The sequence below is a fragment of the Pseudopipra pipra genome, chromosome 2 (genome assembly GCF_036250125.1).
Source record: "Pseudopipra pipra isolate bDixPip1 chromosome 2, bDixPip1.hap1, whole genome shotgun sequence".
Taxonomy (NCBI): Eukaryota; Metazoa; Chordata; class Aves; order Passeriformes; family Pipridae; genus Pseudopipra; species Pseudopipra pipra.
Genome location: NC_087550.1, coordinates 46,212,487 through 46,332,892, shown reverse-complemented (window position 1 = coordinate 46,332,892; position 120,406 = coordinate 46,212,487). Strand labels below are relative to the sequence as shown.

Genomic DNA, 120,406 nt, shown 5'->3' with positions numbered 1-120,406 from the left:
AGTAAATGTTAGCATATAGGTTTCACAAAAATATGTTTGACAAGTAATTCTGCACATTACACAAATTCACATTAGAGAAAATGTCTCTTTGTTCAGGTATATGTCCTGTCTTCCACAGGTACCAGCACTGTATCTAGGAAAAGGAGCTTCAGCAGTCTTGCCTCCCAGGATTATAGCTGAGAAGTTTAGCAAAAAAATCAGTAGTACAGGTGACTGATTTAACTATACATTTGGTAGCTGAAATCTAAGGAACTGCAGTTGTAAGAAGCCTTGACAGGCTTGTTACTAGCTTCCTGTGGAAGCTTTTTTTCCTCTCAAACAATGGCATACACAGCTGTTTTAAAAAGCACTGAACAATTGCCTCAGCAATTAGAGACAAGAAAAATAACTTTTTTTTTCTTGTTAAGGAAATAGATTTTTGTGTATCTGACTACCAAAAGAAAAATAAATGATTTATTGTGTAAAAAATGCAGTTTTGCATGATTTGTACTCATATCATTATCAGTAAAGTTACTGTGGTGTTTTGGAAAATAGGATTTAAAAACTTACTATAAGGATTGCATTCACTTGGTACATGGGTTGTTTTAAACAAGGCTGTAATTAAATCTATTGTAATTGCTCCAATTAAAGTAGAGGGGGGTAGTACTACCTTTGAGATTTTCTGTTGCTGGACCTGAACACTTGAGAAAGGTTGGATTGGTCTTATGGAACAAAGGCAGAAGTAATAGTTCAAAGATAATTAAACTTGACAGCCAAAGTAAATGTTTTCATTTGAAGACATACATTTTTGTCACATGAAGGGATTTGTCAATGAGTTTTTAATCAAAACTGTTTGGTTTGTTTTCTGGATTAGTTCAGTACCACTGGAGTAATTTTTTTGTTTACTTTTACCTACTACTGATTAAGATGAAGAATTCTTGATGTCCAGTGAAACCTACTTGTAAAGCATTTTCTAAATTCTGCAAAGTACATTTTTAGTTTGGACCAAGATTTTTGTTCATATTTTTAAATACTGTACATTTCACATTCTTAGAGTCTTGGGAAGATAATTTTGTTTAAAAATGAAAACATTCATTTAAGCTGTGTTTCATTTGAACACAAAAGGAGAAGCAGACTTTTCAAAAGTATAAAGTTTATTCAAGAACTCAGTTTTCAATTCTCGTAATTTCCTTTTGCATAAAGCTATATAAAGGTAGACAAGTGTAAACACTAAAGGACTGTAAAATGGAAACAAAAAGGATTGAGTTTGGGCAATCACCAATGAAGTTTTACTATAATTTTTCTGCTGTGTAACAACTGCAACCAGTTACAAGAATTACTGTAAATAATTCTTTTTGAGGGAGTAAATATTTTTTTCCCCACCACAATAAGGTTCACTATGCTGGTAGTGATTTTTTCTCTTCTCCATTTGGGTAACACTTTTACAAATAAATTAGAGAACGGCATACTCACACTGCCCTGTGCCATAATTTTGTTAATCTGTAACTTTACTGAAATTTGATTCAAATAGAAACAGTAATTTTTAAGTATTAAAGAGAAAGGGAAAGACATCCATGTGGAGATATCAGAAATGATAATTTAGTGATGTATGAGCTATATTGAGATTAACAATTGAGATTTTAGCATCACCTGATTACAGTGTAGTAATTTTAGTATAAATTTTGTTTTACCACTAACCACATCTAAAAGAAAAAAGATCCAAAAAATGTTCTTCAGTGATAGGATGTTGCCATACATGCTTTAAAAAGTGTACACAACTTCTATACTGCAACAATACTTCTGATATCAATGTTGTAGCATAATGATAAGAAGAATGAAATTTGAGCAATGAAAAGGGGCAAGTTGGTTATTTGGGTGATGGCAGCACTGAGGGTACAGCAGACCTGTTTATTTTTCAGTAATAATCAGAATCCACCTGTGAACTGAGGCAAGTCCAGAAGGTTTATCTGTACAAGAAAGGCGGTAGTTATTGCAATGTCTAAATGAAGTGCCATTAGTAGTGTTACCAGTCAGGGTAACACTACTGTCCGAGCTGTATACCTCAGTTCTGTAAAAACATTAACTAAACCAGCACAACATCAGTGTAAGAAGTTGCAACAGAAGTGGCTTCCATATACCCAGAAGTTAGAGGTTATTCTTGCGATACGTGGAAAGCCTTAGTTCAATCCTTTGTTCTTTGTTAACTGGCAAATAACATTTGAAAATGTGCCTCCAAAACAAAAGCTTAAAATATAACATAAATATAACTTAAAGTGCTGTGCTTCTATTGCTGGCAGGATAGGCAGTTTGTAACTAATTTACAGTGATTAGATTAGGTGAATGATTAGTTTGATACTACATGGAAGTGGACATATGTTCTGTGGTGTCAGAAATTTGGGAAGGGTGACAATTCAAATGCCTTTGAAACTAGACAGTGACTGAAATCTCTAAGCACTTCCCAGTTTTGCTGTTAATACTACATCTATAAGAGACTGTTGACATTACAGCCCTCCAAGCTACTTCTTCTAGGAGGAATTTTTAGGAATATGGCACATGCAAAGGTATTTGCTGATCTTTATTTTAATACTCATACTTTCTATCCAATGAATAAGCTAAGTCTGCTCGTAATTTGGTTTGTAAAAGCTTATGCACGGAGCTGGAACTACCTAAACTGCCTAAGGAATACTGAAGACATGTTTCTGTTAAAGTCTGCCTCAGAAGAGGGCTTAGTTGGAGGGGCAGATATAATCAAGAGATATTGTTGTAGAGATATAAATTCTTCTCTTTATGGTCAAGAGCCTCAGACCTACTCCTGAAGGTAGGAGTGAGTGAGTCTAAGCCCAGGAAAAGGGAATTTCAGATGTTAAAGAAGTGTGGCTTCCTACTTCTCATTTAGGGAATGTATTAGCAATTGGAGCAGTCTCCAAATAACATGTGAGATCTTGCTTCAATTGCTTAAGCTCAGCTTAAGCATTTTCTACTTGCCCTGTTGAAGCTCTTCTAGCTTGCATTAATTGTGGGGGCTCCACAGTTAATGCTGAAGGGCAGTTTCAGTTTTGTACATCAGACTAGTTAGGTAAATTACAAAGGCAGCCCTTGAGGCAGGGACTGTCCAGGGCTTTACTGCAATACTAGTGGATACTGTCAACAGGGGACTGTTCCTCAGCTCAGGCTTTTGTGTGTACCAGGCATGTTAACTGAGTGTTGGTTTTCTTCCCTTGTTCAACAGAGCCGAAGTAGCAAGTTTAAAAAAAGTTAGTAACTCTTTTGTTTCAATTCTCCTGTTTTAAGGATGATTATTATTTTTTCCAAAGGATGGACATTCTGTGGTTTACTAACAATTATGGGTTAAAATCTTTCTGTAAATAGACACCAAGGCACCATGTGATAGCAGCTCCTTCCTGGATAACAATACCATCAAGTGTATACAAAACAGCATCAAAGGAATTAAAAACCCATGAGGTTTAAATAACAGACTATTAAATACAAATCTTGCTACCCAGAGATGTGCAAACAATTTATTTGTGTTCAGTGCAACACTGTACAGGGGAATGGGTCTGCAGCTGTATTTCTTTACAAGGTTAATAAAGAGTTTGTCAACTCTGGTGAGCACTTATTTTGTAACCCAAGTCCTAATGTAAAAAATAAAGAGCAGTTTTATTCTGTCCATTTGTGATGGAGTCCCACTCTGTCAGGATCAGAAATATCAGTCAACAGCTGCAGACAGAAATAAAATATTCCTGTTAATTGAAACCTGTGGGCTGCGTAAAAGAACTTTTTTCCCCACTGCTAAAACAATTCCTTGTGTCAGACAATCTGAAGCCACACTTTTTTTCTTTTTAGTGGTCCAGCTGGCAGAACAAATTGCCTTATTGAATTAGCATGTCCTAAAATAAAAAAGGATTCAAATGAATATGACAGTACAGGCAGTAGAACAAACAACTGCTATTATAAAATTTAATAACGTATTTCTCTGTTGTATAGTGGACAGAATTGAGACGCACGAAGGTATTAATGAAATCTGGAGCTTTTACTATTAGTTATTTTTATATGAATCTCAGTAATAAGCAAATCAGCGTATATGTTGCCAAATTAAAATAGAAAGCTTTAGCAAATTAACACCTTTTACAGAGAACTTATACAAATATCACATTTTTATATCATGTGTTATTGCAAGAACAAAATTGCATAGACCATTTGCTGGCACTTTCTGAATTCTCCAAATAATGCTTTGTCTTAGCAAATAGTTCAAGTAGTTCCCTCAATCTAAATTCACCCACTCATACAGTAAGTGCTTACAAGTAGTGAGAGAAAAAACCCACGGATCTCAAAAATAGGAACAATGACATAAACATCTGAACTGAATAATAGTTCAGCAAGGAAACATATTAGTTTTATTTTTTTATGCTCTCCGTAAGGCTGTTTTCAAAGTGTTACTGACAGAACATGTAATTTGATTCAAATCATTCTTCTGAAGCTGAAATGTCATTTGTGCTCTTCTTCCCCTTACACCCTGTAGTCCAGAATTGTAGATACAAATTTGCTTCCTAAATTGAAGTACTTAGTTTTTTAAATTCTGAAAAATACTCTTTCAGTAATGCTTTTTAGCAGTAATATAAAACTCAGATGCGCAAGAGGGTGTGCGGCCTTTTCTGGTGCCTCATTGGCAGACACGGCTGTATTCTTGGCAGGTGGAGCCCACGCCAGCCACTGACAAGTAGAGCTTTCCATCTGGACACACACAGATTTCATAGAGCCCCTGAGAAATACCGGATCCACCCCTTGTACCCTCAGGCAGTTTAGGCAGTCGCACAGTTTCAGCATCGAGCAAAAGCTGTGTGGGACAAAGCAGGACAAATGGGCTTGTTAGAGATAATAAAGTAAAGCAATAACATACCATAAAACAAGCTGAATTTGTCTAGGCAGATATCTAAGAATGGCCTTCTACCCCGACTTGTTATATACAAAGCTGCTCTGAGAGCTAGGCTCTTGGCAGACACTGAAACACATGTGGGGATAAGCTGGTGCCCACCATCTATTCATTAGCAGAGACCTCACGAAGTTCAAGGTCCTGTACCTGGGTTGGGGCAATCTCAAACGTGGATACAAGCTGGGTGATGAATGTAGATTAAGAGAAATCCTGAGGAGAAAGATGTGGGGGTATTGATGGATGAAAAATTGAGTATGAGCCAATAATGTGCACCTGCAGCCCAAGAAGTCAATCACATTCTGGGCTGCATCAAAAGCAGTGTGGTCAGCAGGTCAAGGGAGGGGATTCTGCCTCTCTACTCTGCCCTGGTATATTGTGTCCAGTTCTGGGATCCTCAGCATAAGAAAGAGATGGACTTGTTGAAGTGAGTCCAGAGGAGGCCACAAAATTGTTCACAGGGATAGAGCACATGTCCTGTGAGGAAAGGCTGAGGGAGTTGGAGTTGCTCAACCTGGAGAAGAGAAGGCTCCAGGAAGACCTCATTGCAGCCTTCCAGTAAATAAAGGGGGCCTACACTAAAGCTGGAGAGGGACTCTTTTTCTCAGGGATACTGGTTTTAAACTGGAAAAGGTAGATTTAGATTAGGTATAAAAAAGAATTTCTTCCAGCAGTGCGGTACTGGAACAGGTTGCAGAGAGAAGTTGTTGATCACTGGAAGTGTTCAAGGCCAGACTGGATGGGGCTTTGAGCAATCTGGCCTAGAGGAAGGTGTCCCTGCCCACGGCAGTGGGGTTGGAACTAGGTGGTCTTTAAGGTCTCTTCCAACACAATTCATTCAATGATTCTAAGATAAGAGAGGAGATCCCTGCCCATATACTGAATAACAGGACATGAGCACTGCTGCAGGACCCAGTCTGTCCTGGCCTGAATGCTGAAGCCTCACCACCGAGCCAGCTGGTTAAGGACAGACGTGGGTTCATTTGTAGCTCTTTTGTGGAAGAACTGGCATGGTACAGCCTCGCAGAAGGGATAAATAGGCTGCTGCATGTTGTGTGCTGTTGCTGACAGGGCAGTTCTTAATGATGTCTGAAGAGCTTCACTACTTAATTTAGCCACTCTGGGGCTGAGTGTCTATTTCTGGGCCAGCATTCCCCACTGGGATGCCTGAGGATCACTATGCTCATGGGGAGCTGACTGCTATCCAAGTTTTATTAGAGAGCTTTTCTCTAAGCTAATACAACATTATGTCAATTGGTAGTATTATTTACATAAATAAAAGTCTTATTGTTGGCACTATTAATGTTAATACTCTGTCTCCTAAAACCCGAGGAATTAAAATAACCAGATGTGAAAAAAAGACTTGAAATTATAGTTATATTCAGTCAGGAAGATCAACCATAGTTATGGAAACAGAAGGGCTTGTACTCACCACACCATCACTGCTGTGTAGTTTGATATCCATCTGCGAAAGAGCTTCAATATTCCCAGCTTGTGCTTTGATATTAATTCCTCGTGGTGCATCCATGCTCAAAGATCGTGTTGGTGATTCCAGCCTGAAAGCAGGAGCAGGAAATTGGACAGTAGCACAATCTCATATGTCCCTTTATTTTTGAAAAGTAAGTAAACTTTGAACAAGCCCTTGCAGGCTCTTGCCTGAAGTCACATAAGTCATATAAAAGATGCAGTTTCTTTTTTCTTCAGAAAAAGGAGGTATCTATTTCAAAACTCACCAAAGCATCCCAATTGAAAAATATAGATTAATTCATTATAGAAATGCAAGGTATTAGTTCAGACATAACTACAGATTATTTCAGTATAACTGTAATTTAATCTTTGAAATCCATTTTTACATTATTTAGTTCGAATTTATTTTCATTTTTCACATAATAAGACCTTGAAATTAATACAATTAGTGCAATCTGGAAGTTTTTTTTATCAACGGGAGTTTTGACACTGCTACTAGTCAGACCAAGATTTCACTCAGCGTATGTGTGTGTGCTGTTTAAATAGATGACATCTGAAACTTAAAAACCATTAACTTAATTTGAAATAAAAATTACTCAACATAACAAACAGAGAGTTGCAAAACCTGCAGTGCCACAAGATGGCAGGAACGTACTGCATTAGCTGAGTAATCACTTCATCAGGTCACCTGTGTAGGATTAATGATTCCTATTTTCCAAAGAGATAAGGCTTTGTTTCTTCAGAATTTTGGTATCATTTCCATGGTAAGTAGTAGAGATAGAAGTACTAACTAAAATTTATGAGAAGGAAAGAAAAAGCCCAAGCTTAGCTACAAACTAGTGACTTTTGTTACCTAGAACTGCTTCATCTGGGGACACTGGGAACACTGCAGAATCAGAATCGATACCTATTAGGTTTTGATCCTGAATATTTGTTCACCCTTCCTGATGACACCAGCCCTAAGTTTATATTATCAACCAATATTTAACAGGTGAATATGAAGGCTAGAGAAAGTGAGTCAACTGGTGGTCCCTGTTTACTTTACATCTTGTTACCTTTCCTATTCAGTACGTTCCCTGGACACATATGAAATATTGTGGGTTTCATCCATAGTGCAGAATGCAGATGCACGTCCCTGTTCCCAGGTCTGCATGTTCTTTTCCACTGTGTTTTCTAGAAATGTAGAGGAGGCTGCGGGTGTGTGTGTGCATGCGTGTGCTCACACACATATGCTCACATGATCCTAGCAGATGCTGTGTTGGTTCCACAGCTGCCAATCCGGGTGACTGCTGTGCTCCAGCAGTCCTTTAGTAGGTATGCACCAGGTAACGAGTGCAGACCCTGACTGCTAAGGGAATGAAATGATTTTACACACAATCCCGATGTAGCTGTCTGATGGGTTTAATTTACTGAGACTATTTCAATTCTTCCCTTTTGTCCTGTTACTTCATTAAAACTAGAATTTAAAAGAAGTCAGTTTGTGCTTGTGAGAAAGTTCAGTTGTATCTTTGAACTCTTAAGAAGCTAAATCCAGCTGATATCTTAGAATGTAAATCCATGACATCTGAGCACAGTCACTAAACTTCAATTTTTTATCCCCAAATCTGTAAATAAGCAATATTGGCTTATCACTGCTGGCCAGAGGTAGCAGAAGATTCTATCTTCTCTGATCTTCAAAGGTCCTTTCCAACCCAACCCATTCTATGACTTATGTTTCCATGATCTGCCTCTCCCTGACATCTCCTGGGTTAGTCACCTTCAGTTAGTTTAAGTTCCAGACTGATAATTTAAAATCCTAACAATGGATAACTGCATCATGGTTCCATATTGGGACCATATCCATGAAACAGTTTGATGACTTATCCCATGAGTATGAGATGGCACAAACTTCTGTCATGACTATGCTGAGTTAAAGGGCATGAGTATGAGTCTGTTCTGCATAAGACAACTAACGTAGCAGTAATCTTTATTAAGCACTGTTTGGGATTTAACAGCTTTTGTATGACTTTTTGTTTTAGATCCCTAGATTTATACTTCTGTGAAATGGAAAATCAATTTTTCCCTGAGTGATTTACATGGGAAGTCTGCTTCATTGGAATATTTTTCAATGAACACTTGTATGGACTATATAATGAAAAATTAAACAAAGTTTGTATTTTCAATCTTTAAAATTTAATATATTTTCATAAGTTAGTGTCAAGGTAGTTTAATATAACCTTGCCATAGTTTGTGTCATCAAAAAGCTATAAATATTGAAATAGCTCATGTTCTTTTGTAAAGTACTTCACCTGTGTAAGCAATCTCTATGTAGGCAAAAATTTTTATTTTTAAACTGTATTGAATATCACAAGATGGAGGACTGGGACAGATTTTTGAGAATATATCAGATCTGGAGTCTGAAAAGCAATCAAACACCAGAGAAATATTTCTTACCTTCTACCAATATTAATGCTGGCAAGAAGCCTACAGACTTCAGAAGCATTTACAGATTTATAACATGACTTACATATAATTTAAATTACATGGCAGAATTACATTTGCTATATTAATCACAATCCTAAATTTCTGCTGTTTATACAGGTCCTATTTCTAGATTAACTAAGGGTGGATTTGCCTAATAAAGCACGTCATTGGAGCTTTCTGGCAATAGAAACTGTAGTGAAACAGTGAAGTGGAACTATTATGTGTAAGATTTTAGCAAAGGCAACAATCAATAACACTAATGATGTATTTCTCTGTACAGCATTCAAAGGTTCAGTGTCTGAAGTCCAGATGTACTAAAAGCGAAACAGGCACCTAGTGTGACTGAGCTGAACCTTGACTTTGAACGTCCCTTCTCAGTCCCCACATTGATGTGCATTCCTCAGAAGTCTTGGCAAAACGAGAATCTGGTTTGTTTGCAAATGCTGGAGGGTGTTTGGAGATTCAGAGGGCAGAAATGGATTGTCTTAAGAGTTTTTGGTCATTTTACAGTGTTTGCTCGAATTTGCGCATTAGAATGATGAAGGAATATATTATTACCAGTCACTTTATCTTTTTTTTTTAATTACAGACACATAAATTACATTTAACAGGATGGAGTGAATGGTCTTTATAATCTAGAGGAATTAATCTATGTAATGTGCTGTCCTAAATGAGACATCTATCACAGCCTGTATCTCATTTAGGAAGATTGATTCTGTATGTAGGAGTAGCTTCTAGGTACTGTGGTAGCTGCCAGGGGTCAATTAGCAAGTGGTGTGGTGCAAGACAAATTGATTGTGACAGCACAACATTTGATGCCAAGGACCTGACACCCCATTATATGTGTCCTGAGGAGTACCCTGGAATAGCTGTTGCCTGACTCTGCCAACTGGATGCCCAGAAAGGTTGGAGCACATTAGGCATTCTCCAAGAGATCCTAGCTTTCAAGTTAATCCAAATGTCACCCTGTTCATGGACCCCAAACAGTTCCAAGAGAGAACCAAGATGTGGAGAGCTCAGGCAAATGGAAGAGTTCCCTCAAAAGCACATTTCTGATTTGAATTAAGATACTCAAGTAGACATATCCACAGAATGTAAATCAAAAGCCAGACTAGGCCAACTTGTGGAGTAGGTATTTTGCCTTGCTCTCCTTCGCCCTGATCCCTGCAGCCAGGAAAACTGCAGTGTCAGCTAATGAAAGGCAGGGAAGGGTGAGGGAATAGGTGGTCCCTGTTAATATTTTATAGCTCTGTCACCTTCTGGCTATTGGTCCTCCATAGTCCATCGCAACTAAAGCAACAGATTACAACAAAGATAATATTTTCATTGCTGTCTTCTTACTTGTTGGTAAGATAGTTCCAGGAGTTGACTGTACTGTCTTTGCTGGCTGCCAAGGAAGTTTGGTGCTGAGGTGTGCAGAATAATTCGTGAAGGACTGTGTGAAAAGTCTTGAGGGAACCTTGGCAGCATCCATGCTCTGGATCAGAAACAACCCCAACAACCTAAAGGCTTGGAGATTCCCCTTTTCCTACAAGCACGTTGCTAACTTGTAGAGATAGAAGATCACCAGAAATTGCTCAGTTGGTTGTTAGGGAGGACGTGAGGGCAGTGACAGCCTGATGCAGTTGTAGTAAAGAAGCAGCTGATACTGCCTGTTCATGCTGCAGCAATATTGATCTAGTTTTTCATCCTGTTCTGGCAGGCATTAGAAGGATACCTTACTGATCTTTTAAGTGTCACAAGGCACTAGAAAGCTGGTTTTAGCACTGCAGAAAGAGTATCACAATTTTATTGACCCCAAGTTTCCTACTGCAGTTTGGGGTTGCTTGACTCTTAGAGCAGGAGAGAGGAACAAGCTTGCTCTTGTGAACTTGGAGAATTGTTTAGTCCTTGCTTCCACGTTTTGACCTTTCCAGCTCATGAGTCATCATCTCTTCTGAATTCAATGGAGAGAGAATTCCTTGGTATGACCTTAGGTAGAAGTTCCCCATCTGCATGCATTCTTCCCTACCTGAGGAAGACTACGGTAACTGTGATTGGACTGAACAGGTAGACAGCCTCTAAAATTGTGGTACACCCAACAACTGGTGTGCCCATAGTAACTCCTCTTTTCCCTCTTTGCTTTTTGGTTAAAATGGCCTGATCAATTTTACCACACAGAGACTTCATGAAACGTATACCTGCCATAAAAGTGATAAAAGCAAGGTAAAGAATTTAGCAGTGCATGGTGTATTGAGTGAAATATGTTCTTGTACCAGTAAATGAGAAATCTGAATTTTATATTTCATCAGATATGCTAATCTATCACTTCCACTTCTCTAATGCTGTCTTACTTCCATAGTGCTTTAGAATAATTAAAATAAAAGGATCCATGTAAGAGGGACAAATATATATATTAAGGTTTGATTTTTGAAGAAAGTAATATGAGGAGGCAGAAGACAGTGAAAGATCCCACTCCCCTTTTTTTCTGCCATTTAGTCTTTGTAGGACTGAAGATGCTGCTTCACACTTGTTCCTAGGCATTGATATGGGAGCATGCATGGGAAATACAGTGTTAGAGGAAAGACTGAAGAATATGAAGAAAAAAGGAGATACAGCATTGTAACTCAGGAGAGCTGGAGCAGGAATACTGGTACTTGTTCCACTGGTGTGTGTTTCCATATTGTTTCCCCTGAACTTCCTTGAAGATGATAAACTCAAACCTGATAAGACTGTCTCCTACTCTTCTTTTCCAAGTAGACAGCTGTTTGACCCACCTCTTGAGTAAAAAAATCTCCATGACTTCTCAGACTTAAAAAACATTTTCAAGAAACAAGGTGCTTTGACTAAACTGTTCCAAGGCTAAATAAAGCCATGTCAGTGAGTTCAATAAGGTTGCCAGTTATGACACTGAAGATCTGATCCTGCAAGCCTGCATTCCTGTGAAAGTAAACACTGTGCAACTCTTCCCATGCATGTGTACTTAAAATACTAAGCTTATCTTTTTATAAGGGCATGCAGTGATAGGAAAAGGGGTAATGGTTTTAAACTGAAAGAGAGTAGGTTTATATTAGATCTTATGAAGAAATTTTTTGCTATGAGGATGGTGAGACACCGGGACAAGTTGCCCAGAGAAGTTGTGGATGCCCCATCCCTGGAAGTGTTCAAGGCCACGTTGGATGGGACCCTGAACAACCTGGTGTACTGGAAGGTATCCCTGCCCATGCTGGGGGGGTTGGAACCAGATGATCTTTAATGTCCCTTCCAACCCAAACCATTTTGTGATTCTATAACCAAAACATCTTTTTCACATTGTTAAGTAAAGAAGAAACCCTCATATGCCTCTGGCATGCTATGAACACCTACCCTAGAGTTCAAATCTGACCTTGGAAAGGTGAAAGGGGAACAAAAATTAAATCAGCCAGTGACTGGAGGTCGTGGAGCAGAGGAAGAATAGAAAAGGTAAGAAAAGGAGGGAAAAACCCCACAAGATAAAAATGGTTAAAGAGGAAAATCTTTAAGCTGTTGAGGAACTATTGTTTTGAAAGTCAAAAAAGCAACCTAGAGGATTTTGTGGGCTTAATTGGCCTTGGTTCTCTGTAGGTGTCTGCTTTTAGCCCTGCTTTTTGAATGCATGTTAACCTTTAAAAGGCAATAGGAGTATATTGACTTTTTGATTAGTCTGAAAGCAGTTTAATTCCCCAGCAATGCAGCTAAACATCGTAAGAGAGTAAACCCTAGACAGAGCATACACTAGTAACACAGGAAAAAGAGACTGTCAGCATTTATTTATGGCCCAGCATACACAATTTCAAACTATATCCTCTCTTTATGAGGAAGCTGGATTCCTGTTGACACGAGCTGAGCAAAACTAAGCTGGAGTTCTCGAGGTGGAGAGTGAGCAGCAGGCACAGACTGATGCCAACTGCCAGTTCCCACTCATATTTACTTATGTCCCAGCAGCTTGATGTTTTGAGGTAAGGGAAGTGTGTGTGGGGGGCGATGTAGCAAGAAGAATATGATTACCCAAAGCTGAGGATCTTGGAGTTCTGCCTTGTGTCTTTTGGTTGCTTGCCAGAAGGTTCAAAGGCAAAGAAGGACAAAACAACAGAACTGAGATCTCAGTCTTGGTATATGCCTCATTTCTGTTTTGTTTTGTAAGAGTATTTTCTTTGGAATGGCTCCTAATATTACATCTTCTTGCAAAGAGAAACAGCATGTTCCAGCAACTGTGTATATCTTAAGGACATGGAAGTGTCAGTATTCAACAGTAAACTGTGATAGCTCTTCCTGAATGTCAAAAAATAGGAAATACTAATGACTCATTAAATCTTCTTCCCTGATAAGTTTCTGCATATTAATGAAAATATAGCAGTTTTCAGCTATATTTTCTCAGTCAGGCCTTGGCACAAAATTCTGATTTGATGTAACTTCTATAAATCTTTCAAATGCTGACTGATTTTTCTTTCTAAAATGTCCCATTTTGCATCACACAAATTGAATTCCTTCATTTAAAGGTGGAATAATTGCTTCCTACCTGGATGACACTCTTCCATATTTCTTTCATTCACTTTGATATTCTAAGTCTGAGCTTCACTGAGTCAAACTAAATGAAACAATGAAAAAAATTGACTGAAAAGCTGCATCCATTTTTCCTTGTCAAGCCCATTAGTTGGTCAATGGTCATATTACATTATCCCAATTTTTGTAGCTTGGTTTAAAGAAATAATTTTCCAAGAGTTATTGCCTCCTGGGAGTTGCTTGCACCAGGACACATATTCTGTTTCAGTAAGATTAATGTCAATATCAACAGCTCCCTTACAATTAATCCTAAGTCAATCTATTATTTATGCCACAATAAAATGTAGTATGCATACCAGTATATTTTTAATTTTAAGTTTAAAAAAAGAACTTTCATTAATTTTCTCCCAAGTGAATCTGGCTCTTTCATTGCAGAAGAATTTACAGGTAAACTTATAGTAGCACAAGATACAGCTTAATATTAAAATTGTACTTTCAACTTAACTGTGCTGAAACTAGTAACTCTCCAAAATAAAGTTTTTGTGACAGTAATAAAAAAGATCACCAGTCTGCTGAAAATAAAGAAAAATTGTCTGATAACATCACAAGAAAACAAATAGGGTACAATTGAATTCAGAGAAACATACTATGAGGATGTCTGTTCAGAGGCAAGTGTACATACACATGAACTCCGTTAGAGAAATGGCTTGAATAAAACAGCTGTTCATAAAGCAGCTCATTTTCCCAGGAATTCTGCAACTTTCAAAAAAAATCTTCAGTGGTCCTATGTTGCAATTGAGAGCCTATAAAATAGTGGAGCAATTTGTTGTAATTTGATTTTAAAAGTCACTTTTCTTCTTGATTCTTCTGCTTATTACTTAAATGCGTTAATGAAAATGGCATTTTGGAGGGTCCATCATTTTGTCTCCAATCACCTAGGAAAGTCTCAAAATATGCTGTGCTTTGCTGACAGCTTGTAACACCTCTGACCACTGAAAATAGACAGAAATGCACATTAAAATGCACATTCCAATATATTTGGGATAATATAATTGTTATAATAAACACCCCAAATATTTCAGTAACAGCACACCTCCTCTGAAAGAATTAAGCTATTTGAAATAGTAGGCTCTGCTTTTTCTGGTAGCCTTCTTTCTTCGGACAAAAATATTCTTGATATTTACACACATACATATACAGACAGTCCTACTCTGCGAAGCACTAGCAAGTTGTTACTAATAGCACTACAGGACTTTTGTAGGGCATGTATAATATTGCTGCAGGATCATTTCTTTTAAGTTTATTGGATTCCCCTCCCACATGTCTGTATTGGTTAGGGCTAGGGCATTCATTATTCAACCACTTCAGGGTTAAGTTCTCACCTATAGAGGGGAAAAAAGGGACCACTGAACCACTTTTGCATTTCTCTTTGTGCCAACTCCTGGAAGGAGTTTTCATCATACACGATACAGCTGGGCTTATTGTGCTTGGCTGGAACACAGGGGAGTGAAATGATAAAATCATGGAATGGAGAAACCAAGAAATTAGATCACAAATACTGACTAGGCTGAACTAAGCAACCTACAGCGTATGCATTTTCTAAAGCTAAAACAATCTTGTAATGACCTTACAGAATATTGAGCTCCCGCAGTAATGGATTCTTCGACTCTTAGTGCGTTTTACATTAGACAATCATTATATGAAAATAAAATCATAATTAATCAGATTCTATGGTAAATTCATTTTTCCATAGATAAACTAATCCATTTATCCCTAATTATTCATATATTTAAATCATTTTGCTCATGGACTTATTACAAGTTTATAACTCAAAGAGCTTGGATATGCAGTCAAGTCTGTTACTTGCTCTAATGCTGAATTGTGGTGCCTAAATTTTAAATATTCCAACATCAGAGATGAAGGACCTAGGAAAGTGGGCAATCTGATGACCCAAGATTAGAAGAAGAGACATATTTTTAAATAAATAAATCTATTGGGTCTTTTAGCTTATTGTGTCTTATGCAAAAAATGAACAAGGATAATGATCAAGGGAAGAAGAGGCACTCTATTACTTTTGGTGCCATTCTTAAATGTCGGGAGTATCTGCTGCTCTTGAAGATGTCAGCTGGTATATTCTTCAGCATATTTTCCTTTCCTTTAAATTAAATTTAAAAAATCTTATCACGGATTTATTTCTTGAAATAGCCTGTGCTCCAAGTTTGTTCCATATTTATGTTGTAAATCTGAAATGCATGGCAACAGAAGATTTCAGTACAGCTCAGTTATGGGATTCCAGATTGAAGGGAATTGTTCAGCATAAGCACAGCAGGCACTAACGCTGCTTATGGCTTAAGGGGGATCTCTGTTCACAAGCAAAATTACAAAGCCAGATTTGAATAACAGATGTTTCCAGCTCCTGAGGTTTTGGTTAACAGAATTCTTTTTTACATAAGCAACGTAAAAGAACTGTTCAAAGTTCTAGGACAAATGCAGTTAATTACATGTTCTCTTAAAAGGAGAATAAAACAATTCCCAGTTTTAATGGTGCTTTGAAAAGACTATAAAAGCAATTTAAAAGAACATTGATTCAAAACACATATTCAAAAACATAGCAGATCTGATTATTACAGTGTACTCATTTGTTTACTAGTTTTCCATCCATCTTCAGTATTGAGATGTTTTTGCCTGTTTGCCCACTGTCACTCAATGCAAAGTTGTTGAAGGAATGAAGACTGAAGATTAGACTGAGATACAATTAAAATAGAAGCTTCTCTCAAGACTGACAGTTGTGATGAAGAGTGGTAAGCAGAGCTAATTCAAAAGAGGTCTCTTTGATGACCTCAATTTTATGATGTGCTGACTCTCCAGGTAATTAAAAATGGCCAAGCTCTCACTGAATGTGATTGAATCTGGCACATCACAGATGTTTCCAGCATGGCTATCATTTTCAAATTACTTTAATAATATTATAACGTATTGTATTATAAAATAACGTATAAACTTTAATCTTGTATAATAACACCATTTGCATCACTGTTGTAAAATATGTTTAGTATTTTCATTATGAGTAGTTTCATAAAATTATCTTCCAGGTTGAAATTTTCCATGCCTTCCTTTTATATATCTCAAGCAATTTTTTATTTAATGTTTAAAAGCACAGAAAGATTTCAAGTAAATGGAGTTCTTCAGTACCCACTGTTTATAGTGTCCAAATGTTCTCCATGAAAAGAAACATTGAAGTGAAGAGGCTTTGCTGACAAGCAGGTCATACCCTTCCCCTCTTGTGATGCTTTAGTACAGTGTCTGAGAGTGCCACACTGTTGCCAGAGTCCTCACAACTGAATTTTCACAACTGCACACACAGACTGAGGGAGAGGGGAAAGAGTGAGTAGCAAGGGTGCACATGTGCAATGTATCTTGACAGAATTACTGTTATGAGGAAATATTTCCTTTTCTTTTTCCAGTGTTTGCCCCACGCACATCCTTACAGTGAGTGTCTCCTGTTTCCTGCCTCCTCCCCAGCTCCCTTGTTATAAGTGCAGATAGGTATGTAGGTGAAAGATAATGTAAGGGATGATCGGCTCAACTCAACATTACATCTTAGATCAGTGACAGCACAATCACAGACTTACAAACAGGGCTCCAGGTGGTCATCTGCAAGGTGTCTAGAACTGCGACAATCATTAATGAAGTTTTCACGGTGGCTTGCGCTCTGGTGGAATATGTTGTAATCACTGATGACAGTTCACTTTAGCAAACTCACTGAGCAGTCTGACATCGTCAGGGATCCAGTTCAACAGTGTAGGTGCAGAAATCATTACAACTTCACTCTTTGCACTACTGACATAAGCAGCCATGGAAAATTCTAAAATGACCATTTTATACAAGCAGCAGAAACAACTCCTATTGATTTTAATGTGTTAAGTGACATCCCTGAAAAACTGAGGCTTTAGGAAGAACATCAACCACATGACTGGCATAAGTGAAATTCATTTATGACAGTGGGCAGAAGCCTGGCATGCGTTGTTAGGGAGATGTTACCTTGCAAAAAGGCCACTAACATCAGTGCGTGGATTTCATCTCCTACCGTTAGTGATGTATCATCTATCTATCTATCATCTATCTATCTATCTATCTATCTATCTATCTATCTATCTATCTATCTATCTATCTATCTATCTATCTAATCTCTATCACTGGTTCCATAGGTCAGCAGTCCTTTGAAACAGGAAACATGTAGCTACTTAGGAGAGCAGCTCTGACTGCCAATGCATCTATGTGGAAACGGGCTCACTCAGAGACATGAGTCTGTTTCCAGTGGTCACCAAAGGTCCTTCCTACTTCAGGAGATAAACATCTTCCATGACAGCAGGACAGAGGCCCTTTGCAGACTCAGAATTACAGAAGGCAGGATGATCTAATCACCAAAGTAAATCTATCTCTTATGAGCTATTTGTCCATATTGTCCATACATAAAATGATACCTTATGCCCTGCAGGTGAAGCACTATAGTTTGTAATCTAAATTGCAATGAACAAGATTTTGCAAGAATATGAGTGCACACAAAATGCTTGTAGGACAAGACAGAGAAAACAGACTGTGCTTGGAAAATTCTTTTCACTTCAGGATTAATATTTACAGGTAAAATCACTGCTTAAAAGACGACCAGATGTGATGTAGTACACAAGCCTTAGCTGATAGAGTTTTTTCAAATATTCAAGTCAGAAATGCTTCTGAAAGGTGATAAACATGATGTCCTGTATCATCTGATCCTTCTAAACTATACCTTTTTACACATTTGAGTCCATCAAGTGAATGGAAAGAAATTCTTTAAAGCTTCCAAAAGAAGTACTTGATGGTGTTCTTAGTTAACTTGAGTGCAGTAAAACATATGAATGCAAATTTATATCTAGCAAATTAATGCCAGGGCTCATAAAATTACATTGCAGTACAAATATCTCACTAGTCAGGCAGCAGAGGTGCCTTGCAAACACTGAATCATAACTGTAGTCTTACTTTCTGTTATGTAATTCATTATCTCCTGAATGACTGGGCTTTTGATTTGCATAATGAATGCAAATAAAAATGACTGTACTTCAATTAGTTAGATGGTATTTTTAGGCAATTAGCATGTAAGCATTAGTATTACAAATATGATTAAGCAATTATTTAGCAAATGCTTTTACCCTAGTTGACTTCTATACATTTCTTTCTAGATTTCCTTCATAAGTCTTACTCATACAGCAATAAAACTCCACAACTTCAGTTTTCAGCTTTCTATCTGTCTTATTACACAGTTTAACAGTAGCAAATACTTCAAGTGCAAAAAGAAATCATATTATCAATGGCGAACGGAAAGGATAAAAGAAAGTCCTCAGAAAGAATCAGGGGGAAGTAGAAGCCAGAACTCCATTAAGTGGAGTTATTGGATGCCGTAGAACAGAAGTAAAAATTAGAGGGTATATATTAATTATGAATACATAGATAGGGAGAGCTCTACCATCAGTACAATAATTTACCCTAAACAAATACCTAGAAGATGCATCATTCTGCCCTCAATTTATCAATATTCTATAACATGTTAGTCACAAGCCCATGAATACATATTTTTACGCTTTTAAGCACTGGACATAGGTATTTCACTTCAATATGAAGCAATGCTTCTTAAATTACATATTTTAAGTTTTAGTTAATGCCAGTATTATACATTTGTTTAGAATACATCTGTTTCCCAAGGGGAATATTGAAATATTTTCAGTATATACCCATAAGACATTAAATATAACCATATTCTGGTAACATATGTATATTTATAATCACACCCTGACAAAAGTTTTTGCTCTGTAATGGTGATATCATTCCTGCTATAGTGCTTTTCAAAATCAAGAATAGTGGAATGATGTAGATAATTTTAAACTTGGATGTAAACCCTCAGTTGAAGGGCTGGCAGAGTACCACAAACTGACTGAACTAAAAGTGATTTCCCAAAAGATTTGTGCTCAGAAGGCACAGTTGCTGGCTGTCAGATAGCCACAAATGGCAAATATGAGAACAAAGATAGTACTCATTCATAAGTATTGTATTTATTATGCATAGTATACAGTTAGTTGGAAAAATGGAAAAATGTCATATTTGTCATATTTGTAAGCACACCTCCATAGGTTTGGGAAAGGAAAATGCTCAGTTCAGAAATACTGTTTCGCTATTTAAAGGGTTTTGCTCATCCACTGCTTTCCTTCAGAAAACCACAAGCCATGTAGATCACAAGAAGCAAACAGTATCAAAATGACAAAACTATGTATGAGCTCTGTGTTATTCAAGGATACAAAATTTAGGAGGAACAGAATAATAGGCTAAATAATATTCTAAGTTGCTGTAAATTATCAGAAAGATATGTTAGAATCAGAACGGAAAAACTTAGACATCAGTTTTCACAGAGATTGTTATTCGATAACAAGGGATATAAAAGGATATGTGTGCTGGCATGAAACTCTGGATAATATCAGAAAAGGCTACTTCCAGTACCTGACACAGAACCTGGGGAGAAGATGGCTTTTAGGGAATTGTTAGAAAATTCTCTGTCTACATCATCTAGTTCCATGAGTTGCTGTTATAGATTTCCCATCTACATTTTATGTCATAAGATACGTGTCTGAACATGAGTTTCTCTCATTCTGTTTGAATTCAGTCTTTTGGAAGCAAGATACTTGTTTCCATTAAAACTTTGCTGTGATCCAATTATAGGTGGCAGCTAAATAAATTCTAGCGAAGCCCCAGCAGACCTGATTGATGCGAGTTTTCAAGATGGCAAATACACACCAAAGTACAAGGGCTGTGGCCATTTTTATGAAGAGCCATGGAAAAGGCAACACCTTTTATATAGTATTTTAAATAATACACAATATATATAATAGAAATTATAAGTATAATGCCACATACTACATATTACATAAACCTGTTGATTTTGCTATTCAGCAAGGAATTCTGAAACATTAGTTCAATTCCCTCTTCATCTTGAGGGGAAGGAAACCTGTACCTCTTACCTCTATTTGCCAGACTACAAAACAGCTTGGCAGGAATAAAAAGCTGGATTTCAGCAAGCTCTGTGGTGAATGTCAGCCTTTGCACAACCAAGTAATCTGGCAAGACACAGAGCAACTACACAGGGATAATCTCATGGTCAGGACATTCATCTGGTTCTTTTGTCAGGATTATTTTTTATATCAAAACTGAAACTCCCTGGTCTCTTCCTATTCCTTGATGAATGCCCTAAACACAAGAATAACATGTGCTTCCTCTTGTTTGCTCTCCTGTGGTTCCAAGACCATACAGAGGGTCAGATTCTGTCAAAGGGAGGAGATGTGACCCAGCAGATGGGTGCCTGTGGCCAAAGAAGCACTCCTGCAGATAGAATTCCAGATCTGTTTCTGTTCTCACCTGATAAAATGGGCTAGTTTCAACAAGGTGCCTCCTCAGTGGTGTTCGTCTGGGAAGGATATTTCCTGGATATATTCAAATCTCACTGTTGACTATAAACATGCCATTGAGATGTTTGTCGGACACTTATTACACGCAAGACCCTGTTTTTAGGTCTCCACTAGGTCCTAAAGTCTTAACAAATTTTGTAAATGAAAACGATGTATCTTATTTAGATAGAAGTTCATTAAAGGAATTAAAAAGTAGGCAATGTTATTTTAAACTTAGGAAAGCTCCAATCTTGAAATGCAGATTTTGTCGTTATAATTCTTCCTACCAGTTGGAAGTAAGTGCAAGCACGTCTCCTTTTCTTTATGAGTGAGTCATAAATTCAATCTATTAGACTGAAAAGGACCCTATATGTTTCCTTCAAATTACAAAAGAAAAGACAGTTACTGACCACAGTATAATTGTATTGCTCTGTCTCCATTACTTAGCTATAAAAAGATATGTTCTAACACACTTATCTTTGTTTCCAGGATAGCAGTCTATCTTGAAATTTGGCATTTGGACAAAAAAACCAGCAGAATGTGTAATTCAGAGGCCATTTGTGTCAGCTTTGTTTGAAATCCTGCTCTAAATCTGAATGACAGAGAATGGATGTGGCCTCCGTTCATATGACATGAGCTGAAAAGTTATGAGCATTAACAGCTTTACAGTCAGCTCCTTGAAACATGCAACTGCATTTGAGTAGGTTTTCTTGAAACAGTATTCCCTACATTTAATGCTTCATACCATGGCACTTTATACCACATTCATCCAGCATATCATATTCACACGGCACAGCACAACCACCAAAAGAAAAACAGAGGGAAAATAGCAGAAGAAAGTAAAAGTGTAGAGATAAGGCTTGAGGTGAGAAAATATGTTATATTACCTACAACTTGGTATTCACTACCTTAATCTGGAAAGGAAGCATATTTGAATTTAAAATAGAAAAGTAATACTTAAAATCACATTTTAAATTTTCATATTGAAGTGCTTTTCAGTAGGTAGGTAGGTTCCTGTATTTAACAGTATAGAATGAAACAGAATATTTATGAAGAATTACAAAATAGCCATTCATTGGTAAACTTATCTGAGCTCCTTCACAACAGAATCCATGAATTTTGTTTACACTGACATTTAAGATTACCCTTGAAAGTAACCTTTTTCCAGCTTGAGCTTTACAAATTGGTCTTCTCTGCCTACATCTTAACTTAGCATCTGCACTGCAGACCAGTGCATTTGCTTCTTAATCCTTCCCAGAAGCCCTCCATGGAAAAAATGAGATTATTGCCATCTCTGCTTTCAAACTGGACCCCGATTATGACAGAAAAAAAATGAATAAAGGATGGAGGCATTTTGAACTTCTCTGGGTGAAGGGCTGCCAGGATAAGAGACAGGAGAGGGACATTTTACAAGGGCAATTAGTGATAAAACAAGGAGGAAAGATTTAGATTAGACATTGGGAAGAAATTCTTTACTGTGAGGGTGGTGAGGCACTGGAACAGGCTGCCTAAAGAAGTTGTGGATGCCCTACCTCTGCAAGTGTTGAAGGACAGGTTGGATGGGGCTTTGAGCAACCTGTCTCATGGGACATGCCCATGGCAGGGGGGTTGGAACTAGATGATCTTTAAGGTCCCTTCCAACCCAAATTATTCTATGATTCTATTACTCTGTGATGACACGAGTGAGTGGTGTATACATTGCACAGCTACATACCCTAATACTCAGTTTTCTTAGGCTAACTCAGTTTCTAGCACAGGTGTTTAGCAGCTTTAGATTCATGTCAAATGCCATCACAGTAATTAAAAGAAAACTTCTGTCAATTCTGGAAGAATCTATACTTCCCACTATTTTAAGTTAATTGAAGACAGAACTGAATAGGATTTTAAGTATTACATTTGAGCTCTGCTAACACATAGCACCATTCTAGATTAAAAGGTGTTTATAGCTGACATGGTAAAAATCAGTAAAGAGGTAAGCCATGAGGTAAACTCACCCATGCAGGAGAAATTTATGAACACTTTGAATTAAGCTCATTTTTTAAATTTAAATGTTATCCTATTTCAAAAACAGGTGGAAAAATTATAATAACAATAGTTGTATGCAGCCTGAAACAGTGTAACTTATTAAACAAAGTGCAGATAATAACTTAAAATGTAACATAGCACAACAGATGTAGAATAAAACTACTAGCTTTAAGCCTATTTGAATGTTAATTGATGATGCATTTGAACAACCACAGAAACTAGTGGATATGTAGCCAATTAAAATTTAGGGAGAGCCTCTTGACTTTGCAATCATAAAAGTCCATTTCCTACTTTACTAAAATTGATATAATCACAGAAAATGACAAATTTACAACATAATGAATCTACTCCCTACAAAACTAGACAACGAACACTTACAATGCAGAACCCTACACACTGATCAAAGTCTTTCACATTGAAGTTCTACCATAACAGAAGAAACACATTTTTGGAAGTGGACATCAACATGTAAAAAGAAAAATGTCTTGAGCTCATACTGTCTTCAAATGCAAGCACAAGGTATCTCACCACAAATAAATCTTAAATATAAAAGAGAAAATAAAAATAAGTATCTTAATAGTCTCCCTCTCATTTGCCATTCCCAATGGATTGGCAATCAGCAAGATACAGCGTTTTTGATAGCTTTAATCATCTTCCAGTACTCTCTGCTAGTTATCTCTATTGGAGAAGAAAACTAAGAAGAGAAATAATAATAGAAAGTAACAAACTGCCAAGGTATGAAAGGACAGAAATATAATTGTTAAGGAAATCCTCTTTCATTTCAAATCTTTCTTTGAACTGGCTTATAAAATGACAGATAACATGTTCATGAAGAGAATATAATTTGAGTTTATTACCTCATCATAACCAGCATATTATGAACTAATTTGGGATACTCAAAATTACATAGAATAATGCACAAAGAAATGCTATCCCACAATTAAGGAGCTCTGAATCATATGAAGTACTTCATAATGATTTTCTCAGCCCAAACTGCTCTTTAGTCGTAGAGAGCTTTGCATATTTCCAAATTTTTCTTTTGAGTCTGCTTTTTCAGACTGACATTAGTTTCTAAAAATCTGGACTAATAACAGGTCAATGACCTGCTGCAGACAAGCAACTCATACTGTAACATAGTAGAAAAAGTTGTATTTCAGTGTTTCAAAACTGAAAAACAGAAGTTTACAGAAAATCTTTCCACAGAGTTTTAAATATTCACCATCAGCAATAAATAATTCATAATATATTTCCAAATCACAGAGCAATATATAATTTTCCTTCAAAACAGTAACTTGTCACACAAAACAGAAAAGAAGTTATTAGTAATTCTGTGTCGGATATCATATGTTCAAAAAATGTGAATATCTATAGCAAATAATATTTACTTGTTAGATTTATGTTTTTACTATAAATTCTTACCTAAGCTGTTTAAAAGCTTCTGCTTTTACAAGTGGTGTTTCTACAGAGTGTTCAAAAAGTGCTCCTTCAGGCCCTGCAAAAAAAAAAAAAAGAAAAAATACTATAATGTAACAGAATGAAAAAAAAAAAGTAATGGTTTTGATATGGTCACCTTGATATCAGATATTCAGATAAGAAAACATATAGTAAGAATTATAAGACAATAAAATATAGCTATATTATCACCATTACAGTATTGATTGGAACAACACAATACACAGGTAATGTAAATGTACATTAAATTCTTAAAATGAAATCTAAAAAGTCTGAAGGTAGAGAAATTTTAAATTACTTGGGACAACAAAATAATAAGATTTGTACAATGTAACTTCCATTACAGTCAATAGAGATAATTTAAATTCCAAAAAATCTTTGCAAATATTACAGTCCTAAATTATCATATTTATTTTTAGACTATTCTATGCATATCAAAAATTCTGGCATATAGCTTCATCAAAGATTTACCTCTATTTATAGGGAGACTTGCTGAATATAAAATGGTATTTATGCACGCAAAATGGTAATGATTTTGGGATCAGACAGTTTACCTCTTGAAATAAGAGTGGTTTCATCCCAATGAGGAAGAAACAGCGGGCACCCAACCTTACTAGGACCTGAAAATCTTCCAAGAGCATCCATTTCTGCTCTCCTGCTTATTAGCATTATTGTAGTATCACCAACTCTGTGACCATCTCCCACCTAAGTTTCACCAGGATCAGGGAACTCACTGAAATAGTACAAAAGCCCCTCAGCAAAAGAGATAGCTCAAACAAGCATTGTGAAGATACTCATCAAATGGGAGTGGACTTCCTTAGGCTGAGTGATCTCCAGCTTTGAGGATTCACATATCTGAGCACTTTTCAGGTGAATATGTAGCAAAGCAACATATTTTAATATATTATTAGGATTTTATTATAATAACATAATATAAATATATTTTAATAGTTAGGATATTATACAAGGTGGCTTGTCTGCCTGCTCTGTCAGTTAGAATAGGATGCTGTTACCCTCCAGAAAGAATTCTGGGCTGTAGAAACCCTAAGTTAGGGATTTAGACTCTATCTCAACAGAGAATGACAATGGCTGATTAGAAAGTACGGTGTAGATAGTACAGATGTGGTATTAGATTGTATTTAATGTAGCATAAAGGGAAAAAGAGAAAAAATTGCTTGAGGCAACTGCAGAGAACACGGCAAAAGGAAAAGAAGTGAAATCAAGAAAAACCATTAAAAATTAATACATTGCTGAGACAATTGAGAGGAAGACTGTCACTTCATGAGGGCTAGGGGAAAATTCTTAGCATGTCCTAAGGAAGCATGAAAGAATGAAATCTCCTTAGCTTGGATGGAAGAGAAGTACACAAGATATGAGAATTACCACATTAAATCACAGTCACTTATTCTCCTGTTCTTGTATTTGTGCTGGTGGGTGTTACAATGTGGCAACCTTACATGTTGAAGATGAAGGAAAAAAACACCCTACACCTTAAGGAATTAAAAATATTTATCAGAAAATGCTGATTTGGTACAACTAAGATATTTTGCAGGGATATGTTGATCTGTTGAAAGTGTACATGTGGCTCTTGGGGACACAATTTAGTGGTGGACTTGGCATTGCTGGTTAATGGTTAGACTTGATCTTAAAGGTCTTTTACAGCCTACCTGATACTATGATTCTATGGTTCTATAAAGACACGTAAGTGGTAACAGAGACAGTATCACTTTTATGGAAATAGGGGATAATGGAAGAAAGTCAATAGGAAACATCAGTGTCAATGCTCCTGGGGGAGAGGGGGTGGGCAGGTGGTGTAAGATGGAATAAAAAGGCTTACTTCCATATTCTAGAGCTATAAACTCTAAGCAGGAATAACCCCTTGCCTTTATGTGAAAAAAACTTCTTAAGTTTGAACAGTATGACACTAACAAAAAAACCCACAGGGCGATATTATTTTGAAATGCACTAAATTGATTTCTTGTCTTCGTTTCCTACTTTATCTTTTAAACTGTAAAGAAAGAACATTAATTATTATATGAATATTACTATATTTACTATTTTATAGGCTACTGCTTATTAATATAATGTAATTTAATTCTAAAATACACAAGAATAAGATATTAATTTTCTCAATGAGAGGACTGAAGCCAGCAAGATTCATTAACTTCCCACACACCCTATCAAGCAAGGACAATTTTCCTTCTCAAAGTCTAACAGAATGTTTATTCATACCCTCAGATTGTCTCCTACTTAACTTACCTTCTGAGCAGAAGTGTTAAAATCAAACACACATCCTCACATTGCACTTCAGCATTAGCTAGGCAAACTGAAAACCTTTCCATAGAACAGAGCACTAGAAAATCACAGACAATACTCAGACAATACTTTAGGAAATGTTTATAAATGTCAAACAAGTAGAAGTACAAGTAGTAAACTGGAGAAAGGGTGACATAGTATGTTTCTCCTTAAAAATATTGATCCCCTCTGCCCTGCCAGCTTTCCTTCAAGAAAAAAAAAATGTGTAGAGGTGGGGACATGGTTTAGTGATGAACACAGCGGTTGGCTGAACTCGATGATCTTAGAGGGCTTTTCTAACCTTAACAATTCTGTTTCTATGAGTCTGTCATGACAACATCGCTAGTTATAAAGCAATCAGCTCTTTGCCAGCCAATAAACTGCTACAAAGTGGGTTTCACTCTCACCAATGCCACCTGGAGGTATAAAACCCTACCAGAACAAAATGCTGATGTTCAGTACCTCTGTAGCAACAATGTCTGCAAAATATGCAGGTGATTTCTGAAATAATATTAAAGAGGATGTAATTGGAGTATGAGCTCTTTCAAGTAGCAGTAGTTGTCATGAAGGGTTAAGCTGAGCTTCAGTTTCATACACTTAACTTTAAGAATTTAGTTGCCCAATCATATTTACTTACTGTCATCTGAAATACCCTTGTACATCCTGCCTGGCCTTCAGCTGCCATGATCAAAGGAAGCATCTCTTGTAGATTCAGAGATATCATGTGGTGTCTCACATACCCTAAGGTGCTGCACATGCAGCTGGATGCTAATGTTTTAGCATGTGAACTCAGCCACTATCCATGGTATTCCACGGAGATGAGTGAGCTGTTAAGCTCATCCTATAGCAGACATTTGGTCGGCACAAGAGGTCTCCATGTGGCAGGTCTAGGTGTCCTCTTCATGCTCCAGGATGCATTGGCTGTGGACTGGAAGTTCAATTCAGCCATCTGAACATGAGCATCTGAGACCTGTCAGTGACCCTGTGGGGTATCTGTGGCACTTTGCTGGTTATGGCTTTTCCCAGGCATATGCTCTTCTTAGAGCAGAGAGAGTCTGCTGCTATTTTATTCTACCCCATGGGCCAGAAAATATCTGACTGAAATAGTGTTGAAACACACTAAACTGTAGGAAAATGACAATTCTTGTCGGATGAGATTAGCTTAGACTTTTTCTTTTGTCCTGAAATATCATAAATAATAGACATTTGCTCTCTGCTATATTATATTTTAGTTGAAAACTGTTAGGTTTTCTTACAAATCATTACTGCGCTTTTCATAATTCACATAAGGAGAAATACAATCAAATAGTTGACTATATTGTATATAAAAAACCACAAAACGTTCTTTGTATATTTTAAGCCCGGGGTCATCTGTTTCTTATGATATGAACTCTTCAAAATTTATTTCACACTGATCTTGTTCTCTATCTAAAATGTTTAAAAATTATCTCAGTATGCAAAGTACTACAAATGTATCCTTCATGCTAATAGTATCATTTAAATCACAATTTTAATAAATTAATTTGAAGCAAAGTAGGCATGAATCACCTCTCACTTATATTAATTTTACACTGAAATAACCTCAGTGACTTTATGTATTTGCTTTTGAATTGTACTACAGTGTACAAAAGAAACAGGCAATATGTCTTTCTACAATATCTGCTGAAGTAAATAATTATCAATGCAGTGTAAAGATTCACATTGGATGAGTCAGAATACATTCTCTAGCTTGTGTAGGAATGATTTTTACTTTGAGAAGAGATAGACCTTTTCCAAATCAGTTAACAATTACACAGTTTTCTATATCTTTGTTAAACATGCTTTTCTATTAAAGTTTAGCATCCCTTGGGCAAACAATAATTATTTGATATGGTTTCCTGGTTAAACAAAGTTGTAATTTCAATTAGGTTAAAAAGTAAAAAAAAACTAAGATAAGACCCTCAGGCGTAAACAAAATTTATTAACATAGTTATTATAACTTAACTTTGGCTTTGAAACACTAATCATATAGTTACTGCCATATTTATAGTCTTACACAGTGAAATAATATGAATCTATTCATTAAAATCAAGACCTCAAGATTTCAGAGGACCAATAATTAGCAAAAGCCAAACATCATAGTTGCAATCTGGTAAAAATATTAAAAATATATTTAAAAACAAGTTACAGAATAATTTTAATATTTCCCTTGATGGACTCTTCTGCTTAAAGAGAAATCACACCTTGATCCATTTTAATGCAACCTTACACCTAGAAAATGAAGGTTGAATTTATCAGGCCATATGAAAGGAAATAGCTTGTCATGTGATAACTTTGATGTATTACTTTGTAAATGAGTACTTTAGTGATTTGCAGAAATAGCCTAAGACAAACTTGTCTTTTGACAAATGACATTTAAAATATACTACAAATATCATCCTGTGAACTTAATTTGGCCTTTGAACTTAATGTGGCCACTTCTGTTAAGGACAAGAAAAAGTGTTTTTATAAATACAACAATAGCAAAAGGAGAGGCAAGGAAAACCTTCATTCTTTGTGGACACGGAGGGGAACATAGTTACCAAAGACAAGGATAAGGTTGAGGTACTTAACAACTTCTTTGCCTCAGTTTTCAACAAGAACACAGGTTGTCTTCAGCACAACTGGCTTCCTGGGCTGGTAGACAGCAATGGGGAGCTGAATAACCCCCCTGTTATCCAGGAGGAAAAAGTTAGTGACCTGCTGAGCCACTTGGATCCTCATAAGTCTATGGGACCAGATGGGATCCATCCTAGGGTGATGGAACTGGCGGAAGAGCTCATCAAGCTGCTCTCTATCATTTGTCACTGTCGTGGTTTGGACCTTGTTTTCCCCCAGAGGCTGAGAAAAGTGGTAGACCCCAAGGGGTGGAAACCTCTAGAAGTTTTGAAATTCTGCCCAATGGGCGCTCCTGCAGAAATGTCAACATCTCACAAACAGACCGGAAGAGAAGAGTTGTAGTTTTGATTGTTGTAGAAGGGGTGGCCATGTTGTGAGCCACGAGGAAGGGGCTCTGTGCCCCTTGGGGCCTCTGGCCCCCTCCCAGCCCCTGGCTGGGGGGCTGCAGGGACCTGGAACAGCATAAAGCTGGGCTAGGTGCCTGTAGTTATGCTGGGAGAATGTTGTCTCCATGGGCACAGAGCAGCAGCCGACGCTGACCAGAGAAACGGTGGCAGAGAGCCAGGAGATAAGAACCTGAACTGAAGGAGCAGCAGAAACAACATGCAGCACCAGAGAAAAGACTCCTGGAAAGGGAGAGAGAGAGAACCAGCAGCTGAGAGACAGAGTTTTGGGTAAGACTGTACCAGACCCCCCAAAACTCCTTTGAGACCTCCTGGAAGGAGGAAGATGATGGACTCTTACTTGAAAGAGCCTTGGAGTGCTACAGCACTTACAGAGAGGAGCTGAGAAGCTCAAAGGCATCCTGAAGCTGGACCAGGACAGCCAAAGGAATGTGGAGGAGGGCTTCGCCCCCCCCCGTTGCCTGGAGACAGAGCACGGAGCTCTGCAAACGGGAATTTGAATCCCCTGAGGAAGGGACTTTCACGAAGATGCCCCTGCATTTCGTGATATGCCTGTGGTGATGCGAGTCTTGTCCCTGCTGGCAGTCCACAGGTGAGGCCTTCGCTTGGACCGAAGGAGAGCCGAGGGGCTTGGAGACCCCCTTGTGTATGTTGAACAGAGATCCAGCTACAACAACCCAGTTACTGCTGCATGGAGGACAGAAGATGCTGCTGCTTAAGGACTGGAAGGGATCTGTCCTTCTTTTCCCTCCTGGACTTTTATTTGGAGGGGAGAAGAGATCTGATCCATTGTAAATACTATATGTCATGGTAGAGATAGTTTGTGATCGTGTGTATAATGTGATATGGTATTTATTTGTACAGTCATTGTAATATATTCCCTTTCCCCCACTTTGAGTCTGGTGTGTTTTGTCTGGAAAAACCCATCTCACATTAGGTTGAGATGTGGGAGGGGGGATGGAACTAGGGAATTGGATTTCGGGACTATCTCAAACCATGACAGTCACCAGTCCTGGCTCACCGGGGAGGTCTCAGATGATTGGAAGCTGGCTAATGTGACACCCACCCACAAGAAGGGCTGGAAGGGAGACCTGGGAAACTACAGGCCTGTCAGCCTGACCTTGGTGCCTGGCAAGGTTATGGAGCAGATCATCCTAAGTGTGATCACGCAACAGCTACAGGATGGACACAGGGATCAGACCCAGCCAACACAGGTTTAGGAAGGGCAGGTCCTGTCTGAACAATCTGATCTCCTTCTATGATCAGGTGACCTGCCTGGTGGATGAGGAGAAGCCTATAGATCTATCTGGACTTCAGCAAAGCCTTTGACACTGTCTCCCATAGCACACTCCTGGAAAAGCTGGCAGCCCATGGCTTGGACAGAAGAACCCAGTTCTCTGCTGGGTTAGGAACTGGCTGGAGGGCCGTGCACAGAGAGTGGTGGTGAACGGTGCTGCATCCAGTTGGCAGTCGGTCACTAGTGGTGACCCCCAGGGATCAGTGTTGGGCCCAGTTCTGTTTAATATCTTTACTGATGATCTGGACAAGAGGACTGAGTCCACAATCAGCAAATCTGCGGATGACACCAAAATGGAGGGGGGGGTGTCAATCTGCTAGAGGGTAGGAGGGCTCTGTAGAGGGACCTGGACATGCTGGATAAACGGGCTGAATCCAAAGGTATGATTTTTAACAAGAACAAGTGCCGGGTCCTGCACTTTGGCCACAACAACCCCATGCAGTGCTACAGGCTGGGCACAGAGTGGCTGAAGAGCGACCACGCAGAGAGGGATCTGGGGGTTCCAGTCAAGAGGAAGCAGAACAGGAGCCAGCAGTGTGCCCAGGTGGCCAAGAAGGCCAATGGCATCCTGGCCTGTATCAGGAACAGCGTGGCCAACAGGTACAGGGAAGTGATTCTTTCCCTGTACTCTGTGCTGGTGAGGCCACACCTGGAGTGCTGTGTCCAGTTCTGGGCCCCTCAGTTCAGGAAGGATATTGAGGTGCTGGAGCAGGTTCAGAGAAGAGCAACGAGGATGGTGAAGGGACTCAAGCATAAGTCCTGTGAGGAGAGGCTGAGGGAGCTGGGTCTGGAGAAGAGAAGGCTCAGGAGAGATTTCATCACTCTCTACAACTCCCTGAAAGGAGGTTGTAGCCAGGTGGGTGTCAGTCTCTTCTCCCAGGCAACCAGCAGTAGGACAAGAGGGCATGGTCTTAAGCTGTGCCAGGGGAGGTTTAGGTTAAACTTAGAAAGAAATTCTTTACAGAGAGAGTAATCAGACATTGGAATGGGCTGCCCAGGGAGGTGGTGGAGTCACTGTCCCTGGAGGTTTTTAAGAAGAGACTGGATGTGGCACTTACTGCCATGGTCTAGTTGACAGGGTGGTGTTGGGTCACGGGTTGGACTCGATCTCAGAGGTCTTTTCCAACCTGGTTGATTCTCTAATTCTGTGATATATGCTACACACATAGCAGAAATACAGTGGCTTTCACTTTGCAAGATAAAACCATATAAAAATATCAGAGAGAGCCCAAAGTTTTCACAAATCAAACTCATTACAACTCAGACTGGAATATTTAGAATTTTTTCAGCCTCAAACAGTGTGCAACGGAAACATTAAATAATTCAGAAAAAGATGCATCAGTTCCAATCACTAATGGCTTTAAAATAAAATAAACACAGACATATTTACATATTTTTATATATATATTATTTTGCTTTCAAAAGTTCTTACTGATTATTTATTGGAAAAGGTCAGAATATCTTCATATTTCTGCTTCTTAATGAAGTAAAAATGGAGCTTGTATTCATACATAATGATCTATTTAAAAATGCCATTTTTATTGTGCTTTTCTTATGGGTATTATTTGAGCATTTCTTAAATGGTTACAAACCTGTGACTCGAAGCTTATCTGTGCCAATTACAACCTCATTTTCATCCACTGTAAAAAGCGGCTTTCCATCCTTTGAGTTGATCTGAAATTGCTGGCTGTGGAATTCTACCATTTTAGGACCTGCAAAGCACAGTAGAATAATGAAATAATGACATCATCTTTCTTCAATTTTCTATATAAATGGCTAATACTTTTAATTGGTGTCTTAATAATTTAGTGACCCATTTAAGTACACTAAAGATCATGAAGCATCCAGATATTCTAAGGATAGTGGCCCTCTAAGTACTGAAATTGGATAAGTCTATTTACATGATCTAATTTGTTGTTCAAAACTGTGCCTGTAGTCATGCTTTATAGTTGGTTTTCCAGGGAATTTAGGAAATCTCTTTTGAATTGATCAAGACAAACATTCATGTTCTTGGTGTTGAAACAACTTTGATCAGTATGAGTCTAGCATATCTTTCTTTTTTTTGAAACACAGAAACTAATTATCGAAGTCTTTGCAGCATCATCCTTTTTGACTAGGGAGGTTCAAATGATTTAAAATTACAAACGCCCCATGATAAGAGCAGGACGCTCAGCTCTTCAAAACAAATGTCAGTTTAGCCGCACATATCCAGCAAATATTACTGATTATGTTCTTAAAAGAGTTTCAAGAAACTATGAGAGTATTTGCAGTTGATTCTGGCACTCCAAAAGTTAAAATAATTGTGCACAAGAGAATCTGCATATTTCGAGATCCTAAATTCACTAAAACATCATGTTCAACACCATTGGCTTGGTAAGTGGATAAAAATCAAACCCGTTATATTCCCTTTTCTAACAACCTGATGAATTAAAAATTCACACCACGTAAGTTTGAATATCTATTTCATGGAGTTGTCATCTAAATCCATGTTCAGAATTAAAATTACAGAGAATGCTCAAAGCAGTTAAGACTCCTTTTCAGCAACTTTTAATAAAGGTATTTCACAGACTATCCATGGAACCAAGAGGCATTGAACTGCTTCCTTCCCATTAATAACCTGTCTTACCATGTCTACTCCCATAAGTGTTAAATGTATTCCAGGCAGTAATTCTCAAAAAAATAGGAATTTTTCTTTTTGTTAGACCTTATGTTAAATTAGATCAGTTGGTTAGAGCATGGTGCTAACAATGCCAAGGTCACGGGTTTGATCCCCATATGGACCACTCACTTAAGAGTTGGACATGATGATCCTTGTGAGTTGCTTCCAACTCAGAATATTCTCTGATTCTCTGGAAATGGCATTAGGTGACAGATGACTAATAGTGCTAAGAAGAACATATAGGTATTTCACAAAATCTGCATGGTAGCTGGTACAAGAGATGCATATCATAAGGTTCCAAACAAATTCCTTAATGTTTCAGCAGATACAAAGTAATTGCTTTTAATAGCCCACCAAGTACGGAAAGGGTTATAAAAGCCATAATGTCCTAAACCAGAGCAATAATTTTAAGGCGTAAACCCCAATATTGATTCTACTTGAAAATGGTCAGGACAGAGGGCTGAACTCTGCATTATGTTACGCTCTGTTGCACATGTGCACCCAGGCACAGTCTTACAGACCTCATTTTAGCTCTTCTCTAAAGCCACTATGAAGCACATGACCTAATTTCCGAGAGGTATGGTGCAAAAAGTGATATCAGGAAATATCTTCGTTCAATGATAAGGCATTAAACAGTATTTTTTTTAGAGCAAAAGAAGAAGCTCTGGGTAAGTGAGGCAATCTTGTCAATGCCTTCCTAGAAAATCTTGGTTAAGGTATTTTATTTAAGGTCCCTTCCAACCCAGGCCATTCTATGATTTTGTGATTGTTCCTGTTTGTGCCCAACAGCATTAACAAAACCGTCTATTTATGTAGTGTAGCCAGATCCTTCTATATTCAAACAGATCAAAGGCATGAATAAACTGGGCATTACCAACTTTACTGGTGTTGCAGGGGCTGGTTCCTCATCCTTCCCATTCATCTAATTCCATGATTTTTAAAGCCAGACTTAATCAAGGAAAAACTCTGCAAGAGAGCACTCACTGAACATTATATACTTTCCAAAGGAGCCTTAACTTGTCTCTCTTTGAAACTACAACTCATGGCTTTGCCCGTGCTGGGTTGCCATCCAGATTTCTTTCCTGTTTGATCCTGGACCTTGCACACTTCAATAAATTTTTAACAAGAATATTCAGGTCCACAGTTTTCTCAAAAAAAATGCCCCAGTAAAGTGGGACAATGACTTGTCCTATAGATAACCTTCATTATCAGAGAATAGTATGGATAATAATTGATGTATTTTATATCTTTAAAGGGAATAGTAGGGTAAACAAAATTCAAGTATATGTTTTATTCATGCTAGAGATGAGACATCTCAGTATACGTGGAACAAGTTTCAAAAAGGAATAATAGGCTTTTACACAAATGGGAATAAATTTATGTAATGAAAAGTAGCCAATAATCTCTCTTAGTTGTATTCCACAATACACATACACTAGCTACATTGCAATAACACTAATTGTATTGTGATCCCAGTGAGGTTAATTTTCAACTCATAAACAGCAACCAAATTCAATATCTGAAACTTTAATCTCCTAATGCCTAAATATGTTTTGTTTGCCATCCTAGTATATTAACTACATGTAAGTCAACTAATACTATATAATCGTATTTATTGATAAAATCCTACAATTAAAAATGCAACCTGACTGAATGCAGGTTATAGAAAAGTATTCGTTTTCCTCTTACTGACAGATGTGTCTTCCAAAAACAACTGACATAATACTAAATGGTCTTCCTTTTCATTTTTCCTCCTCACTCTTGACTCCCCTAGGGGTTTTCTAGGGAAGGAAGGTCTTTTATTTACTGAGTCCACTTCAGTTGACAAGCATTTAAATAAACTGCCTTCTACTACTACTCAACCTTTGAATTCCAGGCCAGTACAAATACAGATGTACAAGACTGAAAAGTATCTTCTATCAAAAATGGGGCTTGCCATAACATACATATTCACAAATGCTTAATGGCAATGAAATTTGGAGAGCCTGAACTTTGAAGAGCCTGCCTACATGTTACCAGTACGCAGATTCTTCAAATACAGTTAGTTCTGCCAAATATATATTTATATATACTTTAATATATACAAGTAAACTTTTAACATGTCTTCAGATCTTTCCGAAGAAAAGGCTTTCCAACACTGGATTTATTTGTTCGGATCTTTTATTTTCTTACTCTCTCTCATTATCCATCGTTTCTGATAACCTATGGCTGTCAGTTATTCTGTATGCTTTGCTCTTCTCCTACAACCTAGAATCATCAAAGTGATGAATATAAACCAAAATCCTGAGCACTTTGGGGTACTCCTATGCAATTTAATTTTTAAGCTAATTTTTATTAAATTAAAGCACCTTACTTAAAATAAGATATCATTAAAAGTGTATTAAAAATGTAATACTCCTACAGATTCAATTCTCATTCCATGAGTAATACAATACAATACTAATAAACGTAAAGTCATTACTTTCAGAAACATAAAATTAGTCATATTTTCATATGGAATGTTATGCAAGTACTTCATTATTCAAGTATTGGTATTTCGTTAGAACAAATGCATTATTACAGAAAATACGCAGCATGTTGCATATATATAATTTATGTCCATGTCATACATCACTCCTTGCCTTGAAAAACATCTGTAATACATTAATAGAACACTTGCTTCTCCTGTTTCCTCTTTTTCTCTCAGTTCTCCTTTTATGCAATGGATGAAACAATGATGTCCCCTCAGATCAACGTAAGAATGCCTTACTGTCAGTGCTGCTTATACTTTGTTGTTCTCTATGATTAAACACAAGTCTAGAGATCTTAAAAAATTGGTTCTCAATGATGGTTACAGACACTGATCATGTAGACTGTAGCAACCCAACTAATGTTAGGTATGTAGGTGATAGCACTTTCCACTCTCAGAGTGATTTAGCTAATGCAATGTCTTTATCCATCTAGGCATTAGCCATATAGAATACTCTATTTAAATATAGAAACAAGAAACCCATGCAATATTTCATTGTAAAATGGGCTATTGCATGTAGAAACTTTGGCAGGAACAGATCATATTTCTCACACAGTGACTTGACAAAAAGGCTATGGTGTCACCTTTTTGCTCAGGCTTAATGAACCCAGAATTTGTTGTATGATATTAACTTCAACAGGAAAAGGTGAAACATACAGTCCTCAGACAGAGAAGGTGAAAAGGAAAGTACTAAAGGAGATGAGGCATGGTAATTTGAAACCCTGTATGAAGAAAGGACAGCTAATGTGAGTCTCTCATTCCTGAGCAAATACTTGAACAACTCTATTTTCAGTATAATGGATATTTTTCCTCCTTTTCTTTTTTTTTTAAAAAAAAAGAAAGCCATGAGTGCATTTTCATAAGGTCAGCTCCTGCACTGTGATTCATACCTAAGCATACCTACTGGATCTGGTCAGAGGACAATGTGAGAGGATCAGTTAAACAGGTGGGGAATGACTGAGCTGATAACGCAACTGTCTAGGCCATTTACATACTTCTGTGTTCTCTGCCTGGCCTTCAGCTTATTTTTGATGTCCTAGTGTATCCAGGACTTCTACATCAGGTTAGAAAGTCTGACATGGGGTCTGTAAGCAACATGAGCTCTTTCAGAGAGTTAGCTGAAGACTGGGCAAGATGGAACTACAGAAGAATGCAAGCCAGAGGTCACCTCTGGAAGTCACCTGGTCCCACCTACTGATCACATCAAGGTCAGCTTACTTGGAAGTTAGATAAAGGTTCTAAGGGTCTTGTCCAGGCAAAATTTTAATACGTCTGAGGAAGGGAATTTAACAGCCTCCCTGGACAATTTGTTCCCATATTTAACCATTCTAACATTGATATTTCCCCCCACAGTTTATCCAGTTGCATTTTGCCTCCCTGCAACCCATGACCATTATTGTTTTTTGCCCTTTTGTTGTGTACCCCAAGAAGAATCTGGATTCATACTAGTGAAAGGACAAGGTGAAATAGCCTCAAGCAGCACCAAGCGAGGTTCAGGTTTGATATTACAAAAAATTTCTTCACTAGAAGAGTGGTTAAGCATTGGAACAGGCTACCCAGGAAAGTGGGTTCAAAAAAGTGTTCAAAAAATGAGTAGATGTGGCACTGTGTGATATGCTTTAGTTGGCATGGTGGTATTCAGTTGAAGGTTGGACTTGATCTTGAAGGTCTTTTCCAACCTTAATGATTCTATGATTCATTTCGTCTCTAGCCCTCCTAGTATCAGGCAGAAGTTGGAAACCCCCTTTAAGCTTTCTTTTCTTGCAGGTTAAACAAACACAACTTCTTCAGACTCTTATACTTCACATGCTTCCACTCCCTGACCATCTTAACAGCACCTTGTGTGCATCTCCTCAGTTTGCTCACAGTTTTGTCATACTGGAGAGGGCTTAACCGTATTCCAGACCTGGCCTCCCAGGTGTGGAATGATGTAGCCCAGTGTGCAATTAGTCCTCGCTGCCACAAGGGTACACTGCAGATACGTGTTCAAACAGTCCATCAGGATGGGGGTGTCTTCGCAGACCTAGCTCCTTTTTTTGGCCACTAACTGCCATCGGGATTTGATAGTTACACTTGAAATGATTAGGATTTTAGATGTACTTAATTATCCAAATTCTATCACAGATTACAGGCACAGTAAAAGTCAGCTATTTTAACCTAGCCTTTACAGATCCTTCTAGCATTAATCAATGGCAATAATTCAATATTCTTACTATTTTAAGGGAAGGAAGTTGCAGAAACTGTCCTCACCTTTAGCAATAGCTATTATCTTCAAATTATCATCCAATTACTTATGTTAATGATTACTGTACCATAGGAACAAAGATACGTATGGGATTGCAAATTTACTGAGACTGTGGAAGTTGAGAAGGTCATAAAACATTTAATAATTTCCCTTTTTTCCCTTATTTTGAATTATTTTCTCCCATTGGAATAAAGAGAGAATGAAGCTATTCAGACAAGTAATTGCTCTCTAATGAGAGACAGGTATCCACAAACCGGTTATTTTCCAAATAAAAAGGGATTTCCTAAACATTAGCCTTTTTTTTCAGAGCAAAACTCTGTAGACTCATGTTCTTTTCTTACAGACTTGGTCAGAAGAGAAGTGACAGCATAGGATTCAAATCCCCTGGGCCAGGTTAAATTTTTCCTTAACTGTGGTGATGTCATACTTAAGCAAGTTGGCAATACACATTATCATAGAATCATTGAATGGTTTGGGTTGGAAGGGACATTAAAGAATGTTCCAACCCCCCTGCCATGGGCAGGGACACCTTTCACTGGAACAGGTTGCTCAAAGTCCCATTCACCCTGGCCTTGAGCACTTTCAGGGATGAGCACCCACAGCTTCTCTGAGCAACCTGTTTCAATGCCTCACCACCCTCACAGTAACTATCTTTTTAACTCTTAGAGGATGTTTTAAGTCTAGCTTAAACCAGCCTTTCTGACTGTGAACATTATCATACATTTCTTCATAAAGACTATCATATTTTGGGACAGGGTGTGCACATCTTGCTATGGTAAGTACTCTACTATTCATGGTGCTTAGACATCAATGGTACTTTTTTTCAGAAGAGAATATTTCTCATTAGAGTCTAAATATTAAACTGTAGATGTAATGTCCAAATTATTTTTTTCACAAATAAGTTTTCATGGTGATATGTTTAGCTAGCTTTAATTGAATATTACTTAATTTTTTTCTGCTATTTCTTTTAATTCTTTGCAACGTGATATACAAAATGGTCTCACAAAAGACTAAAAGCATATGCATTTAATACAGAACAGGAAGATGTCTGCTATGGATTCAAACAGTAAACTAGAAAAGAGGATAGGTTAAAAAGCCTGTAGGATGTTTTAGCAGCCACCCCTCATTCTCTAAATTTTGCTTGACAACTAAATTTTACTTTTAAATAAAACTAGCATGTATGTCTTGATATGATCAGATTCACTGGCAGTTACAATTTTTTTATTTAGGAAGTCAGCATCCCTAATTTAATCCCCTTAGAACAAATCTTGTAAATTCTTGATCATAGGAAGACTTAATCACCTCAAAAATACTTCCATGAAGTTTCAAATTTATCTTTCTATTAATTGCTCCTATGTTGTATCTTTCCTTCTTATAACCCAGTTGGACAGCAATTAAAGTTGTACAAATAATCATCTTCCTGCAGACAAAGATCTTCAAGAAATATGTTCTGGCTTTTATCTTAAAGATAAGAAAGAACTTATTTGTACAAAAATTAGTTTTTTGTGAAAGACTTCCTGGAAAAATAAAGAAGGAGAAATGATTTTACAATGTCATTGAGTCAAATTTATGAAACAGACCTCAGGGTTTTCCCTATAAAAACAACACCAAACTCTTCTTACAATCATCGTGCTTCCTTAACACTGTTTTCTTCCTCTTATGCCTCTGGTGAAAAAATATCATCACTTGAAAATGAAATATTAAAATGCTGATAAGAAAACCGGAAATTATTTGACATTGGAAAGTAATAGTTTCTAAATGACAATTACTTCTAATAAAGCAATATATTAGGTACTGACACTGATCTGTTTTCTTAGAATGTTGTTCCTGTTTGAAAAAAGCAGGGTGGGATAGCACAAATGCTCTCTTTGCAATAGCTGTTCAGATTAATGTTACAGACATGAAAATAGTCTCAAGGTAGAACATTGATTGTAATTCTGTTTTCACACTGCATAAACCATCTTGACTTTCACCATATTCCCATGCTTTCTGAGTGGAGCTGATTTCATGCTTAACAATGCAGAACAGCTTCATAATCCAGTTATCTAAATAAATTCCCCAAGCTTTAAATACTTTAAATGGAACCCCTAACCCAAAGCTACTGATGTTACTATTCCTTGGTGTAAGTGATTGAACAAGGAGGGGGACCAGCAATCTACTCTATTGGAATCTGTTCTCACAGATCTTGCACAATTTTGGAAACCTCTTTCCTTTGGTGATTTTTGGTTGGTTGGTTGGTTGTTTTTTTTAAATTTTTTCCTGAAAAAGATACATTACAAGCAGAATTTAGGGTCTTCTGTAGGTTGAAGCCTCCTTACATGATCCTTGAAAAATAAATCTTTTAAAAAACTGGCCCTACTTTTCAGTAATGACAAATGGAAATGTGCTGCTCTTCATTCACATCCTTATTATCCAGCACTGGAATACCACTGCAAAAGCTGACTGTATTATATTAATCTGCTGGTAGGGTGTATATAGAAGCCTATGTTTACTTGGGTGAAATATCATTTACTGTTTGATACCAATGTTGCTCTTAAGTATTTGACAATTGACTATCTAGTCCATGTGTTTCTTTTATATATAATATATTTATTATCACTCATTACTGAAAAAGTTCGACAACTTTTTACACTAAGTTGCTTTATTATGGCTCAGGGTATAAATCAAAGGTGCTACATTGCTTCTTCATTCTAGGACTTAAAAAGTCTTTGAAGTGGTAAGAACAGGAATCTTGGAGATGACAATTAGCAGCTTTCTTGGATTACTAAAGAAAGTTCTAGATATTACAGATAATATGGCTTATTATTTTGAAGGTTGATAAGCAAGCTGTGACAAAGAAACCTGAATCTTATTCAAAATTTTAAAGACAGGAGCTATTCTAATGAAAATAATTATAATCTGTTCTGTAGATATCCTTGTCTTGCCTATAAGCAACTCTCTCCACAGCTTTTTAAATTCCCTATGACTATCAATCCTGTATTTTCCTACAACTATGCCTTGCTTAGATTCCTTCCTTGGTGTCTGTTGGCCATCATCCTTTGAAGTCCCATTTCTCCTAGAAATATTGCTATAGCAATAATTTCCCCCTAATCCCTTAATTAAAGGTTCTATTTCCTTTTTTTTTAATTTTTTTTGTTATTTACTTGAATTTAATACGAGCTTCTTTGGTCATATATGAGTTTTAAATGATTTTAAAGAGTAATCCAAACAAAATGGATGTTTTTGTCATCCAGAAGGATACTTAAGCAAAAAAAGAGTAAAACACAGAATTGGTTTGGGTTTTTTTAAATTTATGATCTCTATTATTTTGAAAGTGTTCTTTTCTTGGTAAGCAGTTAAAAGTATTTGCATTCAGTGAGGCTTCTGAAAGCAGCCTATTTTAGAACACAGTCCAAAACTCAACATCCACAGCAATGTTTTTTTAAGAGCTCTAATGTCCAGATAACTCCTGCAAGAGGTATGTCATGCAGATGAACTGAGAGGCATGTAGAAACTTTAAAGCAGGAGTGCTCATGTCGGAAGTTGCTCACATTTTGATGTCCTTTTAGTATATCTGTCATTCATGAGGGAATGCATAATATTGTGCCTTGTTGTCCTCATTTGAGTAATTTAACAGAAACTCCTCAAGTAAAGATTTGTTGCAGAACTCTTGTGAATTACTTCTATGTAAGACTGGGTATTTAAACCATTCTTAGTAATTTATTATTTTAACAGATCATTTGAATCACAATTTCCATGAGTTAAAAGGTATTTTTGTTATAATCTTATGAGTGATGGTTTATTACATTGCCATCCTCAGAACAATCCCAAACTTACCTATACACCTCCTTCACAATTGCAACTACTTGTATGTATAAGATGACTAGAGTTTTAAGACACAATTCCAGGATGCCGGCAATTGTAGAAGACATTAACTCTTTAGCAAAGGCTTGTGCATATGAAGTAAATAAGCCACACATCTATTTTTCACACTCCTTATACGTGAACAGCATTTTACATACCTGCATTTTATGAGTGACTAAGGACAACGGCTAAAAGTATAAAGCTATGTATTTACTTTAACAGACTGTCACCCCAGTCGACGTTGTTTGACCATATATTTAGGTATTAACAAAATTCTTTAAAGTAATAAGTTTTTACTGCTCTTTCAACACTTATACATCAGTTAAAAATTACTGTGATTTAATATTTGTAATATTTCATGTTAGTATTTACAATGGTACCAACTACAGCAGACAGCATGTAAGACCAGTTCTTAATGATTAATGAATTTAATAAATAGAATTGCCAATCAAGAGAGATTAGTTAAACATCAAATATTTCAAATAATATGCAAATGCACTTTAGTACTTCTTCTGATGTAGTTGTGATTTCCCAGGCTTAAATCACTATTTCACTTTCTTATCTAAGTATTTTTTGTAGAGCAAGCCCTAGTGTTGTCAGAACTTTCCTGCTTCCGTGTTGAATTTGATTTGCCTTTGCACACTGAAGACTTTTAAAAGATTTGAGATGCAGGTCTTCCAATCTACACTCCCCTCCTTTGTACTGGTTTCCTCATATATTGTCTAAGCCAGCTACAGCTTCTCTGCACAACCAGACAACTTTTCATCAGGACAACACTAAGTATTTGGCTTTTCCTGAGGAAAAGGTTAAAGAGCAACAAAACATTATAAGGTACAAAATACACTGAACTGCATATTACGAGGATACAGCCAGAAAAAACAGGTGAAGTAAAGCAGAGAAACAGAATTTAACTACCAATAAAAAGGGAAAACACTAAATATGGGTGGTATTAATGAGTCACTACTGACGAGACATTTCCCATCCAGCAGAACTCTCCTCCCCAAATACCACAGTCCATATTCTACACCATGGATTTGTATTGACCATTCTCTGTCTATCATGTCTTCATTTTACATGGTTTCTTCAATCTAGATGTCTCTAGCCCAATAGAACAGATCTTTTTAACTTTCTATTTATTTAAGGCAGCACATTCCATCTCACTTTCTGTACTTCTCTTTGTTAACACTCTCAGAAGAAGACTAAATAGTTACTGAGAAGGGGTAAAAAACCCCCAAAACAATGACTAAGATTTGTTGTTATTTTTGCCAGGTTTCATTTTCCTAAGGTAACATCTATACACACGGGCTAGTACAACAACTAAAATACCTTTTGTTTCAGGAAAATGCACTCTTCACACTCTTTCCAGCACTGAAGTTCTCTTTTTAACAGGAAAGATATACTGTGGGTGAATATCTCAGACTGCTCATTTATGGACCTCAGTAACATTACAGGTGCTGAAGTCTGAACAAGCAATTGATTTATACCACTATTAAGTGCCGACATTCTTTTCCCAACAAAGTTTAACTGTTCGTGCAGAAGCATTGCCTCATAATCAATACACCTTCCACCCGCCAAAGGTATCTCATGTTTCCAGCTTGAAATATGGAGGTGCCTTATTTGCATTGGGACAAAGTTCCTGCAGTGTATCATGAGTACATTAAAATACAACAACTGAATTGAGTTCGGCAGAAATCAGAGCCACTTTTTTCACTTTCATGCAAAAGCACCTATTAAAGATGGAGCCACTCATATGACAACTGCCTAAACTAAATACAGGATGAAACTTTTATGGATGTCTTTATAGCAGACTTTCCTTCTCAACAGCTCTAGGTGATGCAGGCTGGACACTGTCAAACATTTCATCCTTTGACCTACTGTCTGACATGATCTCACCTGTAACTTTCTCAGACTTCAGCAGGGATCTGGCTGGACAAATTAGTGTGGGGGTCAGTGATCTGCTTTGTAGTCTGCCCTTCCCAAAGGACATCCTCATAACTTCTGGTCATTAGGCACAAAGGACACAACTACAGTGCTGATACACACGGTGGTCTCATGATGGGCAACCACAAACAGTATGCAGCAGACAGAACTCAATAGCAGATGTATCATGCCACAGAAATTTTGACCATGGACGTGTTTGGTTTTGATCATATGGTCACTGAATTGTTAATTACTGTAAACTGATTTAATAACTTTACTAATAATATGAAAATGTACATTTCATACTCTTGATTATGAACAAAATGAGATATGGCTGCTACTATCAGGTTTTGATAAATATTTAGGCGCATTTTCTTAAGAGAAATCATGCAGACCTTTATGATAGACTGAATTACAAAGAAAGGAATTTGAAAACATTTAAAGGCCAAATTGTGATTTATTGTATAATTATATATTTTAAGAGGAATAGCAGGCTCCTTTATACATTTCAAATTATTTTTTCCTTTTGTTTGAAAACAGTTTGTTTGAAAACAGTGAAGCTTGCAAACTGTTCAATGAATTGAAATGATAATTCTTCAAGTAGGAATTTTCAAGAAGTTACATTGTTTCAAGAGTATGGAAATGTTGCTCATCAATGCTCATCTGGGGCCCAGTCTAGAAAACTATTTAAACATATCAGGTTAGCCTACAGTTAAATAAGTGGGAATTTATGCTTTACTGCCTGAGAACCTGGTAAGAAATGAGTCAATAAATTGTTACATTTTTCTCCAAAGTCAAATAAAGGTTGAAAAATATTAACAAAGTTAAGAAAAGTTCAATTTTATCTGACACGCATTGTTGCCATTCTTGCCTTAAAAATATGATTTAAGGAGTAAGGTCTGCTTATTCTTTCTGCCAAGGTCTCTCACTTACATCTGTCTAGATCTACTGATTTCACTCAGTAAACCAATATATTTTACTGCTACCATACATAGTAAGCGAGGTACATTTCTGAGTTTTGAATTTGAATTTTTTTAAGGACATCTGCTTAAATGTTTTAGTCTCTGGAATACTAGGAAATGCAGAGAAACTCTAGCCATGTTCTCCTGTTCCATTTTCTTACAAAATGATTTGCAACTATCAATAGCTATTGACACAAGAAAAAAAAAGTAACTTTTGCAGAGACCTTTGCATAACTCTGCAATAAAAAAGAGCTTCAAATATACAAAAAACTAATGAGAAATTGAAACTATACTGCTGCCACTTACCAATCTACAGCTGGACTATTCAAATATGGCCATAACAGTAATAAATAATCATGTGTTTAATGCTTTATATTCTCAAAGCTCTTTACAAATATTCATTACAATGTTTCCAAAACAGTGAACAAGGAATAGTCACTTAGACTTACCCACATTTAATCTGCCTGTGACTTCCCCATTCGAATTGCGAGCATTCACAGTCACATTGTGAGTAGACTGGAGAAGCAGTGATGAGTCCTGAAATACAGAGAAAGCAAACATTATGTTAGGCAGAACATAATTAACAATAATTACAATCGTTAACAATTTTCAAAATTTAGTCTAGTGTTGATATCAACTCGGTCACCACAAGATCTTTGTACCTACAAAACTATCCACAAATGTCATCAAATAATGCAGGAAGATATTTCTGATTACTTAACTATATTAGATTTAAAATAAGAAAAAAATTATAGGGAATAATTCAGGTGAACAAAATCTGTGTTACTGGACCAACGAACATGGCTGCTAACATTTTAGCTTTTGGAAAAAATGCTTAAGTACTGGATCTTCTAGATCTACAAGATAGCCATTTAATTAAGTGTGAGCATTCCACTTTGTGATTCATACTCTTGTATTAACTTGACGAGAAACATGCATGTGCATTCTGTTTCCTCAATGGTCCATGCAGTCTCTAGGCTGTTGCTTAATTTTGGCACCTGGCACCGACTCTCCTGGCAAGGAAGTTCCCACAGTGAGTGATGGAAAAAGTGGCAGGTTGACTAGATCAATGCTGACTTTAATAGATGACAGTACAAATAAGACTGTTCATCTAACTTAAATTGTCTCCCAGTCTGCCACTCTGAAGGATAACAGAAGCATATCAGTGGAATGAACAGCATCACCTTGTCCACATCCCTGAATCACAACTTGATCTGGGGCATTTGCTGAACAATCAGAACCTCATGCCTACCCATCATTCTGTGCTACTGAAGGAAGCCAGGGCATGCCAAGCAGGTGTAATTGGTATCTTCATTCATGCCAAGCACTACAATCCACAGTAGCTATTGTAGGCAATTCAAAATTTCATGTCATTCTTAGACTGCAGCCAGAATGGAATTACTTCAACAATGCCAAAACATCCCGCTGTGTTAACTCATGGCTTCTTGTTGTGCTTGTTGAACTCCTCCCAGGTGATGTACCATTTCCATTACTTATTCCCAGACCTTGCACTCTAACTATCTGTACTTCAGGCCTGTTGGAGCCTCCCTAAGGTACTCCTTGTCTTGAACAGCAGACGAACAACTGTTTTGAAAGGCCTAGCTGCTCACTGTGCCCCACCAAATTAGATATACAGACAGTAATGAAACTGGTTCATAGCAAGAGACCTTGCTATGGGGTATTTGAAGGGGGCATTTAGAAACATCCCAAAAATTTGTGAGGAAGGCACAGAGTGGGTTCTTCTTATGTTTTTACTTAATTTATCACCTGAATTATCTTTAAATGCAGCTGATTTTCAGGGGGATCATAGTGGCCACTGTCTTTATTTGACCTTAACTATTAGAAAATCATCTGGGGACAGAAGGTCTGATCATGCTCATGTGGATCAACAAATTGCAGATACACTGGTAGACTTTAAAAGATGGGAGGAAGTTTTTTGCAGTACAGGTGCTTTCATACTAAAGCACGCTTTTTGTCTGAAGGACAAGAACTTAGTAACTGATAAGAGTGCCTAAGCAGGTCTCAGCTGCCAAATTATCAGGGAATACATGATATGAAGAGGGTATTAGCAAGCTGCCTGCTTGTGACCTCAGAGGAGATACTCATTCCTAGATAAATGAGTTTGTAATTACTGTAATATTGTTAAAGATCAGTCTCTTTCACAGCTATGGCTTCTGGTACTTTTCCTGGACAAGAGAGCCTATGTGGCACCTTGAAGGGCTAACCCCTGAAAATAACTCCCAAGTCATGTTCTCATTGTAATTTAATATTTAAGAGTATGAGATAACCTCAGAATTTTGAACACATTTTACATGATGAATTTTAGTACAAACACTTACCTAGTAACGGTGGTAGAAGCAATACAGAGTTTGCAGTCAAACTTACACTTTTTTAAAAAACCAAAACCCCAGTACCTTACAAGTAGGAAGATAGACTCTCTCAAAAGAAGTCACTAAGTGAGCAAAATAAAAGAATCTCATTTCGTAAATTATATCAGGAAAAAGTGAAAGCTAACAAAACTAATAAAAATAATGAAAATGTCTTACGAAAAAGTTAAGCCATGTGTTAGAATGAACATTAATGGTAACAAGTTAGTATGAAGTGGAAAAAGAAGGTCAACAAAGACTGGAGATTGGGTAAATACAGTACCTTTAAGTAGATGTCTAAATGACCCACAAATCTGGGCATCTTTACTACATTTATTTGATTGACACTAGTTGATTTAAAAAATAAGTTAGTAATTTGTAATATCAAATGTAAGTGCGAATAAACTGTATTCTAGACCTGTAGCTGCCACGTATGTGGTTTTGACTAATTAAAATCTAGTAACATATTTAAAAACCCCTCATCTTTTATCTTTCCTTGAAAACGCATTAGCAAAGATGCAATGGTGTTGTCTACAACTCTGTCTTGGACTCATAATGAAGGCATAAAGTTATAATAGGCTCCAGAGATGATGCACAGCAAGTAGATTTTCTGCTACATATTTTCTTAGCACTTTGAAGACCTCATTAGGTGAGAAAATCTGTTAGGAGACTGCAAGGAGAAAACTATTAAGGAAAGGGAGAAAGCTCCTATGATAGCTGTGACGGGCCCAATTCTCTAAGACAAACTTGGAAAAAGAAAGCATAACAAATAAGTAACTTTACGAGAATAAATATATAGATTGCACCCAGGAGATCAAGCTACAGGCAATTAAGCCTCTAGAGAGTTTAAATATTTGAAAAAGCAAGGAAACAAACAAACAGAAAACCTCTGATGAACTATCAGTGGGCCAAGACAAGCAGTAGCCTGAAGGCTCTAATTAATGCATACTACTAATGATCATGATGGGTCATTAGCCAGCTAAGCTTATATTAGATGCTGCCACACCTCTTTCTTCCTATGTTGTACTAAATGTATTAAGAGCTGAAAGGAATATTAAGAGAGCACAAATGGTAGCTTAATGTTGCATAACGATGTTTGGGAGTAGAGAGAATTCTTAAGTATTAGCTACGCTGGTCTTACAAAGTTACATGTCTTACTGATAAACAACCTCAAGGGAAATTCATTTAAGCACATAAATAGTTTTCCCACTGCCTGTCAAGCAGAATAGCATAAGAAATAAAATGGAAATACAGATTCAGTAATGGAATTTCACTGTCTTAATTAAGAGCTGGTCCTGATACTGGAAATACTTGTTGCAGAAAGAGAGAAAAAGAAAGGCTTAATACAAGTAAAATATATTGGCATTACTTAAATTCTAGTAATCAAGTATTTTAACAACCTCATTCTGAAATATTTATTTACATTTTCTCTTGCTGTAGCAATACAAACAGTTTTTCTGTAGGTTCAGAAAAGTCGCTATTTCTTCTCCTTTGAAGATATGAAAGAGTCATATTTGGCTTTTACTGTCACTGAATAGTACTTTATTGAATGAAATGTCCCATTGGTTGCTGATAATGTTCATAAAACAAGGCTTTATTTTGTGAGAGTTTAGATTATGGTCAATAGATCTGAAAAATATTCATTTTACTGGCCAGAGGCAGATAACACTAAAAAAAAAAATCACTGGAATAAGTTTCAGAGTCCCCCTGGATAATTAAAAAACAATTCAGATTCTCTCTTTGTTTTTCTAAACCTACTACTGCCACACAAATCTTTCATAACATTCCCATTCTTGGTGACATTTTAAAGTCAATCTGTTTGTATTTTCTTTGATTATGTTATTCCTTTTTTTACCTCAACAATAATAACAAAACAAACTTTTCTGTCTGTGTAAACATGACTAAATCTTAAATCTTTCCATTTAGACTTGTAGACCTTATGTACACAAATATACAAACATATCATACATTTGATAGCATTGTGCTAGAAGTGACAAAACCTGAATTTATTAGAGAAATCATAACTTTTCCAACGGGGTCCACTAATTTTAGAGATACTGAAGCTATTCTGTAGTGGAAGAATAAACAAAACAAACAGTTTAATAGAGAAGCCTACGTTTTAAAATAATCTCAGTAAAAATGATGAAAATCTTTCCACACACTCTTAAATTTTTAGCATTACTTATATATGACAACCTTTATAAATCCTTTTTGAGCTACTGCTTATTACGTGTCTAAGAGATAAATGCCATAGCATCATTGCAACACAGCATCATTGCAATATCTGCCATAGCAACACTGACCTTGTAAAATATGCAGAAATGTGTGGGTATATAGAATTACTGAAAGATTATCCACTTACCACTCTAGAATGGATTTCTTTGGCATAAAGAGGGAATAAGAATTCAGACTCCCCTTCCAGACGAAGACCTTCTTTTGTAACACGCAGGTGTCCCATTCCAGTCTAAGGAGAAGATGGAAGAATTATGCATATTTTTTTACTGTTACTGTATTTATTTTGTGTTATTTTTTCACAAATTAAACACTTCTAGAGCTGCCTGCCTCCAGTCTATTGATAAAGATACAAATAGTAATGCGTTCAAAATTTTAAGAATTCCTTATTTCTTCCATGAGTAATTTTTTTTGAGAAACTGCATGTTTCAAGAAATTATTAAACTTGGTGATTGTTTTTCCTTTTTTTTTTTGGCAGAGGGAGGGGGCAGTGGGCAGGAATAGAGTATTACAGTAATTACCTTAAAAAGAAGTACATTTGTATTGGCTGTGCTGAAACAGCTTTTCTACTCGCCTTCTAAAAATGTCATGAACAATAAACTTCTACATATAAGTACTTACATAAAACAAATCTTATATTAACATCTCAAGGTTTATTTATCAATAATATATTTTACAAAGAATGTAATACTTCTAAGCCTACTGAAGAGGCAAAGAAAGATTTTTATTTGCTTCCCTTTTCAGTAATTACCTCCTTCTTTTTAATTAATTTTTAATCTATTGGTTTAGGTTTTTTCTCCTCTAATTGTAGGTCAAGGCTCTTTCTCTCACATTATCATGTACCTTTTTCTCTATCACCTCCTTCTTAGTTTTTGTACCTTCGTCTTTCTCTCTTAGTCACTCCCTCCTGAGTTCTGCCCAATTGTGCTTTCCAGTTGATACGTTATTTCATTCTTTTTACTTTCTTTCATCATCATCATATTACTGATAATGTGAAAAATGAGTGAGGAATTACTTCAGTAAGTACATCTGAGGACTTCCAGGGTTCAGCTGCAAGGTATTTTACAGGTATTTAGCTAATTTGTAAAGGATTCACCCCTTTTCCTGCCATAAAAAGTGACAGAAAACATGACAAAAAAAGTGTAGCCTTTCAGCTTGGCCACATGTGAAAATATTTCACGCCAACTGCCTCAAACTACAAAGAGTAAGTGGGAGGGCTAAATAAAAAACAATAAATCCAAAAAGTATTCCCACCCAAAATAGTTTTCATGTTGTTCTCCACATAAGCAGAAAAGATACAGAGCAGGCCACTGATGATACATTAATAACCTGTTCATCTAATGAATTATGCTTGCCATCGATAAAAGTTATAACTTGAAGAGACTGTAATTCTTTTTAAATATACGATCTATCTAATCAGATTATGTATTATATCTATACACAATGCTAAATAACATGTCAAACCAGCTTTCAAAGAAAAACCAGAGCTATTTTTTTTTGAGCAGGCTTGAAAAGAGACAAAGAAACAAGCTTTGCTTAAATTCCATAAGGTAAGAAATATTCATTCACTCCACTGAAAAGTACAACTGCAATTCTTCCTCAGCAAGGATTTGTTTCAGGAAAGAGGCTTTCAGGATAGCTATTTATGGAATCTGTTTTTCAGGGTCAAATATTTTACTGCTTCAAAATATATAATGTACGGACTTTTCTCAGCGGAAGTAGACACAACTTCTAAATTCTACCCCACTGCGAAGCTTTTAAAAGTACCTACTATATAGTGATATATCCCATGAGGCAAAGTTAAAATAATACCTATGATGAGTGCCCTATGGCTTACATAATGACAATTTCTAGCCAGCACTGACTCATTTAGAAATATGTTTTTCTATTTAAGACTATGGACAGTTTTTTCTAACCTGTAACACAAAACAGATACCACTTCAATGTCATAAAAACACAGAGGTTTTAAGACAAACACTTTTGAAAAATATGACATGAAATATCAGGATATTCTAAAGACTTATGGCCAACAAACATCTTTAATTAGCCAAATTTAGGGTCTCATAATTTGGTCTGACCTCATGCCTTCTCCCATCAGGTGAAAGTAGATTATATTAGCGACTGGGTTTGAAGACAGATTGCATATTTTTATGGAATATAAAAAACTAAATAGTATATTATAGACTAAGTATAAAAAAAGTGACATTGACAAATCTGAAATATAAGAAAGCAGAGGAAGAAGAAGCAATTCTTGCTCTGAAGCAGACTGGGGAAATTAACAAACTTTTGGGTGGCAACTGCTATTCTACTTTTGGGAGGAAGAAATTTTTAGTAGAGACAAAAAAAATTATGTGGAAAAAGATTATGCAATTTACTCAGCACACTCTTTCTAATGGATTCAGATTTCTCAGCAATGATTATTCTACAAATGCTATATAGACAAAGAAATGTCTTTGCCATAAAGAATAATATGCTGTATAACAAAACTTAGCACTTCCAACTTATCATAAGTTCATATTTTTAAGTAAATCTAGTCATATCACTCAGGATTACTTTGTAGAAGTACGTCCTCAAGTATGTCCTATTTTCTTCATCAGGTATTTCATTTAAGCATTGACACAAAGCTCACATTCTCACATATCTGCATAAAAGCCTCATTATCCATTCTCATTGACCACTTGGGAAGCGCAAAACCAGGGAAATTTAGACTTGGGTTATGTACATAAATGACTATCTGTGATGACTAACATAAACTTTGTAAGATGCATGCAAACAACAAAAAATTGTGGATTTCATATAATGAAATTACCATTGTGATTGTAAACAATTATTATGTCCTTAGTACCGTGATATTTGAGCATCTTAAGATTGTAAAAGTACTGAGTAATGCAGTACTGTGAGATGGGGAAATTCTATTATCCCCCTTTTAGATTTGGCAAATTGAAGTTACATTGAATATAAGAGAGAAGGATTTAGGATAAACAACCACCTTAACGCACTGAGATTCAGTGCTAAGTTCCTTGAATAGGCAGAGCCCAATAGTTATACATATGTTCTCTCAACAATCACTCTGCTTCTTATATTACCATTTAGGAGAAGCCAATTATTATTTATTGTGACTTCCTCAGTGATAAACAAACTAGTGCTTTCAGTTTCAAAGATTTGATTCTGTTCCTATTCAAATAATTGAATAAAAATATTTCTATTGACTTGGTTAAGGGGTCCAAACATCAGTGACATGTGGACTTTGATGCACTTATACAACAAGATATTGATTAGGGTGGGAGAAAAAAAAGTGCTTCATTAAACATAGCAGATGCACGGCAAATTTGGATTCTGGTTATCCTGATGCTGGTGACTGTCACTGCATGAGTGTGCTGGCCCTGAGCTGTAACACGGTGTTGTACCCATAGCTGCGACTCACATTTTCTAATTACTCAAAGTCCTAAGTGAGGCAGGGACTCAGCTGTACAGAAGAGAAGGATGAAATGGCATTTCTGTAAGACAGTAAGCAGATTTTGTTATTGCTGCAAGGAGTTGATTAGTGTGGAAACTGCTGGCAGCTGCCAAATTCTTATGCACCAAAGATGCAATTTAGCATTAGTGTTCACAAAGGTGTGACCAGTTTTCATTTCAGAACTGCTAGGTATATTCTAATTGAAGCAAAAGGATGTCTTCATCCACAGTACAAGTTTTTTAATAATTTCAAAATGCTCCCAAGCAGGTAAGTGCTTGTAGAAACAGAGACAAGGCCTTCTACAAAAATTCAAGCTCTGAATGGATTCAAGCCTCATAAACGCTCATCAAAAGCCTCCTTGATTGAGAAATCCTAGTCTAAAAGACATTTGACAGCTATTCAGTGAATTACTTACACAGGGATACTCCAAACCACCTGAAATAAATAGCCACCACTACAGAGTCCAAGACATATTCTGTTATGGAACATCTGGATGGAAGGACCATCTTGGATGTGTTATCATTCTCTCAGACTCTAAACACAGACTGTAGACTATTAGGAGCGAAAACAAGCAGATGAAGCTTTAGGGCCCTTGCAGTCATAGTGACTTGCTCTCAGGTAGCTAAGCCGCATGCTGCTATGACATAGGGAATTGAAAGAGCATCAGATGATTTATTTGGGATTTATCTCCCAATAACATGACAATGTAGGTCTGCTGCTGCAGGCATGTGGCCCTTAGAAATGAGCATGAGGCGTGGGGGGCATTGATTCAGTTTACAATGACTATTTCTAGTGTCACCTACATTCAATCAATAACTGTAAATTGTATTTTCCTACCAACACAGAAACTGATACACACATGGGCTCACTATATGTAGGCAACCACTCTTCATATCACGGCATATCATGCCAAATCATATCATCATTTTGGCACCTTCCCAGCATTAGACTCAAATGCAGTCCTCAGACTCCTCTAGACAAGAGAAATTAAACTTCTGGTCATGTATCAGCTAATAGCTGCACAGGAAGATATGTATTTTCTTCTTCTGGGGAGAAATCAAATATTGGAAAGACAGGCCAACACATGTGTTAGTATGGTTACAACAAAAAATTCTCAAAGTTGATTCAAACATTACCTTTAACACACATTCAATTCACATCAAGTAGCTTCTGTCTGAGGAGTTAATAGCATGTTTGATTTGCAGTATCTGCTCCCTGAATATTCAACTTTTCCAAATATTAAAAGTCCTCACATGCTGTAGTGGCTGAATGGAACTGATAATGATATTAACTTCAGAGTACAGAGGATGCAGCATTTCCACTCAGTTAATACCTTTTCTTATAGGATACTTACATCCTACTTCTAGGTCAGACCAGGGAAAGACCTTGGCAAGTTCAGGCCAAGACATCAATTGTTGTGCCCCAAAGCTAGTTCAATTAATGGCTTTATAGATCCAGCTTTCACTGCAGTACTTCTTGCAGCAATTGCTATTTAGAGAACTTGCTTTGCAAACAAGAGTGTACTGTTTCATTGAGATAATAGGACTATGGGTAGAGATTGTTAAAGAGCAATCAGCAAAACAGGACTGGTAATGAATCTGATGAAACTCTCTGTTTGACTTACAATATCAATTTTGGAGCTAAGTACGTGCTTGGTATAATAATAGCCTCATCTCATTTTCTGTTGCAAGGACTCTACTTGCTGGGCTCAGACGGAGAAGGTTCTCATACTCATCTGCTCAGATGACAGTGGAATCTTTGACAAAAAAGACAATGGTCAAATCAGAGCAACAGCAAGCACTCCCGGTATAGAACTTGTCTCACAAGTTTTAGGGCTGGATACAGACTTAAACATCCTTTATAGATGAGACTAAAAAGTGGGTTGATAATATTTCATGATCTAGAAAAGTAGATGGTCACTTTGTACTCAACAGTTTTGTAAGAAAACAGCTATGAATGATGCAAATTCACCATACCATTGGTAGTTGTTTTATTTTTTATAAGATTTCTGTCATAAAATAGGATTAATACTTAAGATGCATACTTTCAACACATTTTCAGGTCCTCTTTTTCCTGATATACAGAATAACAAAGTTCCTTACATAAAGAAAGGTATTAATTAAAACAGGTGTTACTCAAGAGGAAAAAGTATCTTCTCAAAACAGATTCAGTTCCACCTCAATTTCCTTGTTTAGCAAGGACCAAATTCTGTGTTTGGTTCTGTACTGCCCAGTTATTTAAAAGCTGGATAATAATTAGATACTAAAAATGCTATTACATCTGGCATTACATCTCCTGTGTTAGAAAAACAGACTTAAAAATAGACTGCTACTCCCACTGCTACATATATTTATTCAGGAATTAAGTTTTTGTAAATTGGCTAATTAATTTTATTATATTAACACTTGTAATTATGCAACTTAGCTAAAGAAATGGAATTAAAATTTTCCTTTGATTTGTAAAGGTTGTCAAAAGGATATCCTTAAATCAAGTTCTTAAACTTGCACTGTACTCAGATTTTTTATAACTCTTTATCAATATTATAAATTATTCCAACAATGCATTTTAAACAAGTGTTCTTCCACACTCTTACATACACATAATTTGATTCATAATATAATTCAGATTAATCAAATGCTTTAAGAAAATACATTCTATATATATGTAAATAGGTATCACTACTGAGAAGCCTTACTTTCTTTGGTAACAGCTTTTCTGCAGTAAGTGTCTCAATATCTTTCTATTCAACTATTAATCTTTGCACAAAGTATTTACATATTCACTATCTGATAGAGACAATGGTAAAGACTGTAGGCAAATTGTTTTTAATTTAATAGAAAAATAGCAAAATAGAGCTGTTCAGAATTATTCAGGGTAGAAACTATGGAATATTTATGTTCTGACATGATGAATTAGAACGAGAATTTGTGAATAATTAAATAATTTATTTCATTTGAGCATTAAAATAATGCAACATTCTCAAAATGGCAACTAATTCCATGGAGCATCCACTGTTAATCACAAACTGCATGGAAAAGCTGTACAAGTTCACCAGTATATGTCTTTGTAGTGAAGGAGAACTCTTGCTGTGAATAAGTGTTCTTTACTGTACATTTTCATTGCTGTCTGGTCTGATTTTAAATGTTTCAAACAATTGAACATCTCCAATGTAATAAGACATGATATTACACAGTGTAGTAAGTCTCACTGTCAGAAAGTGTTACCTGTTAAAATTTTGCTTTCTTAATTAATCACATTCCTAGTTTTGTATTTTATATTTCTTTAAGTAATTCCCTCCGTCTTTGTTGCCTGAATTTGTCAACTGTTTAAATAGTTGTTTACACAAGTATTTGATTATAAAATCAGTTATTTCAAAATACATATGGTATTTGTAGATTTAGACCAGCATCATTATCAGCCAACCAATATGTATATATTATACAAGCAAGATTATACATAGTTTCCTTTTCAAAATTTCTTATTAAATGAAATATTAACAAATTGTTATTGCTGAAATATCAAGAAATTGTTATTGCCTTATAGAAAACTTTGGAAAATAATTAAAAAATAATTTTTAATACTTTGTCTGTATTCATTGTTAATTGCTTATCAGAAACCAAAAAGATTAAAAGGTGCTATGTCTCTGATAAAATTTCTGGGAATAGCTACACAGGTAGAGGACTCACTAATTACAAGTAAGCTACAAGAAGAAAACACCTCTGAATAATATTTGGAAAACCCTGTAATTTTTTGTTTAACTGTAGCAATTTTCCTTTTTACTCCAGGGCCAGACATTTATGTGCATAAAAGTGAAGTCCATGCTCTAGCTTAAATGTGCAGAGACCCTCCCAGTTCTTGTTGCCTATGTCTCTATGTCTCGCTGAAGTGCAGGCACAAGAGCAGGTTCAACATTTGTCCTGTTCTCAGGAAAAACCATGCTTAGAGTATGCATTGATGGACTGGATATTGTGTGCTTAGCCCTCCATATACCTAGTTAATTCCTGTCCTGATGGCTTGTGGTGTTCTAAGGCTTAGTACTGGAACTTGACTTTCTTCTTCTTAGTGACTCAAACCCAAGTAAGGTTTAACATGGGTGGCAGGAAAACTTGGGATTGAGTGCAAATTCGAATCATGTTTGACTGACAGTGCATCTAAAACTATCAAAGCCCGCTTACTTCTCTTACACTGTGCTTAAAGCTTTTGCCAGAGAAAAGCCGGTGTTATGTGCCAAACTCCACGCTGAAGGAAGACAACTAGTTACCCTGGGGAATACTCTAGTTGCATTACTATCTGTCCTTATCAACATAAAAGAGCACAAGCACCTTTCTTATTCCAGGAGACCATGATAGCTAGGGCATCTACTAAAATCCATGGAAAACATGGGTTTCTCCATCAGAGGCTAAGACACGTTAGGAATAATCTTTGACACACAACTGTTCCTGGTGTTATGATAATGTAGAAGAACCTAAATAATATAATAACTGAATTAATCAGGGGTTTCTGAATAAGATTTGCTAGAGCATCAGAAGTGGTAATCGTCTGCCTGGGTGCATTTTTCACACCTGAGTTTTAGAGCACTAGACAATCCTGGACTAGGACAAGCATACCTCCAGCCTGTCTAAGCTGCTCTGAATAGCAGCCTGAGCCTTGAAAGTATTGAATGGTACACCCAAATTAGTATAATTTGAAAACTTAGTGAGCAAGCATTCTGCCACCTCTTCCAAGTAATTGATAAAGTTGTTGAAAAGGACCAGTGACAAGACAACTGCAGTGCTTATTACTGGCCTCCATGTAGACAACAGTACATTAGTATCTACCTTCCAAGCCTGACTATCCAGGTAGTTTATTTTTTATACTTAGCTGTTTGTCCACTTTTCATGCCTGTAATCTCCTAACTAGGGTTCAAGGATATTGTGGGAGAGAGAGTCAAAAGCCTTGGTGAAATCAGGGTAAATGACATCTCATGCCCTCCCTAACTTCAGACATTTTATCATAGAAGGTAATCACATTGGTCAGGCATCATTCACCCTTAGTAAATCCATGGCCTCCCTTTTTGAACACAAGTGCAACACTAGCACACCCCCAGTCATTGAGGATTTCCCCAGTCTCCAAAACCTGTCAAACATTGCAGAGGGTGACTTTGCAACAGAATCAGACAGTTCTCTCTGCTCCTATGGACGCAGACCACCTTTTGTTGCCATTTGTTCTTTGTAATTCTTAACTGAGGCTGAGTTTTTGCTTTCCTGGACAGAGGCCTGACACATTTCCTGGCCCAGATAATGTTTCTAAATTTCTTCTTTGTAGACTGTCTTTGCTTCCAACTCTTCTATACCCTGAGATCAGCTCAGCTGGTTAGAGCATGATGCTAATAACACCGAGGTTGTGGGGTCAATCCCTGTACAGGCCATTCACTCGAGTTGAACTCTATGGTGCTTCCCTTCCAACTCAGAATATTCTCTAATACTACTTTTTGCATTGAAGCCCCATCACAAGTAACCTGCGTATCTAAGCCAGGCTACTTATCTTCCTGAATATCAGGACAGATCATTCCTACATTTGGAAGATACTGTCCTTAAATTTCATCAAGCTTTTCTGATTAACTTATGAGATCTGGGTCCCAATGGATCCCACAAGTAGCAGAGCCAGCTGGGTGCCACCTTTAACTGTCCTATCGAGAAACTACTACTGACACCTTCTAGAAATCTTCACTGTTTCGATCCTGCCATGCTTGTCCTTTCAGCAGACATGAGAGACATTGAAGTTCCCCTCTTTCAGACATACCGGACCCTTCAGAATTTTCCACAGGACTTCTGACATCCTTACCTTGTTGTAGCCCTAAATCCCTTATGATTCTCAGTTTCTAAACTTTTACAGCTAGCAGTCTCCTTTAGTTCTCAGAAAGCTTCATTATGTTAAGAACAGAATGTGGAATTTCCATTACATGCAAAATTCAACAAGCTCAAGGCATAATCATTTGATTCTTTTTTCTCTGAAACAACTGAATATAATGAATTCACAGGTTTCTTCTCTCACTTGCACAAAAAAACTTGAGACTCTGTCCCCCTGAACTCCAAGAGAGAAAAGGAAAAGAAGAATGTAAGATATCTGATACCTGTGAATCAATGTGCACAATCTGGAGATGCTCATATGTTTTGTAATTGGGGCAGTATGAGAAAAAGAATATATTCTCTGTTCAGGTTGTTCTCTTTTAGTCTAGATTTTATGAAATGGAATGAATTTCTCTTCAACTTATCTTCATTTAATGCTGAAGGCCTCTCAAACAATGGGGTTTAGAAAATTTTCTGTCTTTTATCATTCTTCCAAATTCCTACAAGGAGATCAAAATCTATTCCTCTTGCAGCATATCTGTGTCTGGTTCATGTTCTCCTTTATCAGCTTAGCTTCTTGGCTAGTATTTATCAAACTGTCTGATTTTTTTGGGTTTCAGGCAGGACATGTGTGCATAGATTAATTCTAGGCCAGAGCTTGTTGAAGCTCTGTTTATAATTTCATCATTATTTTAATTTGGATATAGACATAGCATGTTATTTTTGTATACTACAAGTTATTATTTAATGAAAGATTTAAGGATGCTTTACAGAAAAAGAGAACAATTTTCATACTATAAAAGAAACTTCCAAGTCAAAATAACAAGTTGGTCAACTTTGAGTAGGCTAATGTAAGGGCTGTGCTATAGAACCAGGTTCATCAATCATTAAAGCACAATACTGAAAAAGTGTTTTCCTAATTATACTTCTAGACTTGGAACATGCAGTTAACACCTACACTCTTAGCAGCTAGCAGTGCTTCTCTATGATTGTCTGGGTACCTTCAGAGTTAATTCTTGTATTGACAGATGTAGTTATTAAAACAATACTCAGTAAAAAGTTCTTAGTGACGTTCGTAATGGTGCCATGTACTTTTTCTGAGGATTGTGACATACACATGTACTTTGCACAAATGTATTTATAGTTGATATTTACCTGAAACTTAGTTATTTCCCTAGAACTGGTCTTCGTTTAGTGACAGAAGTGTAATAACAATAGATAATGGAAACTTTAGCTAGTTTCTTCAATAGCCAGGGCAGAATGTAGAAATTTATTATTATTGTTTTTCTTGTAACAAGTCTACTCAAATCATCTATGTATCACAACTGCATGTTCGGAACAAATTAGCTTACCTTCAATATTCACTGATGCATTTTATTGCATAACTAAAGCCACATTTTGCAGACTTCTAAAACTTATCCTTTAACCTACTACATGCAAAATTATATTATATGACAGTGGAAAGCTATGAAATTTATTTCCGAATTATATAGCTGCTTAGCTTCAAGTGTGATGTAGTGATAATTACTTCTGAGTTGTAATTAACTGAGCAAATAAATTGTTAAATTTTAGATGATGATAAATAGGAGAAGCTAAATAACCATAAACTGTCTGCAATATTTTAACACTAAGGAATTCTGTATGAGATAAAATTACAGCAAACACGTTTATAAAATATCAACTAAGCAGAGACTATTAGACAGCAGTAAAACACATTCTCATAGAATGGTTAGAATTCATTGCAATATAAGGTATCAACAACCTCAGTATTTCAAAAATTATTGTCAGTACAGAAATTACATATGAGGAAATTTGTTCAAAGATAGATATTTCTGAAATACAAAGTACAAATCACAGTTGAGAAGAAAGAAAAAAGAAACATCTATTACATACAGAGAAGCTGATGTACATACAAAATAGGTGAAGTGGTGAGGCAGGGAAAGGAAGAGAAAATTAGAAGAATGGAAAATTAAAAAGGACACTTACTGGGGAAAACCACATCACTTTAAGAATCCAAATTGTCAAAGAAAAATTCACAACTAGGATGATAAGCAGGAGGAGAACAAACAGGTAGAGGCAACGCTTTCTCCAGCCATAAATTCCAATTTTGTAGACATATTCATTCTTCGGCCTCTCTAGGCTAGTGCCTGGTGTTGTCGTAGTGTATTGTTCACGTACCATCTGCTATGTAAAGGGAAAAAAAAGGACTGCTTAGTTTCTTGATTTAAATGAAAATATTTGTATAATATCCAAGGAAATATGAAGATATAATTGTAATAGCAAGTTACTAGAAACTGGAAACTCGTATGAAGTTTTACCCGGAAAGCATTTTCATGATGTTCCACTCAACTTACATCTTGGTTTTTTGGTACACACAACCTGATGTTTTAATATATTAACTGCATCAACTGCTGTTTTCAGGAGGCTTAAATCCTATTAAGAATGGCAACACTTTCCTCCCATTTGTCATAATATTCTAATTCTTCCATCACAAAATATTTCATGGGATCGTATCATAATCTGTGGCTCACAGAACAATATTATTTTACTGTAAAAATAGTTACAAGTGGTAACAGTACCTTGGAAACACATGTTCAAAAAGACTTCTCCATACTCTATCTTTGACTCCAATAAAATGCATTCTCTGTGTTGCCAAACTTAACTGTGTATCAGTTAGAATGCCAGTATATATTAAGCTTCAGAATATGTATGTAAAGAAATGAAATGGTTCTTAGCAACGTACAAGAAATAATGATTTCTCAATTCATCAGATATTCTTATTTAAAGATATATCAACAATAAAAACATTACTTACTGGATTTAAACAACTTCACTTTATACTATAGTTCTTAAAGAAGCATTCTTTGAATTTAAAGGAATCTTAAAAGATTGCATTTTCTTAAAACATGAGTATATTTACTAAGTTCCACCTTTACAGCACAGAGATCACCAACAATTCAAAACATTCATTAAAGCTTACGGTTTCAGCCAAAAGAATAAAAACTCAGCAGCTGAAGCTGCTTATCAAGAAAAACACTGGGCAATATCTGCTAATTCACACTGATAGAAAGCAAAAAAAAGCCCAATCCAGACATGGATGTCAAAAAGAACATAGGTACTGTAAGATCAAGCCCTTCTCATGAGCCAGGTATGTCCACAGGCATCTTACATCCAAAACCTGGTCCACTTTACTACAATAAAATGCTCCCAAATGAAAGTGCCTTCAGAAAGGTTTCATACAAGGTCTCCTCTCAAGTCTGAATTTCCTCCTATCAATGAGATCACCATGCTCTGCTCACACAACTTTCAAAATATGATCAAATTACATCCTTGCTCAGCTGCTGAATTACTTTAAGTAAAGTTACAGAAGCTCTTTTCAAGTTTTCTGCAGAGCCATTCTGTATCTGTAACAAGCTTGTGGCTCTCAGTTCTAACCCTCATTTTAAAAAGATGTCATCTTTTGTTCCTGTAGCTTCCTAGCAAGACAGAGATTGCAATGTAAGTTTACAATTGAACAGAAGTTCATGTATTATCTCTTTATATATATCTGCAGTAGTCATCTTATTTCTGCACTTCCACTAAAAAAAATAATTTAATTTGCTGTTTATTTGCATTCAAAAACTAGACGAAATCATTGGCAGTTCATAATGTAACTTTGCTACAGGCATTATGGTACAATAATGTACAAGATATTGTAATTAATTTTTTTCTGTTACCAGTCTCAGTTGCTCAGGGACTGTCTATATAAATCTTTTCATTGCTGAAAATAGTATAATGATTTAATAGTGAAGAATCATAGGTTCTGAAATAACTTGGCTTAATATTACTGCAAAACGTAGTTTTACAAGATGTTACTTAATATTCACCACTTGCACTGTGTTTGTTTAAAACAGATTTTGTATTTCAGCTCTGGGTATTACTCAAGCACATAGTACTGATTACAGAATACAGCATAAACCTGAGATGATACTATTTTTTTTTTGTTTTCCATGTAATTGTTGTATCATAAACCATATTACTCACAGAGAAGTTGACCCTTATCTTAAACCTCCGTTACCATGCTCTGCCATGAGATATTGGGATATTTATACATACAATGCTTAGACAAACCTTTACTCTTACTTCCACACAGACCTCTTCTCAACATATAACTTACACCTGTTAACTGTGACCGGGTAACACCAAGAGATATACTTTGAGAAATAACCTGTGCAGTTCTTGCTCATGTATAGTACAACTATGTCCTGGTTCTGGCCAATTTATGCAGTATCCAGGAGGGGCATGGTTAGGACCCTGAGGTTATCCTATACCACCTCACCAGTGGTGGCAAGGAGGGGAGACAGGGTCATGCTGCACATGCTGGGCACAGGGTGTTGCTGGTTTCCCCGTGGTGAGCGCTTGCATGTGGATCGTTCACCTTTCTTGTACACTGTTACTAGTATTATTGATGTTACTGTTAGTTTCTTGTCTCATTCTTGTTTCTAGTAAATTGTTCTTATCTCAATTCATGATTTTTACCTTTTGTACCTCCAGTTCTCCTCTCCAGCCTGCTGCAAGGGGAGGTGGAGAGGGAGTGAGCAAGCAGTGCATGGTTTGGAGTGTATCAGTGGGAACACTAAACTGGAGAATACCATTCCTAAACCATGACAAATTACATATACCCTAATACAGGGTACCCAGCTTCTTACTGTTTTCTTCACTACACATACTTGTTAAGTGTCAGTTGAACAAAAAATAAGATAGATGACAGCTACAGAAATTTCTGTAGTAAGAGAAGCCCTCATCACAAGACAGACTGCTTTGCCTCTTTCTTGTGTTGCTGTTTCTTACATCTTCAAGGTAAATTTTGCAGTAGAAGCACCATTTGCCAAAGAATTTGCCAATTTATTTTCATGTCTTCCAGTTTTATGCAGCCTCATCACAATGGTTTTTAACACTGGAATTCATCTCACAATTCAGCATTGAATATCTGAGCCAGTCAACCTGGGGACTCCCTTTATGGTCAATGGAGATAGATAAACCTGCTGGGAATTATTTGTCTGACTTATTTTAGAGGTGAATTTTAGACATGCAATGAACTGCACCTTCGATGGGTTTAACTTCTCTTCATCAAAAGAGAAAGAAAGCAAGCATGGGATGACTTTGTCATATGTATATACCTGCATGTTTTAGACATTTCAATCAGAATGATTTCCAGAAGCATGTAATTTAACAATAAGATAGGATTCCTGTTCTTCTCTGTTCCATTTTTACACTGTTGTAAAATGTTTATTTTGTGAGTTGAGGTTTTTAAACATAATGCATTATGTACTGCTGCTTAATGAGGTGAGGTCAAAATCCATTACACATTTTACCAAAAAGCCTATGAGTTTTGCAATTGTCTTCAGCCCTTGAGAAATTCCACAGGGGACATCTCCCAGCACAGCATCGTTCCCTGCATGAATTATTTTTTCCTAAGAGAAAACAGTTCTGCTGTTCCTGAGCATTATTAATACTGCCAAAAATTGCTTTGGTCCTAGTAAATGGGCAATGCTGGCCTAGACAACTGAATGCTTTGAAAAGGATTAAGCTTTTCTCCTTAATATAATATTTCATGATTTTTAAGAGAATTAGTGGCCCAATAACAAGTAATTACAGCAGAAATCCTATAAGAATTGATGCCGTTGGACTGCTTCTTTTGGGAGAATCAGCTTTCAACATTACTGACTTACATGTTCACGAGTTGAAATCACACAGGAAAATAATCTCAGACCTGTCTGGAGAAGTCAGAGAGAAATAATTTTATATGTTTGGGATGTTTTACAAAGCTGGGCTGAAAGGAAAGCTTTAGATAGTCAGATCTCATAGTTGGCTTGTGAAGTCTGCCAGGATTCAAGATAGACTCTCAGAACAAAAACAACAGATATTTAGCACTATGATGAAAAATGTGATTTGTAAATGGAAAAACCATGAAACTGTAAGTTGGTTGTGCAGGAGCAAAGTAAACAGATGCCAAGAAGGAAGTGGCTACTTAGACACCTGGATGTACACAAGTTAGTTGAAGAAGCAAGAAATCTGCCGTATGAACAATGACTTTGGTAACTGCTACCTTTAGATTATTTTACAAGGAAGCAGCCCACAGTGACTAAGAGTAAGAACAGTACTGAAAACTTACAGTGAAGATAAAATAGCAATTTAGTTTCAGAATGAAAATTCTTACACCTTTCAAATGGGCCATGAAAACATCTTATTTGCATAAGGCTAGCAGTACCACAATAAACAAAAGTCTGCTACTTCATTGGAAGAGGAATTTCTTGGTGTTTCTGTTCAAGGGCCCCCACAAGCAGAAGTCAAATAAGATTAAGGTCGATTACTCGCATATTTCTTATGTATTTTTGTATATTTGGCCATAATTCATGGAATTAAGTTCTATCATGATAGTTTGCTATTTAAAAGTATTTTCTAATTGTCATAATCAGTAAAATTGATTTAAATCCAATTACTTCTTGCCTCTTTGCTGATTTAAACCAGATACTGAATGCTAATTAGGTGTCAAAAGATTTGTTAAAGATTTTAAATGATAGATAAAACTATTAAATTAGTACACTGTAGGTGTTGAGACCACGTGAGATTTCCCATGTGTTCAGGCATTACTTGTATGTATTGTATGTAAGGCAAGAAATTCATGCCTATAGTAATACATTTAAGCCACTGATGAAAGAGCTGTATGTTCTTTACATTGTGCTATTAAAGCTGCCCTCTAAAAATATGTAGCCATGATAGTACATTTCCTCAGCTCTATTCCACCCTTTTTCACGCAAGACTTAGAAACTGGCCTGTGTCATTTGCATGAATTAGAGGTCCAGGAGATTTTTTTTTTTATTAATACTGAGATATTGAAAAACTGCCCATCAATGATGTTACTGTTGGACGTAGCTTAGGTCGGGCATCAAGTTCAAACAGCTATTCTGACAGCTCTGGAATATTCATTTAAGGGATCTTTGTTTTGAAAAAGGAATTTGCAAACTTATCTGTAAGCCTGTTTGGGAAAGCAGGCCTGAGTGAAGCTTGTTAATCATATTTTCAGGAATGACTTATTTGTAGGAAATACTGAAGACCGAATACTATTTCAATTAAAATAAGCAATCTAAGTTTAATTCAACTGTAATAATATGTTTTCACCATTTTTGTTCATAAATTGTTATATTATTTTCATGAACTTCAATAAAATTCTCCTTAATACACAGTTCAGAACTGTATTGCTCAAATACTTTGTCATTTTGTCATATTTCTAATCTAATAATAACACTAGATTAGAAAAAATAATTTAAATATAAAACTACTTAGTTGGTTAATCCTAATAGCTATCTGTTATACCATTAATGATTAAATAATTATTAGCATTTTATATTTTTGGACTCTTTCCAACTGTGTTGGGATTTTCATCACAGAGACACAAACCTTAGCGCTCAATAGAACCTTTTCAAATCAGAATTAAGAAGAGCTGGTGAGATTTCACGGAGAAATTTGCACTACTGGTGCTCATACTACATATGTTCTTCTGAACAGTCATCAGTGTTTCTACTCTTCTCTCTTTACATGAAATATATTTATTCACATGCAAGAAAATTCACAATGAAAGAGGTGATAGAGCTAAAATAAAACAGATCAGCAGAAAGACCATTTTAAACACTAAAACTAAATTCTTGTGCCATTATAAACAAACTGTAAACTGAAATTAACCCGTCAACTCAGCCAAGTGAGAACTCCTTTTACGATCTGCATATGGTATCTTCATGGAACATTGTGTTCATTAATGGTATTAATATATAGTATGAACATCAGAAGTACACTAAGACTTCACACTTTGGGGGCATTCAGGCATGCACACTTTTGTCTTTGGGGAATCAGTCAACTGATTAACCAACAGAAAAGAGGTGCAATTGGAGTATTTTCCTGACAGATGAAATACAGTTGGAGCAATCCCATTGTTCAAAGAAAATGGAAAGATGGAAAACCTTTGGAATCCAAATGGAAAAGCTTTCAAGACAAAAACAGAAAGGCAGGGAAAACTCAAACTCTCATGAGTAGATGAAAATTTTCCAATTCCTTTCAACCCTCTCTCATTCCATCGTATTGTACTTCATTTTGCCCCACCTTGCTTTGCTGAAATTTTTGTATTATATGGAATATTACAGTTTGAATTGTAAACTAGTGTCATCAGTTAAAAAGAGCTGGGTCCCTGAGGAAAACAGCAAGGAAATTCATATGGCCTAGTTAACTGTTTGTATACCCTGCAGTGCACATTTACATAATAACTATCAAATAGTCACAACAAACAGCTTTGCACATTTTAAGTGCCACTACAACAGCTGAGAGGTAGTCACGGACAGCATAGGATTATTTATATATTATATTAATATTATATAACTATATAAAACAATTATATTACAATTATATCATTATTATTATATTAATAATATAAATTTAATATGCTATATTAAAATTATTATTTGTCTAATATCTGTCTATTTTTGAATCTCATTTACAGTAAAAATGTTTTTTAAACTTTGTTTTTTACCTTTTATATTTTCCTCTTTAACATATTCCCAAAACATTAATCAGGTTGAATAAAAATAAATTACTCCCACCAGAATCAAAAGACCAAGTAAAAATACTAGACAGATTTTTTTGCAAATTATTTCTAATTTTTGTGTACTTTACTAATATTTTAAGAAGTAGCTAGTTGCTGGTATGAGAAATCCCACGTCTTTCATAAAAAATGCCTGAAAGTGTTTTCATTAAAAAAATTAAAAAGTGAGTCTTCTCTCTCTGAAATTCAGTCACCATTACAGATAAGTTTCCTTGAGTGACCTTGAGTACTGCAATGTAAAAGAAAAATTAAAATCTCACAATTACTTTCCTCAGATTTCCAACATATTTGTTACTCTGTCTTGTAAAACAAACAGCGTTTTCATGAACACAAAGAACTTAGAATAGCTGATGTAGAACTGATTGGATCACAATGTTGGTGAGGCTACTGGTTAGACATCATGGAGCTCTTATTACTGTTACAAGATTTTTGAAATTATCCTTTAAGAAGAGAGAAAAGAGCAGTCTGTACAACCATTGTTTTCACTTAACAATGAAAGACTAAGATCCATTAATGTTGTCAAGGTCATTTATGTGTTTCCTTATTTACTGTTCTTTGTGTAATGAACTTCCATAGTTTCAGCGTGCAAAACACTGTCTTGTTCTGTTGAATGTCATTCATTGTTTTGCAACAGGGTATATTACTACAAAGACATTTAAAAATGTTAAACCTACATCAGATAATTAATCTCTTCTTAGTTATGAAGTTTTTATTCTCCAAGCCCTTTGAGTAGGGGCCTTGAGTAGGTGATAAAACTGCAATAGTGACCAATTTGCTTTGATGAACCTGATTGTGAAATAAATTTTGCCCTCTGAAGTCCAATACATTTTTCCCCCATAGAAGTTGCTATTCAAGGTGATTTATTTTTTCCTTGAAGGACTGCAAGTGCACTAGATACATAATGTACTGCAGTCAGTATCAGAACAGAAATCATTGCAGAGCCTTCTGCCTCTAAGGTTTCTCTCTCTAAAGCAGAAGACAGAGTAGATTCATTCCACTAGACCCCTCTTTTTCTTTAATTGTGCATTTAACAAAGTGTTTATAATTAGGCTAGGTATAAATTAAATTACTCAAAATATGAGTCATTAAAGTCTTAGTTAAGGCTTTCAACTAATACAAACAGAGAAAGTAGAAAGAGACTGCTTAATCTGCATTTTTGATCCTCTACAGTGACAGAAGACAGGAGTTTGCTATGAAACGATGGTGTGCCCATGTTACTGCATTCAATTCTTCATGAGGTGATGCTAGATAAGTCTCTGATTCATCATATAACAATTTTCCCAGAACAGAATCAAAAAACATGAAAGTTGGAAGGTACCTCTGGAGATCATCTAGTCCTATTCCCTGTTCAAAGTGTGGTTAACTGACATGAGAATTGGTTACTTATTCAAAATAAAGGTGCAACCATACTTTATTAGGAATAAATTTTCTTCAAAAACTCCTTAGCTCAGCATACAGTAATAGCTCAACTGAAAACGTGAATTCCAGTGAACTCCCAAACTTCAAACTGCTTTCAGGTTTTCCACTCTACAGTAGCTACACACAATGGGTTCAGAAGTCATGCAAATACTGATAGCAGTGAGCACTTGAGGACTGACAATGCTGTAATTTTCAGCCCTCACTCCCTGACTTGGTGCATGTTCTTCCCTCTCTTACTCATAATGATGAACAAGTCCACAAGGAAAGAATTAAGATTTCTGCTGCAGAATAAAGAAAGGTGGTGAGAGAATGGTGTGACACAGCAGGGTAAGAGGAAAAGGCAACTCCTATTGCTTATTCTGGGAACGTATGCTTGAAATTAAGTGAAGGATTCCCTTAGTCAGTACCTCAGGAATACCTTATCCACAAACTGAAGCCTGAAAGTTAAACATAGTAATTCACATATGTATATTACTTTAGTTTATAAGAATTGCAACAGTTTTGCACCTTAGCAGTATCTTTCAAATACTAGAATGAATTATAGAGGGATGACTATCCATTGCTTTTACATTACTTTTTCTCATATATGAGCAGAAATAAGAATGAGGAGAAATAGGAAAGTAGAAAATGCCATTGTTAAAAAAATCATCTTTCTTGGTAGTGCTAATAAGCCTGTTCTCTATAATTAAAACTCAAATGTATTCACGAATGATAAATAATACATGACACACTGTTAAAAAAATCTCACAATAATAAATGCCCTTCTTAATCAATAAAACATATTTTGACATGGAAGTTACAAAATAAAAAGCCTAGCAAAAAATTTGACATTTCAGACATTTAATGAAATTAAAATTTTTACTCTTAATACCATATTTTTATACCTCAAGTTGTTGTACCTTCAAAAGTAAAACATTCAGACCTGGTAGGAAGTGCCAGAGAAAAAATAAGGACATGTGAGTCTACTGTTCATTTCCAGGACTGCTGTACAGACCAATTCCTGTATTCTCAATTATACATTAAACTCTATACTATCCTCCAAAGAAAAACGCTTTCACTTAGATTTATAATATCATTGGCAAGTCCAGAAAATTACAGCACAGTATTTTTAAGGCATTGCCTTTGTTCTTTAAGAAAAACTGTTTCATATTGTATTACAATGAACTAGGAAGATGTCCACACAATACCTTTGGAAGCCTAAGCTTATGGGAAAGGATTCTATTCAATGAGTGATCCAATACAGGAATTCTTAGATGTTACAAACGGCCACAAGACATGAGGGACTGGTTCTTACTACGTCTCATCATGAAGCAGGTCAGACATATTGTTGGAACAGACAGGACATCTTTTATGAACACTGTAATAATACTCTGAAACAAATTTGGAATTTGTGTTGGAAGGTAACTGTTTCATCTAGGAGGACGGCTGAGAAAGAGCAAACTCAAAGCCCAGTTTATGCTCATCACTTTAGTCAGCAGCAAAGATGAAACTGAAATTAGCAACAGGGTACAAAAGGGAATAAAAAGAGTTTAGGGTAGAGGATCTGTGTATGTTTGCTATTGCTTTCAGTTGTGTCTAAAAATCCTTTAAAAACAGCAAAGAAACAGTGAAAGCTTAATGAATAATTTTTACTATAAACAGAAGTAGTGATGAGGCCTATTTCTATACAGATTTGTACACTTTATTCTTCAAGTATTGACATCAGTGCAGTAATCTTGTTACTTCTGCTCTCTCTGAGTCCTTTATAAAAATTTCCTGAGCCAAATATAACACACATCAGTACTAGCTAGCTTGAACTGTGTGTTCTGACTCAGTAGATACTAATCACATGCCTACAGAATGTAGCAGAACAGAGTCTTCCTTCAATGAGGGCATGATCTCATAAGAAACTTCCACTAACATTGAAAAAAAACTTCATTACCCTGAAAACCTCTATGCATTTATTTTATCATACTCATATTTGACTGTAAAGTCAAAAGATGGGCAGGGGTAGAAACTTTGAGGTGAACAACAGTAAGTTGAATTCTGTCAGTTTAATTTTTCAAAAAAAGAAAATTCAATCAGAATAAAATACCAGTAGACAGCAACAATTTACAGAGTAATATTTACATAGCTTTCACAAACAGATTTTATTTTAAAATATATAACTTTTTCACAAGAATGAAATGTTTGATAAATAACAAGATCCAATATTCAACAATAATAGAAAACATAATGACTGATGTAGTCAGAATTATTTTTTTAAATTTTGTTTCTGTTGCTTTGTGTTACTATATCCTACTAGATCTATCTATACAGATAGTTCTATATATACCTAGTAGGATATCTACTGGATATATCTATCCTACTAGATCCCACAAATAACAACAAATTGACCTACACAAATAATCAAAGAATATTTTTTATGTTTATTCTCTTATATGTGAGTTTAAAATCATAAAAGGGACTACATTGGAGCAGATCAAAGTCCATTTAGCTCAACAGCCTCTCTTTGATTGCAACTAAAAGATGATACTGATGAAAGAATGGAAGCCTTCTTACAGATCTCCATCATACTGTTTTCTCTCCAATCCTGGTAATTTCTTTCCTAGGTTGTGTTGTCTGGCTTGTGTGAAAGCAGCGCTATTCGTTTTGTTGCGCTTACTACCTTCCTCTTAATCTAGTCAGTTCAGATATGGGGGAGGAACAAAAACAGCATACAGGACTCAAAAAACAGATAAATTATGGAGTTGAAGTCTACTGCTTCCCCATGAATTCTGAATGTTTCATTTTACGACAACTAGTGGGCACTGAACTTGTGTTGTCAGTGCATAATCCATCATAACTCACTACGAAGTTGTAAATAGTTCAGATACCATCACTTTGCATCTGAAGGCTTTTTCCCCCATGTGCAAAACTCTGCATCTGCCTAGCTTGAATTTAATCTGCCATTTTCACTTCTGATCACTCAGTCTCGAACTACCCTTCAGCAAAGTCAAAAAACAAGCAACCTGCATAGGCAACTGGTAAGTGATGATCACTGGAGAGTTCCTTTATCAAGAGACAGCGGCACCCATCTGCTGACTTGACTTTGATGTCTTGGAAGTTCTGCTGCTCGATGAGTGATCAGAGATGGGATATTGCAGAGACTTCTGAGATTTATCCAGCCCTTGCTGTTCATTACAGGGGCAGCAATGTTACTCCTATGGCTCAGCAAATGAAGAGTGATTATAGAGATCTGAGGGAGTGGTAAAGCTTTTAAGGACCAGCTGATTTTCCCCTCAATCCTTCCAGGGAAAGAGAAAAGGAGTTCTTAAAGGAATGGACATATCCTGCATGTTAATAGCTAATACTTAACTGGTGTCACAGACAGAGTTTTGGCTTTTATGACCACAGGAGAGTTTTTAAGGATTGAGAACTATTGAAAAGAGATGGAATCCATCTGATCAAGCTGCGCAAGAGCATCACTGCTAACTTAAAGAGAAAAGCATTAAATTAGGTACACCAGGAGAGGGTTGCTATAGTCTTAAGGAAAGTGAATCCACTGGGGGCAGCAAAGAAGCATCCAGATGACCGTTTGATGGAGAAAGCTCTTTCCCTTTCCTTATAAAAACAGCATAACTGTGGCCCATCTGCAGTGTCTGTTCATGAATGAATACTGCACAGAAAACAAGAGCAATTAGAAGTTCATGCACAGCTGCTGACCAATAATCCCACCAGAATTACAAAAATATAGTGGATAGCCTGTATGACTGGAACGCTGCAATGGATGGATACGTGCACTGAGGAAAGAAAGGCTGGTAAAGCAAGGAGGAAGAGGGTTGTGTTGTGTATAAAGTGCTGAGTACACAGTTTTGCTTTGAAACAGAAATGAAGACATTCAGGAGGTTATGAGAAAGACCAAAGGAGAAGTGCTGTCCTGCTAAGTCTCCTACAGCTCCCTAATCGAACATACAGAAGGAGGGACTTCTGGATGATTTCCAGAGGCTCCTTCCAATCTAAATTAATCTAGGATTCTCCAGCCTTTAGAGCTGGCCTTTTATCACCAATAGTATTTAATTTATTTTATTTCTGTTTTGTTTTTCTTTTTCAGAAGTCTTTATTGAGCATCTTCTGATTTTGAATATTACTATATACTTTATCTACACGTCCCCTGTAGATAAGCTCCTTCTATAGTCCTTTTATTCTGGAATAGATCCTTTGATGAGTAATCATAAAGTGGAGTTATATCACAGAAAGTGCTCCAGTTTCTTCCATACTCAAGAAAAACACAAAAAAAATAATTTGTCATAGTCCTTATATCCTTCTCCAACCACTCTTTTTAGAGTCTTACTCATTTACCATACAAACTAGCTGGTAGGTGTTGGCCATTCTCATGTTTGAGGAAAGACTTTTCATCATTCATGTTCTTCAAACATTTTTTCCCAGTGGTATTGGTTTTGGATTTAACGTGCCTGAGCTCACGACCTTTTCTGTTTTGTTAATTTGCACACAACTTCAGATTTAGGAAATTCTTTTAATTGTTTCCCTTAATCTGCTGATTTGCCATGCTGAGTTACTTTTGCCTTCTCAAACTTTTTTTTATAGAGAGCATATATCCTGATCCGTCCTTCCAACATAGTTCTCTTAAATATTTTCTGGGATGCTTTCAGCCTACTTTTTGGCAAACACCTTCATTCTTATATAGTTATCTTTGAACCTAAGCACAATTTACATGTGGATTTTTGACTTCAAATGTACACACTGAATACATTTTACATTCTTGACATGCATAATCAAATACCTTATTCTGTGTTGGAAAGAGAAGGAACCTAAGTTAAATGTGAGATTAAGTTTTTCCAATATTAAATATTGGTAATTTTGTATTGCAATAACATCTTTTCTTGAAGAACAGGTAATCTGTATTAAACGTGATTTCACAAAAATTATTTTGCCTCTAAACTTCAGTTCACTTATTTTTTCAAATGACAAACAGAATCTGCTGTGGTTTTGACTGCAATTTAGTGTTTCAAAGGAGCTAACCATTTCTGATATGCATCATTGTAGTATTTCTAATAATAGTTAAACCCCCCTGCCTTCTCTAGATAAACACAGTAAAGTCACACTAATTTCAATTGAAAAAATATTCCTTCACAAAAGGAGAAATAAAAACAATGTCATAATTTTAAGAAATAGGAAATCTGGATGAATAGATCAAAGAATAAATCAATACACTTTTGCATGGTATATAGTTTTAATTTATTTTAGGAGTATTTATTAAGCACACAGCTTATCTGGAAAGAACATTTCAGAACTCCTTTAAGTCATCACATTCAACCTTTTATTATATCAGGTCAGCAGTAATACTCCTAACCTGGGTGATTAAACAGAATTTTGTCTCTTTTAGAGTGGTTTCTATGTCTCTGTGTGCCATGGACTTTAAGAAAAATTTATCTGAGTATTTGACAAAATGGATACATCTCACGTTTGTATTGCCATTTAAATTGCTGCTCTCAATTACTTGTTTTTGTTTTGTTCTGTTACTTATGTCTTGGATGCTCTCCATTACTTTTCATTCCTCCTTTATTGTCAATGTACAGTATCGTAAGAAAAGAAAGAACCATAAAATTTTACTTTAACACATGCTAAAGTTAAACTTTGCAGACAACAGGATCTGGTAGTTTGTCAGTTTGAGTTGCAGCAGAAATTAGGTTTCCGTTTAAAAATGGCCCATTTCTTAAGGGACATTAAATACAAATAAGAATTGTTTTTGCGGCCCTAAATTTTCCTTCCCTGGAGACAACACCAGAAATCTGAAAACACTGGCAGGCATACTTTTTAAAAATTTTTTTTTCATGCTTCTTCTGGTTGTTTATATACTTAGAAGTGTGACACATAGGCCAGAATTGCAAAGCTAACTCAGGGGAGGAATGGGAAAATAATCTTCATTGGTGTTGCTGAACACATCAAAAGACTTGAAATTCTTTATAAAAGTGAAGAAAAAGCAATCCCTCTGATGGAGATAAATCATGAAAGAATCTCTGCTGTCATAATCTTGTGTGGATGTTTACTAGAAAAACAATAACTTCTGATACTTTTAAACAAAAAAAGGCAACTACATATTTTTGTTTAAAAACACTTTTTTAAGTAAAAAAGATATTTTTATTTTCTATGTGTCTGATAGACGAGCTTTCCTATCACAGAGCAATGATTACTCACAGCAGGGCCAAAATTTATCTTGTAGAAATCTTGTTCCTAATGCAAGTCCTGCTATGAGAAAGCTTTTTGCAAAAGTCCTTTAACATTATCCTCAGTGTTGTTCACAGCAAAAGTATTTCATGTTGTCAGTGCTGGCTGGGGGTACTCTCTGTGAGAGCAAAAAGAAACAGCTCTATTTAAGTACATAAAGTCATATGCATTGGCATATTCTCTTTTTTCCTCATTTTGCTGCTACTTTTATGAAAGTGTTACTTCCAGGTAGAATGCTGTTGTGTCTTTAGAGGGATACTTCCAGTTCATACAGTAGACTTCAGCCCAACTACAAAACAGATAACTCCTTTTTGTGGTGTTCTCCTATGTTGATTGTGGACCTTGAAAGTAGCTTATTTAGCCTTGATAAATGATTTCACATAATAAATGGAGTTATACTCTTATTCTGTGAGGCTTCTTTTTTTTTTTTTTTTGAATAGTGAAATAAAAATACACAAAAGAAATAAGGAATAGAACTAGATGTAGAGGCTAGAGATGAAAAGTAATCCTCATGCTTTCCCCTCCTAATTCACGTGATGGATCACATGTATGCTTTAAAAAATATGATAATTTGACCTTGTATCTAGAAAGTAACAATTGTACTTTTTTTTGACAAGTCACTTGGAAGTAAACTAAGAATTCAAATTCACTTTCCTTTTCTGTAGAAGGGAAGCAAAATGCTTTCCTATGTATGCTGTGTCTCATTACATACTTTAAACCTCTGCCCTATTCTGATGAATTTTAAATGTCAAAGACTACAAATTGATGTGATTCTGTTGCACTGCAGTCCTGCTCATAACAACTTTATTACTCATTTTTACTTACACAGGGGAAAACCCAGTTAATTTAAATGTGTATTAGACACATAAGGAAATCATCAAAAGACATGTACTACAGAAGCCTTTTTTGGTGATGTTGACTCGAGCTGTTTAGGTAGCAACCAATTCTAAGTTTCTTCAGCAACTGTGACAAAGTAATAATGCAATGCAAGAAACACAGAAGATGAAGAACATGGAAAAATGGTTTTGACCAGTCTCTCCACTGAGAGACTACAATGGGCAAGAAGACCTTATATCAGAAAGCCTGTACAAGAGAAAGACCTTGTAAATGTCTCTATAACAAAAACCCTTCAGTAGGCACTCATCAAACATGTAAGACAATCAACTTCGAGAAGTAAGTCCAAAGGAAATCCAGCTTACTTAATTCCAAGTCATGAAAATAATTAAAAACTGTAAGAAGTCAGGACCTGGGATTTGTATCTCATGTAAAACGCATTACTTTCCACAGGAATGAATAAATCTCACAAGGCTATTCAGGTAAGAGGGTCTTTGCACATCCAACTTTCTGTGCCATTTCTTTCTTTCAACTGTTCCTCCAAAACTCTTTTCTCTTAGCTTAAAACATACATTTTGCCTCAGTATTCTCAACACTAAGTATAATCACACAAATCTGTATAATTACAAACCTATTACAGTAGGTATGAATATTGTATCTTCACATTGTTACTAAAGCCTTATGATTATGAATAAAACTCAAAATATAATGTCCTTTAAACCACTAAGTTTTCAACTGCATGCTATTAGCAAAAGTATAAAGGTTTAGAAAAGATATTTTAATTGGTTCTCTCTAATGGTGGGCTTAATTTAGATCCTTTTATTTTAATTTAACTCCATACAGTGGTTCTTACCCTTTGGTAGTATCCTAGGACCATTTTTTTCTTCAATACATAATTGAAAGGAGGTCTGTAACTAATAGCAAATTTGTTTAGAAGATAAATAGACATTCATCTCAGCCTAAGTGGCATAATTTGTGACTGCATCACAACCAAAACCTCTAAAATCTTAACGGACGACAAACTTTCAGAACCCTATGGCACAAAGTTAATACAGTTCACTCAAATGCATTACTAATTTGGAAGTGGCTATGCAGGTTAGAATTCATCTCTTCAAATACAGACAGCATCAGCCATATTTACCTATGCCCCCTCCACAGAAAATGGAGATAGACGGACACTTCTGGGACATGAATCACCTCCTCCTCAAGCAGGAGGAGATTTAAGACAGAAATAGTAAAAACACCCAGACCTCTACAAAAGGAGCCTAGCTGACTGGTGTTGATTAGGTAAAATCATATTTTACCTATCATATCAATCATACTCTTTTGCAATATCCTGTTTTAGGAACTTATGTTCTGATTCATGATTAAGTATGCAGTGCAAGCACCTGTTGGTGGCAAGACACCAAGTATCGTCCAACAAATCATTTGATAATGAGTCAGTAATCCACTGATATCCAGTTAGTAATTTTCTTTCAGGCAGTAAAATTATCCAAGAGAAAATGTAGTTGAATTCAAGGAGATTACAGAATTGTAAAAGGAGTTCTGTATACACATAATTATATGCCCTATATTAATTCAAGTATGCTTCACAGAAGTTAGAACTGATTTTGGTCACAATTCCTCAGATGGAAGGTTATTATCACACTATCAAGCCAAAAAGAAGTTTTCAACAGAAGCATGGATACATTCTTGACTAAATTCAACTTTCAGTATGTGATAGACACACTGAGAAAAATTTATAGCCCCAAACATCAGAAGTTTACTACTGTAAATGATATATTTATATAAGTACAGTAATATGATATTGTAAAAGATTTAAAAAGTACTAAGAGTTAGCTTCTTAATATTATAAAAGTGCAGGTTTAAACTATGCAACTTAATACTGCATTTAATTGTAAAACCCAGTAAAATTAAACTATCAGAATCGAAAATAATTGTAATTAAACATGAATGCATAATTTAGGTTCTAAAATAAATCACATAAGCATCAAAAATGATCCTTAAATAAGGACAAAATCAGCCTGAAGTGTTGCACAGAAAATCAGATGGGGAGAAGCTCAATACAACCACGTAATAAGCAAAGAACAAACAAAACCAAACTCAATTATTAACATGTTAATATTTTACAGATACAAAAACAAATATTAAAAAAATTGTTACGTACCGTAGGGATTTGAAACAATGTGGTCTTCTGAATACACTACAATCAGTCTCTTCCCAAGAGAGAATTGCCTAACTTTTCCACTACTTTCAAATCTGGAGTGGAAGATATTTTAGGCCTGGCCAAATATCACTGGAAGAAAATTCGTTCACATGTTTGGCTGTGTTTTGCATTCCATCCTGTTGCTCTGGCACAAAGATGTAGCTAATTATAATCTGTGACATAAGCGGCTAATTCTACTGCTAAAACGGTTGTGTACTGATTCCAGAAATGAACTGCCCCACTGTAAGACATAAGCAATCCATAACGTGCACTGAAATGGCTTCTGCTTTCTTCTCTGAATCCATATGTAACTTTCAACTGAATTTTAACAGTTGACTTTTTGAAAATTTTTCATTTGCTTGCTAACATAATTCTAGCTATAATCTAAACTGGCTGGCATATAAAAAGTCTCTTTAAAAGAAGAAAATACATATATTATAATATACCTATAATAGTACATATAAATTTTATACAAGAACTACACTAACAATTATGAATTTTTCCAAAAAGTTAAGCCTGTCTTGGTATAAAAGACAGACGCACATAAATACTAAGAGCTATATATAAAAGTAACATATATTATATATTTTAAGGCGAAATTATAGAAATTATGCCACATATTTTTTCAGTATCTTTTAAGCTTTGAGTTCTCAAACGCAGAAACAAGGATTCCAGGCCACCACTGCTTATATTAGACTGACTACACAACACTAACCAACAATTCTGTTCAACCTACAATATTTTAGAATCTGTGCTGGTAGATGTCCGCAATTTAAAAAGCATTAAACCATACATTTGTAAGATTAACAAAACAAAAGTTTTGTGCTATATAAAGCATTGCAATCATTGTCCATATGTTTGGACAACTTCATTTCTCAAAGCACGTTTCCTTTTTTCCAGCCATGCCCTCGCACTGTTATCATGCTTCAGAAGACGAAGCTCCTATCAGACATTTAACAGCTGCAGATCATAAATTTAGGACTGACACAAATCCAACTGATCGCAGGTTTACAAGATAGTTTTTTCCCTTTATGAATTCAATGGCCATTGCTCCTTTATCAGACTCTGTTTACATACACAAATGGAGAAGTTCTTTTCTATACAAAGGAATTAATTCACCAATATCTGACAAAAAAGACAAATATTTTTCATAATAAAATATTTAACAATAGCTTTGAAACTGCTTTTATATTTAATCTTGGGGATTTATAAAAGATAAAGTGTGAGGAAAGCCTTTGTATGTTGTGTTAACACCAAAGCTCCTATTTAATTGAAATTCCTTGTAAGTATTAGAGGAAGAAATCTATAAATGATAGATAGTCTTGAAAGGTTCATTATTTAGTCATTATTTCGGTGAATGGGATTCATTCTAGGGATTTCCTGCAAAATCTTTTGCTCATTCTTGGAGAAAATCAGAGAATCAGATAAAACTGGATACATGACCCTCAAAAAAGCAACATTTTAAAGGGCATTTTAATATATCTTCTTTTGGTATATTTGTAATTATTTGATTTCTGAACTTATAAAAAAACATGGACTAACATAGTGCCCAGCTATAGAAAGATTAGATTGTATCACCCAGTAGCTTTCTTTATGGACAGAACTTTGTGTTATTTTCCACATATTTTCTTGGTCTAGATTCATGATATCCTTTGTCTTGCTCTTCTACACATCTATTTTCTGAAAAGTAAAAATTCTAAAAATGAAAAAAACAAATAAATACCTCAGTTAGTATCTTCTGAAGTTCTCATGAAGTAGGACTGAAGCAAGAGCAACTGTCAGTGAGTTCTGTATCATCTGAAGGCAGCTGTCTTCCTATTTAAATGCAAAGAAGGGAAAGAGAAATCAAAATTTTTCATGAGAATGAAGAAAGAATAAGATATATTCCTGAACTGCCCTCTTGACTACTTTAACTGACAACATCTTACAAGGGATAGACCAAAATTCACTGAGCTTAAAATTGTGGAACACAAATGAAACACTAGACTCCCAACACCTGTTTGGACTCCAAATATTCACGACAGCAGAATTTACAATAAATGAGAAATAAACATTAGTAAAAAATCTATGTGCAAAATAATAAAAAATATTTCTGTTGCAAGCATAAGATTAGAATACATTAGTATAATGAACACTAAATTTAATTATGGAATTACATTGCATTTGTACAAAAACTAAATCTTTCTTTCACTATTCACAGTTCAAAAATGTTGATGTCCCATTCCTCACCAAAACCTGCCAACTTCCTTTCCAATTGGAGTTCAAAAGTCAATGACTGACAACGTAGTCCTGTAAAGGTAACTAAGCAAACATTTATCTTCCACATTGTCAGTCCACTCATACTTGACTAACTAGAAGTACTTGCAAACTTACAGCATGAAAAAGCTATGGAAAAAGATAGGTAAATTGTGGTTTGAATATTCTGCCATTTTAATCCATTCTATTTTTTTCCCTCTAATTTTGTTGAAAAAAGTTCTGTGTATACCTACAAGATTTCAAGAATATCTGCATATTCCTCAAAGTACAAGAACACAATGGTGGAAAAGACAACGACTATCAGCTATCAGTTTAATTCATCTGACTAAAAAGGACATAGAAGCTATTTGGCCCTGTCAGATATTTTTTAAGTCTGCGAGATGTTTAAAGATTGTGATAAGGATTTAGTACCCAAAGGGTATTTAAGGAACAACAATACTCTAGCCAGTATGGTAAACTGAATTTATCCGAAATATTGTAATTATGTGGTAAACAGTAAAAATAGCTAAAATTAGGTTGCATGGATGTGCAACTCCAGATGATATCAGAGGTCATTTACAACCTAAATGATCCTATGAAACAGAATTTTTGCCACATGAAATATTAAGATACCTTGCTAATGGTTCAGAAAGGTCAAGTAGTGCAGCAAAAGCAAATTTACATTAATGATAAAATGGCACATACTTTGGGAAAAAAGTACGAATGCAAAAATGCAAACTAACCAAATTCCCAACCAATTAAAGTGGAGGATAATTTTATTAATGGTCAGAAAATATAAAAACTAAGTATTTACTGGACATCTCTGTCCATCTCTGTTCCAAGAACAGAGGGGAAATATCCAAGTGTCCTTGATTCTCGTTCTTTTGCATTTTAGTTACTTATGAACTTGAAATGATGCAATAGAAAAATCACTTTTTCAAAAACTATTTTTTCCAGTTCTCCTATCTTCCCACTGCTGTTAGAGGACCAAATATGATATAAACGAAGAACTGTTGGAATCAATTTTTTTGTGTTTCCTTCCAAAGAATTTGAGTTGGTCATGTTTGATGTGCTTTTTAAATTTGTAAGGGACAGGACAGCCATCCATTTATTGATAGATCAAGACCTTGCCTCTTCCTAAGAATAGGGCTACAGTGAATATTCAGAAAGGGATGTAATCTAAACGTGAGCAAAACAGTGAGCCAAAAGAGGATTATATCTTTCCAATATAAACAGAAGTAAACATTTGAAAGTTACTCTTGCACCTACTAAAGCTATAAAAATGCAACTGTTTTAAACAATTACAAAGTGGAAAATATTTCAACAGGAACCTTTTGAAATATAAACACACAACCCACAAATACAAGGCTTTAAGGGAGATCTGTTTAGACTGTTTCATTACCTGATATCTATAAGGAGGTTCAAAACAGCTTTGAAACTCAGAATATTTATGTTTTGTTTAAGAACGGACAAGAATAAACTAAAAGAGAAAAATCTCAAAATTACTATGCAAGACAATATGAAAATAAAAGAATTAATTCATAAGTGTCCAACTGCCCCGTGTGTCAGTGCACAGCAGGTCCTTCTGTCTGGTTTCTAGAAGTTTTTTCCATGTGTGAGCATGAACAGTTGGTTGTGGGTCTATTGCCTGATTCTCCTATCAGTATTTCAATCTCTGCTTCAGCTGTTATCTCTCTGTTCCTTGCTGCCACACCCATCTTCTCTATCCCTTTTTTTGCCACATTCAGTCACCTGGACTTTCCTCCCCAGTACACTCAGTGGTTCTAGAATAGGAATCTTTTCCACTTACTGTTCACCAGCTCAACTCAATCTCTTCTCAAATTAACATAGACACAAAATTAATTTAAATAAAACCAATTCAAACTGTCACAGGGGGCTAGTTAACGGTTTTTTGGGGCGAGGATGTGTTCAGTGGTATCTTCTGCTTGGATTGCATCTTCATACAATCTGATTAAAAACTATTTAATTTCTGTGGGTTTAATTCTGCATGAATCTTTAAAGAGATAAAGCAGTGAAGCAACAAGTAAAAAGCTGCATGGGTACTCTGTGCTCAGAGCTGTACTCTGTGCAAAGATGAGCCTGACAGATGCCTTGGAATAGAGGTAAGATGGGATAAATTTCTTTTCTAAGAGCAAACAAGCAAGCTCATTTTGTAGACCCTTTCGAAGAGTCCAGTTGAGGGAGCAAATGCTAATTTGAGTCTGCAGCTTGTGCAGACTGGAAGATACAATGGAGGGACCTTGCTATAGTACTAAAAAAAGTACTTAAAAGCAGAAGATGTTGCCTGACTTAATATTAGGGAGGAAATAAAACCATCAAACATTAAATATCAAAGCAGATTTGGAATTAATTTGTCTGTTGCATTGTTGGTATGATTTAAGCATTCTTCTAAGCATAAAATTCAAATACTGTGGCTTGAGGAAGTTAATCGTTAGCTTTTTTCAGGAAGAAAACAAGAAACGTATACTTTTGGTTTATATGAAACTCTCTAATATACTGGATCAGAGAGTGGAGCAAAGCATTTTTTCATAGGTTCACTGTTTTGTGCATTTGGATTATTATTTTAGGATATGAATCATTGCGCACCTACTCACAGCTCCACCTGCAAGCACTCTGGGACAGGCACAACAGTGGATTCACAGGTCTATTTCCTACAGTATGTCAAATCACTTCTACAACAGATGTCAAAAGCACTGACAATGAACAGAGAATGTTTCATGTTCTTTGATGATAACATTTCCTCCTACATCATCTGACCTTCACCAAAAACAAAAGCAAAACCCCTGTCTGTCCCTCCATGGTAGATTGACTGTCCCTCCATGGTAGAATAGGTTTAATAGGTCTTGGAAGTACTGCCTCTGTACTCATATTCTCATATTGCATGAAGGTTTGTACATACCAACCCTAAAGAATAAAATGAGTTTACCACTCTCTTTTGCTTTCTTCCTATTTCTTTTATCTTCTTTTATTTTTCTTGCTTCCTTCCCTATTCACTGACAGAGCAGAAATACCGATAATCAAGAGATATAAAAATCTGCCACTTTATCATTAAACGTTATTTTTCAGTTACATAGCATATATTTAATTCTGAGATAATAAAGCAGGTGTATCTAACCTGCATTTGAAACAAAAGCATATAAAAGCGCCTAAAACTCAGTGTAAATCCAGTTATTCAGTGTCTACTTCGTTAGTTAGAATACTTTTTTTATTCAGTACCACCATGCATCTTCCCAGAAAGAAAAAAAAAGAAAGAGTTAAGGCACACAAGAAAAAGGTTTCCTGTTTCAGAAGATTTAGAAGAAGAGAAGTGGAAATCTGAAAATTATAGTGCTCTGGCCAGCGCACTACAACAGAACCCAGAGCTCATGCCCTGACACACTCAACGCCCAGAATTTAGTGGATTGTAATTTTATACTTGGAGCAACTGACTACTAAATTATTTCCATAATAGGAATCTGCATTAGTTTAATTTTCTTAAAACTTCAGTAATCCATAACAGTGATAAAAAGATGGAACACTAGTTAAATATTTAGGAAAACAATACAGTATTAATACATTGCTTCTTCCCTGTTAAACAAGTGGAAAAAGCTACTGTGGGATGGTCATACTACAGACCAGCATGTATGCTCAAAGAGAGAGAACGAGTTAAGACTGGCTGTTAAGCTAGTATAAATAAATTAATACATACTTAATAATTTGTTACGAGACCTAAAGAGATCTTCTTTAGTTTATTTTGTAAGCTGAACCTGTGCAACAAAATCAGAAGTACCTCCATAAAAAATGAACTAAAATTTAAAAGCTGAAAAACCAGAAGAAAATAAATAAAATTGAAGAAGAAGTTAACCCAAAAGTACGTTTTGGCTAATATGTTAAGTCTGGTCATTTACCTAATTAAATCTTGATCCAAGTGAAATGAAGATTAGGTATAAATCAATGGGAGAGCAAAACAAGACTATAAAGAAGCTATGTCCTAAATTTTATTTTGTAATCATCTAGACAAAAAGAAGCTGTAATTGTTTTCATTTTACATGAACCTATATCCTAAACTTTATTTAGTAATAATCTAGACAAAAAGAAGTTGTAATTGTTTTCCTTTTACATGATTGCTTCTGTTCACAGGTTTTGATAAATAGTCAGTGTAAAAGGGAATCAGGTATAATAAAGGTTTCAGCTGTATAAGAAAGATAAATGAGTTTACATGATTTATTTCTAGATAATTTTCTTATATTTACACATATAAAACGAAACTTTAAAGGGGATCTGCTTAAACTTTTCCTTTACAGTGAGCTCCTCAAAGTAAACCAGATTACATTATAGAATTTTTATTTTTTAAAATAGAGAACCTGGGATCAAGCAGTTAAGATAGAATATTAATAGAAGAAAGCCTATGAACAAGTAATTTCCTGGCCATTTCTCTTTGCGCAAAGAACCTTTCACTCCAGACCTGATATCTGTCCCCTCAGTAATTCAATGAGTTGCAGAAAGCTCTGAAGCTCTCTCCAGAATCAAAGAGGTTTCCATTTTATCACCTGTGAAACCTGACTTGCAGCTCTGTGGCCCTTACAATTTCTTCTCTTAACTGTTCTTCTGGAGCTGCAGGCTCCCTCACTGCGTTTCTTTGCTTTTATACACCATGGTAAATTTGTGGTTTCTGAAATTGTCTTTTTTAGAGTATTTTTAAATGTTCCTAAGGAATGACAATCTTCTCTGCTTCCTTTTGAGGAACACAGCAACTAAGAAGAACAAAAAGCCCCCAGGTTAGGTCATACCCACCTATGTTTACACGAGCATCGTATGCAGTAGGATGAATTGGCTAATGGACAAAAGTATACACTTTTCTTCAACAATTTGCACACTATAAACCACATTATTACCAAATTATGAATTCTCTGAAACCAGACATATTTTCACTGTTATTGATTAAATTAATGTCTTGCAGACTGTATAGGAGAAGCTTTTATCCAATACTGATTATCTCACGTGGTTTTTTTGGTAGCCAGAAAAAGCCATATTTCCAAAGCATTTTACTTCTCCTTTAAAGCCATGCTATAAAACACTGAACGATTAACAATTTTTCCTTTTACAAGTTGCCATTGTAAAACTGTTCTGAAGTAGATTACTCTTAATTTTGCCATCAAAATCATACTACACTATGACTCATTAAAAGAACGCCAGCAAAAAAAGCCTTAGCATTTCAAAATGCCAGAAATGGGGTGGAGGGTGAGAAAAGCCACAATAAAAAGCATTTTTAGTACTATAGAGTAAAGCAGCCTAAACCACAGCTACATTAGTTATTATTCTGGAAACTAGAAGTATACAGCATTTTGTAGTGTTTCCATTTTTGACTCTGGAGATGAGGCCGAGTCCCTCACTTCTAAATTGCCAATAATCAGTTTAGACCTGTACCATACAGGTACACAGTCAACCCAGCAAAACAGTTCACAGAAATAATTCCTTATCTTGAAGGTCTGGGCACTCTTTGGTTAACAAAACACAGTTACATTAAAAAATACAATTGAATTGATGATTTCCCAAGATCACTCCATGAAGAATCTGTACTGAACCATATTTAAGAATGCCAGGCTGAAGTACTTAATCCAGAGTGATTTTTCTGGATCAAGATGATTGTCCTCATCAGGCAGAAAATGGAAGCTTGGCATTTAGTTGAGATCTCAGGAGTTTTTACCTCTTCTGATGCTCTAGGAAGACAAAAAGAAGGTCAATGGAAAGGAAGTAGAAAAAGAACAAGCAATTTTTCTCACCAACCACCACAATAAAATAGCAATTTGTGCTCCTACTTTCTGTGGAAAAACCCAATCAAACAGCCTTTAAAGAGCAAAAGTAGAAGTGTACAGAACATAATTTCTAAGAATCTGGTTTGAAGTTTTGAACTTCTATTGAAGCAGAGCCTTAGTACCAAAGGTTAAGTCACAGCTTAAATCATAAGATTTCTTTGAGCTACCATTCACAAGAAAGACTGTAAAAATAACAATTATTAATGTTGTTAATATACACCAACAATCTGTTGGCCCTACTGAGATTTTTGCTTTCTCAAAATGCAAGTAGGAAAATTAGACACATGAGAAGTGAATTTAATTAGGAACTTGCCATCTGGCATAAGCAAGCAAATTTTAAGTATAGCCCTTTTAAGATAGAAGAACTATAATCAACCAGGGAACAGACCATAAGCTATTTCTTGTTTGATCGAAATGCGTAAATTAACTATGGGAATCATGTAACTATCTAGTCTTTTGAACAGTAATCCTTGAGGCTGAGCAACTGGCAACCTCATCAAGCAGAGAAACAATAATATAAGTGTTGACTTAAAATTAAAAGATATAAATGGATAAATTTTGGCAGCCTGTAAGAATGTGACATCCCACCTTATTAACCAAAGCTGAAATATACTTGCAAAATAAATAGTTGAATTAGTTTAAACAAGAAATAAAAGCACATGTAACATTCTTTCTGGAGTGCTATTTGGAGCAATGTTTATTATAATTTGGAATCCCATTCTGACAGGCTATTTTGAAAAAAAATAAAGAAAAGCCAAGTACAGAAATGGACAACAAAGTGAAGCAGGCCCTACTCAGCTGCTCTCATTGCACAAAACAGAAGACAGTTAGTTTGATCTCAGTAAGAAACATTATCAACAAACGCCCAAGTTTCTCCTTTAGCGAACTTGTGATTCGTAATAGTTTCATAATTACTAGACAAACTAATTGACTAGTAATTGACTAGTCAAAGTAATTGACTAGTAGATAATATGTTCCTTTTAACTATAACTAAATATTACAGTTAAAAGTCTTTTTCCTTGTTATTTAGTCAAAACATTTTACTCTACATCTTTACTCCTCACACTTCATTGGCTTTGCATCAGCTGAAGTGACAACAGCTGCATCCTACTTGGTATGATCATCTCATTTACTGTCTGGATAACTACACAACGCAAGCAGGCTGCCTCATTTTTAGTTGTGCAGTCAAAACACTCAGTCCATCAACTGTTAGAAAATGGTTGCAGTGCTAAACACAAAGCCAAGGCACAGATCAGCCCCTCCAGCAGGAAAAAACTTCCAGAATTTCATTGACCATTTCTTAAGATAAAGATGTCTGACAGCCTCTGATCTACTGTTAGGGTTTATTAATCCAGCAGATGAGCACCAAAATCAGTCTAAAAGTGTGTTGATCCATTTCGTTACTATACAAAGCAAAAAGGACACTCTTATTCACAGTATAATTACCTGCATACCCAGTTTAACCATGACTTGCAGCTATCTGTACCGTATGTACAATTTTCTAAGGAAGTAACCTTGACATTTCCTGGAATATTGATTGGAAAAGGCCTTAAAGGATGACCAGCAACATACAGGTAGTCAGTGCCAAGCCTTTTGGATTTCCAGAATATGCACATATCTCTGGGGCTCCTCTCTAATTGTGATTGTTAGACTTTATAATTGAGTGATTTTACCTGCCTCATAGGAACCCTAAAATTTGATTCTGGGCTTGGCAAAACCATCAGTACCAGACCATTTAATTTTTATATTCTCAAACAAGCTCTAGTAGACAATGTACTTCTCTTTCCTGATTAACTGTGCCTGATGTGCTTGGATTTTAAACTTTTTCTTAAGTCAAGGACATATCAGTTTACTATCAATAGCTAGTAGCTCTTATTTCTTATACAATTTAATACTCCTTGGCTTTCTTCTACATAACAGCCCCAAAAGAAGAAAAAAAAAAATGAAGCTGCATTTTAAAAACAGATACATAGTCCAATACATATCTGGGTGCATGTGAAAATACATACAGATATCTCCTAAAATTCCCCCCAAAATCTCTACTGATTGCCACAGGACTGAGCAAACAGAAAATATGACATTTTTGTTTGCTATTGAAATAGTTCAGGAAGAAAAGTTTCAGTCAATACTATATTCAGATTTTCTCCTGAGAATGGTACAGGAAGAGAAGCAATATTTTTGGATACTTGTGTTCTCCTTAAATTTTTAAGTCTGAATCAAGGGGGGATTGGCACTTTGCCACCTGAGGCTAGAAGAGAAGTTGCCTCCAGCCATGCTAATTTTCATTACAAGGTCCTTGAGGAGTATGTTGTTAGCTGAAGACTGGGAAGTCAGGGAAGACAGAAACTGAGTGTTGAATTTGTGATATTCAGCATCCAACAGCACATAGGAACACTCTATCTGCAGTGATATGGATAGCCAAGTGACTGTGAAAAAGTGAAGACAATGACTCACCTTCTGGTTACATATTCAGAAACTGTTTGAAAGGATTTGAATGAAAATGTGCTTGGACTGCTGCTGGGGAAGTTGTTCAATCCTTGGCACAGATTGTAATGATGCTTCATGTAGGGGCCATATATTGAGAGACCCAGGACAAGAGCAGCTGGTAAAGTACTGTAGGGAAGTCTGACATTATTCTGAGATCAACTAATGGAGGAAATCTCACTGCCACAAGAGACAGACCCTGAACAAAGAAGGAGCATTTTGGTGCTGCTGGTTTAGTAGCTAATCTGCTATAGGCAGAAATCATTTCTGCTCTTGATGCTTAACATGAAGTTATAGGTTAAGGAGAATGGTCTTTAATTTGGAAGACTACCTCTGTGAGCAATAAATCCGTGCACACTGAATGTTTACCAGTAACATGTTCCCCAAGTTGATACAGGAAATTAGTACACCCATTTAATCATACAATATAACCTCTATAGAAGAGGCCAATAGATAAAAAGATATTCTTCTACATTAAATTGTATCTCTTCTCTCAAGTAGCATTTTATATCCTCCTATATTGCAAGGATCTTGTAGCCTTCCCTTGTCTTTCACTGGAAGAGAATAGATTTATACACTTCTCATTGTCAGCCACTGGTTCTCTGGCAAATACCAGGTGCATTCTCTTAATGGAATTGGTGGTGGTGATGGTGTTTCTTCAGTCATGTTCAAATAATCTGAGATAACTATATGGGCAGTCTTGGGTACATACTTGGCTAATCCTCAAACCACGGCTTAGAGTGGACAAATCATATAAGTATTTATATAGTATATCTATATATTTTACTCAGACAGTCAGAGATCAATATGATCTGTATGAAATGATCTGTATTAAGCATTATATGTAGGTACTGTGATACAGAAAGATACATATTTAAAGAAATATGCAATCAAATTCTGATTAGTTAGGCTATATTCCCTTTGCTTCAATAAAAAAAATGAAACAAAGAAAGCATCTAATTAATATGAATGCCCTTTAAAATCTGAAGATTTCTGCGAGATTTTTCCAAATAACACAAACGAGTCTGTCTATCCATAGTGCACATTGGGACTTCACAGTCTAGGCCAGATGAAGCCCCATAAATCACATCCCTTAAATTTTAATCAGTTTTAACATTCACAGATTGATTAAATAATTTTAAAGCTAATTAGAACGCTTTAGTTGTTACACTCCAAATTACTCACCACGACAAAATTGATTTCTCAAGCCACAGAGAATACACACATGTGCAGAGATACACACACGTATCTAATTCATGTGTGTATTGCAGAGATACACACATGAATTAGACTATACACTTTTTGTACTACCTAGACTGCAGTGGGACAACTGGCAAAAGTAAGCGTAGACATAAATTTAAATTTTCACATGACTGCAGTCCATTTAATTATCTGTTTGGTCCATATCTCCATACCTTAGGTAGCTTGCTTTCTTTTCAAGCAATAACCAGCATTTGGAGCAATGATTTGTATATGGTCTGTACATTGTCAAATAGCTCCACTTTAAATCTTCTTCTTGTAGCAGCATAGATAAGCAGGTAATTTGCATTTGTTAATTATTTTATGGCTTACCAAAAATATAGAGAAAATGTGTCAACCTAATTCATATTTACTTGCAGTATGATTGTTATACACCCATTTAGAATTAACCCCTCCTCCCCCTCCAATTAATAGAAAATATTTTGGGCTATATACACTTTTAAATGGCATATTAAGAAATTAAATATGACAAGCAAAGACAGATTCATAGCCCCACTTCTGTGCTTAGTAAACAGTAAAACTGACATGTTTACTTATATTCCTCTATGAAAAACATAACTACCTTAAAATAGTTTTTTCAGAAGTTCTTACTGGAAATGCCATGCTAAGTCAACTGCTAGTTCTGTGTAGGCTCAGGGAATAGATCCAGAGGAGGGCAAAGAACACAATTAGCAAGATAAGCTAAAAAGTAGCAAGACAAACAGATGGACACATCTGATAGCTCATAGTGTGTCAATTTCTTAGGAATGAAAGTTAAAAGTAATCCCCAACCTTATACTTTGTATTCCCAAAAGATCAAGAGGTTAACTGAAGTTTCCCAAATTGTAAATAGAATATTATCTTCCATTGTCTATATTTTACTATCCATGTTAAAATTTGATTTGACGAGTAGCTATTGAACTCCATTTGAGATAAAATTTCCTCATATCATATTCACTTTTAAACTGCTTCAACTAATTTACAAAAATATGCAACAAGTGTAGCATAAACCCAAAATATTCACTATCTACCCTGCATCTGTCACTAAAGTAGATGATTTTACAGCCTTTTACCACAGGATTTAATTCAAGCCATAAAAATAAACACTCTTTTCGTCAAGCTCCTGTCTGTGAAACTAATTCAGCACTACATATGGGAATTCTCCTATCAGCATTCATAAACACAGCACACTGGAGCTAGGCAGAGAAACTAAGCTTATCTCTAATGTTTTTTTTTTTACTGCCATTCAACATCTTCCACAGCTTCTCAACTAAAGGGCTGTTACATCTCCAATCACCTATTTATCCTGATATTCTTGCTTAGTTGCAGTTTTGAAGCTCCTGCTCATGATTACAGCTTTCAAAACCAAGGGGGAAATTCTCCTGACCAGTAATGGTGCAATCCACTTTTGCGATTTTTTAACGAGGGCTTTTTAACAAAGGACATATTTATCCCAATCACAAAAGAACAAAGTTTTCCCTTGCAATGTCCAGAGGAGAATTGCTCCACTAACACTGCATGAGATACAACACACCCACTGCCATTTTTGTACTGCCACCACCTTCAGTCAGATGCAGAGATATACATAGAAAATACTTGCCTTTTCTATCTAACATATATATCGACTAGAAACCCCTTTCTTTGATGGGCTCACATGCTCACATAAGTATTCTGACAACAGCTGATGGCATGCACTGCCCAACCACCAAGTAAACGGTGGTGCACTGAAAAGTTCCAGTACGACAGCAACTGTAGACTTTGAAAGTGGTGCAGCACTAGATATATGACCTTACAGCAAGATGTCTGAGGTAAAATGTTAAAGAATGTGGCTACTGAGGTCACTCAAGTACTGGTAAAATCACAGGTTGGGTTGATTTGAGTTGGAAAGGACTTTGGAGATCATGTAGTTCCAACTCTCCTGTCATGTGCTGGTATCATATGATGATATATGTCAGAAGAAATTCCTACACTGAAACAACAGAACCCACTTCCCACAGTGGAAATTAAGAGTTTGGGACACTTTTTGTAAGGCTTACACATGCAAAGGTAAAGAATGAACATCCTTTTTGATGCTGAGTATGTAACAATACAGAGCTAGCTTGAGAAGCGTAAGGCCAACAAAGAACACCAAGAGATGAACCTTCTTAGATTAATTTTAAAAGTATTCTGATGCAGTAAAGAAAGCATCAAGGAAAAATTCTGAGGGACTTTCCCTCTTTCAGAAGGACAACATGGCAGTCAGACTAGATGATTGATGTAGGTCCCTTCTGACTGAACTATTCTGTTCTAGTCTATTCTAACATACCTTACATTTCTGTAACCCGGATTTCATTTGCCATTCTACTGTCTCATCACTCAGAATCAGAAGGTCCTTCTGAAGCTACTCAATTGATCCTATTTCTTATTTCTTTTCAAGTATCAGACTTCCAAGACCCTTCACAGTCCTTTTTACAGGTCTTTTCTATGACAACATATGCCATGTGCATTGTGCAAGATCTATGTTAACAGGTCTCAGCACAGACTGTTGCATATCTCCAAAGACAATGTTTCTCCACTGCAAAACTTTAGCATATATTCCTACTCTCTGTTTTTTAAGTTTTAGACATCTGTTCATTCTTTCAGTACCCTACTACTTGTGCCATGGCTCCTTAGTTTCTTAAATTTCTGGTTAGGGAATCTCTTGAAAGCTTTCTGGAAATCTAAGGAAGCTTTAAATACCAAGATCATTTTTATTGATGTAATTTTCCATGTGCAGGGGCACATAATGTCATACATCTAGAATGAAATTGATATAAACTAGAATAGAACTGATCTAAAATTTGTAAGCAAAAATATCAAACCCTATCCCTAGTCAAAAGCATACAATAATTTGCTTTACTGGTTCTTTTCATGCCTTCATGACACATACTGTGAGAACTTAAGAATTTATCTAATTTTTACTTCTTGGGGTACAATAACAACAAAATCAATGTCAAAAAGTCACATTTAAAGCTTTCACAAGCATCAAAGAACCAAAATTACAAGCAACAATGCTAAAGACTGACAGAATGCAAAGAAGCTTTTAGTTTAGCATCCAATTTCCTGAGAATTAAAATACAACTATCAAAGTGATAGCACTATTAAAATGAAAGTTGAAAACTGTCAACTTTTGATAGGAAGATTACTTCTAAAATGTTAGAAACTAGTCAGATGTTTCTAAGTCAAATGAGAGCAACTTAGTTCAGGTTTACATAGGACACTAAAATAAAAAGAGAAAAGTCTTTAAAAAGAAGCAGTTTACAGTTTACAGAAAGGCTGTGCTATACCAAACAAAGTTCCATAGAACTGAAATAACTTCTATTGTAATTAGATATCAATGTAAACGAACACCCTACTTTATTCAGGTAGGGTTAATTAACCTATGTAATGAACCAGTGCAAGGAATTCTGAAATCTATTTTGGCAATGTATGCATAGTGACTTAAGCACAAGAAAAAAAAAAAGGGGGGGGGGGAAAGGCAGTGATTGTCATTGTATTCTCAAGTCCTTCTAAACCCATGTCTCCTATGAGAAGGAATTCTTTAGGAGAGGTAAAGAAAGACTGTGAATATCCATTTAAGCAATACATGCATGTAGAGGAGCTCTCTCCGTTTCGTTCTTTTAGGTACCCTCTAAATGTACATTCACAATGTGAGCAAGCTCACAAAGCTCTGCCCCACTCAGTAAGTAAGTGAAAGTAGATTTTAAAACTCCCTGAGGAAATCTGCTTTGTCAAACAAATGCAGCATCAGTCCTGCATGCCTTTGCAGTAACAAACTAGTTACTGAAAATTGTGAATGAAATTAACAATAGCCATTGTAGAAGTTTAGAAACTTTTTAATCAATTCTGCCGATATTCTCAGTGTACTGGAATTAGTAAGTATTCTTAACCAAGTTTCAGTTGGATAGGAAACTCCCAATAGGTGGAAAAATTTATGCAATTGTTTACACAATTGTACCTATAGTATCTATTCACTCCTTTTCTGCTTTAGAAGGCTACTATAGCTCATGAAAGAGGTCCTGAATGCATGAGGCTGTAAACATAGGGATTACAGAAAAATATCAAACTGGACCTGCTATCCAGAAACCATGTAACTCGGCAAAGAAAGCTCAGGTTTTGCAAAACCTGATATATTCTGCTTCAAAAAATGATGGAGAAAGAACAGAGAGAAAATGACGCAACACAAAAAAGATGTCAACAGCCCATCTTTGTTGCAGCTGGTGGTAATCTGTCTCTTTATAGAACTTCACAGGTGGAAAGATTAAACTCACAGCATAGAGTAGCCAAAGACCTACACTGATAAAACGTTCATACACAAATAGCTGGCCAAGGTGGGTTGATGATAAGTGAGTGTACTGTTTTTGCCTGGGATGGAAGTAATTTTCTTCACAGCAGCTCATATGGTGCTATGCTTTGGATCTGAGACCAAAACAGTGGTTTGGTAAGCATTTCAGCTCTTGCTGAACAGCGTCGTGGCCTTCTCTGTTTTTCACGCTGGCTTGCCAGAGAATGGGCTGGGGGTGCACAAAAATTCAGAGAGGACACCACCAGGGTAGCCGACCACCAGCTGACCAAAGGGATATCACATACTATACGATGCTGTGTTCAGGAATAACAGCTTGGGGAAAGAAGGAGAAAAGCGGGGGGGCATTTGGAGTTATGGCATTTGTCTTCCCAAGCAACCATAACATATGATGAAGCCCTGCTTTCCTGGAAAGGACTAAATATCCACCTGCCAATGTGAAGTAGTGAATAATTCCGTATTTCACTTTGCTTGCGCACACAGCTTTTGCTTTACCTGTTAACCTGTAAGTTGAGATGAACACAGTTTTTCTCACTTCCACTGCTCTGATTCTCTTCCCTATATTGCTGGGGAGTGGGATCAAGCAGCTGTGGAGTGCTTAGCTGCCTACTGGGGCTAATCCACAATGGTGGGAAAAACAGTAACTCCTGGATAAGATGGCCATTCTGGACTATTTAGGGACACACTGTTTTCATTTTAGTAATCACATAAGTACCTCTCTGTCCTGTACACATTCTGCCTTGTGGCTAGCGGAATTGCTCTTCCAGTACATATCGGGGTAGTTAAGTCCCCTGTATTTAACAGGTTATGGTTTCCTGTCGCTTCCTCCAGCTGTTTAAACTGTGTAAAAATATGAAATAATATTCATATCTCTTTTTACATATTGTAATTACTTTTGTGATCTTTGGATGCAAGAATACATTACTTATCTTACATCACTAATTGTCTACTATACTACATCTGTTAATTATGCATTGTCAGGCAAATGAGACAGTATTTTATACTCACAGATGTGAAGTTCTGAGTACTGTTACCTTTTTACATATTTACACAATATAAGAATATGCAAGTGAGAATGAAGGACAAGAAGGAAATGCATGTAAGATGGCAGAATGTCAGCCACAAAACCTCAAGAAACATCTAATAACAATTCTACACTCTGGGAACTTTCCCAGAGTCAGTCCCCTCGTCAGGCATGATCTGGTCCAGGGACTGGTAAATTTATACTGCTGACACAACTGTTATTCTAGGACAGGGTAAAGGACTTTCCTGTTTAGCAAAGAGGAATAGCACTCTATTGCTGATCTCAAGGGCCTAATTTGTTTTCCAGAAGACACAGCACAATTTTTTCATTTATTCACGGTAGGCTACAAAAACACAAATGGCTGTTAGACCAGGACCTCCTAGGCAGCAGACAGAAACCATTCTTTCCTTCTCTTTTCTTCCTTCACTACAGAGTTTCAGAAAACAAAACAACAACAAAAATCCCATCCCTCCCTCACCCGTCCCCAGTCACCTAAAACTGGCTTCTGCCATCACTCTCAGGAACATAGATGGTCATTTACCACCAGCTGGCATGCAGTCTTAGTCAAAGCAATGTCCAAATTATCTTATTAATATATGTGATCTGCGATGGAATGACTCCAGTCTAGATAGCCACACTGAAAACTGCAGCATTATTTTTTTGCTGTGTGTGCTTCAAGATGTCAAGCCTGGGAAACAAAAGTCCAGCTACTTGCGACTGAAACATTTGATACCATTGCCTCCACTGACTGATCACATTTCACACTTGGCAAGGAAGATACTTCACAAATTACTTCAGACTGAATTACAGTTTAACTTCCAGGGGATAGTAGAAAATTTGCTGACCCTAAGGAGGATTCTTTGACTAAATGCCAGGCCCAGAGGAGGGAGAAAAGGATTGGGCCTGACATCCTTCACTGTTCACAGAAGGACTTCCTGGAGCACAAAACTACTGAAAACACACCACAGTACAGCATTATTTCAGTGCAAAGAGTAAGCACATCAAATGAAATGATGCCTCTAGACAGCCCATATGCTAAAAATTTAACCAGATTGAAAAAGGAAGGCGGACAAATTCCTGGAAGACAAATCTGTCCAAAACTCACATAAAAAGGCATGGCATCTGGCTCTTGAAATATGCAAAGAGTGTGGGAGAATATTCTAGGGAATATCACCAAAAGCTAGCCATTTCCTGACCTTATATTCTTTCCTAGACACTTGTAAGCTACTGTCAAAGACAGACTTTCGGGCAAGATGGAGCTGTGGTATTTTGAAAATTTCTCATAAATACACCACTGGAGATACCAGCAACCCAAACACCTCTCTGAGTCCTCCTTTTTATGTTGTGAGCAAAGGCATAATTAATTTCTACCTGTAAGAGTTCAAGACTGAATCGTTGTCCCTGTATTCTGTTATCAAAGAATAGCTGTCACCTCAAGTAGTGAGCAGGGCATGCATGGCATGCATCACAATGTAGACTGTCATTCTAACACAAATACAGATGATGTCTCAGGAATGCCAAAGAACATTATCCTGTCTATGCAAGAACATATACACATCATCAGAACAAGTCCTACCTATAAAATGCACATTCAAGGAATCCACAAATCTTCCTTGGCAGTCCACGAATCTCTTTAGAGAGCTATGCACTACAATTGCCAGTTACAAACATTATGCAGAGAAAGCCATACAAACAGACCTCATCTACTACTCCAAGACAAATGGGAACATTTTATACAAGTGACTATGAAAAGACTTAGATTTGATAAACTTAGGTTGTCATTCCTCAGGTATGAGCTGAAGCTTGGCACACTCTACAGAGAAGTATCATTCTTCTATTCAACAGGGAAAAGCACCCAGAAAATGGAAAAGCAGGTGTCAGGTATCCTAGGCTCTAGATCCAATCCTGATCTCATCTCAATAGGATAATCAAGTTCAATTTTCTCAACCAACATCCTGTGCAGTGAGGACTAACACTTGATGAAAGCAAAACAGGCAAAGAGAATCATCCTTGGCAAGACAGCAGTTTATTTCAAACTTTGCAGTACAACATGATTACAGATGCCAAATGACAATATTTCAGGAAGTTGTCCATAAAACAGGATAACCCTAAATAAACACTCTAGGATCACAGCTTCACCAGTGGTGATAGTTACAGCAACACCACATCAAGGCAATTATCACAAACCAATGGCTTGTATAAACAGCACAAGGCATTCAAGACGCAAGTAGTTCAAGAACACAGAAGCCTATGTTGTGAACATTTGAAGTGTTCTGAGTAGTTGCTACATCATGGTACATTTCTGCTCATATGCAGCAGGGATGCAACTTATCTTTCTGAAGAGTCTCAGGCGTGGAAAACCGGACATGAGTCAGTCCCCACTAATCATCTCAGGGAACAAATCTCTGTGGACATATTTCTGTACGAAGTATTTTTCTGATTATATTACAATGTCCCTGTTATTATTCTCTGCTATATATAAATCTATTATTCTTTGCTGCACAATGATCCAGCATGAACAGACTGGCTTGAGAATGAACCTATCTAATATTAATCTACAGTCTGGCTCTTAAGGCATTCTCTTGTAAGATGAAGTAGTATGTTTCCATAGCTAGTAATACTCTGAATTTGGTTTCCCACTTTCCTATCCTTTTCTTTAGCCTATGATCAAAAAGGTGGCTAGGTCATCTGTATTTTTTCCAAGTTATATTAAATAAAATTCAGTATTCTCCTGTGTAAAAGAACTCCTTTGCTTCTGTTCTGGGGAAAGAATTCTAGACTTGTAAAATTTATAGCCACTGCACTGTCTATGTCTATTATATATTACCCTGTATGTACATTATACACGAAGTCACAAATTATTTTAAAGACCTGTTGCATAGTAGGTAATATTTAGTACAGGTAAATGCCTCTCAAAATCTTCCCCATAATAGTTACTCTTGAGAAAAGGGATACCTTGCTAGTTGTTGTGAAAACATTAGCCTTCATTATGAGACTGTATTTGGATTTGTGCATTTTATAAGTTTGTATACAAAAAGTTGATGTTACAAACAATATTTTCTTTCTTATAATCTAAGAAGATTCAGATTATATTTAGCTTGTTTTTACTCAACTTGCAGTAGGTAAATTGCAATTCTTTTTAAATCTTTCAAGAACTTTAAGAAACCTAGTCCATATATACAATGTAAATTCTTAATAAAATATCCTGAAAACAGTCTGTCAAAACACATCAATATGAAATTTACATTCATTTGGTTGTGACCTATAATTTTTCAGGATGACAGCTTGGACATATGATGTATTTGCAAAGATCACATATTCCCCTCTCAGAAGGACAGCTTCCACAGCATTTAACCTGTCCTTGACATCTGCTAATGTTTATGAAGCTCACTATTACCTATGTATGTATCCTGTACTCACAGTACTTTAAACAGGTGTGATATATTTTAATAGCAATATTCCAAACATCCAATATTTACAAATACACGGGATTTGTTATAAGACTGTGACTTTCAATGAACTCCACAAAAGAACTTGTCTTTTCACCTATGCAACACATGTGAGATATCTGCTTTTACAATTTCTCGTAAAGAGTGCATTAGCAGTGCATGGCTACAATTCACTTCATATTTAGCTTTCTCTCAGCAACCCTCTTTTCCAGAGAATTTCAGTGTCAGGCTTAACTAACTGTACAGGATTAACTAACTGTAATAGCACTAGCAGGCCAATCCACTTCTAGTACCTATTTTTCAGGATCCTTGGGACTATACTGGACCAGTCCTTCTGGTCCACCCTTCTGGTGGTGGCACATTTTCAGTGGGCTGATTTTCAAAGGACCAAACAGTCTATTTCCTGTCACAGTGGCAAATGCAATCTCATGCCAAAGGAGATACCATAAATCTTCAGAAAAATATAGTTTCTGGAATTAGACAGCCATCGCAGAATGATCCACAGCCTTTTTCCTGTATTGTCCCACAAAGACGTTTAGGAAGAGTTCAGGAGTAGGCCTAATCAGTTGGTTCTGACAGCAGCACCTCACTCCAAACTACTTAGAGGAGCACACAAGTAGTCTATAGAGAATACAGAATAAGGCTAGCACTTCTAGAATGGAGAAAAAAAAAAGATCTTACAAAACTGCTTTTAGGATTTTATTCTCAGCTTTGCAAGAATATAAGGGGAAAGCTTAAGCTTGAGCATTTCGGTAAATCCTCTCCCCTTGTACGGTTACTGTGGCCTTATTTGGTGCTTGTAAAGAAAAACAAAGATATGGTGTTTTTTGTTTGAACTGTCTGATAGGATTGCTTCTGATTAGTAATTACATGCAAGGTCAAGCTGCTTTGGCGCCAAGAAGTTTGAATAAGGTGCTTCCATGGTTAAGCTACAAAAACACGGTGACAATGTTACTATCAACTCAAGTTTGACATAAATGTGAAAAAGTGATTTGTGGATCCAGGAAATATTACACAACAGGAATGTATCAGCAAACTTAGCTGAGAAGTAAATATGTAAATGTCATGCAAAAAAGTGTATGTGTATGAATTTACATATGTACATATTTTATATATATATACATAATAAAAAGTGGGTTGTTCCATGAAGTTTCTGTTTCACTTTTCTACCTTAGGAAAGTGAAACAAGATAATAGGAAGGGCCTGTTATAAAACACAACACCTTCTATGCCAGTTATAAAAATGTTCATTCTGCCATCTATCTGCTGACATAAGTCTGTGAATTCTCACTAAAATTTCCACAAGGTTGGTCATAAAAAAAAAAGATAGAAAAAGTTAAAAAAAGATAATTGGATTCTTACATGATTGCAATATAGTCTGACACTTCTAAATAATACCTTCTGCCAGTGAACAAAAGGTTACATGGCATGAGACATGTCTCCTATCACTAAATAAGCTATGAGATTTATCCACTTGGAAAGTTGGGCCCTATTTAGTCCATTATTTACAGAAGTTAGAACGTTATGATTTTATTCTAAAATTAGACAAATACAACTTCTCATTAACACACGTATTTACTGTAAATTATTGTATTTACATAAAATCTATATTAAATTTACTAATAAAATGTAGGGCAAATATTCCAAGGCACTCCTAATGGCACAAAATGGTGTTATTACTTCTACAGACAAAACTGAACTATTCAAGAACAGTAAGTCACCACTACTACAGCTTTAATTATATTTGTTTAATTCTGGGAAGAAGCATTAGTAAGTAAAATGTTCTCTTGTCTGAACAGACACTTCTGTAATGGTAAAAGCCCAAAGAGCTCTCAGTGAGACAGACAATCATTCACTTGTGACAGTTGTGATGAGAAAGACTATTAGGTACACTGACAACACTATAGACTCCCTAGTAAGAGAAAGTTCAAGAAAACTCTTATAACAATGTTTTACCTGTATTTTACTTCTAACTACTCCGTGATGACCTCCTGGAACTGCTTCATGAAAAATCTTCCTCTAGGTTAGTCAAAACTTCCTCTGTAGTTTCTCTTTACAGTTATTGGAACTCACTACAGAATTTTGCTATGAAATGAGGATGGACAGCTTTTCACTGGACTTTCAAAATTCAGTTGGCTTATTCTCAGGTAATGAAGAGAAAGTGGCAAGATTGCTTTATAAGAGGTAAGAGAGATGAGGACGTGGGAACAACATGCAAAAAAGAAACCAAGAAATAGAATGAGAAAAGCAAACAAAAGGAGCACAGTGGTGAAGCACACTGGCAAGGAACAACTGCAGATAATGAAATAGGATAATACGTGGATAAACAGGTAGAAATACGAAAGAAAGAAGATTAAACACCTAGGTGGAAAGGTACATTCCTAGACACAATCTGAAATTCAACTCAAAATTCTAAAATACTTAAGTGTTTTGTAGAATAGCTAGCTGTCAACAAATCTATTGAAAATAATGTTTCAATGGCCTAAAAATAAAATACATAGCTGAGAGGACAACCTGATAATGCCATCAGGACCTCCAATTACTCAAGTTATATATGGCAGTGTTGCATAGGTAAAGAATGATGACTGATGATAACTCCCATGAGAAGACAATATAATAACATTTACAGTTTTTATTAATCAAGCTTTAAAGTTACCAAGAAAAGATGACACTAAAATAACAGAGAAGTCAAAGAAAATAACAGCCATTTTAGCATTAGACAAGCAAAAGCTACTTCTTTTATCCCTGAACAGGAGCATCTCATCAGAAAGGAGTGTGATGTTCAGTATTCCATAAGAGTAGGTGAAAAATACTCGCTACTACCAATTATTGTAAGCTTAGAGAAGTTTCCACTTTCCTTGAGAACTGAAGGGTTTTGGAACAGAGGCTGGTTCATTTACATGATTTTATAATGAGTAGAGACAATTGCTGAAATTTCAACACTGCTTAGAAAAAGTTAACAGTACCACTTTAAAATTGTAAAGTAATAAAAACTGTCTTCCTTAGATAACAAGTCAGAACTGTCACCTCAGTATTAACCTGCAGTATCACCAAAATTTCTTCAGTTCTCAGCTGAACAGTGAATATGTAAGACTCAACTATTGTGAAACAGAAGTTATTATTTTGCTCAGTTTGTAGAGGTGAGCTGTCCTGCATCTACCTACAGAACCCTGTCCCTGGACACAAAAGCATTTCAACTACTTTCACTTCAATATTTTCTGTTGGATCAGCATCTGAGCACTTCATGATGTTTAGAAGTATCATAAATGTAATTTTCATAGAGTCATCATCATTCAAGTAAACATTTGATCCTCATAGATTATTTTGAAACATTACTTATAATGAAATACTAAATATAATGCATGAAAAAGAAATTTAAACTTTTCCATTTTTTGCTGCTCTAGTAAGAACTCAAACTCTAATTTTAGAATCTACTAATAAACTTTTCATAATAATGCAAGCATTTCTCAGTACAAGGCAGTTCTTGAATACAGCTATCAGCATAGAAAATATATAACATGAAATATTAAAGTATATTGGCAAAAACACATGATCAGAAATACAGAATTTTGTATCAGTTGTTTAATTAGTCTTGTGATTGTATAAACTGTTTCAAAACTCCTCTTCAAATTATGTCATGTTTGTGAGTGTCCTGGTGTAGCACGCTGAAACTATGTCAGTAACAGTAAGTAAAGAGCACACACATCTTCCCAGAGCACTGTGCTTGCTGTGTCTAACAATTATATTGGCAGCACAGCCACAGCAATTTCCACATTAGTTGCTGAAACTCAAATGCCTGTGTATGTCTGCACACACCTCTATGCAGATAGCTATCCCTAACTATTAACATGTTTATTTTCAATAATATATAGGTTACTGTGTGGTCCCTAACTCTTTTGGGATGTACTGGTGTCCAAGGCCAGGCTGGATAGGGCTTTGAGCAATGTGGTCTAGCAGAAGTTGTCCCTGCCCATGGCAGTGGGATGAAACTAGATGATCTTTAAGGTCCCTTCCAATCCAAATCATTTTATGATTCTATTCTATTACATAAAGTCATTCCTTCCATGTTACAGGAGACTTATTTCACACACTGTAAGAGTATACTATTTCCCAGAACTGTTATCAGAAAATTATTATGATTTTAATACTGGTTATAAGTAGATAAATGAAACTACTTTGAGTATCTTTCAGACATTTTTACATACCTGAATTGTGTTCATGCTATTATCAACACACAGTTTCAGTTTAAGATTCTCATTTGTTCATGCCAACTGATTCTAGAGAATAATGATCTAGCATAAGGCTGTTTTACAGGAAAAAAAGAGATAACATTTTCTTTCCATTCTAAATCACCCTGTTTCCTTAATCTGCTGTAACTATTGATGATATCACCAGTTGTACCAACTGCTTTCTTGTGACAAAAACCTGGAGCATCTCAATTTTATCTCATGAGGGAGTTTTTCCCATTAAAGACCTAGATTGTGAAAAAGGGTAATTCATGTACTTAATACTAAAGGAGTTTACATCTAAACCTAACAGTAGGAAAAGACATGCCAGCATCTTCTTTAGAATAATGTCTGGAATAATAAGCTACTCAAAAGGATGAACAGAGTTACTCAAAGTCAAGTATCTCTGAATCAGGAGATTTGTATCAAGATCGGGCAACTTTTATGTGATGTCTGTTGCAGCTGATTGCAAGACAGCTTTTTATTACAATCAACTTCAGACAAGCCACTTATTGTCAGGTATGCATTTTTGTCTTTTTTCACAGTTGCAGATAAAGTAGTAAAAATATTCTAACTAATGGTTTTAGTTAACTTATCGGTTTCATGTAGTCATTGTTTTTGTAGCATACCGTAGAATTGAAGAGAATTAAAAAAGAAATGATTACCTACTGCCCATGCACATTTTTTAAATTGCCATACCCACATATTTTCCATTTTTAACACTACATTTTTACGCACTGCAAAATGACAACTTGGTAATCTTGAATCAATGGGGTAAACTAGGGCAGCATACGTATTTCATGCATTTCCAGAAACTGGAGGGCTTTATAAAGTCAAACCACTTTGAACTGTTGCCTTTACCAATAATTTCCTGATGAATTCAGATTCCAAATTTACAAGATTACAGGTGAAAAAGACGAAGAATGCCAACATATAGAATATATTTGTGTTTATACACATAAATACCTTTTTACAATGTAGTCCCTTAAATCATGGCTCTTATTTACAGTAGCTGTTACTCATCAAATAATGTAGTCCCTTAAATCATGGTTCTTATTTACAGTAGTTGTTACTCATCAAATTAATGTACATATGCATATTTTGCTGTTGAAAATGCTCAAGAAGTATCATTTTGGCATTGGGAAGTCAGAGTGCCTTAAAGTTTCTGAGTCATCTACACGAAGGCACCAAATGTGGGAGACCCCCGTCCTTTTACAGTAACAGCTACTGGTCAGATAGGAAACCGTAGGGCCCAGATACTCATCTTTAGCCAACTGAATTGCGACCCAATTGTCTAGTTTTAAAGAAGTCTTGGAACTCTTTTCCCAAAATTTTTATCAACTGCAAACATAAGCAGAGTATTTAATAGATATGCATACGGACAATTATGCAGTTCCTCTGATCAATAAGAAGAAGCTGACAGGAAGATTATTTTTCAGGAAGAACACTACTGCAGATCAAGCCCAAAGACAGTGTGTGTGTGTGTCTGTGTGTGTGTGATAATCTTTGAATCTTCCCAAAGGTCTCAACACGTTGTAATTGGATTCGAAGTTCCTTCAGTGTAAGTTAATTCACAGGAAGGATCGTGTTTGTGCAGACAGTTATACTAGCTAAGAAATACCTTGATATTTGACAGAAAGTTTCAGTAGGATCTTTATCCCTATTAAAAATCAGCATATGGGAGACACATCAAAAGTACTTGTCGATTCCTAAGCCCCTGTAAATAATATTAGTTCGATTGCCGCTTACTCAAGTAAGAGATGGATAAACCACAAAGCAGCTCAACCTGCCAAGACAAATTCAAGTGCCAAGGAGTAATCTTCTGCTAACTACTAAATCTGAATTATTTTCTAGAATGTTTCACCACATGAATAAAAACACAACCACCAGGAAAAATAAACGAAGTGTAGACATGGCTGTAAAATAAGTTTGTATTGAACATCCAAAACTGTACTCCTACAGCTCGTCTAAATTTTCCAACACCTTATGAAGCTGCAATTTAAATGAAAACAGGATTTTACATGCAGCCATAAAAATTATTTTAGTCTAGTCACTTCTGCTGTTAATTAGGATTTTCTGCACGCCGTGCAAAATGACTCTTTGAGTCCATGCTCATCATTTACACAGTGAGCTGGAAGCCGCAGTACTCATGGGAAAGAGACTGACCCTGATCAGAGATTACACCTGAAAATGACAGTACGATCAATAAACCCTAATGATGGATAGATGAGAAGCAGACTTCACAGATGGCCTCAACTCTCAGATATTTGCATGAGGAGCTGATTTCTGGATAGGCATGGACCTCGAAGTAAGTCTGTCAGCCAAGAGTGGATGCAGCAAATATCTGCGGGAAACATGGGCTGGAAAAACGAGAAAAATTTCCTGCACTTGTTCATCAGTTTGATGATAGGATTAAAGAAAATGCATGAATCAGCATGCATGTCCAAAAATTATTATCTGACAATGCAATGTCTTTCATCAATTTTGCATTCATCACAGATAAAGGTCTGGCATGCTCAAAGACATACATGCAGACATAGATGCCAGGTATATAAGCAACCTCAGACAAGAATTTACTGGCATGCTTAGGCACACTTGCATTTTTTGTTGGAATGAAGAACTGAATGGATTTGTTATTAGCATATTTTTGGACTCAGCTGAGCAAACAGTAACAAGAAATGCTTGGTTTGGGTTACCTATGATTCAGACATGAAAAAGAAATTCTGAATACAGATCCAGATAAGAATTGCCAGAACTTACCCATAATTTCAAAATACTCCAAATTAAAGTGTTGGGTAAGAGACATTGTATAATGACAGTAAAAATCCCAGATAAAAGTATTAAGATACCCCTCTGTGTCTTAAATAGATTACCACAAGACAATCCCAAAACTGAGAACAGTTTGGCAATCATTAGGTTTACCAAAAAACAATAGAGATATACAGTACCATACTTAAGGAAAGGAAGGGATATTTTCTTTTAGCACAGAAATTTCATTTGTCTCAGATTTAAGATTAACCTTGACTTATAGGAGTAAGAAAGCAACGATCTATACATACTTCCTGTATTACTGAAATGCTAGTGTTTAAAAAAATACAATCTATCTCTATTCTTATGAAAAAGGTCTCTGAATAGGGATTAGGAATGCAAGGTGCAAGCTGGACAAAGAGCAGAATCGTACATATATTCTAATTATACAGTATTAAGAACCCAATAACCCATGTTGATGGGTTACTGCAGACACTTCAGAAGTAGTAAAATGACTTGCCCTAAAAAGGCAAGCCTGATGAGACTGCTATATTGCTCTCAGCCATTAGTCAAATGTGCTGTTAAGACAACAGCATATGGTAACAAAAGAGTATTATTAAAGAAGATTAAAAAATACCTTTTCTCATAAATGTATATGTTTTCATTGAAGCCCTGTTATTTTGGTTGGAGGACAGGTACAATTTTCACTGCTGATCTGAGTAAAGTTGACTTTGCTTTTCCTTTGAGGAGGTAGAATTTGAGATTCCAGGAGCCTCAAGTTTGCTGTTATCCTAAACATGCAATGCTCAAGAGTAACATGAAATTAACTGTACTCCTTAAAATGCAGTATCTTTGATTGCATTTTCAATTTTTTAATGTATACTCGTGTATTAGAATCAATAAAGACCTGTAATATTGCCATAGCTTGCAAAGCTATGATCAGTTGCATCAAGAACTGAAGCATGTCTACAATGCTTAACCTGAAACAATCTTTTGGAACAGGGAAAGTCCTTAGTGACATCTTGGGTAAATTGTTGCAAAACTTGACTGAAATGTCATGGTAATTGCACCTTTGAAAAATCAGTGATGAGAGAGTGTACTTATCCCCCAAAGCACAGGGGTTTTTTTGGTCTTTTTTAGTGGTATTTAAATGAAGTAGTATCACAACTTAACATCATGACTATTAAGTTCAAAGGTGTAACAAGTGATCCAGACCATCTAAATTTAAAGCTGTAACTTTCTCTACATAGACTGAACAAGAAGAAAGCATTGAATGTTAGTGAAACATTCAATGTTCTTAAAACAACATAATTGACAAGATAATTTAATTAGATTGCCGTATAAGGCTATCTGAAGGCTATCTGTCCTGGTGCAGCTCACAAAAACTATGCCAGTAACAGAAAGTAAAGACAGCACACACATCTTCCCAGAGCACTGTGCTTGATTTCAGCATTAGTTGCTGAAATGCAAACACCTGAATATATTTGCACATACCTCTACGCAGATAGCTATCCCTAACAACTAATATGATTATCCCCAACTATTAATATGATTATCCCCAATAATATATAAGCTATTATATGATCCCTACTATTTTAGGATGTGCTGGTAGCCAAAGCCAGGTTGGATGGGTCTTTGAACAACCTGGTCCAATGGAAGGCATCCCTGCCCACAGCAGTGGGGTGAAACTAGATGATCTTTAAGGTCCCTTCCAACTGAAACCAGTCTCCAATTCTATGACTTCTAGGAGGACCTTGCAATAGCCAGCCAGTGAACTAAGGGAAGAAGATGTCACTGCTGAAAGGCTTAGTGAGCTCATTACATTCCGTAAAAGATTCTGAGACAACCTCTTGACTTCCTTCTAGGTCTATGAAGAACACAGGTCATCCAACGATGAATGTCCCAAGAGAAGTAATAATATGACTTTGCACTTCAGACAAACAACTCTGACCACTGCCAAGACACAGTAAAGGGTTTACTAAAAACTGAACCTTCCTTCTAAAGAATAGAAGGCTTTAGAACCCCGTGCTGGCTCAGATAACAAGGAGAAGGTGCAGGACATCTCTGGACTTCTATAACAGCTGTTACTGCTCCCTTTTCAAGACTGCTTACAACCTTCTTTCTTAAATGGTCTGGAGGAGTTTGTTTTTGAGAGTAGAGCAAGAGATTCCAGAGAAATTTATTTAATAAGCCAGATCTTTCCATTTTGTTTCTCTTTCCTTGGTGTTTGATTTAAATAGTTCCAAGTTTTGAAATCAGCACCAGGAAAAGACTGAGTACTTTTTATTTATGTGCATGTGCACCTCTGTGAAATATATATATAAAATATGGGTGTCTTCAAACCTCCTAGCAAAAATCCTCACAGCCTGAAGAAGTGCTGTATCTAAAGAAATCAAGCCAGGGAAACAGTACTATGCTATGATTTTTCATATACAACATTTTTCTCTAATAATGTTGCACATTAATTTACAATTCCTCATTAACAAATAAATATTTTGGGAAAACTGATAGATAGTTGTGTAAAAAAAATTCCTTGTTTCTGAAATCAAACTAATTGCTTGGTTTAGAAAAAACTTACGTATATGCTCTTTTGGCATTTTTAGGTTAATGAATGGGGTTTTCAGTACACATTGTACAATTTCTTGAATCTTGAAAAGTTTTCCTCATAACTCCTATTCCAAAAGCTATCTACTTCTCTACAATATAGAGAAATACATCTTTACAGTATTTTTAATGATAATAGATAGCAATGCTGTTCAATATATAAAATCCAAATTCCATAGTTCAATTCTTAGAAAAAAAATAGAAGCTGTCTCTCCAGGTTTTACAGACCTGATATTATGAAGTTTTCAGAATTGTTTATAATAAATATATCCTCAGAAATAGTGAATGCTTGAGGTACAACCACAAATAAGGAAATTATTTGGGTACTTTTGTATGACTAACATATATTGAAGTTTTCAAAAGTAATTCTTCAGTTTCGGGGGCTGATATGTATTATGTGACTTACTAGCAATATTGACAAATATATTAATTTGCAACATCACAGTGGGTCTCTTCACTGAGGTGGAAAAAAATAATAGATGTTTGGAATCACTCTGTTAAATCTAAACATCCACATATTGGTAGAAAACAGGTAAGTTTAACATAATGGCAATTTGTGAAAAGATTGTTAAGATTTTCAGGGCTATACACCCCTAACAGAGAATCAGTTTTTTAAACGCTATTTGCAGTTTTCCTCTGCTGTCTTCAAAAATTTGTCCAAATGTTAAACTTGCCTGACCTTTAGAAATTATCTAGAGCACAGCAGTTAAACAAACACTTCAATAATTTGACATAGTATTCCCCATTATTTGCTGACTAAAGTCACTTACTATAAATAATCGTCAGAAACTAATAAGTAAAACTAGCACTTATATTAACATGTTAATTTTCAAAAGGTTTTTGTACAGCATTTTAATTACAAACAGTATACATGATACAAGGTACACTGCCCAGGAGTATTTTTACCTGACATTCAGAAAAAGGTATTTGGTTGCTCAGTGAAAACTATTGTATTAAAAAGAACTTCTAAACTAGAAGGCTCAAGACCACTTTCTTTCCTTTAAAGCTGTGATGAAATACATACTACTCCTCCTTTGAACATCATAATAGTTTAAAAAGACAATAATACCCATATAGTACCTATGGACTGAAACCCGTTGTATTGGTTTAAATTAAGAAAACAGGTTACAATACCACATTAAGAGACTCATTATTACCAATTCATTGACAAACTGCAAAGCTTGCTTAAGAGGGGCTCCCCTATTGTCTCCTAGTAGATATTGTTTATCACTTCATTAATAATTGAAAAGACAGAGTATAGTTACATCTGAGTATTACATTAGGCCAAGGAGATCTAGAAGCCAGAGCTAGAAATTTTGATATACAGGAGTAAAACTCACAATAATCGTATTAAACTGAAAACATGATCTAGGAGAAACTTAAGATGTAATTAAAGAAGGTAAACAGTTTACCTAAGAATAATCAACTAAGAAAATAAAGGATGAGGGCAAATAACATGTAGCTATTCTGGTATTTTGGTGGTGAAAGTTACCATGAGCTAAAAGTGATCAGCAATATAATACCTTTGCATAAAAGACAATACATTACCTTGAACTGTAAGCTAATCTTTATGGTTTACTTGTTGGTAAAGTTACAGCTGTATTTTTTTTTTATAGAGCATTCTCTATCTAAGAAATACAGAAGAAATTAAAGGAATTCAGCAGAACCAGAAGTCTAAAAAAGGTGACAAAGAAAGCAAAAATTAAATAATGAGCAGTCTTTCAGTTGAGAGGAAACCGAGTGGAGATGTAACAGATGACAGGGAAAAACATCCAGAATGGGCATGCAAAGTTAAAGCTTATTCTGCTCTCTCCGCAGGAATACTACCTTTTTGTGGTGACCAGAAGGAATCCTTTCTCAAAGGCTATCCCTCACTTTCTATAAATTTATAGTATGTACTCCTCAGTGCCTGGGCATTGAACTTGTAAATAGGATTCTATTTTGTATCAGTTTCTTGCTTCTGTAGATACACTACACACAGTTAACTAGTTTCACCACGATTTTACCTACTTCAACCACACCAGATGGGTTTAACAATGAAGGAACAAATTTTCTATCACGGATCAAGAGAAGCCTTTAAATACAGCAGTACAAAGTCTGCAAACAGAACTGCAAGGAAAAAGCTGTATAGCAACTACAGTTTTCAGGTAAAAGCAGATACCTCAGCTGTTTCTCCAGGTATACCTTTACCCAAAATCCCCAAGGTGCATATTATCTTCAAAAGCTAGTGACTAACTTCCTACACTTCCACACCTTAATGCCACTTTATATGCCTTCCTTGCTCTTCACTTGGTCATTTTCATTGTTTAAGATTTCACACACTGTAAAAAGAACATTTGCTCAACACACAGATTTAAGGTCCTGACTTCCAACACAAGCTCAGCTTTTGATAGCAACAGCTACATACAATTTAGACATGTTATCAGAACCTAAAGTTCATTAGCAAACAAAGCATTTTTAGTATATTCTAAAAAAGAGAAATTCCATATTCCACCTCTGTGTAGCTTAAGCACTGTTGCATCAATAGGACTTCTGTGAGTTTAACTGAGATCCCGATATGAATAAAATTAATTCAAATACCTCTTTACAGAACTGAGTACTAAATCCATAGGCATGTAAATATTAAAACTATAACCCAAAATCTTAAATAAGACCCAACATCACTACGTTAATTCATTCTTACCTTTTAGCTACATTCTAGCAGTGATTTTATAAGCAGTACATTCATTTTCATTAAAAAATATTGAAAAGTTAACCAATGACAGTTCAGAATGACATCTTCTTTTAAAGCACTACACATGCTTGCTCCTATGCAAACCAAGTTTTAACTGTCATGCTGTCAAGAAAAATGATAGTTCCCTAGTCATACCTTATCTTTTTAAGAAAGTAAGAACTACAGAAGACTTTACAATAGAAGATTGTTTTATATGTTTAACAAAATCTGCCTTTTGCATGAAAGCCCAGAGAGATGTTATATTTGAAGCTGACAGTGAAAAAAAAAAAAGGCAAAACCCCAACTTATGAACAAAATACACAAAAGCGGGAAGCATTTCAAGCTTTATATGTGCCTGTGCTTCTATGTCCTTAGCCCTCTCTCAGCTTAATACAATATAAAAGTCCATGAATAAAAGCCTGACCATACATAAAGCAGTCTTAGAGTTGCACTGGGTCATTAACTGTGATAGACCTTCTTAAGGACTATAACTAAGAAAAGTCCCAGTCTGAACATCACCTTAAGTACAGTGCCTTTTCAGTGTCCAACAATTACAGGCAATACCTGCAGGTACATTGCTAAATCTAGCCCACTTTTGAATGCTCCCCTAAATTTGGTACCATATTTGTTGTATCATTAAATAAACAAAACCAAAAAAACCCAGAATAACAAACCCCCAAACCCAAAATGAATACTTTTCTGATCTAATGAAATGAAGTTCATCACATTTAAGGTTTTTCTTTGGCTTTTGCAACAAATATTGTGGGATTACCTTGGTATTTGAAAATTTGGATGTAAAACAGAACTGTAGCTGATAATTAAGGCAGAATATCTCTGATTAATCCACGGAGCTAGTGGAGAACATTCTCTATAAGGGAAAATTGCTTCATTTGAAATGGCTTGAATCTTTTCACTCTCAGGGCAGTTTGCAGTGTACAGTTCTTTGTTCAGGCTGCTAAAAGGAAGGGGACTACTGAAGGTACAGATTTTTTGTTGTTTTACTTTAAGGTGGTTCAATGTTGTTTTTCTCACTCTGTAGCAAAGGTACCTATAACCTCTGTGTGGCACTCTGTTCATTTTTTATTCCTTAAATGATTTCAGAAGAACTAAGCAAACTATATGAATCTGACTTACTGTCCTTATGAGCAAAGGGGGAAGAAAATAATTCTGAAACATTTAAAGTGGGATTTAATTTCCAACAGCATTAATGATAATGCAAATATTTTATTAGAAGTTTATGCCTAATCCACAAATGTTCAGTTAAAAAAAGCCCAAACGAAGTATGATTCAAAAAGAACAGCAGTTGCATTTACAGTTATGTCATACAACACAACAGACATACTGAAGTCTCAGATGCACTGCTGTGCATCTCCTTCTGGTAGGACTTGGCTGTTTGTTTTTCCTAAAGATACCCAAACTGACACAACGAAGTAAGCAAATTTCACAGAAGAGTAAAATGTAGCCATTAAAGACGCCGACATTACGCCTCTACTGATACTTAATCCTACTAAACTAAACACCCGAGTGACACAAGTTCAGCCAACTGCTGGCGGCACCGCTCCTGCGCCGCGAGGGAAAGGCGCGGCACCCACTGCCCACGGCAACGGCCAGAGGCTGCGCCCCCTTTCCCGCGCCGATCCTCTTCCCCTCCTTCCCGCCCCTCACCCCGCCGCAAACTTTCTGCCTGCCGCGGCACGGCCGCTGACACGGCTCCCGAGCCGCCGGGGCAGCGGGATGCCAGCGCCGCCTCCCAGCCCTCCCCGCCGCACCCCTGGCGGGAGCAGCACAGCCTCAGGGACCCGGCTGAGGTGCCGGAGCACGAAGCGGTTCTCGCCGAACAAACTGATGTGCAACCCTACACGAAGGGCTGCCTCCCGCCTTCCTCCTCCGCCTCTCGCCGCTCGGCCAGCAGCGGCAGGAAAACTTTCCAGGTGACGCCTGCCCTCTCCCGGCACTCGAGGCGTGTCGGGCCGGGCCGGGCCGGGCCGGGCAGGCGTGCGGGGCTGTTACCTGATGTCCCCGCTCGGCTGCAGGACAGGGCAGAGTCCCCGCGGTCCCCTTCATGCCCGAGGGGCTGCCGAGCCCGCCCTGAGGTACACGCCTTCATCCAGCTGCCTCCCCAAGGGCTGCGCCTCCTTTCCTCGCCCTGGCGGGGCGGCGGACGCGGGGCGGGCGCCGCTCTCGCGGTCTCGCCGGCGCGGCAGGGAGGGAAGGAGGAACAGAGGGCGGGAGCGGGGAGGAGGAGGAAAAGCCGAACAGAGGGCGGGAGGAGAGCTGTGCCCTCCCTGTCTCCGCCCCAGCCGCCGAGCGGACACACAGCAACCGGAGAGCGGCCGCGTTGCCCGCGCCGCCCGTGCCGCCGTCCCGCCATGGGAAGTGCAGGGGGTCCCTCTGAGTGCCTCTGCGCCAAGGCTGAGCTCCGTCTGCCCGGCTTTTGGGTCGGGCAGGGCAGGACGGGACAGGGCGCAGCCGGAGCCTGTGGAGGGCGCCCCCATCCCGCCTGGCGCTATCGCAGAGCGCGCCTGCGCCTGGTGCTGGAGATGGAGTTTGGGAGCGTTGGCGGGGGCCGGTGTGGGAGATAAAGAGGGAAACTGGACGTGACAGAGGAGGAGGGTGGCGTGCAGATCGGGAGATGACAAATTTTACAAGAAAGGTGTTCAGAAAGGTAGAAAGAATTGAATACCAGTGGGATATCTGAAGAGGAGAAAGGAGTAGAAAAGCGCTGTCGGGCAACAAAGAGGAGAACGTATCCTGTGAGTGGTCAAGGGCAGGGTTTTGGAAGGTGAGGAGATAAGGTGTTTGAGGAAGCCAAAATTTTACTGGGCTTGGCAGCAAATACATGTGAAACCGAGATGATGGGTATGGAGAAGAAGTTTGACTGCCTTCTCCCAGAGTTTAGAAAAATGAGCCACTGAGGAAGCGATTTTAACTTAAAAGGGATTTTATTTAGGGAAAATATGCATAAAGCATTGGAAAAGTAAGAAATAAGTACTGCAGGCATTGCTGGACAAAAAGGAACTCTGAGATAAAAAGAACAAGTCACAGCTTGAAAGAGCTGGTGCTTCTGAGCAGAACACACACAGTACTTCGCTGAAAGGAGGTAGGAGTATTGGTTCTATATGGGATAGAAATTACACTGTCCAGAAACTTTTTCTGTAAGAATTGTGCAGTATATCTTGTCTTTTTCTGGCAAATCATGCCATCACACATGGGTAGTGGAGAGCTGGATTCAGGCTTTCCGTACTGAACTTGCCTTTACAGCCAGTGCAGCAAAGTGGACCCTGAACATGCAGGACTAGCTGTAAAAGCAATATTTCCTACAGAGTTGATATCATCCTAGTCCTTGGAGAACTGAATTGAGCTTTAGCTTTTAGCCAACCCAATTTGAAGTATGTATGGTCATGTAGATTCAGTGCTTTAAGTGTTTACTCATGGGAAGGGACTAAATTCATGCTGCTGAACTGAACTGCCCATGTGTGTTTACTGTCCCTCAAGTGGAAGATGACAGAGAGATGAGACAGCATACACACTGGGATATATGGAACTGAAGCAGAAATTACTGTGTTTACACTGAATTGTGTCATTTAAATATTTACTGCATAAATGAGAGGAAAAAATGCTGAACATCAAATTCATCTCTTCATCCACATGATGAATTATGTGTCTAATAACCCTTCCTCCATTGACTTCCTGCAAGTTTTAGCATGACTTAAAACACTTTAAAGTGCTTTTTTTTTAAAGTCAGAGTCTCATTCTGGTCTATTCTAACCCCTTGTATTTCAGCAATTGTGGGACCAGCTGTAGTGAACTGTAGTAAACTTGCGTCTGGCACAAGACTTGTGTTGTATGGGTGATTTACAATAAGCAGAGTATTATAGGCACAGGCTAGCCAGGGTATAGGTTGGATTGATATAGAAAAAAACAAGAAAAAAAAAAAGAAAAGCTAGCCTGCTTTAGTGTAGGACTATGTAATCCATATCTTTCCCTTTGTTTCTCTTCATTTTTCTTCCTACCATTCATTGTGCAGAATCTTTCTTCTTCTTAAAGCTCATCAATCCTACCACTGTACTACTGTCTAACAATAGTTCTACATATTTTGTATGTATAGAAATTTTTAGAAAGTTGTTACCAGAGATCTGGAGGATGATACTTCAGTAGCCATCTCTTGCATAAAAATGGTGTGCCAGTCTGGGCTTCCAGGTGCTGTGGTAGTATTGGTGAAAATAATGATGGTTAATATAAATGTTTAGCTCTTTGTTCGTAGGAGTTGGAGGTTCTCTGGGAGTTACCTTTGGAGCTGCTGCTCAGGATTGGTAAAAATTCTATAGATATGAAAGAAGGCGAGATCAGCATTTTTGAGTTATTTCTGAGCTTTATTGTCCCTGTTTTCTTGGTGGTCATTGTAAAGATTTGTAGATAATCAGGAAATCTTTTGTGAGAGGCCTCTCTCAGAGGTGCTGTTTTCTACCAGTTTGTACTGTGTGTAACAAATTTCTTTTGCTCCCTTGACCTGTTATGTATCTGAATTTAAGGTAGTGTACTGAAAATTATTTTTCTGGATACAGTAGCAAGCTAAATCAAAATCAGTAGAAAATTCAGTCACTTTCTTAAAAGTATGTACTTGTTAACATACCATAATGTTCATGGATTTGTAAATCCAAAATATTATTTTAAAAATTATTGGTACAAGTCAAATGCTCACAGTAGGTTTTAATCACCGGGATAGCATTAGAATTTGATATGTTGATCACCTAGATTCAAAGGTAGTAATATCTTGTGCATAAGAATCTATTTCATATCAAATATAATATTGCATTATTGATAACAGCTGTAAAATCCCTGGAGAAAACACATTTATTTTGAGTGGCTGTGTATTCACTTCTTTTTGAAGACAGATGGCTTGTACAGTGAAATAAGCAATGAGTGAGATATGAACATAAAGATGTTTGGTTTTGTAATTAACTGGCTAACATGTGGGTAGGTTCAGTTTTGTGGCATCTGTACCATCATGTTCACCTTATCCTTCCTCACCTGTCCCCATCCCCCATCCATCCCTCATTTGCCATGTTGCTTATGTCTTTTTTTTGGATTCCTACTCAGCTGTAATAGAAGCTAAATGACTTTTCCAATAAAGAAACTCAAGGTCAGAGCTGGGAGTAGCTCATATCGACAGCATGGATCCACCTGTACTCAGCTGGCTTACAGCAGCTTACCCATTCTTCTCTAAAGATGCAGCCTTTGGGTTAGGATATGACTACTCACTGTGCTGTCACGTACCATGTAGCTGTTAATCTGCCAACATAGCCCTACCCTTCAGAAATTATATACTGGAATGTGAAAGAGCTGTGTTGTTTCTGGAAAATCTCTCTGCCTCATGCTACATATCCAATACAGTTGCAAAACCCCCCAAAAACAAATGAAAAAACCCCCAAAAGCAAACCTTAACAACAAAATGAACAAACCCCCTAGAGTTCCTAATGTTTTCAAGGATTATGCCTGAGTAATCCTTCTGAGAAAAAAAGTGTTAGGTGGTTTTGTGAGGCCATCTCCCTGGACACCATCCAATCTGTGTAAGTTCAAGGTCCAAAAATGCAAGGTGGTCTACCTCTGGACTAAAGGATGCAACAACTGTCCTGCAGCTATGTGCCATCACCTGCTTTTTCTGTGAGGACTTACATAAAACATAAAGCAAGCCCTTGACAGCATGCTGTCCCCTTCAAGAAAGACAGGGCTTTATCTGAGCTCCATGGTAAGGTATCAGTAATAGCTCTCCTCTTGAAATCTAAGGGTAGGATGACAGGGTGTTTTTTCACATTCAGACCATGTCCATGAAAAGGTCTCAGTCTAGATATAAGCTGCAGAGGACTGTAGCCCACAGACAACCTTTAGTGCTTCTTATAACCCTGAGATCCTGAGGCACGTAGAAATTCATACATGCTCCTCTTCAGTTGTTGCCCATTTTGTTTCTCGTACAGCATCTGGAACCCATGCCTCTCAAAGTTGTTTATGCTCTTTGTATAGCCTACAAAAAGCTAAGGGCATCCTGAGCATTCTGGAGAATGCTTTTGAAGACTCCTGTCTACTGTTCATTCTACAAGAACTTCGACAGTAATTTGAGGATTCATTTGTAAACTGAGATTTGCAGCTTTTTCTGGCACCTTCTCCACTGAGGGGCCCCAGCATGTAGGTACTGGCTAAGTCCAAGGCTCCTTTCAACCTAGTGGATTGGACCTACTAGGTCCAACCAAGAGGAAACCCAGACAGGATATTTTCCTTAGTGTTTTTTCCTGGTAGGCAGTTCTTTACATGCCTTCCTTGTCTCCTTTTTTCCCTTCATCCTTCTAAAACTTTTTTTCCTCCTATATTTGAATGTACACTTTCAAAGATTTCTTCCTTCAATGTGATTTTACTGTGATTAATTTAGTCTACACATTTTGCTTGTCTTATTGCACCCTTAAGGTCTGACCAATATGAATGCACTGTTAGCAGAGTGAACACAGTTCTCATTTCTACCAGTTCTGTACCAATTTATATTGTATTATTTTCTTCTCAATTGCTATTTTATCTTTTTTTTTCTGTATCTGTGGAGAAAGGGATAAACTAATTAGATATTAAATGCCATATTGCAGTTCTAAATAAGGAATTATTAATTAGAAATAACCTTTAATTATGACACATTTTGTCACAAGATGTGTCCTGTAGGTCAGACATTGTCTGTAATTTAAGTTTTTAACATTTTTAAAATTTTTTAGTTATTTTTTTTTAATTTTACCTGCTTAAACAAAATCAGTCAGTGATACAATGCAGTTGGATAAGTGTTTTGGTAGTGTTATGGTAAGGATGGTTCATAAGCATGAAAGTGTTATTGTAAAGCATTTGTAGTAGGGTGACAATTGCTTGAAAAAATAATTGTCTCACAATGATGTATGACTAAGACTTGTTTTTTTTGTTGTTTTTTTTTTTTTTTAATGGAATTATTTCCTGAACTTACTAGAATCTTTATCTCTGTAGTCATACAAAGAAGATGGATCTCTGTTATAGGTATTCTAGCAGTGGTTTAAACAAGCCCTTTAATATCCATCTGAAAGTGGGCTCTAGAGCATTGTTTACTAGGTTTTCTTGTTTTCCTTTGGGTTTGGATTTATTTTTTCTATCTAAATTATGCTATGTCTCTTGCCAAATTGCTATCAACATGTATGTGGCATAACAATTTTATTCTCAAGTCTTTACTGTCAGCCTAATTATGTCCTTCCATGACACTATATAGGGAAATGTGAATTCCTTAGAGACTTTATAATAGTAATCAGTACTTTTGAAATTTCTTTTGTGCCATTATTCAGACTTTAGTAAGAACGTCATATAGCCCTGAAGAGGAATCGTTTGTTGACTCATTAATGCCTGTGTCATCTAGATGAATGCATGCCCACTGTATGTCTTTTAAATGTACCAAGTAATGGTAGTAACAAATCTAGTGCTTCAGCTATGTTACTACATTGAAATGTTATTTTACATCGCTCCTTTTCTGTGCAGTAGTTTTGCTGGAATTACCTCAGCTATCATGTGTTATATTTGCCATGAAATTTTAAATTTATATTGTTAAGTTTAGTTTATATTATTATGTGCATCTTTGTTTCACTTTTTACTTGTAAGAATACAGACAACACAGGTCCCAATAAGGAGCACAAGGAAAGTAAATAACAATAAATAAACAAAATATTGTTCATTACAACAATATAGAGACAAATTAATACATAGTAGTACTAGCATGAACAGGTCATGAATTCTATCCTATTTGCAGGCTGTTAGGAATATATACAATTCACTTCAGCTGTTGTACTGAGTATACTCAATTATATACGTGGTTAAATATTTACATCATGGACCATTACTTTATATACAGTAATCCACAGAAAAGTTCCTTGATAGCATCTAAAGATAAACCTATTTAGAATAGTTCATGAGAATCAGTGTAGGACCAGTCAGGTCTTACTGCACAATCTCACATGTGGAATAGTGATGTGCCATCTTCACTGTGCTGTTGCTTCTGTCCTGACTAAAGGAAGAAAAATTTGGATGGTTATGAAATGCCCAAACAGTCTGGAGTCCTTCAGAATTGCTTGTACCTGATTAAAGCAACTTTCACCTTTCAATCTCAAGGCTACACTGATACTTGAAGTTATATTCTTCTGTGAGAGGTGAGTGACACAGTACACCCCAAATTGTCCCTTATCTACTCCTTGAAGAATTTCTACTCTATGTTCTTACAGAAATTCAGAAAGATTCTGAAGTTAGATTCCAGTGTGGCAGATCACATACAACTTTAAAAAAATATAGGAGCTTCAGAGAGCCCTTGGTCTTGTACTTCTGCTGTTCTGTAACACAATAAAGACACAACTATACTTTCCCACTGAAAAGGAGGGAATTATAACAAACGACAGCCAGAATAAAATAGCTACTTTAGAGTTGCAGCTACCTTTGCAAAATTGAAGCCCAGTTCCAATAAAATACAAGAATTTTCAGTAACAGTAATAGAGATGAAATAGTCATGAGGAAACCCACTATTAAATCATAGAACTCTTTAGCATATTTTCTCTGTTAAAAAAAAAAGTATATCAGCCTTTATTTTAGTATTTAACGTTTTTTTTTTTTTTCTCAAACAAAATACAGTTATGGCATTGAAAAGAACAGTCAAATAGATTTTGCTTCTGTGTAACTTGCTCAGGATACAAAATTTCTTTGCAAAATATAAATTCATTTAGGATAAATGTAATAAAAATGAGAATTGATTATATTGGCATACTGTAGAAAAAATATTTTAAAATTTCCTGTTTCCCAATCCTGGTTCAACTTTTCAACCTTCCATGTTATTAAAGCCGTAAATGTAGGTCCTGATTAACTTGTTATGTCTAGGATCTGTATTTCCACTGCTGAGTTTTGAGCATATGGGTTTCATTCTTTAGAACTGGTGAACTGTGAAGGAAAGAAAGGTTAGATATTCCTCTATGGGCAGTGTTTCTTAGCTTTCTGCTTAACCTCTGTATTATTTTGGATTCCATTATAGGAATCCTATCTTACGCCTTATGGATCCTAAAGCAAGTTCCTGTAGTTCATACTGGGAATGAGAGTCTCCATTACCTATGAAGATTAACTGAAATCCAATGCATTCTAGTGTGAGTGAAGTATGTGTATATCTAAAGCCATATGCTTAAAATTACCTTCATAGAGTAATTACTTCATTGATTATTTTAATGATATAATTAATTAATTTTTACTTCATAGAGTAGTTCTGAACCAAAAGGAGGTGTGGAGGTCATCTT

The 120,406-nt window shown here is 36.3% G+C and overlaps 1 protein-coding gene across 6 annotated transcripts; it reads right to left on the bottom strand.

Moving 5' to 3' along the window:
- Nucleotides 1-1,115: 1,115 nt before the first annotated feature.
- On the bottom strand, nt 1,116-113,235 carry SGCG (sarcoglycan gamma). Of its 6 annotated transcripts, none has more exons than XM_064645351.1 (9): nt 113,100-113,235; nt 79,955-80,046; nt 60,920-61,117; nt 49,779-49,880; nt 45,500-45,587; nt 32,505-32,624; nt 24,247-24,319; nt 6,339-6,462; nt 1,116-4,813 (listed from the first exon to the last, which is right to left on the bottom strand). In XM_064645351.1, the coding sequence occupies exons 3-9, from the start codon at nt 61,112-61,114 to the stop codon at nt 4,640-4,642; spliced, it is 876 nt and encodes a 291-aa protein (XP_064501421.1). In that variant the 5' UTR covers nt 61,115-61,117; nt 79,955-80,046; nt 113,100-113,235; the 3' UTR covers nt 1,116-4,639. The 6 variants fall into 6 exon arrangements, with proteins under 6 accessions (XP_064501421.1, XP_064501423.1, XP_064501422.1 ...); XM_064645353.1 differs by having other exon boundaries at nt 60,920-61,114; XM_064645352.1 differs by having other exon boundaries at nt 79,955-80,042; nt 113,100-113,182.
- Nucleotides 113,236-120,406: the final 7,171 nt, after the last annotated feature.

Coding starts and splice junctions, on each gene's coding strand:
- SGCG (XM_064645350.1), bottom strand. CDS start 76,902: ATGGTCCTAGGATACTACCAAAGG. Junction 61,118..76,878: donor TCCTAGGATACTACCAAAGG/GTAAGAACCACT, acceptor CCCTTTACATAG/CAGATGGTACGTGAACAATA. Junction 49,881..60,919: donor AAGTGATGTGGTTTTCCCCA/GTAAGTGTCCTT, acceptor TCTTCTCCTTAG/ACTGGAATGGGACACCTGCG.